The following is a 144,179-nucleotide window of genomic DNA, read 5'->3' on the forward strand; positions in this document are numbered from 1 at the left end:
TTGAAGGTAGCTTTCATCTATCTGGACTTTGGTAAAGCAGTTGATATGATGCCACTTGGAAAATTATTAGCTTAAGTGGAAAAGATGGAGATTAGCACAAGAATTGTAAGGAACTGGATAAAATTTAACACTGTGAGCAGATTAAACAGGTATGACCTGGAGGAAGATTACAGAAGGTATTTCTTTGGATCAGTGTTAGGACCAATTTCATTTAATACTTTCATTAATGAGCTTAGCACAAAAAGCAGTAGTGTGCTAATGAAGTTTAATGGTGACAAAAATTGGGAGTCATCTGTGCAGAGGCGAATCATAACATTATACAAGGGACTGATTCAAGTTAATAGAAATGGGATGGACTTTCATAGTAGAAATTGTAAGGCCATGCAGTAAGGGGCAAATACCAAGAATAACTGCTATAAATTCATAGGCTGTAAATGACAGGAGTAGAAAAATACCTAGGTGTACTTACCTGAACCCAGCATGGGTTTTTTTATGGCAATGCAGTCATGAAAAAAGCAAATAAAATCCTCGGTCATCGTTCCAGTAGAGAAAAGGCAGAATTAGTGCCATTTTTGCAGGCACCAGGGAGACCTCTTCTGGGCTGTTGTACTTAATTCTGTCCAGTCACATACAAGAAAGGGACATTCAAACCACAGCAGGGTAAAAGAAGGACTACAAGGATGGTTAGAGGTGTCTAGGGCTGGAGACTCAGGGCAGAACCCTATTTCACTGCTAAGGCTTGTGTCTTGCACAGTTTTTAGACATCTATATCCTACCCCACTTCACATGGCATCCTGCATAGTGCTTACACACCTAAATACTTCAGGCGGCTACATTTTTGCTATATGCAATCAAGTTTATCTCTACTCTGTGTGTGAAAAAGCAATTCAATACTGCCCTGGAGGCATTTAGCTTTATTGTGATTCAACTTTGTCACGGATGAACAGAAATGCTGCATAAACCCCCAAACTGCAAGACTAATAACCGTGAACTGACAGCACTGTACAGGTGGCTGTCTTTGGGTCTGTGGTCAAGACACTTGCCCAGGAAAAGGTAGACTTGAGAGACCCTGACTTTGAACTTACCTCTCCTGAAGGGATTCAAGCCATGCTCTTCTAAACTTGGAGGTGGGGAGAGGAGACTTTTTGGTAGCTGTGTCACAAGGTAAGCCCTGCCTGCTCCAAATGCCACTCTGATCCCATTTCCCTGACCAATATATTGGTGTGCTTTCTGCTTCCTGCCTGAGCTGCTGCTCTGTTTTCTGCTCCCTGCCCTAATCTGGCACCTATTTCCTGCTCCCTCCATCATCTGCCACATGCCATAGTCAAGGGGTGCCCACCCACACCACTTTCGGCATGAGCCTTAGCATGACCACCTCTGTCCTACATGATAGTATACAAGCTAAACATGAGGTCAGGCAGGACTAACAGCACCTTCCTGTTGAGAGTATGTCGCTGGACAGCCAAGAGGCAAAGCATATTGGAGGCAGAAACAGCAAGAGGGAACCTGACTCTGTGGCTCAGTAAGGAGATCATTTCTTGACGGGGGTAGGGAGCCCTGACTTCCAATGCTTTTTGTGCATTTTGCATTACAGTTTCATTGAGAAAAGTGTATCAACAGCACTAGGGAGAGAGAGAGGAGGTTTGCTTACAGGGTGTTCCCCCTGCCTCCACCTCCTTCTCTGTGGGGCTGGAATATGTGCTCCAAGTGCATGATTTGGAAACTCAGGCAGTGGTCTTCTGCAGTAGCGGCTACTTCATGTACGGAGGGCCTTTCGAAAACTATGACCCAGGGTGCATCTACATGAGATGCTCTACTGCAAAGTAGCATAGTTTACTGTGCAGTAAGCACGTGTCTACATGTGCACATGCTTACTGCAGAGTAAACCTCACTAATCATGAGTAAATTTGCTACCTGCAAATGCAAGTAGCAAACTTACTTGCGATTAGTTACTGTGCAGTAGCACTCATGTAGATGCCTGACTGGGAGCAAATCTGCTCCCCATCAGCTGGCAACTAGGAGGCTGGGAATTGCTCCCTGCCCCTGGGAGCTGCCTGCTGCTAGAACAGGCTTCGCCACTGGAGCCTGGGCAGGGACTATGACTCCCTGATTTGGCAGCAGGGAGCTCCAAGACCCCCGCTTCACCATCACGATTGAGGTGTGGGGGGCCTGGGAGATCTTTATCTTTAAGCACCAGCTCTGTGACAGCAGGGCCATCACTGGGAGATCCTTATCCACTAGATCCATGCAGTGATTCTCAACCATGGTGCTGGTGCACCCTAGGATGCCACCAGATCCTTTGAAGTGTATTTTGAAGTGTGAACAGATAAGCAAGGTGTGAAGAGATAAGCAGATAACCTGAACAGATAAGAGTAGGATGATCCCCTACTCCCTGCCCAGCCCCTCTTCAAGGAAAAGCACTGAAGGAGGTAAGCACTGAAATATATAAAATAGTTTTTGAAATTGGGTGCCACTCAATTCACAAAACTTATGAAGGGCTGCCTCGAGTCCCGTGGGGGGTGCATTGAATCCAAGAAGTTTAAGAACTGTTGGGCTAGTAAGTGCAAGCCTTTCCCCCTCCCCACTTAAAATTAGGTCTAAATTGGAACTTGATCAGTTTATGAAAAGGATTATATGCTGTGTTTGCCCATAACAATAGCAGGGGCCTGGATTCATTGGTCCAGGAGATCCTTTCCAGTCCTAGTTGCCTATGATAGGACATGGAGATGGGCTTCTGCTGCATGAACTACGCATGCCCCTGGAGGGTGGGGGGGTACGGCGACTGCCCGCAGGCAGTGGTGGGAGGGGTGTGGTGGTGATGAGTGGGGAGCTACCGCAGGCAGCCGTGGTGTTGTCAGCGGCAGGGTGGTGGGGGTGACGGGAGCCGACCGGGGGTCAGCAGCCACCCGCAAATGCCACCAGCAGAGTTGGCAGTGGTCAGTGGCGACTGCCCAGTTTCTCTCAGGGGGTGGACCGCCAATCTCAGGGGGTACATGTGCACCCACGTGCACCCCCTACATGTCGCCAATGTTCTGCTGCTTGCTACACATGGGAGCAGCAGCCTAACCAAGAAACCCCCAAACCATCATCCTTCCACAGATGCCCTGCACATTTGTCCTCTAAGATTCCCAACGTGAGCCTATGCCAAGAGACCTAATGTGAATCACTGGATGCATGAATAACGGAATATTGTGTAGGAATAGAGAGGTTATCTTTGCATTTGGCACCAACATACCATAATCAGCTCTTGTGACCATGCTGCAAGAAGATGTTGAAACACTGGAGGAGGTTTTAAACAAAATAGGTTTAACAATACCCGAGGTTTTACAATACCAGAAGGCTGTGACGTGGCTGTAAGGGTGAGAAATGAGGTCTAGGAAGGTCCATCCTATCCCATCTGCCCTTGGGCAGTGTGGTTAAGGTACACCAGCCTCTTTCCCAATATGACGCAAGGGGATGATGTAGCTGACACCGCCTCCAGCCTTTAGTTACCCAGGCTCAGTGACCTAGTACCTATCAACAGGTGGATCAAGGCTTGAACTCATGCCTTCTGAGCTGTAGCTATCCATCTTAATCCCCCTTCAATCATACCCTTTACAAGGTATGGGACTCAGCAGCAAGAAAGGTAAAAGGTGACATGGTTTATAAGTATTTACATGAGAAACAGGAATCAGAACTTGTGGTAGAGGTGATATCTTTTATTAGACCAAATAGATTATGCCAAAAAAAAAAATCTTTAACTACAAGCTTTCAGGCATAAGCACCCTTCTTCAGGCACAGGAGGAAAGATTTATAAGTTTGTGTAGGGAGAAATGAAAGTTCATATTTCATAGGAGAGTTGAAGATGCAGTATCATCTCCTGTTTGGAACAGTTCATTTTATGCAGATTAGGCCCAGAGAAAAGTTGGAAAAATCTAGTTTACCTTGCAGTTGTTTGGTGGCAAGCAGGATGCAGTCATATTTCCTTCTGGTTATGATGTTTTGTATTTCACAGAGGAGCAAAAGGATGTAATGCTCTTCTGGGCAGGAATTTCCTATGTGGTGAGGTATCTCTGGGCATTAGTGAGAATGCAAATTACCTTGAACAAAGGCAAGTGCAGGGTCTCAGGTTTCAGGGGGTAAAGCTTGCTTCCTCCTTGCAAAATTATTAAGATTTCATTTTAAAAAATCTACTAAAATATGATATCTTCCATGTGTCAGGTATCCAGGTTGTAGCCGTATTGGTCTAGCAGCACAAGGCATCAGAGCTCATGGTAGAGGTGACATCTTTGATTAGACCAGCTAGATTTTTGCCAAAAAAATTTGTTAATTGCAAGCTTTTGGGCACGTGAGAAACAGAACGTTTATAGTAGGTAGACTTTTATTCTAGAAGTTTTAAGACAAGGGAAAAAATCAACACACAGCTTTTTCTTTGGGGCAACTGTAACAATCCTCTACCAAATTAGCACACAAAGTCAAGCACAGAACTACTGCTTCCTGGAAAGAAGGGGTGCCATATACCATATTTTCTCGCATAGATAATTTTTTACAAACATGATGGATGGGTGCGGGCTATACAAGGGCGTGGGCTATGCAGAGCCATTTATGCAAAAACAAGTGTAGCAGAAGTTAATAAGTGCATTAATAATTGTTTGAATAGTATTTCCAGGTTATACGACATACTGGATGATGACGATACGAGTGCTATAGCTGGTCCACCCACCTTGCCATGTTCGAAAACAGCGTTCTGTCCATTCTTTCATTATATCCTCATTCATCCACCCTTTCTTATTGCAAATAACTGCAACTCCATTTGGGATCTTTTCTCGGGGCATCGTTACCCGTTTGAAAATAACCATTGGTTTTAACTTTACACCACTCGCGGTGCACGCTAGTGCAATGGTGAAATTTGTTCATTCATGGCAGAGCACCTCTCAGGCTTAATAGGCTTAAAATCGCCCCTGGTATTGACACTATCATGTGCGGGGAATACATGGGCTCAGTCTACACACGGACTACTTTCCGAAAATACAATTTTCCGTGGGTTATAAATTGGTGCGGGTTATATCAGTGTGTGGGCTATATGCGAGAAAATACAGTAATGGATCAGCTGATTAGTTTGCTGTGTTGGTGGGATGGCTTCTGAAATCTAAATATACTTTTCATCTTAATACAGTAGGTGTGATCTTTTAAAGTAGCTGAGACAAGATAAGCTACATCAAATGCTTTAACTGTTGACAAAGTCTAAGGGCCGGGATGAATTATAGGGCTCCGATAGATCAATGCTGATTGGACAAGCTACAGCAAGTAGCTCAGGGAGGTGGGCTCCTTGCTGAAGTCTGCTTATCAGCCTCCTGGCCTTAGTCCCACCCTATCTGTTTTCTCACAGTAGCTCTTGCTGCATTCACCAGTTCATAGAAACACAAGTCCCTTTCATCAAATGCTCCGATGCATCACCTTTGGGTCAGATTTTCACACGCTCAGAACCATTGGAGGTCACATTTTCAAAGGTGCTGAGCTCCCTTGAGGAGACAAAAGGAATTATTTAGCACTTCTCTGTCTTTGATTCAACTTTTCCACAAGGTGGCACTAGGAAACCACTGCTGAGAAGCTCAGGCTGGGAGGGCTCCTGAGCCCTGCCAGATTCCCACTAAGGTGTTCATCCATCTAGCTGTCACTGCCCTATGTGCCTGCACTGCAATGTCCAGTCCAACAGCAGGGAGAAATTAAAAGACTCGAGCCATAACCTCTGCCTTTTGCTTAGTCGTCTTTCTTTGAGAAATTGGACGCAACACACAATCAGAATATCAGGTCCAAGTATCCTGAGAAGACAGTTCAGACTTGACCTCCCTGCAATTCTTATTTCAAGTCAGCACCTAAATCAGAAGGATCCACTTTTTTCCAGTTTATTTAATGTAAAGGCAGCATCTTGTGAACTGTCTGTGCTGTTGAACCTGAACTGCAGCCCTGACTCAGCCTTAGGATCAATCTGACCCTACCCCTAATTCATATCCCAACACTTCTTTTTAGTCCATCTCTAGAGAAAACCTTGCTGAGCAAACTCAATTCTCCATGCTCCCAAACTATCACCAGGCAAAACACATCTCAGACACAGCAATTCGTAAGCTTTAGTGGTGTGCACATCCTCTTGTATATGCAGGCATCAGTCATTAATCATTGATGCTGTAGAAGATCTAACATGGTCCCAATAGCCAAACAACTTCATGAGAGATTACAGGAATTAAATCAGGTCCCTCAGCAAGTAATAACCTCTAGTTTATGCCTGAGGTACAAACCTGCAATTAGTGCTTTCGTGACAGCAGTAATCCTTACATTGAATAAGGACACACACCTAGGCCCTGTGAGCTCTATGCAAGTAGAGTTTATTAGCAAGCAGTGTCATAACATATACATATATATCTACATCTACACAATAAGCAGGTGTTTCTTCTTTCACCTGTACTTTTAAAATGTAAAGTGTATATTAGAGAGAAAAACTTCATAGTACAAAAATAAAGTGCTTTTACCTGTAAAGTCCAGTAGGCATTATCCTACAAAGGGAAGAATAACATTACTTTTACAAAAGAGCATTAGGTCAGGGAATAATCGAGAAAGAAGTTATACAAAGATTAGCTGAGTTAGTCTCAAAGAAAAGAGCTGTTAGGCATTTGGACAGGGAATAGTGGCGAGCTGTTTTCCTAGGCTGCAGCAATCATTTTTAACTTTTGAATCCATCAAGGGGGATAGCAGGATTATCCAAAGAGATGCTGCGTATGTCTACACGTTCATTAATTACAGCACATTAAGTTTAGTACCTGTAATGATGGGTACTAACTTCGTGTGCCATAATCAGCGCTCCTGCACATTAGCACAGATGAATGGGGTTTTTTGTGATGCTACTGCACGTTACACTAAATCTACTGCGCATTAACGCATTAGCACAGGCTCTGCGTGCCATGCTAAAGCACAGTACAATTAGGCTTCTGCACATTAAGTGTTTCATGTAGACGTGCCTGCTGTGCTGTTACTTAAACAGTAAGATTAGTCAACTTAGTTTAAAGATGGTGTGACTTACTGCTTTTTCCATTGATTTTTAAAAAATGCAGCTGCTGTGTGGATGTAACCTTCTTGGGGCAATTATAACAGGGCTACACAGGGTTCATATGCCTGAGACATGAAAGTGTCATGAAGAAATCACAGCACCACGACCTCCTCAGAAATGAGATCTGAATGTTATGGTTGATAAGCCCTAGAACCATTGCGCTATTGCCATTTATTCATGTCAGCTTTCGTACTGTGAACGCTAGAGATCACTGTAACTTAGATAAAAAGGGTTTCTATTACATAGCACCTTTCATTGTGAAGGATCTCAAAGCTGTTTACAGAAAAGGGGCTAAATCTGGCATTTAGGTACTGTATATACTTGAGCTAAAGCCAGCCTATCACAGCCTATAAAATGGAGCACGTGTTTCCAAGACTCTGACCACCTTCTCCTACCTGCTCCAGAGAAGAAGAGGGTTAGAGGACCTTACTTTTTCACATCTAGATCCAAGGGCCAGGTAGGGGCAATGAGAATGCTTATTGCTCCTTTATCCCTTGTGCAGACATGTTGTCCAAGAAAGAAGCAAGCCCTGATTTAGTATTGACCTCTGCTGCTATTTTTCCTATCTGACAATCCTGGACCAGAAATCAGTAAGCAAACTTTTTGTTCATCCTGTGTTCAATTGAGCTCAGCAATAGCACACACTTTTCCATGATATATTTGTCACAGTGTACAATGCAGCACCTTTGATTCAGGCACTGGGTAGAGGGAACAGAGATGCACAATAAATAACAGCTCTAGTTGACTCTCCAATGGACAATACTTTGTGCAGGACATGTTTAACTTAGGTTGATTTTTTGGTCAGGGCACAAGATATTCTTCCATAAAATGCCAGAGGCTTTTTTATGACAATAATCATGAATATTATGAATATCTGTAGAATAGTTTGCATATTATTCCAAAGACATTCCCTCCAACTGCACAGCGCCCCTTTCCATTCAATACTGAGAGCCTCCTACTTAATGTTGTTAGCTGAAACACATTCAGTTTAGCTTTGCAATCCCTCACCCAAGTGTTCATCAGGCCCTAGTTTGCCTAGCTTTTGAGAGATAATGCGGTCTCAGGCTGAAGCAACGTGGTTGAACAATATAAAATATAATGGAACTATACTATGCACAAACATGTTGGTTGGAGAAATGCTAAGGGACATCACCCCAACAGAAACGTATCTTCACTGAGGCATTAGGCAATTAGCAGCGGTCCTTTTTTGTTCTCTGGCAGAAGTTACAAGCATTGAGGCACTGAATGTCTGGGTTTGGTCTGGCTTTTGGGTTACATCTCAATGGTCTAAAGGGGGATGGTAGGACTTGGACAGCCTCTAACTCCTCCATACTCTTCCCTAGGCATAAATGTTGAAGGTCTTGGTGTGATGGTCGCAGGACCCTACCAGGCACCTGACTAGACCTCTTATGTGTACACCATGATCCAGAAAATTGACAGTTGCTGACACTATGCACAGGAACTCACACATTATTGTGCATAAATCGATCTCCTAGCTCACTCCGAGTGAACACCTTCTAGTTGCATGAAACTATAATTGTGCTTCAAGTCAATAGTTCACAGTGGATTTATGGAAGAGATAAGGAGAAATGGATGGCTTAGGGACTATTTCAGGTGGAAGAAGTGGATGGATGTTTTAGAAAGATAGATGCACTGAAAGGCTAGATAGTTATGACAGGCTCTATATCTGAAAGAAAAGGAATCAATTCTTAATCTATAAGCAGTGGACTAGGTCTACATCATAAATGCAAAAAGAAATTGTTGCATGCATGAATAATTCACTTGATGCCCTTTTTTGTTTGTCCTCAATAACGATCATACACACTCTGATAACATAACCTTCTCCATACAGCTTAGGTTTTCTCTTCCGGTTCATCCCACAGCGCAGCACAAGATCAAATTCGCCTTGTATTGACGTGGGCCAAATGGAATTGCCCCAGTTAAGAAGGATGTTGAACTTGACCTCAAATCTAGAACTGGATGAAACTTGTGAACCTCCTTCTGTCAGATGTGAAGTGTTCCTTCTATTGCAAACACTTCAGCTTTTGGCAATGAATATTTTGCAGGCCTGTGCTTAAATCATTAGACTCTTCAGTGGTTGCAAAAAATTAAAACAAAGTGCACTAGTTCAAAATTAAAACCATAATTTCAATAGCATCTTTCATCCTATGAGTGCTCAGTATGTTCTCCTGGTTGAGACTGATTCTGCAAGGCTTCTGACTTTGGGACTGCTCTCCTTGTCAATGGAAGACCCAAGCACAAAGACGTACAGCATGGAACTGTTTACATACACAGTGGGGGGGAATGCAGTTGCCACTGGGGTAGAAGACAGAAGTCAAATGTCTCTTATCATAAGTTGTCGTTTTCTTACTGAAGCACCACAGAAGGTCTCAGGGTTTTCAAAACAATTAAAACCAGATTAGTTTTATTTGGGAGATCTCCATGCAGGAACCATTATAGTACTCAATTGATCCATTAATTGAAGTGAGTAGTGGGGCAAGTCCATTGAGCTGAAATGTTTGTGATTTGAACCAGTGATTCCAAGATGAGCTGAGCTATAAAAGTCATTAGGTCCTTTTACAGGGCAATGAAGCATGTGTGTTTATAGGCATGCATTTGGAGTCATTCAGGCAACTAAGCAAAGAGAAATTATTAAAACCACATGAAGTCTTGTGCACATAGTGTTATGTTGCATGGCTCAATACTGCATAGAGCACCTCCTCATTGACTGTAAGGAAGGCTGAGGGCTCTAAGACACTTACAGGGTTGGACCCTAGTAGAGTTGTAATATTTTTAAATTACTTCTGCCATTGTTGGTCTCCCGAAGAATTCCATGTCTGACATGTTAGACAGAAGGATGCTTCTTAAAGAATGTGCCAAGGAACATGGTCTGTGGGAAACAGTCTGCTTCTCTACGATTCACAGATAGGTTTCATTTTGGTTCACAGCTTGGCCAAGAGGACCCGAATCCCTTTACAGATACTCAGGTTGCCATTTAAAGCATGTCAGTGAAAGAAAGAATTGGTCATGGAAGTGTTTTCAGTCGAAAAGCTCATTGTTTCTGTGGATGAAACGTCATATTTTCCTGGGGGCAAAAAATGCAAAATGAATTGGACATGCAGACAGCAGAGCACTGGACTTGCTAATGTTAGGAGATGGAGACTGTGACACCTGCCCATCTAGCCATCTTGATGACTTGGGAGATCCTCTAACAAGCATCTTGTCTCTGGGCTGTGGCAATACCATAGATCATAACATCACTACGTGGGGAAGTCATACATACATACTGCCAATGAAAGGTTAAACTGGCTAAAGGAAGGTGACGCCCGATTCCTACTCTGAGTTCTGGACATTAACTAAAATTCTGCTCTGCAAACTTAGGCTAAGGCCAAGGCCAAGGCTTGTTATCTGTGCTAGGTAGTACAGCCATTGTCACTTACCTGTTTTGCCACATAAATTGTTTAATGGTTTTGACAAGGGAGACTTCATGGAGAACGCTGGTGCGGAGATTCCCTGGGACGTTGACTGTAAAACGGAAGCCGATTTTAGTTAAAAGCCAGAGACATTTTCTACAACCATACTTTAAAAGAAATTGCTTGAATAAAATGCTGTTCAGTGGTGAATGTGAGAGAGTGATGTGCCTATGAATGGAGGCATGAGGCAAATTAGATAAAGGGAGCTTCATTTTGAACAGACACTACCCCCTCTTTTATTGAAGCATTGGCTAAGCTAAAAAGATGGAGTCATGGACTGAAGCAAGGGAGTGGGCTAATATTATACCTCTGAGCCTCTTGAGCAGATGTTCCAACATCTGGCACATTGCTGAGACAATTCTTTGCAACTTTAAAATCCCCCCTTCTCATACTGACTGAGCAGTATCTATTCACTTGGGCAGTGCCCTAGAAAAACAGGCTTTCAATGGTGGGAGGGGGCAGCATGTGGATGGCTCTAAGGTGGCATCTAGTCCAAGTCAACCTATTGGCATAGGATATGAATTGTTCTTCTCTCTGTGTTTGCAGCTTGCTCTTTTTTTGACTGAATCATGTTTTAGGATTAAACATTCACTAGGGCTGCAACTCTGCCATTTGTCGGGCACCTTCCAAGCCAGCCCCTGGTACATTTATAGTGATGAACACAGTAGATATGAAATGTAGCACACAGATATAACTTCAGATGACTCATACAATATGTAGAGACAAGCAACCTCCCTTTCAATGGTGCATATGAAAAATAGGCTAGACTCCAGGACCTCTCCTGCCAGAGGGAACGGCCTTCTGGTGTCTGAGCTCAGGAGAATTCCCATTAGCATTGCAGTGCAATTCAGATCCTCTTTGGGTCAGAAAGAATTAGAGGCATGCAAGCATGCAGGATTCCCCCCGCCAGAGGCCAGGGGAATGCAACCTACAAAAAAGTTGGTACTTTACAGAGGGGTGGGAGAGAATGATTTCATGCTGTTGTAATAGGGTTGAAGTGTATCTATACTGCTGGAAACAATGGGAATTTCCTTTGTGGAATACTGGAGAAGTCTACAGTGGTGGAAAATAATCAGCTTCTATAGGGATTGTTTAGGTTCATAGAGGTTATTGTAAAACCTTATGAACAGAATGAATTTTCTGCATTGCTTCGAGAAGTCCTCATTCTCTGTTAAATTCTACAGGACTTTCCTTATCTGGATTCCTGAGGCTGTAGCACTGGGAGTTAAATAATGCAATTCACTAGCTTTCAAATGCAGATTCAAAAGGTGATAAAGGAAGAAGCTGAATATAAATTAATCGTTTTTAAGTCAACGGTCAAAGCATGGTCATTCTACTTCTTTTATTCCCTCTTTCTCAGGCAACATTCCCGTTGAAATGGGCTGAGATCTCAAAAGGTGCAGCCGCCAGAAGTCAATGAGTGCTCAATGTTCTCAGGATTTGGGTCAATGGAACTGTACCCAAATTAGATGTGCAGAATCAGGTCCCAAAGCCTAATGATTTTTATCTCTATTTTTAAAGAGAAATGGCTTTTTTTTGATACAGGAGGGTAATCTGACTGAAAAGGCGCTGCCATATCAATAGTGGTGGCTTGTAGAATTGTAGCTAAAGCGAACCATTCTACTCGGACTGACTTGTTAGATTGGCTCCAGATGTAATACTGTTTACCCCCAAACATAACAGCCATACAACCAGCAGCTGCAAGGCATCAGGCAATAGAGGAAGAATGGAATTTAAGCAAATTGTTAGAAAATGCTCCCAGCTCAACAGGAAACCGATAGACCCTCTACAAAACTTCTGGAGTCAGTGGAATGTGCTGAAAGGCGTCAGGTAGTTGATCTAAAGACTGATGTTTTCCATAAACCCATAGCACTGAGTACAGCACTGGTAGGGACAGCACAAATTTCTTCTCGTTGCCCTGACAAATAACTGACCAGTTAGGTGCTATACCTAACTCTTAGGCACCACCTTCCTTGAGTGGAATCTGGGTGAGAGATATGGGTTTAAACATCCTCGTGTTGACCATTGCTATGAATCATCTTTCCTGCCTCCTGAGCAGGTGCTTCATTCTTTAGGAAGTCACCTCCATCTCCTCCATGTTTTTGAAAGCCACTGTAGCTGCATTTTTCCACTGGGGTACATGATAGGCGTGCTCTGAGAACCAGATCAGGTCTGCAGGGGCCATAGCTAAGGGAATGCCTTATTTTTGGATCCCAACTGGGCTTGATGAAGAGCAGGATGCTGAGCTCCTCAGCTGTGCCAAGACTGGGGCAATTCTAGGCCTATACACAGACACAGCTCTACGGTGCCTACTGAAATGTAAAGCATCTCAGTACAGCAATGGTAGAGTTTAGGTGCCTCCATGGCAAGGTATCTGAGCATCACTTTTTGACCTGCAATTGTGGTCACTTGTGCTTAGATAATGTGTCACTTCCACATTAGGTGTCAAAATCCTTTAATGGTCTTAAACCTTGACCTGGATGTCCTAGCTTGTACAGTGAAAGGCTATTTCATCCTTGGCCTCTGATGAGGCTGCTCTCATAGTTGGCAGGTTTTCCCAACTGTAGCTGTTGTCTGTCATGACTCTTGATAGACACAATTCATTTTTGCATGCACAAAATCCATCGTCTCTTATTTGCCTATTTTTCTACGGTTTTAAAACATTTACAAATAGCAGAACCACAACAATTAACATACTACATCAGCCTTAATGGGTCATCATTATCCTTTTTCTGACTGCCAGTACCAGCTAGTTAGAAGAAGGTGTAGAAACCCCTTATGTGATAACCTGCCTGGACGGGAATTCTCCTTCTAAACCCCAGTAGTTACAGGTTGAGCACAAGTTCTGTTGTTTCCTGAGTTGATGAGCATTTACCCAGACTCAGATTCTCCATTTGTTTCTGTGGAAGTCTGTATGTAAAGATGAGACCAGACTGATTTTTCCTTAATTGAAAAAAACCCAACTGAACAAAATTTTAAATTTAAGAATTTTCAACAAGATTTTGAACTCAGTTTTTAAAGGAAAATATTTTTTCCTTAAAATTCTCATCTGCTTTTGAGAAACTATAAGTAAAAATTTAAGAATATTGAAAAATAATTTTCCAGGTCCTAGTAAATAAGATAAAAATTATGTTTCTTTAGAAATGCATGTAGATTAGTGCAGAGTTAAAACAATAACTACAAAATGTATTGTTAAAGAGAAGATTTAACCTTTGTCTGTTGTGAACTCATTTTGGCTGATGAACACTTGTTCAGCAAGGCTTCTCGTACCTGTGTTTAGCAAATAAAGTCAATCAATTACTTTGTGTATTTGGGTAAAATAACAATCATATATTTGTCTTGGGCATAAGGAGTTATTCAAATTCTTACCTTCTTGTCCCAGACAGTTCCAAAGAGCAAAATGAATAAACCCTACGAAACATGAGAATTATATTAAAAGCATGCATGTATCTCCTATTTAACTGTACTACAATATATCCCTCATACACTGTCTATATTGCTTATTTAAATAGCAAATTTTTAAGGCAGAAATAGACTTCCTCATCATATGTGCCTGTACAGTTTCTAAAACAGTGGAGAGTAGCCTTGTCTGAAGTCCCTAGGCATTACTGTAATATAAATAATCATTGTCGCCATCTCACGGATATGACAGAAACCAACAGAGACAAGGAATTTTCCAATTATGGCTGTCACCACATCCTGAAAGAGCCCCATTGTTCCTGGTTATTGCAGTAGAAGATGGCTAGGTCAATTTCCTGTCGTGAATCTTGAACACTTGCTCAATGTTGCTACCAAATTAATTGCCATACTTGCCTAGGGTGTTCATGTAGGGTTAGCCTGGTACAGTCACAATAAGGCAAAACATTTTTGGTCATAGAAAAATAAATGCAATAAAAGTGAAATGAAGAAGAAAAAAAAATCAGCTTCAATACTCACTTGCAAAGCATTCAAAATTGTGAATAGTATGTGGAACACCACTGAGGTGTCTTTAATAACAGTTGCAAATCCAAACCCCCAGGTAAGGCCTAACAGGGGTGTCAGGACACCAATACTTTTCCCAACTTGAATGAAGGAGCTCCTCTCCTGCTGGCTTGGCTTGTCACCAACAGCTGGCCTCAGGATTTTGCCTATGACTACAATGGCAATGATAAAATTCACAGCCACAATGATCAATGCGGGTATGACAAAGGCAAGAAGAGCTTTACTCGTCTCCCAGATGAGCCAACAGGCATCCTTTCTTTTGTAAGCATCATATGGATGTGTGACAGCAATGGTGATGACTGATATGGTGATAGGGCACCCGTAGCCCAATGAGAAAGCTACCGCTTTCTGGGTGGTCTTGCTTGTGTCATGTAAAATGAAGACCAGACGGTAAAAGAGCATGAGGCCCAGAGCAAGCATCCAGAAAAAGACACAGAGGTAGAACAGATGGATGAAAAATGTGACAGCTATGCAGATGTCCTTCGCTGTCTCCTTCATGTCATGGAGGGAGGCTGCAACAATGAACCAGATGTCTGCAATCAAAAGGGAAGTGGCTATGTTTAACATACAGATGTGGCGCATGTAAGATGTTCTGTTTTTTGTCACAGATTTCCATACCAGGAATTCAATTAAAATACAGGCCAACAGGCTCAATATGGAAATGCTCAAACCGATGTAGGTAATATAATCTAATGCATTTCCTCCAATGGACACTGCATGGGGTGACATCAGAATTGAAAATGAGGTCAGGTGATTGCAGATGCATGTGACATCCTGCTCATGGTTCTCAGGCGTACAGCCAGTGTTGTCCCATTGTCCTGATGTAAAGTTCCAAAAGACACACTGGGGATCGATCAGGGAAATATTGCTTTTTCCAAATGTCATAATAATCTTAAGGTACCAGGATATGTTTCCGCTCACTGTTGTTGTCATCACTAGGCCATTCACAGACTCATTGTTCTCATTGCGGTGGGGCAAAATTTGTCCAAGGGTTGAGTAAGCCACACTGATGATAGTTGTATTTGCTTGTAAGTCCTGAACTTGTACTTCATTAATTAGTACATTACCACTGAGGCCTGATGGACCTGGGAACGTGAAGTTCTTTGCATACTGTGACCTGTTGCCTTCAGAGATAACTATGCCTTCTAACTGCAGGTTGGTGTTTCTAATAGAGGGGATGGTATTATTGACTGGTTGGAGGTACTGGGTAAATCTCTCCACTGACTCCAATAACAGAGAACTCTTAGTTGTTTTCTGCTGGTTCAATTCATTCCAGGAATTTATTGTGGTGTTACTGACAATGATGTCTACTACATTTAGGAAGCTCTGTAATAAAGAAAGATAGATGACCTTAGTAAAATCCTACAGGACCTATACAGTCATTGTTATTGACGGTAACAATAATTGGGTACCATTCTCACCTATCTTCTTCTTTTGTCTAGTCCATATTAAACGCCTAGATATTGCTATTTCCTCTCAGTTGTTTCATTTTCAAAGTTGGTGTCAGCCAAACCAGGTCTTCTCCCCTTTTCCTCTGTAATGCTGCTATACTTTTTCCTTTCTCCTAACTATCTTCTTGGCTTTTAGCTCCAGTATCTTTGACCCTGATCTCCCCATCTTGTAACCACCTGACCTACGTAACCAACTAAAACCAGTGAGCCTTTCTTTTCTGCTTAGCTTATTACTAAAAACCAGCACCATCCTTATCTTTGTCCATTTCCTATTACCCTCCTTTTGGTTCCTTCAGTTTCCCCGCAATTTGGGTGCTGACTAATCAAACAACAAAAATTCTACTTTGACCCAGAGGCCAAAGAATCAGCCAACTTCTACAAGATTTAGCTGCAATTTACCTCCACTGTGGGCTGCGCTGCCTCCTCTGGGATGGTTGAAACCAAATCCAGGATGGTGACAACTGCCCCCAGGTCTGGAGGAGACGTATTTATTTTTTGTTCTTCCTTCCTTACAACTTCCACAAGACTCTTCAGATATTCGGGTAGCTTTTCTTTTGGCTGAGGACTAGACAGCAAAGCCTAGAATGGAAGGTAAAGACTCTGTAACGTGTAGGCAGTGTGATAGGGGTGCTCAGCTGAGGTGCACATTAAGGACCTAGTGAAAGACATGGACTTCCCTTAGTCTCAAGGGAAAGAGAACAGGGGAACTGCACTTTGTTTCTAGACAGGAAGGTATGGGATGTGGTAGTAGGACCATTGCTCCTGTACCCAGGGGAATCTGGAGACCCAAAAGGGAAGTTGCATCAAAACTAAAATTAGGGCCAGTTATGTTAGCATCCCATCCAGGAAATAAGTGTGAGGAGTAGATTATACTGTGGGAATTATTCCATGTCAGGGGATAGCCAGCACAGAAGATCTCAAACTCTTTTGGATTGTGTAACCCCATTGAAGTTTCTCAGGGGGCAGATCTGGGAGGAGGGAAGAGCGTAAAGTAGTGCAACTGCTTTGGTACTTGCTCCACTCAAAGTTTAAAACCAACTGCCTAGTAGTTACAGCAGCATTTCTATTCAGGCAGCAGTGATAGAGTCATTTGACTTCATGGCTCATTGTAATCCACCTGATTCCTTCTAAATTCTTCATACCACAGGTGTTAAGGACCCTCTTTCCTTTTTAATGGTTTTGATATTCCACTAATCAAACTATCCTTCCATCTGCAATTTTGCAGTGTGTTAGCTGCTCCCAGTAATGCAACTCCTTTTTCAGTCCTGCAGACTGTTTTTAACTGTAGCTAAACACGTTAACACAGAATGGAAACATTAATTCAGGTGTGGAAATAACTTTCAGTGAACACTGGATGCACAGTCAAGATGCTCAATAAGGCTAGATTTTGTTTCATACATCTGAAAAAGGAGATGTACATTTAATTCTACAAGATTAATGAAATGACATCTTTTGATTCTTTTTTGCTTAGTTTGTTGTGTTTTTTATACATAGTATATAATATAGCAAAGTAATGCACATTCCAATAAAGTTGCATTTGTTTTTGCTTCAATCTTAAACTGAATAACACAGCCCTGGGCCCTTAGCTTATTTGTAACTTCTAGTTTCTTTTTAATTGGAGAAAAATGTGTTGTGTTATATGTGATGAGGCAACACACCATCTACACCCCTTTTCAAAATCCTAGATCTGCCCGTGATGCTGCTTAAAATTCTGTGCACCCTTATCGTACTGTGCTATGGATAATAAAAGAATAGCGCTTTATGTCACTACAGCCACACTAAGTAAGCTCAGGCTGATTTGCTATGGTATCCCAGTGTTTCACCCTTTTCCCAATGGTGACTTCTTCTGTGAAATCAAAAAAGGGTGAGACTCTTACACACACAAGGGTAAATATATACCCACAGTAACAATGATGAGCTTGTATCGTGTGTCTATCAGTGTTTTTTTGAGAGGCTGAGCTGGTGGCTCTTCATGGTACCGTTTCCCCTGCTCTTGTGGCACAATATAGTCTTTTACATGTTTGCAAGGGCTTGAACTCCATGATCTGGGAAGTCCTTTTCACTCTTCAGTCTCTCATACTTGACCTTAAAGCAGTGGTGTGCAATTTCTGGCCTACAGAGCCATGCTATCTGACCTCTGGGGCTCCTCATGGGTCGAGCAATTTGGCAACAGGTGAACAGTTAGCAGTGCTTATTGCTCAGAGCCACAGCAATCAGTGTTGCCACTATCCCACTGCCACCAAGTTTCCAGACCCAGAGGAAGCCCTGCAGTCTGAATGGCATGGCCCCGCACATCAGATCACACTGGCCTATGGTCTTTCCATGTCTGGATCTGGTGTGTAGGGTTGGGTTGGTGTATGGGGTCACATGACATGACACATTGCACCCATGGACCAACCCTACATGCTGACCCTGAACATAGGATCTGGACTTTGCACTGGCTCCACTCCACCCCTCCAGCCTGTGGGGGCAGAGAGGTTGAACATCGCTGCCTTAAAGTGTCAGGGCCAGATCCTATTCCACACATTATATGCCTAAGTGGACCTAGATACTATTCCACGCTGACAAAGATCCTGGGAAACAAACAGTTGGTGCAAAAAGTACATGGGTCCTCCTGCACCTCAGTGCATTTCAGTGATTTAGTCCTGGCTGAAGTGACGGCAAGGTACTTAGACATGCATGCACTTTTGTCAGTGACTTAAGCAGGATGAATTACAATCAGGTTTGAGTGCCTAAAACATGGAATAGAAACTGGCCCTAAGAGTGTGCATGTATGGGGGAGAGAAAGATTTTCCTTTCTTTAGACTGTAATAAATCTTTCAGCGCTCATTCTCTCTGTTGACTTTCATGATCAATGAAAGGTCAAGACCCATGAGCTGAGAAACACTGCATCAAAATATTTTATCTTATTCTATAGCACTTTTAGTTCTAGCCCAGAGGCTAAAAATCATTTTAATTGAACATTTGCATTTTCCTAATATTTTATATATTTTAAATAGTTAAATTGCTTGAACCACAGACCCCCCCCCCCCAAGAAAACATCATTATTAAAACTACTGAGAAAAAGCATTAAGAAAAGATATAAAGCTGGTACCTCAGCAGCAGTAAGCAATGTGTTTATTGGTGCAGATATGCAGTTGTTTCTATCCACAATCCAGACCTTGTCAAGACACATATAAGTTATATTTCCTCTCATGGGATTGTTTAAAACCAGACAAGGTTTTGTTATTCTGTCTCCTCGCTTTCCAATGCCAGTGCTGTCTGAGCAAAGCACGTTAGCTGTGTCTATATTGAGAAAAAGAGAAGAAAGGATGAAAAGAAATGGAATTCACCATCTTACTCATATTTTCCTTATTTGGGATCATTTTCCACAAGGATAGTCTCCAAATATATATATATATATTCCCACAGCCCTAAATGTGAAAGGCTCACAGACATTAACGAATGAAAGTTGGAAACTCTTCTATAGGACAGGAAGGTATTTTTATCTCCAGTATTGTGATGGAAAACTGAGAGACAGAGAACTGAGTTATCTAGCGGTCACAGGAAGTACATGGCATTTCAGAGAAGAAAAACAAGATTTTCAGTATCTTATGGGTATAAACCCCACAAAGTTGAGAACTGTTTGGATCTAGGATTCTTATTTAAGACCATCTTAATCAGAACCCTCTAAAGGATATAAGCTTTGGGAATCTGCTCAAAAGCATCTCAAAATCTGATTGCTGTAGCTCCTAGGAAAAAATCAGAGATGCACGTATCCTTTCAAGCCTTCTGAAGCCCGGAGAGAAGCTCTGCTGTTTCAGCAAGATTGACGTAGAAACTCATACACCTTGTGTTACGTATTTATTGTCATTGAATGCATCTCCACACCTGCACATTTCAGGTGGGCCCCAAAAGATGATAGATGAAATACATGCATTCATTTTATTTATTTATAAAGTGTATTTTACTTATGAATGTCTTTCAGGGTACTTATATCTCAAATGAAACCATTTAGAAACCCTGTGTTAGCGTTCACATTTTTGAGTGGCAAACTGACCCATGCCCATATTTGTAAGGTTTGTCCATTCAACTGTCCCCTGCATTCATTGGGGTGGAGAACATTTCTTATGTGTGGGTGCAGCACCGGAAACAATGGCAGCCTCATGCTGACTGAGGCCTTTCAGTTCTACTGCAACACAAATAGCAAATATAGACTAAGGGTCTGATTGAAAATCCTGGGCTGCCTCCGAAATCTGGTGAACAATGACTCTCGCCACCAGTCTGACAGGACTAGTATAAATGCTATGGATCATTCATGTGAGTAATAACCTTCATGCCCTGGCCACTAAGGTGTTTAAATGAGAGCTGCATGTACAGCAGTTATGTGACCCTGAAATAGTGGTAGGTATTTGCCACCTCCAACTTACTGCTTTTCTAATGTAGGCATTATCCATTAGAGGAGGCTCATTTCTCCTACAATCTGAAACGATCTGAGAACGGGATGTCTCCTTGATTCCTGCAGTAGCTCTGAGCACCAGGGGCGCTTGTACACGTTATGCGTTGCATATACACACATTACGAAAAACTGCCATTTCACTAGGTCAGTTGCGTGAGCAAATATATGTGCACAATTTTTTTTGGTGGTAGATTTTGATTTATCATGGCAAGTTAGACCACCTCTGACATGTTTTAGTTTTATTCCCCCCAATTCAGGGGCTGATCCGCGCGAGTAGAAAGACCATGAGCATTCTAGGAGTTGCAGTAGTTTGTTTGTGCAGTAGTTCCTCCCTCCCATCCCTACCCGATCAGCATGAATACTTTACCGCCGTGCGCTGTCCGAGAGCTTGGCACCATAGTGATGCTGCTGACAAAGCAGAATTTTTGTCCTGGGGGAAGTTCAACACTTTGACATTTTCCCTCTCCCAAATCAGAATGGGAAGTTGAAATAGCAAAACTTTTCATGAAACAAAAACTTCCATAGGAGTTGAAATTCAGTCACATTTGTAAACACGAATTTCCAGCTGACATGTATCTGTGTTCACCTGAGCTGCTTTGGGACCAGTGGGAGCTGTCGCTGGAGTGCACTAAGTCCTTGTTTCTTCCTAGATGCTGAGCAACCTGGTCTGATACTTCTCAGGATGCACCACAACCTCTCCCTAACTCTTGTAGAAGTTGAACTGCTGCAGTGCAATATGGGCATCCTTTGACTGTGCTGCATCCTGAGAGATGTAGTCTTGATGGGGAATCAAGCCCAAAAGGAAGAAGGGTGAGTGAGGCCCCCAAAGTACATCTCCCATAAGACATTGTGGCAGCTCAAGTGGAAACAGAGTTGCATACTGAACTGAGTTAGAAGCAAACCATTTGCTGGGGTCATCTAGACCCAGCACTCTTTCCTGCCTATGCAGGGGGTTGGACTCGATGATCTATTGAGGTCCCTTCCGACCCTAGCATCTATGAATCTATGGATCTATGAATCAAAGCACTTCGCTTTAATTCTGACACTTGCAGCATAATTAGCGTTTTCTTGTGGAATCCACATTGTCCATCAAAAAAAGAAAAAAAAAACCAACCCAAAAAACCTGAGAGAAAATTCCCAGTCAACTATAACTAAAGCCCAAGCTGGTGATTTAGGTAGCCTCAGTGCTGCCTTACAGGGCCTCTGATTTAACAAACGCATGAATATTTTACATTCAAATGCTCCATATCATTGCTAAGATTTCATCTTACCAGGGATAACATGTAGTTTCATTTCAGGACTTCGAATGGTTCCGTGGATGCGGTTTTGAAAGGTGCAATACGCCAAGAGATCTTTCTTGGTGTTGCATGTCTTTTCTATGTAATTATACACGTAGCATATCTGGTTATTTTGTGGCCTTTTCACTGCAAAGAAATATTTTAGGTATGTCAATATTAGATTTTGGTTCCATGGACAAGAAAAAGCAAGAAGTACTTTTAAAACTCTAGTTTCCTAATGCAATGAGATCCTCTAAGGGATAGATTCCTGATTTTCCAGCTAGTGCTCTTCTCTGCTTATGATCCAGCTGTCCTACCCCTTATGCCATGCCTTCTCTCTCCTGATGCATAATGTAGCACCTTTTTGGCTTTGTGGCATAAGTGTACATTTTTCCTAAGTCATTCTTTATTGTACAGAAGTAGCAGGCGCTGGAAATTTTTGGAGGATCCTCTTTTGTTTGTTCCTGTCCCTGCTTCTGCTGCAGACATTCATCTAGGGCTCTTAATCCCAGGTTCTGCACCACCCTCCATTTGTCTCTGTTTGCCTAGGGTCAGCTGAACTGCTGAAGGTGTATGTGTCTTCTGTCTGTTAATACTGACACACGGAAAGATTTTGAAGCTTACCATCAAGGAATCAATCTCTATGCAGTTGGACAATAACAAAGTAACCAGGAACAGACACCATGTCTTTGTAAAAACAAATCATGCTTGACCAATCTGATTTTCCTTATACAACAATGTGACAGGCAGTGGATGTGATATTCCTCAATTTTAGCAAGGTTTCTGATGCTGTCTCCCATGCCATTCTCATGAGTAAGCAAAGTAAATGTAGTCTAAATGAACCAGCTATAAGTGGGGTGCACAACTGGTTGGATCAACATGCTCAAACAGTAGTCATCAATGACTCAATGTCAAAAAGGGAAGACATTTCAAATAGGATTCCCCAGGAATCTCTATCTTGGTAAATGACTTGGAGGATAGGATTGTGTACACACTTAGTACGTTTCTAGATGACACTAGATACTTTGGAAGGTAGGATTAGGATTTAAAATCACTTTGATAATAATAAGGAAAACAGTTTTAATTGGATGACATTCAATTATGGAAGTGCAAAGTAATTCACTTAGGATGGCACAATTTCATGCACAAATACAAGGTGGAGTACGACTGGCTAGGTGGCTAGGCTGCAACACTGAATATAACTGAATATAAGTCACCGGTGTGCTATTGCAAAAAAAAAATAAAAAAAAGGCAATGGCATACTGGACTGTATTAACAGGAATATCATCTGCAAGTCATGGGAAGTGGTTCTTCCACTATTTAGCACTGGTGGTGCCTAAGCTTGAATATTGTATCCAGTTTTGAATGCCACACTTTAAGAAAGACAAAGACGAACTGGAATAAGTGCAGCAGACACTGGCTAAAATGATTAGAGGATTAGGAAACATGAATTGGAAGAAGTGGGAGTACTTAGCTTGAAGAAGAGAAGCCTGAAAGCAGATTTCATTATAGACCTCAAATACCAGAAAGGTGGTTATAAAGAGGGTGGTGATGGGCTATTCTCTGTGGCCAACAGGTCAAAACTTGATAGGAACAAAGGAAATTTAGGCTGGATATTAGGAAGAACTTTCCAACTGTGAAGGTTATGCTTTGAAACAGATTATCTAGAGAAATTGTATAATCTCTAGGGCTGTGCGAGGCTTTGGATCGTGCTTTGGATCCGGGGCCGCTTCAGATGCTTCCACGTCCGAAGCAGCATGCCCGGAGCAAAGCATTGGCTCATTCAACCTGTCCGAAGTGGTTTGGAGCTTCCAAAGTGCTTCAGAAAAGCTTCAGACGCTGAAAGTGAAAGTTAGAAGAGGGATGGGGAGTGGGGGAGGGAGGGAGAGCGGGAGGTGGGAGGAAGACTGACATGTGTAGGTGGCCAGCGAGAAGGATTTCTCTCTGGCTGCCTTTCCAATGACAGTGTCTGGGTGGAGGGACCTAGAAACAGTATAAAAGCCTCTGTCTGGAGGCGTGCTGTGCCTTTTGCAAGCATATTCCCACTGAGGAACTGCATGAGAAAGATACCCTCGGACACAGGCATCTCAGCTTGCTTGCTTTACTCAGTAGTTGAGCTTGCCTGCTCCTTTTTGTTGTTAGAAAGGATTGGGTAGGATTTAGCTGAGCTTAGCATCTCTTAGTACTATTCAATTCCTTTCTTTCAATTTATTTTTGCTCTTTTTTTTGTGTGCAAACTTTGAAAAAAGAAAGCTGTGTTTTCCCTGCCAGCGTGATCCATCACTGTGGAGGGAGGCACACAGATTGCACGCATGCATGCACGCACACACACGCGCACACAATATAAAGAAGAAAAATCAGATATTCATAGGAGAAGAAGACAGTCAGAGAGCACACAATTTTTACATAACTCTTAACACTGAAGCAAACAATCAAAGAAGAGTTCAGTGCATGCATACAACAGAGGGAATAAAACACACACACACAAACACACACACACACAGACAGACCTTTTGCAGCACAGGAAGGATTAACATGAAGCGTGCTGGAGAGGCAGGTGCCAGGGTTTCTGGCAGGGGAGGGAGAGGGGGCAGGGGGAGAGCTAGAGCTGCAAGCCCCCCCACCCCCCCAAACACAGACGCCTTCTCTTCCCAAGCAGCCCTGACATCGGTGCTGCCAGTGGAAGCCAGGAAGAGGGAGCAGTGTCTGCACCCGATGTCCCTGCACCTGCACCACCTCCCCTCAGTCCAGAAGTGGGCACCAGCCGTGAAATCACTGTCTCCTCCACCCCAATGTCATCTCTCAGTGTGAGCCTCCCACTGCCAGAGGAGGAGCTGGAGCTGGAGCTGGAACCAGGGATGCTGAGCACGCTGGCTCAGGCAATTCTGGGGATTGAGGGAGAATCAGTTTGTGCCCCACACCCCTCACGTTTCCCCTAGACCCAGGTCTCCTCTGGAAAGCAGCACCTTGGAGGAGGCTGAGGTTGTGGAGGCAAGTGGCTCAGCTGGGGCAGCTCCTGCTGTTGAACTTCAGCCTGCTGAGGAGTGGGAAAAGGCAGGATCCTCAGCATCAACCCAGAAGCGGGGGAGTAGTGTAGTGTGGGAGCATTTTGAGCTGACAGATGATCCCAGGTTTGCCATCTGCCAGCACTGCTGAAGGCACGAGCCGTGGCAAGGATGTGAGACACTTTTCCACCACAGCGATGCTGCTGCACCTGAGAAGGCGGCACCTCCTCGCCCTTCTTCCTGCTCAACCTGGCACCAGTGCGAGCGTGCTGAAAGGGAAGTCCCCCACTTGCTCCAAAGCCCCCTTTCCCCCAAAGCAGAGACAGGCCACCCTGAACCAGTGGGGGAAAGGTGGCCAGAGAGGGGGGCACATTCCCAATGCGAGCGAGATCACCCAGAGCATTGGGGAGATGCTTGTGCAGTTCATAGGCCCAGCTCTGAAAAGTGCTTTGTATTGTAATTTGTTCCCTCTCAGGATCAGGCCTGAGAGACTGGAGGCAGAGTGTTGTTCTGGTGAGGAACGTGCCCTCACAGGTAGTCGGGTTTTGTTGTCTTCGATAGATTCTGGGGTGCAGTTTGTGGGGGTGCAGGAGATAGTTGGCAGGTTTTGTGTTTTGAGCTGTAGGAAGTTGGCTTCAGTTCTGGTGATGAGGTTAGGTGCTTGTTTGAATGTGCAAACCACTTTTCAGAGCTGGGCCTATGCACTGCACTTCATCAGCCTCCTAGATAGTAGGAACAGAAACTCATGGACTCAATATTCACAGTGCAGTTCTGGGATGCTGCGACCGGCCAGACACCTGACACCCCAGGCACCTCTGCACTTTTACCTGCGCTGCTACATCCCCCTTTCCCCCTACCCCCCACCCCAGCCTGTCCCTCACCCCTGACACCTCCATTTCCATTTTCACTGACTGGCTTTCTTGCCTGCATTGCGGGCCAGGCCAGCCTCTGACTTTACTATTCCTTCCATCCAGGACCACCTGCAGGTACTTCCTCAGCCTGACCAAGTGGTTTTCAACCCTAAAGCTTCCAAAGATACATTTTTAAGTACTTTTTTCCCCCCCATAATACACATATAGACATAAAAACACAAGATAAGCCATCACACACCATGAGTAACATAGGAGGTCTCACTGGGGCATACTGCCGTGTTGTGCAAAGGCCCCAGTGCCAGGAAGGGCACACCTTAACACACACACACAGTGTCACCCACCCATGTCACAAGCTTTGCCTGCTAGTAGCCAGAGGTGCGAGGCCCCAGAAGACAGACTCCCTCAGTGAGACACACACAGCTGGCAGGCTTTGTGGCCTCAGCAGGGGCCACTGCCCCTGCAGTTTTCAGCCCTCTGCACCTTAACACACACAGGGTCATCTATGTCACGAGTTTTGCCTGTCAGCAGGTTGAGGTGCAGTTACCCCCAAGCCCCTGCACCGATCTTCTTGAAACTTGGCAGGCTTCATGTGTGGCAGGCCACCACCCCTGCAGTTTTCACCGCCCCCCTGCATTGTAACACATACATGTGACATGAGTTTTGTTTTCGAGAACTTGGGGTGCAGTTCCTCCCAAACCCCTGCACTGATCTTGTTGAAACTCAGCAGGCTTTGTGGCCTCATCAGGGGCTACTACCCCTGCAGTTTTCACCACCCTGTGGTGTAACACATACATGTGAGATGAGTTTTGCTTTCAATAATTTGGGATAGCGTTTCCCCCAAATCCCTGCACTGATCTTGAAGTTTGGCAGGGTTCATGCTCTCAGCAAAGGCTACCACCCCTGCATGTTTCACCCAAATCAGAGACAAAACAACCAAGTTATAGATATTTCATTGATCCCCCGTTATACCCTATGGCCGGATCGAAGCGGGAAACTGATCTGGAGCTCCAGATCGGATCCCTGGCATCTGAAGCGGCCGGATCTGAAACCGGATCTAATACCTGCCTACTCGCACAGGCCTAATAATCTCCATCCTTGGAAACTTTTGGCAGCTGGATGAGACCATTTAGACAGGGATGATCCTGCCTTGAGAAGGAGATTGTACTAGATGACCTACATGTCCCTTCCAGCCCTAGATTTCTATATTATGATTTTATTATGTTTTTAGTAAAATTAATTATAACTGGACTTTGTTACATTTCTGATCCTCACTTATTTTAGCTATGGGCGTAGAACAAATACATGACATTGAGGGGGTTACTGCAAATGTTTTGTCCTTCTGCATTATAATAGGGGTGCTTACAAACATGGGGAAAAAAACCCCGCAGCTCTTGACTTTCAGCTCAGCGTGCCCCTGCACCAAGCGTAGTGCATGTCTAGAGGAGGAATTGCATCAGTTCGACCTGGCTCATCCAGCGTCTGTACAGGTCATGTGCAGGGCTTTTTGGCTCTTTTATCTAATAGCTGATTGAATCACCAAAAAGCCCCGCTGAAGCACGCAAGCTATACAAATGCTGGGGAGCCGGGTCAAACAGATGTGATTCCTCTTCTGACAAAGCACTGTTTTGCTTTGTTTTCTTCCGTGTCTGTCAGCACCCTAGATGTTCATTGTTTTTTTTTATTCTCAATACCATGATTTAGTTCTTTTTGGAGTGATTTGGGAATATCTAGTATACAAAACACATTGAGCACACTGTACTAAATGCAAAAGCACAGAATCACAGGCCTTCACACTGGAGAAAAAACAGTTGCCTATATCCCTGGGAAATGTAAGATAAATATTTGCATTATATTGTGGATTCCTTGTGGAATAAATTTGACATTGCCCAAGGATTGGAGTTTTCATGGCTGCTTTTGAGAGAGTGCTTCATGGCCTAATAGATCTCCATTTTAAAGAAATGTTTCCTTACAGTGCACCTCAAATATTGTTTAATTGTATGCCTTTGCACCTAAACCTGTGGGCCATCCTGTCTCTTCCCTTTGTCTTTTAATTGTATTTTATATATTTGTAGATGCTTATATTATCAACATGAACACTTGGGTTTAGTTACAGGGACCCAACTGAAAAATCTCGCCCTACGTTTCAAACATATAAAAACAAACGTCTAGGAAATGTTGGCAAACTGTGTAAAACTGATCTGAAAGTCACTGGTGAAGAATAATGGTGAAATCCCAGAAAACACTCTGATGACTAACATTTTGTGTTCATACTACACACATTCAAATAAATAGTAAAATTCCCATTAACTGCCAAAGAGACAGATTCAGACCCTTCCGGATTAACTTATACCTATTAGTATTAAGCTTTTGTCAGGTGCTTCATGAAAACTGAACAACAGATCCCTGCTTACAATCTAAAATGAGATATAATGCAATGATTAAAGGAAACAAAGGACAGTACTCCAGATATGGCTTCACCAGTGTTGAATAGAGAGGAATAATCACTTCCTTTGATCAGCTGGCAACACACCTACCAATGCAGCCCAGGATGCTGTTAACCTTCTTGGCAACAAGGGCACACTGTTGGCTTATATTCAGTTTATTGTCTACTATAGCCCCCGGGTCCCTTTCTGCAGAGCTGCTGCCCAGCCAGTCAGCGCCCAGCCTGTACTGGTGCATGGGATTGCTCCATCCTAAGTGCAGGACTTTGCACTTGTCCTTGTTGAACCTCATGAGATTTCTTTTGTTCCACTCCTCCAATTTGTCTAGGCCACTCTGAATCCTAGCCCTACCCTTTAGCATATCTAGTATTCCCCCAGTGTGGTGTCATCTGCAAACTTGTTGAGGTGGTGGTACTCTATAACATCTTCCAGGTCACTGATGAAGAAATTGAACAAAATGGGCCCCAGGACCAACTCCTGGGGCACTCCACTTGATCCTGGCTGCCACTTAGATATTGAACCATTGATTACTGAGCCCAATGCTTCAGTCAATTATTTATCCATCTTACAATCTATTCATTTTGCCTGTACTTCCTTAGCTTGTCTGTGAGAATGTTGTGGGAGACCATATCAAAAGCCTTGCTAAAATCAAGGTACATCACATCCACTGGTCTCCCCACATCCACAGAGCCAAGTCACCTCATCACAGAGAGCAATCAGATTGGTCAGGCATGACTTGCCCCTGGTGAATCCATACTAACTGTTCCTAATCTCCTTGTTCTTTTCCAAGTGCTTAGAAATGCATTCCTTGAGGATCTGCTCCATGATTTCTCCAGGGCCTGAGGTAAGGCTGATTGGTTTATAGTTCCCTAGATCTTCCTTTTTTCTTTTTCTTAAATATGGGTACTATGTTTGCCCATTTCCAATCATCTGGGACCTCTTCTGATTTCCATGAGTTTTCAAAGATGATGGTCAATGTCGCTGCAATCACATCAGCCAACTCCCTCAGTTGCATCCCATCAGTCCCATGGACTTGTACACGTCCAGCTTTTCTAAGTAGTCCCTAACCTGTTATTTCACCACCGAGGGCTGCTCACCTCCTCCCCAAACTGTGCTGCCCAGTAGGGCTGTGTGAAATGGCGCTGTTCCATTTCGACTTCAGTTTCGAGGTCTGGAGGGAACAGTATTTTGTATCGCATTTCATTTCGAGTTGAAACAGCGAGGCTGTTTTGATGCTGTTTCGATGTTTCGCCTGACCATGGGGCTGGGGACAGGAACTCAGCCCAGCTGGGCTGACTTCCCAACCCCAGCCCCATGATCGGGCTGGGGAAACTCAGCTGGGCTGACTTCCCATCCCCTACTGGATCTTGCACTAGGGATGGGAAGTCAGCCCAGCTGGGCTGACTTCGCACCCCAAGCGCTATGGTCAAAATGTTTTGACTTTCAAAACATTTTGACTATCCTCGTTATGTTTTGAGGCTATTTCAACGCCCTTTGTTCCGCTTTGATTTTGCTGTTTCGACCTTGAAATGAGTCGAAACGGTATTGAAATGAAATGAAATGGCTGGTGAAATTTCGCACAGCCGTACTGCCCAGTGCAGTAGTCTGGGAACTGATTTGCCTGTGAAGTCTGAGGCAAAAAAGGCATTGAGCACTTCAGCCTTTTCTGTATCCTCTCTCACAAGGTTGCCTGCTCCAATCAGTAAGGGACCCACACTTTTCCTGGTCTTCCTCTTGCTACCAACATACTTATAGAAATCCTTCTTGTTACCCTTAACATCACTTGCTGGCTGCAACTGCACTTTGGCCTTCCTGACTTCATCCCTGCATGCCAGAGCAGTACTCTTATACTCTTCCCTAGTTGTCTGTCCAAGTTTCCACTTCTTATAAGCTTCCTTTTTGTGATTTAGTTTACTGAAGAGTTCCCTGCTAAGACAAGCTGGCCTTCTGCCATTCTTGCTAGTCTTTCTGGATGTCAGGAACCCTCAGTCAGGCTTCTTTAAAGCACTGGATCTCAACCTTATTTGTACCAGGCCCCATGTGTAAACATCGAAAGGCAGTCCTGGCCCTTTGCCCCTCACTCTCTATGTGCTGCCCCCTGCCCTCAAGTATGGGGCAGGGTGGGGTGTATAAGGCATGGGGGGGCCCCAAGCAGCCCCTTGTAGGCTGCAACTCTGCCAGCCTGCAATGGAAAATCTACAATTTCCCAAGTTTTCTCCTTTAAAGGAGAATCTATTTTTAAAGTTTGTTTGTGACCTTTTCATACATTCCTGCAACCCAATTTGGATCGCGACCCACAGCTTTAAAGTACAGCCAGCTCTCTTGGACTCCTCTCCCCCTCAGACTGGCTTCCCAGGGGATCCTGCCCATGAGTTCCATAAGCGAGTTGAAGTCTGCTTTTCTGAAGTCCAGGGTCCTTACTCTGCTGCTCTCCATCCTTCCTTTCCTCAGGATCCTGAGCTCAACCATCTTGTGGTTGCTGCTGCCCAAGTTGTCATCTACTACTACATTCCCCACCAATTCATCCCTGTTTGAGAGCAGCAGGTCAAGAAGAACTCATCCCCTAGTTGGCTGCTCCAGCACTTGCACTAGGAAGTTGTCCCCAGTACTCTCCAAAAACTTCCTGGACTGCCTGCGCATTGCTATATTGTCCTCTCAGCAGACGTCAGGGGGATTGAAAGACCCCCATGAGAACCAGGGCTTGTGATTGGGAAACTTATGCTATTTATTTGAAAACAGCCTCATCTAGCACTTCCTCCTGGTCTGGTGGTCTATAGTACACACCCACCACAACATCACGCTTGTTGCTCTCTCCTCTGATCCTAACTCGGAGACTTTCAACAGGCCTGTCTCTAGTTTCATATTGGAGCTCTGAGCAGTCATACGGCTTTTTTATATAAAGCACAACTCCTCCTCCTCCTCCTCTTCTCCCCTGCCTGTCCTTCCCGAACAAGTTGTACCCATCCATGACAGTGCTCCAGTCGTGCTAGCTATCCTACCACGTCTGTTATTCCAATCACATCATGTCATATGCGTTCAGAACAACTGTTTTGCAAGGCCACTGTAAAACATCGTATCTCTTACCAGGAAAAAATGTAGTGCTTTCAACAGTGAAAGTAACGTTGTAGTTTTCCATTTTGTTTGTGCAGCATTTCAGCTCCTGCTGGATTTTACACCTAATAAATGCTTCAATGGGATCCAGGAAAATGTTTTGCTTCAGAGGCAAAGGAACAACTTCAACAGCTGTACGGGCAGAACTTGGCAAGTTTTTTTGGAAGAATGTGCAGGTATAGGTACCTGAGAGTAACAAAACAGAAACACACCTCAGTCTATCGCAGTAGAACGCAGAACGGGACACATGGAAAAATACCTGGATTGTTTTTAATGAATACCTGCACACCTGGACTATTTTTAATGAACAAAAATCCCTGGATTGTATTTAGCTGTAGCTGCAGGCACAGGACACATTTACTGCATAGGAAATTAACTTTACTAGAAGCAAAATGGAACAGCTACATGATGCACAGCCTACTCTGTAGCAAATGACTCTAATCCAAGGTAAAGTTACCTTTTGAAATACATGTAGTAACTATACTAATGTGGAATAGTTACTTTATAGAAGGTGCCAGGTGTCCATTGTGGGGTATCTGGGCTGGGCTGGCCAAGTGTTGCAGCAGCCCCTACCCTGGGCAACTGAGTCTGCTTCTTACACTGGAGTAAAATCCATAGTAAATTATTCTGGAGTAATCATGTTGAATGTGCATGCTCTGCATGGCTGTGTATTATGGGTTATATGCTATGGGGTTAGATTGAGAGAGACTGCTGAAGAAACTAGTTGGGAAAAGTGAACAATGACCCTGAGACAGAGCATCCCTGCAAATACTCAGATCTAGAAGAGAAGGAAAGGGATCAAACTAGGGAAAGACTCTGGATCTAGAAAAGAAAGGGAAGGGGGAAGAGGTTGTTTTGCCATAAAGGTGACACACAGATGTGGGGAGAGGTAGAAACTGCAGGCTGTCTCTAAGTAAGTCCTATGCCTGCAGATCAGGAACAGGTAAAAAGTTAGGTAAGATCCACATGGTTCAGTGTTATCTTTAGCAATGTGCATGACTGCTGCAGCCCTGCTGCCAAAAGAAGCTGTGCAGTTTCTATGTATCACACCATTAATCACAGCTCTTAGAGAGGCACCAACAGTGCAAACCCTACTTAGACCTGTAAGTATCCAGGGCCTATGACCTGGATCTGGGTCTACAGGTTGGCATATTGCAAAACTCCACGTCAAGAGAAGTTGGTTGTGGAAGAACAGCCAGTGCCACCTCAAGAGACGACAGTAACGCTGTGTGGCAGGTAATGGTGACACAGATGTTGTATAAAACTTTTCTAAGCTGCTGTTCAGCAAAACGTTAAAGTGTGGCCCAGTTTTAATCATGCAAGTAGTCCCGGTAAAGGCATTCATCCCACTAGAATCACTTCAGTTCCTCTGAAATCCCACTAAGCACCTATCTCCCTGCTTTGGTGCCTAAATACCTCTGTAAATTTGTCCCTAGGGAGTCAGTCACCTGAAAGTCAAATTGGACTGCTCAGGTCTGGACACTGGAAATATTTAGGTGAGTTAAGTTACTCTTATTTCAGTAGAAGCTAGGTGGTTAAATGTTTGTGGATCGAGGCCTAAGTGACTATGGGCTAAGTTCTAATTGACTTCTAAACCACCGCCAGTTGGGACTCCTAGTTTTCCAGTGGTTTGGTAACACGAGCTGCCCGTGTAAACCAGGATTTGGAGCCTGCACTCACCATTCCAATCCAGCGTGGCAGTCTTTATTGTGAGATTAGACATGGCTTCCTTCTGGTTTGGGTAAGTTTGGATGTACAGGTGGCTTTCTATTGTTGTATTAGTGGTTCCCGTCTGGATTTCCCAGATGACTTTATTGTAATTCATCACGTTACTGATGCATGTTAGTGAAAAACTGTATCCCTCAGAGACATTTGTGGGTGAAGTTATTGTTATATTTGCTAGAAAATTAAGATAAATGACATATTATTAACAACGCCTTGTCATAATTAGCCTTTTGTATGTGGTGCCATATGCAGGCAATACACGACAGGGAGAGGCAGTTCCTGCCCTGTGGTACTCTCAGGAGGATCCTTACCTATTTGTAAATATGTCACTTCGATGACTTTACTTCTGCGGACCCCATTCGGAAAGCTCAGCTCACACTTATACGATGCCACAGCACCTGACTTGCTAGGGGAGCACTGGAAATCGTAAATTTCAAGGAGGTATTCACTACAGTTGCCCTTGATGGATGCAGTCCCTAGGGTGAAATACATAAAGATAAAGTTGTTTCTGAGGTCTCTCACATCCACAAGGACTTGTGCTTCTGTGAAAAAGGCTTAAGTATTGAAACATTTTCTTTGGCAGTTTTTTAGCTGGCACATCCTGAAGTTCACATTCAGCCTTTACTCGGGCAAACTTTGCAGTGGCATAGAGTTCAGAATTGGACCCAAATTGCACAAGCTAGTAGTGACCCTGAAAGATGACCAAGTACCTTAGACCTCTTCACTCCTCAGCTATGCAATCCTTACTCATGATGAGCAGAGCATACTTGGACAGTGGCGGTGTAATAAGGAGGAGGGGCACAGAATAATTGCCAGGCAAAGGGAGGCTTTTTAATTGCTGATGTGCTGCGCAATTGCACAAATAGCGACCATTTTTTTCTGCCCTCTCTTGTCCAAGTTGGCACCCGGGGCAGCTGCCCCATTCACCCTGTCCTAGTTATGCCACCTATTATTTGACTGCAGTCAAAAAATGTCAAATAGTCCATGAAGTCAAGAATGCCAGTGGACAGGCCTACCTTTTTATTGCATCACTGTAAGCAAGGGCAGGTGTAAGGGCTCCTGACTGCTCAGTCCTGCAGGAGTCAGGACACACACACACACACACACACACACTCACTCTCTCTCTCTCCCCATTCATGAGCAGATACCTCCTGCCCTACTCCTCTTACCTGAGCTCTTCTACCCTCCTTCCCCTTCCCCCATTAAGCCAGGTAGGACTGCAGGAGCTACTCTGGGCTGAAGGAATAGCCCAAAACCAGCAGCTTCCCCTCCTGGCCATCTGCTCTGACTGTAAGCATCCTGCAAAGAGGAAGATGCTTGAAGCACTGGCCTGCTACCTACATAGCAGAGCTGCATTATAAACGTGATTTTAAAAGCTGCTATTTGTGTTTTCTCTCAGTTTCATTTCTTTTCAAATATATTTCGTAAGCGTTCAGGCTGACCGTGGGGTTTGGGGATAAAAGCCGAGGAAAAGAAGAATTGTTCAGTCTTGAAGATCATTCCCATTTACACTTATCTAACACTGATTAATTCATCATAATTTATTAGAATTTAATTTCATCGTTTCACGATAGCCATTAACTAACTTTTTTTTGTAGTTAGCTGAAGTATCTATCCTACTGAAGATTAAAGTCTCTCTTGACATTGTTCAAATAAATTCATGCTTAGAATATGTGATCATTATTTAATACTATTTGACTGGTCAGTTGACCAACTATGTTTTGACTGATCAAGGACCCAACCCTGCTTGGATGCATGAGTGGAAGTTAGCAAAGAAGGGTTTCAGATTCAGGCCCAAAATAAGCATTTGCAGTAACACAACCTCAAATATCATCCATTTGAACACTTACCACTTCCAACCCTCTTTGGCAGCTGCAGCTGGCATAATTTAGAGCTGTCCCAATCAGCTCTTGGTGTGATCCCCAAAGCAGGTTTATGTCAAGGATGAGGTAAAAGGGGATGTTTAACCTGGTTTTGTGCAACACTCCTCGACTTATGGTATGCATACAAAACAGCTGCATGTTTTCAGGTGCAAATACAGAGGGGAGGTTTGGTATGGAAAAGAGTATTTTTGTCCTTACCTGAAATACTTATTTGTCCGCTTATAGACCACTTTACATTAGATGGCTGTAAATTTCTGTTAGTGCAGCAGGTGAGCAAGACATCGACCCTCTTGCATATAACATCAATATTATCTGATGATACAATGTTTATTGAAGTAACTGTTAAATTGCGGGTTGCTTTGTACAACACGGAGGGTGCAGCAGGGTCTTTAAACACGCATGTATAGGGACCTGTAAGGACATTTGGTTAGTCAGTTGGAGCATTGTTTTGGGGGGAACAACAATACTGCACGTAGTACTCATGTTTTCCAGACCCATCTCCTCCTGTGGACATCTCGCCTCCTCTTCCCTTCAAGTATACTCATTGCCCTTCTTCCTGCTTTCTCACACCAGACTCCTTTTGGCCTTCCACCCCACCCCAACAGCTGGATTGTTCTCAACTGCTTGTTTAAGCCCCACCTGTTTCCTCCTATCACACTGCCCTGCTCTTTGTCATTTCTTGCTTTGATTACTGGCACCTCATCTGCTCTGCCCTCTTGCATTCTCAGCTCTCTCCTGAATCAGGGCCAAACACCATATTTACCCAGATCCAAGATGAGGTTCTCCCCCCCAACCCTGCCATTCAAAATAGTGTGGGGGGGGGGGAGGAGTACCTTATCTTGGATTTGAGCACAATTTGGGGGTAGGGAAGAGGGCAGGTGGCTGCTGCAACTCCAACTGTAGCCCCAGCCCAGGCTTGGGATTGGCACTGCAGATGCTGCCCTGCTACCTATTCCCCCAGGCTCTGCTCCCTGCCCCCCCGCCACTGCCTTTGTCTCCCCCTTACCGCTTCCCTGCCCTGCTGCTGCTTGACACGCTGCAGCAGATGGGGAGATGAATTTTAGATGACCCTCCAATAATTAGATTCTATACATGGACAATTATAGCACTTTTACACATTTCCCATTATTTTAAATCTAATTATTGGGGGATTACCCTAAATTCAAAGTCATCTTGGATTTGGGTTTATATGATACAAATGCAGAAAACCTTGCCTATTGCTCTGATCATGTTCAGCCCCTCTAATACTTAGCTTTTATGCAGAAATGTTCACCTGCAGATCTTAAAGCAATTTGCAAAGGAGGTATCATCACTCCAGGATTTCACAGGTGAGATGGAGTGCCTTGTCCATCACACAGCAGGTCAGCGTCAAAATCAGGACTGGAACTCAAGAGTCTTAACCCCCAGACTAATGTTCCTCCATGTGCTTTCCCTCCCTAATACTAAACACTTATATATCACCTATTCGTAAAATGTTACAAACATATTAATTTACTACATAACCTTAAGCTACTATCTTCCAAGGTGTTATCTTGGCACTCTGTAGCTGTTTCATTGAAGCAAAGCAGAGATAAGTGCTGGGAGACAGTAGATTTTCCTTCCATTTTTATAAATGAAATCAAAAAATCATAGAGAAGTAAGGGCTGGAAGGGACCTACAGAGATCATCCGGTCGAACATCCTGCCCTGAGGCATCCCTATCCAAAATGCAAAACACCCTTTCCTCCTCCAGATGCTTGCAAATGGCTTTCCTTAGCATATGCTCCAATAATTTCACAGGTACGGAGGTGAGGCTAACTGGTCTGTAGTTCCCGGGGTCCTCCTTTTTGCCTTTTTTAAAGAAGAGCAGTACACAGGCCCTTTTCCAGTCCTCTGGGACCTGGCCTGTTTCCCATGACTTCATGCAGATCATTGTCAAGGGCTTCGAGATCTCCTCTGCCAGTTCCTTCAGGACCCTTAGATGAAGCTCATCTGGCTCTACTGCCCCCCGTTTCTGATACATGTGTCAGGGTGTTTTTAAGCCTCTCCGGAGTCATTAAGTGTTGGCTGCAGCTAAGACTGGGGACTTCAACTGGGGTATGCCAATTCTCTTGCTAGGAGTCAAGCCAGAGGTTCCTGGCTAGAGTTTTTCCCCTACACTCAAGGTCAGACTGATCGTCATATCTGGGGTCAGGAAGGAATTTTACTCCCTGGTCAGATTGGTATAAACTCTGTGGCGGGGGGAGGGCAGATGTGGGCAGCATGGCCCTTTACCCTGGACCTCTTGAGCATATACTGACAACATTGTATAGAAGAAGGACATTGGCTGCTGTGGTTTCCCTGCTTTATCTGTGGCAGGTAAGGATGCTAGGTCTATCTTGTGTCAGGATTGAAAGTAGTCTTGTGTAGAGTTTACAGTTTTATGGGATGGTTTGAATAGAGATGATCCTGTCTCAGGTAGGTGGTTGGACTAGATGACCTCTGGAGGTCCCTTCCAGCCCGACTTCTCTATGATTCTATGATCAAGCAATCAGCAAATCATCACATTCATCTTTGTTTCTCTATAAAATTACTTACAGCCCCATTGCATATATATGATTTAGCAAGAGCCATATAAGCATACCACTATCACTCTGTGCACAGTTGGTAATTTTCAGAGTTGAAATTGACGTTCCTGTTGATTGAATTGAATGTCGGTCGCTTTGTGAAATGACTTGTCCAGAATGATCCCAAGTTACGTTCCAGGAAGTTATGTTTGTCTGGCATGTCATCGTGACTGTATCCCCCTCAAAAATGTCATCAGGAAACACAGTGAAGTTTGTTTGATCTGGTAAGGCAACAAGTCTGTTGTATTGGTATTACTTCAACCAGTGCCGTAGCAACAAAGCATGGCCCTTGGGGCAAAAGCTACAACGGCAGCCCACCCTTGCCCCATGCACAGATTCCCCATGCTTGCCTGGGAGTGCATGCAGAAGTGTGAGCCACTCTTCTCCCATCCCCATGCCTCCCCAAATGAGTCACTTGTGGCTCTGTCCCTTGACCCACCCCAGCTAGGCAGTGCCTGTTGGTGCCCCTTCGCTTCAGTGCCCAGGGCGGTCACCCCACTAGACCCCCTCCTGCTATGGCACTGACTTCAACTCATATTGACTCAGTGCCTCCTGTCTCAAAAGAACCCCAAATGCTTTGCAAACTATATATGGTCAGCATCACCAAATGCGATAGCACTGATATGCATTTACCTCTACAAGGCATCATACAATGTATAATAGCATAATGCCTAGCCATTGAATAAAATAATGCCAGTGAATGTCATCCTGTCCCTGATTGCTAAAATGACTTGCCCACTGTGAGCCACCAGGACAGTGACAGGTCTGTGCAAAGACTCCAAATCTCCTGAGTCACAATCAATTGCTCTACCACACTGCCTCTCATGATAGTGACTGGTTTCCACCAGTGGACTGGCAATGTTGGTTAGAGATAGCACTGCAAATCCCAGCTCTAGTGAAATGTGTTTTGAGAGTCTTACAGATCTGACAAGTGCTGGGGATCTGACCTGTGCTGCCTCGGTTTTCAGCCATTAGCATATGAGGTTCTGTCACGATAACCCTTTACCGTGAACTGCACAATATTCAGTTTATCTCCCATGGAGGGACTGTGCTGGGATTTAGTGATGAATTTACAGGAATGTTGTTGTCCTGGGAGACACTGGGGGTAAATGTTCTTGGCTATCTGAGTCTTTAATTTCATTCCCTTCACAAAAGCTGAGCTCTTTGGAAGATCTGGTGTAATGTATTCAACAGCAAGAGACAGTTGTATATACATTGCTTTTAAACCTGAAAGCAAATTCATAGTACAAGTGCTGCAGCTCAAGTCTTACCAGTTATTACTGCTGAAACAACAAAAGAAGTAATGTTGATCATATATGATGCATTTACTGAGTTCAGTACGTCTCTGTTGGCATTTTCAAGTTGGGCTAATGTTGCTGAAGCTGTTTTTACATCATAGTCCACAGAAACACTTCCAGGCCTAAACAGATACAAACATTTAAAGAGTAGTTATGTTTTAGAAAAGTGCTAATACTTGTCTTTTAGGGAGTGTATAGATGTGCTTTGGGAATTGGGTGGGGAGGGGGAGTGCTTTAATTTAGAGTGGCTCTGAGAGCTGCTCTAATTAAAGTGCCTGGAGCATCATGTGTATCAGTGTCCCCATGCTGAAAAATGCTGTCGGGGACACTTTAACTAAAACTCATCAAACTATCTTTACTTAGAGCACCCCTGCTGCCATTTTTCAGCACAGGGATGCTGATACACATGACGCTAGAGTTTGCTGGAGCGAGGTAATTACCACACTCCAGCAGACTCAATTAATCAAGTCTGCTTTAACTAAAGCTAGTTCAGTTAGCTTTAACTAAAGCTAATTCAAGCTTTAGTTTAACACGTGTCCCTGTACTGAAAAATGGCAGCAGGGGCACTTTAACCAAAGTTTGTTCGACTAAAGCTGTAATTATAGCATGTCAGAGCAGCCTCACTGCATGTGTATAGGCGCTCTTAGTCAATATTTCTTATATTCAAAGCTGGGAGCAAACAAGCTGCCTAGGGAAGCTGGGGAATCTCTTTCATTGGAGGTTTCCAAGGGAAGGATGGACATGCATATGACGAGGATGGTGACAACAGTGACTCTCAGGTCCTGTCTGACCACCTGATTCTGAGATCAACTAATGGGACTGTATGACCCTCTCATGAGCTGGTTTTGAGTTCACATAGAGTCTGGTTCCTGTTGAATGGGATACACTTGTGCTTTAGAGGTAGCAGGAGGCCTAAGAATAGCCTTGGTCCTGTTTGCAGTGTCAAAGCAGTACAGAAGCTAGTGTACAAGCTCCATTTTCACGCTAACTTTGGGGATTCCCATCTGTCTGCATTTCTACTGGGACGTGTCTATGGCATCTTTGCAGAGGTCTCAGGAGCTCTGCTCTCAAGTCCAATGCATCCACCTGCTCCACAGATGCTAAACCCAGAAGAGATGTAGCAAAGCCCCTCTCCAGGCATACTTCCTCCGCTGCTGACATGCTCAAGGTCTCGGTCTCCAGCATGCTTGAGAGCATCAGCAGAACAGCTTCATCTCCTCCTTCCTGGCAGTTGGTGTAGGTACAGTGGGGGTGGAGAGGTGGAGCTTGCCAGAAACCAGAGCTTCAGAGACCTCTGCAGAGACAGCATGGACCTCACCATTGCATTCAGCCCCAGAAACTATCGCCCAGTTCTGGGCAACTCCTGCTTTGGTGTTTCCTCGGAAAAGTACGCAAATAATACACCCAGACAAAGGCAAAGCCGAAACACCTCATCAGACACCAAGGCAGAAGGGCTCTTGTTTGTCTGCAAAAATACCTAGTTTCCTTACCTGAAGCCTGTAACTGTGGCTGATATAAAGCCAGGTAAACGTTGATAGGCATTTGTAAACTAGAAAGAAGAAACACAGTGCGCAGTGTGAATCCTCTGCATGTTTTTACAGAGCTTAACATATTTCATTTCTAATCAGAGCACTCACTTGGTCAAAGAATCAATATTCACTCTGATATAATTTGGTTGGTACCTGTCTCACTTCCTTTGATTTCAACGCAGTTATACCTGATTTAGACTATCTTAATGGAGATTAGAATCAGGGCATATTATTTTGCATTTGAAAGCTTGTCTACCTCTGCCCCAACTAAACAGTTCGTCCAATAAAAGAAATAACCCTCAGGAATAATTTGACATTTTCAGTGTCTTTTATGCTGGAGCATCCTGAATACTTTACTGTGTACCTGCTTCAGGGAAATCAATGGCAATTTGGTAATAGACAATGGGAGTGGGAGATGGTTATCATGGGACTTGCACAGGTCACCGAATTAGTGTCTTTGGTCTTCCAACATCTCTGTGAGACAGAAAACTGCTAACGGGCCTGTTTTATATAGAAAGAACTGAGACAAATATGTCCACATTGAATGTGGAATAGGATTGTTAACTTTGTACAAGTGCCAAAAACAGGAATTATGTAGCAAAGCACTGTTTAGGTATGTTAACTGAAACAGGATTCTGCCTCTGGCCTCTGTTTCCTATTTTGCTATGGGCCTGCTGGGTGACTTTGGCAAAGACACTTCTGCATATGCCTTGGTTTCCTCAGCTGTAAAATGGGGATACTACTTACCTTCTCGGTGAAGTCGTTTAGATCTGCAGATAAAAAGGACTATACAAGACCCAGGTATTTTTAATGTCAACTAAGTTTCCAAAAATAGATATGTTGAGAAATTCTATTACTAGCAGTCAATGCTATAGGTCCTTGCTTGCTTTTTAAATTTAATTTAATTTAATTTAATTTTTACCAATCTTTGCATCTGCCAATCACCAGGGTATATTTTTAATGCTGCCATTACTCATTTAGCAAGAAACCCATTCACTGGACACCAACTGCTGAATGAATAGAATGAAGAGAAGTATGTTTTGCAAATTAAATTGATTGTAAAAGCCAAAGACATACTGCTTTTTCAAAGTCATGTTTGTATTTCATATAGAGATCAGAAGAAGGATTCCTGAGGGCATCTTGAAAATTTATATCGAGTTTGACTGACATTTTTATTGTGATGAACTTGTTCATAGGCGGGGCGTCTGTAGAAAACACAAAAACAAAACAGAAATATTCAAAATAAAATTCTTTCAAGGTCAAGTCATCTCCTAGCTTTGTGTTCAAAATTCATTCACTTTCCATTCATGCCCATATCTCTCAGCTTGCCAAGACTTGGTTGTTTGACAAATAGGGCAAAATGCATAGTTCGTTGGAAATAACGGAAAGACACCCTCTTCCACGCCCATATTGCTGGGCTAAGACCCAAACCAATGGATACAAGAGAATGCAAGATGCTTAACATGCTATGGGATTTTCTGATCATGGGCTGTCTGAGAAAGGAGTGCAATCCTTCAGAAAACAGCACCTCCCTTTGTTTTAAAACTGTGGAGACAGGAAAGGTAACATTATATTTTTGCCTGGTCATCTACATTTCCAAATTTTGTCATCTTCATGGCCAAAATTTGTCATCAAAAGGCCAAAAACGCCAACAAGTCATAGAAGAGTAGAGTTGAAAGGATCTCAGAAGATCAGCTAGTCCAACCCCTTGCTCAAGGCAGGATCGATCATTCCTTTCTAGACCATCATATACAAGTGTCCATCTAGCCTATTCCAAACAACCTTCATGCACAGCTACCAGGCATAATGCCCCCAAACACTGAAAATGTCATGACTTGCTACAGGTAAAGCAAGCGGATGTCCTGCCACTGCAGGTCTGTTAAAATACACTGGAGAGATCCAAGGAAGAGGCTCACACTCCCCGTTATAGAAGATGGCAAAACCCTTCTCAGTCCAAGCTGATCTCACCATGGGGTACAATTCCTTCCTGGCTTCAAATGCGGTGATCAGTCTGACCCTGAGCAGGGGAGCAAGACCTTTTAGTTGGGAAAGGTAGAGCCATGTAGAAGACCTAAGCTGGTGCTTAGATGACTAGGACGGGAACTGAATGTCACCCCAAGCCCTAGAAGGCAAGATTTGATTTGGCAGTTGCAATCCTGAATGTTTCAAAAAATCATGAATCAGGCGTCAAAGTTTCAGTATCATGAGTTTGGCTGACAAGTTATGAATTTTAAAACAATAAAAACAGTGAATTCCTCTTATCTTCTGTTTTTTTAGAGCATTTGGTCACATTTTCAAGTCTTCCTCTGAAGTTCTGATGAGCAGAAACTTACTTTGTATTCATGAAAGCTGTGATACCCATGTAATCCCATGAGTCCAGGAGTGGGGGGCTTCAGAGAGAACACCAAACATCTCAAGACTCATGATTATAATCATGAAAGAGAGCAATACTGGATCATGATCCAGTTGAAGCCACTTGTCTCAGAATGTAGCATTATATACTGGGACGTGTATTCAGCAAGATGGGATTTACAATTGAAAATATGAGTCACAACACATCCTGTAGTGTAGCTCCATGTCTCATGTTTGATCCATGCGCCACATTTTGGTCAGCACTGATATATAGTAACATCCTATCTCTCCCCTAATCAGGTTTCATACTGTTAGATGATCAAGACAACCGTACATCCTTCTTACTTCCAGGCCGTGGCTGACAATAAGGTCCTTGAAAAGGCAATTGTATAATATGGCCACAGGTCTGCTCTGGCGCTAGGGTGGTAGAGGGACAGGTTGCATTGGCACTGTATGCTGCACCTGGCCGTTCATACCCCTCTTCACAAAAACAGCAGGTCATTTTCCCCATGGAAATGCACACTAGTGTCAAACAGAAAACCTATGATAGTGGTGAGTTAGAGGTTAAATTTTGCATGTCACAATTCCCTTAGGGATATTTACCCAGCTAGACTATTTTCAAAATGTTTAAGCAGTGCAGAAGGTATGTGAATGCCTATATGATGGCTTGTATTATTGATTACAAATGGCAAACTAAAAAGGCATGTCACACTTGTTTAAGGATCAGTCTGATTTACTGTATTACATTTATTTAAATATATAGCACAGACTGAAAATTTCACCAGTGCCAACTTCTAGGTCTGTTGTCTTTTATCATAGATCAAATCTCCAGAATAAATTTAAGGTCAGCTATTAACCACTGGATCTAAAAGCTGGTAACACTGGTTTTTTATGACACATAGAGCTGGATCATATTCTATATTTGGTGTCTAATTGTGAGTTCCTGAAAAACAGCTAACCCCAAAGGGAGATGGGTCCTGCTCACTGCTTTTTTATGACTTAGTCTTAAAGCTGAGATGATGTGCTACAAAAGTGGCACTTTTTAGGAACTTGAGGGTAGAATAAGATCACACTTAAGTGCTTAATAGATGGAACAGAATCTGGTCTCTAGGGTTTTTGTCTAGCAATGCTGGTTAATAAGAAACCAACCATTAAAATTATAGCACATCTCTCTCTCTTAAACTTTAAAATGTAACATGATTTCAATAGGCATGAAGTTACGCATCCTTCATACCACTGGCTGCTAATTTGAAGTTAACTCTCAAAGTGACAGTTCTCAAGGGGAAGTGGTCCTTGCCCCTACCTTGGGCAAATTCAAGAGGAGGTTGGATGATCACCTCTCTGGGGTCTTGTGAACCCAGCATTCATTCCTGCCTGTGGCAGGGGTCAGGCTAGATGATCTGTTCAGGTCCCTCCTGACCCTAGCTACTATGAAACTATGCAAGTGACAACAGAGCATACGGCCCAAATGGTTTTAGTAAATTAGATATAGCTCAGAAATACTTTGGAAACCAGCAGACACATTGTGTGCTGGTATTTTGTGCAAGAATGCACTTCCTTCCACTCCTCTTGGACATGAGATAAGAAAGAAGAAAACAAATTCCAGTCCCTGTACTATTATAAATACTTTGCCTGCTTAGATATTATCAAATATTTTAATTATTCAACATATTCTGTGGCTCTAATTTTGCATAACAACAACAGGGAACAAAGCCTTTACAGAGCGTTGTCCTTTAATATTGCCTTAAGGATTTCCATCAGGAAAAAAAATTAGCTTGAAAAATGGTTGTTCTTGCTAAGGTTAAAACAAAGCCTCTTTCAGTGATTTACATTCCAACTGTGAGTTTGTGGGAAGCAAACACTTTGATAATCAGAGCTGCAGCTTCCTGAAATGTTAATCAGACTGTTTGTTCATAAAAACACAAGATGCTTTAGCATGGGGTTTTTCTGATCTGCCCCTTCTGCAGAAACACAGCGCCGTTCAGCACACTGCCAGCGGCAGTGTTTTGTGAAGAGCAGCGATGTGGAAGGCAGAGGACAGAACATGCTGTCATCTGCTCATTTCTCTGAACAGGCAGCTCTGCTCATACCGATGTCTACATGAAAATGCAAAGGCAATCAAATCATGGACAAACCCCTGTAATCCACAAGACATACAGATCTCAAGATACGCACCTGTTGTAACATTGATGTTTGAAATGGTTATCATCGAATCCGAGGTGTTTATTAAGATTGGCAGACTAAGGTTCTTGAAATAATCTTGGCTTGGTACCAGTGGACTTGTAAAACTTAATCCAATATTGACAATGTATGCCGAATGGGAATAGCGAATTGGAAATGCTGGAAAGAAATATGATGAAATTGAAATGCCACGTGTTAAAGTGGATTATAATAACAGACTTGCAGCCTGATTTCTCTATTGTTCATAGCTGTTTAACAGTAATGATAGCTTAATGAAAGGTTTTGCCTGGGCAAATGACTGTCAAGCAAGCCCCTTTTTTCAGCAAATGGTTCATGTATCTGCATGGGAGTGCTCTCTCTGCCTACTCAGCTGACCAAGGGCCTGGTCTGCTCTTTGGACCTCAGGCACAAAGGATGGAAAGCAACAGAAAAATGACTTATATGGCTTGAAATCAGTCAAAGTGAAGGGGGTAGACTGAAAGTCCCCTTTGACACAAAGAAACACATGAGTTGTGTGTCACAAATGATTATCCATAACCCAGAACTGCTAAGGGCTCCCTCCATGCTTGATCACTGCAGTCCACACTATTGAGAAATGAAGCCCTGAGAAAGCTGCTCTTCTGTCACCCACAAGGAGCCACTGGCTCTTCAGGTCAGTGATACACACCCTCCCGCTTCTGCCTCTGCAGCATGGTTTGAAAGTCGTCCTCTTCAATTCCATTTTCGCTGGTCAACTGAAAGAAGAAAAGGGTAGTTAGAGCCATCACCAGTTGTTTCATTGGCATAACACACCCAGTAAAGGAAACAATGGGATAAACACCAGTGGTTGTTCCACTCAGTTATTCCCTTGTATACAGTTCTCTAATATAGAAGGTCATAACCTCATTTTACATAAGCCAGGAAGTCAATGGCACGAAGCCAATTTGAACAGTGAAGAAATTATCTTCTCATCTTTTCACATAGGAACACAGGCAGTGACATAATGCTAAGTAGGGCTGTGCAAGGCTTCCGACTGTGCTTCAGATCTGGAGAAGCTTCAGACACTTCAGTGTCCAAAGCAGCACATCTGGGTTGAAGCGCTGGCTTTGTTAGGCTTTCTGAAGCGGTTCGGAAAAGCTTCGGAGCCGCTTGAGAGATCCGGCCATAGGGTATAACGGGAATCAATGAAATATTTATAACTTTGTTGGTTTTTGTCATCTTTGGATGAGATTTACCAGGGTGGTAGCCTCCACTGAGAGCATAAAGTATGCCAGGTTTAAAGAAGATTGGTGCAGGGGTTCGGGGGAAACTGCACCCCAAATTCTTGAAAGCAAAACTTGTGTCACATCTGTGTTACAACACATGGAGGTAAAAACTGAAGAGATAATGACCCCTGGTGATGACAAAAAGCTTGCCAAGTTTCAAGGTGATAGGTGCAGGGGTTTGGGGGGAACTGCACCCCAAATTCTTGAAAGCAGAACTCATGTCACGTCTATGTGTTACAACACAGGGGGGTCAAAACTGCAGGGGTGGTGGCTCCTGGTGAGGCTACAAAGTCTGCCAAGTTTCAAGAAGATCGGTGCAGGGTTTTGGGGGTAACTGCACCTCAAGCTGCTGACAGGCAAAACTCGTGACATAGATGACCCTGTGTGTGTTAAGGCACAGTGGGCTGAAAACTGCAGGGGTGGTGGCCCCTGCTAAGGCCATGAAGCCTGCCAAGCTTCAAGGAGATAAGTGCAGGGGTTTGGGGGAAACTGCACCCCAAGCTGCAGACAAGCAAAACTCGTGACATGGGTGACACTGTGTGTGTTAAGGCGCAGCAGGGTGAAAGGTTAACCAGGATGCGGATAACCTGGAGAGGGTCCAGAGAAGGGAAACTCGTATGGTCAAGGGCCTGCAGACCAAGCCCTGCGAGGAGAGACTAGAGAAACTGGACCTTTTCAGCCTCCGCAAGAGAAGGTTGAGAGGCGACCTTGTGGCTGCCTATAAGTTCATCACGGGGGCACAGAAGGGAATTGGTGAGGATTTATTCACCAATTTATTCACCAAGGCGCCCCCGGGGGTTTTAAGAAATAATGGCCACAAGCAGATTTAGATTGGACATTAGGAAGAACTTCTTCACAGTTCGAGTGGCCAAGGTCTGGAACAGGCTCCCAAGGGAGATGGTGCTCTCCCCTACCCTGGGGGTCTTCAAGAGGAGGTTGGATTTGCATCTGGCTGGGGTCATCTAGACCCAGCACTCTTTCCTGCTTATGCAGGGGGTCAGACTCGATGATCTATTGAGGTCCCTTCCGACCCTAACATCTATGAATCTATGAATTTTACTGTAATTGATTTTACAAGGTAGGCAGCTTCAGAAGAGATTAAGAGACTCACGCCAGGATTCCCAAGAACCTGTTCATTAGAGCACCTTGCTGCAAGATGCAAGACCTGCCTCCCACTGCTTGCTAAAAATCAGGCAGAACAGAGGTTCAAAGATGGCTCTTCTGCCCCCAGATGAGTGCTTTAGTTGTTAGGCTATTGAGTATGTGAGGAGAGAATGGCTCTTCCTCATATAGGTCCACTGCTAGTTGTCTTGTGTTGGGGGTTAGGTTCAGTGAGAGCTCACCAGGCTGGGGCCCACCACCCAGGTAGGTGGAGGAACCTCTTGGCTGAGATTCCTGCCAGGGCTTGGTCTTTAGGTAGGTCACGCAGCAACTTGGGTGCGTCAAAGCGTAAGTAGCTTGGCATATGCTCACCAGTGGAAACCTGAGCACCAGCTGAATGGGTGTTTTGAGGAGCTCAGTTGTGCCAAACACAAGGTTCACAGGAAGTTTATGGCAGAGCAGAGAGGTGAGCATAAGAATAGGGATCCTGCATCTCCATAGACAATTGGCCTAGACGAGCCTTGAGGTCCCTTTTGACCTTATGAATTTATGGTTGCCCCTAGCTCAGGCACTAACCGCTAGACCAAATTTCCTGCCACTACAACCCCCTTCTGCATCAATGCTGGGGCATGACAGAGTCTTTTCACAGCAGAGAGGGGAAGATGTAGCAGTAGTGGGATGATGCTGCTGGTGAGTGCCCTGCTCCATATGACTCCTGCCAAGGATATGGATGCAGAAAGGGGGAGCTTGGGCTCTTGGAAGCCCCAGACTGAAATAGAGAAGTCAGCCCAGATAGGATGGGATTGGGAAAGAGCACAGGGTTGAGGAGATAAACAGATATTTGGCTTGTTTAAAATCTCAATGTCAGGTCCACCCACTCCTAGAGCCCTACTGCAGGATTTTATCAGGGGTTTTCCCCTCCTGTAAAGGACCACCCCAGTTACTTGCAATCTTTCGCCTTCAGGTCAGGCAGCAGATCAGCCACCTATTTCACCGGCTGTCCTGGCCTGCGTTAACCAGGGCAGCAGTGGCAGAAGAGACAGCACAACCAAGTTCACCCAGAGTGCAGGCCAGCACATGCAAAACGTGTTTTTACACTCTGCCCCAAAATACACTGTCATCATTGTTAGCAAGAAGGGCTAAAAACAAGTAGAGACAGGAAACTCATGGTGCTGCCAGTTTGTTGAAACTAGCTAAGACATTTATTTACAGAGGTGCTGAATAACTTGGCAGCTCTTAAGACACTTCTTTAAATCATGGAACCATCTGAGTGTGATTAGAGCTGGTCCCTGAATATCACAATTCACAAGGGATATTTTTTTCCCTTCAAAAATGATACTTGCCTTTTGTCTGGCTAAATTTATCTACAACGGTTACAAGATACTGACCGACCTAAAACCACTTCCATCCCCCTAGTTTCAGGCAGGTGAAGTAGCCTTCAGTTCCTCTTCTGATCTATTGCATCAATAACTGTCATATTTTACCCTAGGGCTAGGGACAGACATTACACATAAACCAGTTTAAGTGATCAGAAACTGGTTTAGACCTGTAACAAAACAGATGTTCAGTGCACATAAACTGGTTTGAAGATGGCTGAAACTGGTTTGAGATAAACCTGGTTGAATGTAGTATAAGACTTAACTGATTTGGGTCAAACCAGTTTATGCAATGTCTGTCCCAGACCCCTTCCTGGTTTAAACTAAATGCCAGCATCCTGGCATGCTCTCTGGGCTGGGTAGGGCTCTTGCTTCACAGCTGAGCTGGCCTCTCTCCTCTGCTCCCTGGTTGGCGGTCGGCAGAGATTACAGGTAGAAGGTGCATTGAAGGCGCTTTAGTTCGAAAGCGTACCGCTGTCATTTTCTGCATACTGACACACATTTCACCGCTTATACAACTGCATGCGGTGTAGCGTAGTTCGCACCAGCTAGCATGCAGAAGTGACAGATCTCCAGTGCACCGCAGGACAAAAAAGTATGTGCATGGGACTGGGAGTTTTGTATTAATGTTCCCTGGGCACTGCTTCCAAGACACAAGGAGCAGGACAAAGTCTACAAGAGTATCCATATAGCTGCTACCCAGCCTTAGTACATAGAACAAGGAATTAAGCTCAAGTATGTTAAACCTCCTAGAGTCTAACCTGGTGAGAAGCCAGTTAAAACAAAGAATAGCTTCGTTTCCACTGAATGAATTGAATTAGGGCTATATTGCTGACTGCAGTAGGTTATTCCTGCAGCCTCTAAAGTATTTTATTCCTCTGTCTATATCTTAACATTGTAAAGGCCTACTGTGGTGCAACAGTCTCTTAAGTTGTTCCGATTCAGCCCAATGGATATGACGTGGAAGAGAGACTCAAAAGAAAGGCTGCTCTATTCTTAGTTTTCTCACTGGGTACATGCAGATGTTACATTTAGATTGACCTAACTAGGGTTAAGTCAATCTAAATTCCCATCTATACAGACATTTGGGGCATTCAAATTGGGCCAAAAATGGCAGCCCCAATCTAAGTTCACCTGAGTAGGTGAATTAACTTAGATGGGGAACAGTTTAACCACATCCAGTGAACATCTGCTCATCTTTGGAGTGTCGCCCCAGGGTCGGGAAAACCCAACCACTCACCCCAACCCTGGGGTTGTGCTCTTCCTATGCCCCTGACTGGGCTTTTTTAACCACCGGACTCTCCCATCCCCAGACAGACAACCCCTCCCATGGACCCACCAACCCCCCTGAAACCACCATCCCTCCCAATCCTGTCAACCCCCTCCCCCTCAGACCCACCAACCCACCCCCAGACTCTCTAGCCCCTATGATCCTGCCTGCCCCTCCTCACCACCCTGAGTTATTTATACCAGGTTCCTTGGATGGCTCCCAGTACCAGCAAACATTTGTGCATGTCACTCCCAGTCTATGATCATGCAAGTTAAAGTAAACCATATAGTCATAGACTGACGGTGACAGACTTTTGCATACACTTGTTGTTTGGGGAAGACATCAAATACCTCAGTCCAGGGCTTTGCTGTGTAGGTACCATGCCAAAGAGCACCTGGATGATGCATACTGGCCCTGTTCTGCATGCATTCACTCCCACAACAAAAGTAATGTAGCCATCTTAATGTGGTGCTGATACCTGCCAACAAGACCTTCTTAGATGCCTCTTTCTCAAGAGAGTGTATTGGCATATGCCAAGCCCTACACTTTGTAGAGGTGGCAGGCATAAAGCAGCTGCAGCATGGTTCACTCTGGTGGTCCCTGACATGGTATGCAAGTAAAGTAAATGTGTCTTCAGTTTCCCCCTCGCATGAAATGGGAACCAGGAATAAGGGTCTACTTAAATCGTGGAGTAACTGAACAATTTTCACAGCTTGACTGTGGAATAAATAGCAAATTCCACAGATATTTCCTGGGTGTGTTCCAGAAGCTCCGCCCCTCAGTGCTGATTGGTGGAGAGGCCCCACTAGGGAAGGAGGCACGAGGGACTGCCACCATCTTGTCTGTTGCCCTTCCTGCCACCCTGCCAGCTGGCACCTAACTCCCCCCCAGTGGCTGGGCTGCAGCAGCAGTGAGGACTGCTGGGTCCAACTGGGGAGCCAGCATTTTAGTTTCATAGTCAGTAGGGTCAGAAGGGACGTGAGCAGATCATCAAGTCCAACCCCCTGCCATGTCAGGAAAGAGCGCTGGGGTCAAACGACCCTGGCTAGGTGATTAGCAACCTCCTTTTGAAGACCCCCAGGATAGGAGCGAGCATCACTGCCCTTGGAAGTTGCTTTCAGATCCTAGCTGCCCTGACTGTGAAGTAGCTCCTCCTGATGTCTAGCCTGAACCTACTCTCAGACAACGTATGGCCATTATTTCTCATTACTCCCGCTAGTGCCCGGGGGAACAGGGACTGTCCCATTGCCTGCTGGTCTTCCTTGGCCAGTTTGTAGACGGCCACCAGATCCCCTCTCAGCCTTCTCTTGTGGAGGCTGAACAGGTTCAGGTCCCATAGCCTCTCCTCATAGGGCCTGCCCTGCTGCCCCCTGTTCATGTGAGTGGCCCTCCTCTAGACCCTCTCCATGTTGTCCACATCCCTCCTGAAGTGCAGGGCCCAGAACTGGATACAGTACTCCAACTGCAGCCTGACCAGTGTCGCATAGAGGAGGAGGATCACCTCCTTGGACCAGCTTGTGATGCATCGATGGATGCATGACAAGGTGTGGTTAGCCTTCCTGACCACGTCCTCACATTGGTGGCCCATGTTCATCTGGGAATCAATAATGACTCCAAGATCCTTTTCTCCCTCTGCACTGATGAGAAGGGAGTTCCCCAGCCTGTACGTGTGCTGCTGGCTCTTCCTCCCCAGGTACAGCACCTTGCACTTGTCAGTGTTGAAACCCATCCTGTTCTCATCCTCCCACCTCTGTAACCTGTCTAGATGTAGTTGCAGCCTATCCCTCTCCTCCACCATGCCCACTTCTCCCCACATCTTAGCGTCATCTGTGAATTTGAACAAGGTGCTTTTCACTCCCCCGTCCAAGTCGCTGATGAAGATGTTGAACAGTGTGGGGCCGAGGACCAAGCCCTGGGGGACCCCACTGCCCACATCCCTCCAGGTCAAAAATGACCCATCCACCACCACTCTCTGGGTGTGGCCCTCCAGCCAATTTGCAACCCATCTGACTGTGTAGGCATCGATGCCACAGTTGCCTAATTTTTTAATGAGAATGGGGTGAGAGACAGTGTCAAAGGCCTTTATTTTTATTAAATTTTTTTCAAGTTGATTTTGTGGACAATCCTGGATTTCATGGTTTCCGTGGAATCATGAATTGAGTAGACTCTTAATCATGATACTGGTCTCCTCTGAGGTCGGTATACCCACTTGGGAAGTGCTGTGCAGAAGCAAGGTATTACAGCAAACCAAAAACCAACAGATGGGGAAAGGCTACTCACTGAGGCATGGACAGCTGAGTCAAGGATCAGATCAAGTGAAGGTTGGGAAGATGCAGCAACCATTAGAAATTGGAAGCAGAAGGCTAAAGTGCCGAGGGATGGCATCTTGCTTAATGGTTTGTTGAAGGGCCTAGAAGGAAAAGACAGCAACAGGTTAGAACCTTTTCTCTTGATTATATAGGTGAAAAACATCAATGAACTCTACTGAAAAGTAACACTTTGGATTGAACTATGGCCATTCCACTATTTGGTGAAAGACAGACCACAGAGAAAAAATAAGGGGGACTATTTTTTGTTTTCTTCCATGACATGGAATTTGAACACAATGACTGTAAAAGCTTGGACATGAAATACCAGATCAAAATAACAAATGTTTGCCTCTTGTAAAAAAAAATGCAGGACAGTGGCTGGGGCAAGATTGGGTTGTGGTGACAAGTCCGCCACAAAGAAAATCAAACTCCGCTAATGGTTGCAGCCCATTAGGCATAGAGAAAGTGGAGCTTGCAGTACCCAATACCAGACCCATGTGCCACAAGATGATAACAGTCATGATAACAGTCCTCAACCTTCTACCACACCTGAGCCTAAAAAATAAAAGTGATAGTTAAAAGTATTGGCAGATAGCTGACACACTCATTACATGTGTATAACAAGACTCAGAGAGCAAGCTAGAAAACCACATGACCTATAGAGAAAACTACAAATTACATGTACATTTCAATTGAGTTATGTGTCCCTAAAGGAAACAAAAGAACTAAAATATTCACTCCAAAGCAAAGCCTGTAAGAGAGGAGAAGCCAAAGTGCATTGAAAACATGACTGTAAATATATCCGGTTTATGACATTCCTGCTTTGATTAAGGCATACTTCCAAAAGCAAACATCCAATATCTATCTAAAGTTTTACAACTGTTTAAATGCTTATTATGCCAAACCAGTGTACTCTCCTGAAACTCGCACCTGTTGTATCCAATGGCCTCTGATCTCCACTATCTCCATTTCTGGGATTAACTCCCTAAAGGTACCTCATTCAATTAATCCCATTTGATTCCAAACTGATCAAAAACTTGCAAAAGCAAACCAAGCACCCAAACAACAGGACACAATTGTAATATGTTAATTTTGTCCTTGCCTGCTTTGTTTGGACTTTGATTAACAAAACTATCAAGAAGAAATGCTTTGAAGCCATACAATTAAAACAGTATAAAAAGCAAGACAAAACTGCCAGCAAGGTGTGTAGTCCAGGGAAGATCAAGTAGCCATCCTGCACCCAGCTCTGAGTGAACTCCAGTCCTACTACTGGAAATTGGTGGGAGAGGATGGAGAAGATGCAGCCAATTCTACCTGCCAAAGAGACACTTGGCAAAGACTGTTCAAAGGTGCTCTGAGAGGGAGAGTGGCCAGGGATAACGACGACGACAGCGATATAAGCGGACCTCGAGACAGCGATGATGACAGCAGCAGTGTCAGCAGCAGCAGAAGCAACAGTGACAGCAACAAGGACAGTGAATAAGCCGAGAATGTAAACCCCAACATCGGGGTGAGAACTAAGAGACCGTGTTAGAGAAAGGACGGCAGATGGGTGCAACTATTGTAATGGGGGTGCGGACTTTAAATGCATTTTAAGGTGTGAGAAGAAATGCTTATGTGGGACGCTGTATATATATCTATAACTATATATATATATTTATACACACACACACACACACATATATATAACTACAGTAAAAGCTCTGTTAACCAGCATCCACGGGGAATGGGGGGGTGCCAGTTAATCAAATATGCCAGTTGTCCGAGAGGTTTTTTTCAAGAAAGAAACTAAGCCTTCATTTTAACTGTGATATAATAACGTCTAATATAACATTAACTTTTAATATAACATTTTAACTGTGCTCTGACAACTGTTAATATTTTAACTTTAAATATTTAAACTATGCTATAAGGAATAATAAAGTAAATAGTATACTGTCCTATTACTGCCCCTCAGCTGCTTCTGAAGGCACGTTGGGATCAGAGGTAGCCTCAGAACGTGGCTCTGCTTCGGAGCGCAATATTTGATCTTTGACACAAGCTGGAGAAGCTCTTTGAAGCGAGCTGTGGCTGTCTGCCTGCCTGCAAATCAGTTGCCTTTTTTCCAGGAAAATCTTGTGCACAACATGAAGTCGCATCACTTCCTGAGCAGAAGAAAAAGACTGCTGGCTCAGCACATTTCAAGAATGTTTCCAGAGATTGTGCAGCAGTAGCCCAAGCCACTTTAGTTTCTTCACTGCGGTCTTCTTCTTGTGAGTCTTCTTCAGGTGCAGTAGATCTGTCAGGATGTACAACCTTTTCTATAATTTCAGCATCAGTAAAGGTTTGTGCAACATCAAGATCTTGATCATTGTTCACCCACCCTTCAAGTTCAGTATTTTTGAGTTTAGTGAGTGGGTTAGTGGGGTCAGCGTTTTGAAGGACATCAAGAATCTCTTTTAATGATTCTTTTTATGTCTCACATTGAAACCTGCAAATTATTCTTCATCAGAAGATCCCTCTGCAAACCTCACCGCTGTCCAGTTTTCTCCAAGCCTTCCTTAAAATTGTGCTCTTCACAGCACACCAGGCACATGCCACATTGAAAATTGCATCCTTAATGGTAAACTGTGACTGAAATTCTTAGAGACTGCCTTCATAGTTGAGTAGCTTCCTCATAAAATCCCTTCTGTAGATGGATTTCAGGGTTTTGATAATTCCCTGATCCATAGGCTGTATGAGTGAGGTGACATTTGCAGGCAGGAAGATGGTAAAAATATTTCCGGACACTAATTCTGCTTCAGGAGGGTGAGCTCGACAGTTATCTAAAATCAGAATAACTTTTCTGTCTTCTGGCTTTCCAAGTTTCTTCAGATGCTCTTTCACTGCTGGTACAAAGACATGGTGAAACCAGTGAAAAAAAAAATGTCCTTGTTCACCCATGCATTAGGTTGTGCCTTGTACTCAACAGGTGGATGAATGACACCCTTGAATGCTCTTGGTCACCTGAATTTTCCAACCACTAGCGACTTGATTCTGTGTGTGCCCGCTGCATTTGTGCACGTAAGTACAGTCAGGTGGTCCTTGCTTTGCTTAAAACCAGCTGTACCGACCTCACCTGCACCAGGCAGGGTAGAAGTTGTCAAACAACACCAAAAAGGCCAGTTTCATCAGCATTATAGATCTGCTCTGGGTATACCCCATGCTCCACAACCAATTTCTGGAAAAATCCACAATATTTTTCAGCAGCCTCATGATCAGCAGATTTTTTTTCTCCGATCGATCGATCGATCGATCGATCGGATTTCCCCCTGCCCAACCCTCCCCAAAAAGCAGCTCAGAAGTGAAGGACCCATGGTCTGTGAAAGCTGTAAAGACAAGAACCGCTTCCTGCCTGCTTGGGTAAAAATCTCCTGCAGCTAATACGAGGACTATGTGGTAATATAGCTCATTTACTGAATACTAAGAAAGAGTCTTTTTTCTGTCATTTAGTGTTATAGCTTCTTCATAGTTATTAAAGCAAGCCTTTTCTGCTATTAGTCAACCAAGTGTTGTATCAATTCTTAAAGCCCTAGGTTTAAAAATCGGGCTTGTAAGTGCAACAATATACTCCCAGTATACCCTGAGTATGTGCAACCCCCAAATATTTTCATCTGGGATAGTGGGCTGGACTTGCTGATCTTCCAAGGTCCCTTCCAGCCCTAATTACCCTTTTATTGGTCAGCTTCAAGGACTTTGCTTTGACTAAGGGAAAATGGTTCAATTTATCATTATTATTCACACTAGAACTGCATTAACTTCTAAATAAGAATTGCTGCCTCGCTACTAGTCCTGGCATCTAGAAAAACTTTCACAAAGGGAACAAGCATGTGGACACCTGTAAAGCAGCCAACATTGCCTTTACCAGCTGCAGAAAAAGAAACTTGTTCAGTTTAGTCCCTCATCATTATATTTACTCTCCTGCCATGAGCGTTTCTGAAGCTTGAGCATGTTTGAATTTGAGGCACAGCTCAGTGGAGAAGGGGGAGTTTTTATCCACAGGTAAATTGTTACAGCTTAAATATTTTTTGTGTGGAACATTAAATAAACCAATAAATAAATACAACAGAAGAATCCACCCCTCCTGCCCCCTGTCCCTGTAGCCTCTGATTTTCTGCACTCATCTTCTGAGCATATCACAGTCTCCTGTGGTCCTACTATGTCTCTCCTAGCTGCTGCCCCTCCTTGTTTTTCATCTTTCGTTGTTAACAAGACAAAAACTCCATCATTCATATATAGAATAGACACTCCTTTTGAAAACTCACAGGGAACACTGATTCAAAAGAGTTAGAGAGGTAAAGATTTTTTAGATGACACTGAACCATCTGTATAGGTGAGAGACCTTGGGCTAGACCAGTATTTCTCAATCTTTTTGACTCTACGCACCCCTTAGAAAATAAATGAAAGCTAACAGCTGGCATTTTCTAAGTACAGAAAAATGATAGAGTGATTCTGTTACAAAGAGCTGTTGCAAGGAACTGAAAAAGGCATAGGCCAGAAGGTTTTTGGCACTACTGGGTATTTGCACACGTGCTTGTGCCGCAGTGCCAGGAGCTTTTAAAAGCACCTGATGCTGTGGCGCATACATTTGTTTAAACAGCAAAATGTGCATCAGCGCTGAGAAAATGGCAGTGGCGTGCTTTTGAACTAAAACACATAGAAGGTGTCTTAGTTCAAAAGTGCACTGCCATCATGTTCCGCACGCTGATACGCATTTCACCATTTATACAACTGCATGCGATGCAGTGCAGTGCGCATCAACTCGCACATGGGGTAGACTCGATTAACTGGGTCTCCTCCGATGCATCGGATCTCCGGTGTGTTGCAGCATGAAAAGGTATGTGTATAAATGCCCATAGATTCCCATTTGAACTCTCTGGGTTTATCATATGAATCATGTAGATATTTGTAGACCTAAAAGTGCTGATCTTGAGCGGCACCTTAAAAGGATCTCAGAGCACCCCGGTTGAGCATCATTGGACTATACAAATGTGCTACTGTGGCCATCAACAAGAACCACAAGCTCTAAAGGGGGAATTATATGAACTTAGCACCAGAGGAAGTTATCTCTTGAAGATAGCTACAAACACCTTGGCTTTTTGGAACATGACTCCATCAGCACAACTGATGTTAAAAGAGAAACTACACTGGAATACAAGAGACTATTAACTCTGGAAATCTAAGCTTAATAGAAACAGCCCCTATGAAGCAATTCATAACTTTGCCAGTCCAGTTATATCTTACACTACTGTGATAACAGATTGGACAGATTGGACTCTGGAAGAACAGGGGTGAAAATGCAACATGTGCTAGGATGATACCCAATACTGTCAGCAGCTGCTTAACAATGGCAAAAAATGTGTACTAGGAAAGGCACAACCAAGTAGCCAGTGCTCTTCCATCTGCATAGGGGTCAGAAATGGTTGGACCAACAAACCTGATTCAGCAGCACATGATGGAGTGAAGATCCTTTGGGACAGCACTGTGTTTGGCTAGGCCGGGGGAAACCAGAAAACCAGCCATCCTGCTGATTCAGGTTTCAGGATGACACCTACAAAAGTCACTGCTGCTTTAATCCAGAGCAGCAGAAAATTCAGCTGAATTGTTGAAGGGATGAGCCCTAACCATCCATTTCCATGCTATGTACCTCAATCCAGAAATGAAGCAGTGGCAGCCCCAGCAACGCACTCAGCACTTGGGGTTCCAGCATGTTCAATGCTGGTGGCTTGAGATGCCATCAGAGCATCCTCACTGCCTTATTTCCATGGTGGATAGAAGTGCAACAAGAGTGGGTAGATGGGGCTTATTCTGTCAGTGGTGAACTGTCTCTCAGGTCATGATGTAGACATACCTATCTCTGGGATGAACATCTGGTGGTGAAGGAAGAAAAGATCCCTAAAGAGAAATCCCTAAGAACTGCATTTTAATAAGCATGAGGAAGAAAAGTCAAAGAACTATCTTTACAGATTCTCTAGGGATGTTGATTAAAACCCAGAAGGGCCAAATCTCAATGCCTTGGACATTTCCCGCAGTATTTAGAGCCTTCGAAAAGCTGTTTCGTGAACGCATCTTCCATATCATGATGGACCTTTTGAGGAACTGGTTGGCAACAGCTCTAATAAACAACAGGTTGATAGAGAGATGGTGGGAGGAAACAACAGGACAATACTGTTCGGCATGGAAAAGCAAGGTTGATACGAGACTAGACAGAGTTTTGAATAATTTTGCATATCCCATGATTCCAGGCACAAGTTTACGAGGAAATGCAAACAACACAGACCAGATTCTGTTCTCCGAGGGCACATCTACATGAAGCACTTGATGTGCAGCAGCCCAATAACACTGCACAGTAGCATGCTGGGCAAAAACCATGCAAATACACTGCTGCACAGTAGTATTAGGCTACTGTGCAGTAACCATCACTAAAAAATGGTATGCTGGTGCTACTGTGCAGTAACTGCAGTTACTGTGCATTTAGTTAGTACTTCATTAAGCAAGTAGTAAACTAAATGTGTAGTAACTACTGCACACGAAGGAACGTGCAGATGTGCCCAGAGAGAGACCATCTATGCAGTTATGCAAGTCCAACTACCTATTACCATAAGTTTAGTATACACATAGATTGCCGACTCATATTTGTATTTATTTATGAGTCCAGTAAGCTCTAAAACATTCATCTTAGTTATGAAATATTTTAAATATTTTATCAAATATACCTTTTAGTTAAACAAGTACAGAGTCTACATATCATATTTTCTCACAAACTTTTCCCCAAAAGTCAGCCCTCCAAAATTGGGATACACCTCTTAAGCAGGGAAGCTGACTCTTCTGCCTAGAACAGAAGCGCCTGCTTTGATTCCTGCTCCATAATCAACTGTTCAGCAGCAGTGGTGCTACTTTTCAAGCAAGTGGGGGAGTCAGTTGACTTAATTGCTCATTGTTCTTCATTCCACAGGTGTTAACAAATGTCTCTCCTTTGTAATGGCCTTGATGTTTCACTAATTAAATTAACCTTGTTTCTGGTAATGTTGCTGTTCACTAGCTACTCCTGGTCTCTCCTTCCTCCTTTATGCAGCCTTGCAGACTTCTTAGTCCTGTCCCTGCTCTATGCAGGAATAAGCAGGGAAACAAACTTTTCCTCTTCATTCTGCATTTCCTAAAACAAGGTGTGTATCTAATTCTGGGGTGTGTATCTTACTCATATGTGTTGTGTTTACAAAAATATGGTATTAAGAACATTAGTGCTGTACTAGGTCAGACCAGTGGTCCGTCCATCCATCCATTTAGTATCCTGTGTCCGGGGGTGGAAGTAGAAGATGCTTTAGAAGGAGAGCGTATGAACAGGGAATATCTAGAGTGATCTATATCCTTTATTATACTCTCCCTGCCCTTATTATACATCCACCATCATCGGTCCTTCATGACATCCTTGGACTCTTCTGTTTAATAGCTATTAATGGGCCTGTTTGCAACGAATCTGTCTAATTCTTTTTTGCACCCAGTTATAGTATCTTCTTCACAACCTCCTGGGGCAATGAGTTGCACAAGTTAACTATGCATTACACAAAAAGTAGTTTTTTGCATTTTTTGTATTGCTTCAGTACAATGAAATTTAAGATGCTTTCTTCTTTGCATGTGTAACACGTCATAAGAAAGATTATTTGTCTGAGAAATACGTGCATTGTTTTGATATTATCTATTCTAATCTTTCCTTCTAATATATTAGGTACTATGGCATTGCTAAAAAGTGATTTAACTTCCCTGGGTTTTCACCAAATCAGAATTTAAGCAAAGTTGTACTTATACCAAAGCAAACTGATAACAGTATTGGTGATCACAACACAAATGGTCTTTGTTCATGCTTTTGGGCTCAGATAGCATGCCATGAAACTGCACAAAAGCATTATTTCAACAATATGTCAAAATTATCACTAGGGTAATCAGCTGTATGTATGGTAATGAGCCGTTATATTTACTTTGCAAGGTCACTGGGACTGGTCATTTATATGCAAGTGGTTAAAAAAACCCAGAGACTAGAGCTAATAAAACTTTTCAGAGGCATTGTGTCAACATAAGTACAGAAGAGAAGGCAAACACTCTCCACATGTGGAACATTTGATAGCTAAATCTACCTAAGGAGAAGAGAACATAAAAACTTGAGATCATCATGGAAAAGCACAAGGAAATTCAACATTTCCTTCTTTCTTTCCCTCACCTCTGGACATCACAGCCCTTTACACCTAGCACTGCTTAATCTTGCCCCCAAGACAACTCAAAGAGGGACTTAATAGCCGCAACAAAACATTAACCTCACCAGGAAGGACTACAAAACAATATAGTGCAACCTTTAAGGAGTTCATTCTGCTCAGTTCACCAAAGAAAAGGCTGAAAGGTGACTTGATCACTGTGCTTGAAATGATCTGATAGGAGCAGCATTTCAGTCTTGCAAAAAACAAAAAGGCAAAACAAGGCAATACAAGCTTGAAACAGGTTTGGACCTTGTAGACAGATGCACTTCAATAGCATTGCAGGTAATGGAGCAGGAGAGGTGCTGGGTTCACTGTCACTTGGATTCTTGAAGAGAAGTTTAGATATCTTGCCAGAAAAAAATGCTTTCATTCGGGTTTGTGGGGGGGGAATTCAATGATTTATCAAGCTACAGGTCAGATTAGCTGATCCTTGTGGTCCCAACTGACTTTAAAACCAAGGACTTTCTAATTCCTTTAATTTTGTGACCTTCGTTTCTTCCCCCTTACAACCATTCTCTCTCTCTTCATTTGCTCTGGTGTTTTTCCTGTCAGGAAGCCCAGAAAGGGTGCTTCAGAATAGCTTTGTTTTTTTTCTGTTGACATTTTCCACAAAATAAATAAATAAATAAATAAAGTAAGTTTTTTTGGAAGAACATCTCAGATTGCACTGGAAAACCCAGAACTAAAACATTGAATTTAGTTTTCAGAAATCAAAACTGAAAAGTTTAGTAGGAGAAATTATTGATAGATATCAAGTAAAGCATCCAGTTTCTGTGGGAATTTTCATTTGAGCAAACCTCCAATTTTACATTAAACACATTTTTTTTTTAATGGAAGATTTTCAACCAGCTCTAATTTTGGTGTTGGTGCTGATGGATCGGCCAGCAGAAAACAGTGTCTAGACTCCTTAGCATGTTTCATCCTCAGGATAGTTGAGAAACAAGCAAGAAAGACCCAAATTTGCTACCAAATCTCTTCCCTGCACCATAGTATACAGGTTTGCTGTTTAACCCTTACCTGAAAACAAAACATATTACTCAGATTTAGCTTTCAAAATATACAGTACTGGTCCGCACAACCTCAAAGCTCTTTTTCATTCCTGATTTCTATGAGCTTGTCATTAGGTTAGTGGGTCTTAATAGCGCCTCTTACAAATCCAGGTCAGCACTGTTTCTTTTGGATGAAAACCCTGGAGTATTTTACCTGTTTCAGTTTCTGTTCAGGAAAAGTCACCCGGTGGGATCTATGCCACCATCTTACACCAGCACCACTTGCTTCACCGCTGCTGCTTCAAAAGGAGATCATTCACAATGCCACTTGTTGAAGGAGCTGATCGAGCTGTCAAGACAAGAGAACATGTTCCTTCTGTTGCCCCGACTTGGTTTCAAAGTAAAAGGAGAGGCTGAGCTGCGCTGCCATTAGTGAATGCAGGAGCATTTTAAAGGAGCTGTTTCCTGATGGCAGGTAATGAGCATGGGTTTCCGCAACCCCAATCCAAGTCTCTAAGTCCCTTATCTGCAGGTTTGCTCTGTGAAGTGGACTAACTTGTTCTGTTGGCGTCACTCACTCTGCTCGTTTTTTACAAAGTAAAGGGCTCGGGATATGTAACTTAACTGAGTAAAACGAGGCTTTTCCCATTGGTGTTTATGCAGCTGCCGTGGAACAACGTGGTATTTCTGGCTTTGATTTAGAGACGACAAAGGGAAACAATGTTAATGTTATTCTGAATGAGCTGGCACCACACTTGCTTCCATGGATGTATGAATGTATTGATCTTGGCAGTAACTGAAGCTGGTTGGAATGCCCTATTGTAGGTTTAAATATGTTGCTATTATAGTATCACCATGTCGAACTGAGAGTAAGGAGAAGAGCGGAAAACTCCATGAACCCCAATGGGGAGCTAGTATTATTATTCTTTCCTTCTTTATTTATTTCATTATTATTTCTATAATGCCCCAGCTCAGGATCAGGCACCCATCGTGCTTGGTGCTGTACATGCAAGTAACACGTATGTAGATTCTTAAATGACTGCTTTCAGTGTAACACCTGAATACCTTGCAGTCATTAATGGATGCTGTTCTCATGACACATGGTGCTGTGTTAGCCCAGTTTCACAGATAGGGATCTGAAGGTGAAGTTGCACATTACACTAAGTCCATACTAAATGTGTGGAGTGTTAACTGGTGCTAAAGGTAGAACATGTTGTGAGCAGTCACACGTTAATACCTTTTCTTGCCAGCACAGCTCTGACTTGCCCATAGAAGCCTGGCAAGCAGGGGGGGCAGCTAGGAGCCAGGATACCTGAGCTCCATCCGTGCTCTGGGGATGGAGGTGAGGGCTGGAAGCACTGCATCTTGGGATGCTGGAGGACTCCAAATTACTCATTTTACCTCTCTGACTGAATCTGGAATCAAAGTTAGGTCTTTTGAGCCAGAGGCTAGCAACCTAAATGGTAGACCAGTCTTCCCATACCAGAGAGTGCCTGGCACTTGGTGGCAGATGGTGTGCACAAGGTAAAAGAGATGGACAGATGCAATTGCAGTGGAAGCAGCAAGAGCCCTCATGTGACCGAAATTTACCCAAACACCATTATTCTCATCTTACTCCTTCCATGGGTGGTTGCAAAGAAGAGCAACATGTACCCTTCACAGCAGAGCCAAAGCATTGTATGTGCCTCAGACCAAAATTGACAACATAGAAATCTCTCCCTAGCCCTGCTGGCACCTAAACTCCTGGCTCTGGGAGAGCAAGTACATTCTCTCAGGGTTTGGGTGGCACAAGTGAAGCAGCTATGTGAAGCAGAGAGGTTCATAGATGAAGCTTTCAGGGATACTGTAGAGCAGACCCATCTCCACTGTAGCAGCTCCCATGCTGCTGAGCAGGATGAGAGCCTCAGGGATGGAGTGCGTCAAACTGGGAAAGAGAAACTATCCCTTAGATGGTACCCACCTTACAGAAGATGTTACAGCATCTGCGCACCAAAGATACTCTTCCAAGGGAGGGAACCCCACAGCATAGAAGGAGGCAAGTAGTGGTAGTGGGTGATTCGATTATTAGGCACATAGATAGCTGGGTTTGTGATGTCAAAGAGGACCTCATGGTGACTTGCCTGCCGGGTACAAAGGTAATGGACCTCATGAGATGTGTAGACAGGCTGCTAGGAAGAGCTGGAGATGAGCCAGAGGTTGTGGTTCATGTGGGTACCAATGATTTGGGTAAGAGAAGCAGGAAGATCCTGGAAGCTAAGGTTAGGTTGCTAGATAGGAGCTTGAAGTCTAGGACCTCTATAGTAGCATTCTCTGAAATGCTTCCAGTGCCACATGCAGGGTCACATAGGCAGGCAGAGCTCTAGACTGTCAATGCATGGTGTAGGGAGGAAGGGTTTAAGTTTATTAAGGGGACCTTTTGGGACAAGGGGAGTCTGTACACAAGGGATGGTCTCCACCTGAGCCAAAATGGTACCAAACTGCTGGCATGCAACATTAAAAAAGGTGGTAAGGCAGCTTTTAAACTAAAAACAGGGGGGAAGCTGACAGGTGCAGAACAGCACATAGTTCAGATTGACATGCCCTCTGCAGGGGTGAGACCATTAAAAAATGGGGACAAGAAACAGGATGAAAACAAGCACAGGCAAATGCCTTTAATGAATAAAAGGTCACAGAAAATAAACATGACTAAATTTAATGTGCATTAAGCTAATGCGCATTCAGCGATTTTTGGCAGGTGTCTACATGTGTGCAGAGACTTGGAACTAAAGTTAGTCCCAAGTCCCTCCAGTTCTGCCATGTACTCCTGTGGCCACTGGCTACATGGCTGCCAGCACTTGGGACTAACTTTAGTCTCAAATTGAAGGCAGGAGAGGCAGCCAGCTAGAAGCACTGGGGCTGGGCTCAGGCCGGCCCTCTAGTGCCTGGTCAGTTCCAGCACTAAAGTTAGACATGTGTTAATACATATTTGTGGGTATCAAATTTAGGTGCAATTAGCCTGAGTTAATGTGCATTAAGGACATGCTCATGTAGCCAGGTGACAGTAATGCATGTTAATGTAGGCTAATGCTCATTCTGAATGACAGCCAGCATAGCTTTGTTGCAGGTAGGTCTTGTTTTACCAGTCTCATCTCCTTCTATGACCAGGTCTCTCACCACCTGGACATGGGAGACAAGGTAGATGTTATATACTTGGATTTCCAAAAGGCTTTTGATCTAGTATCCCACAATATCCTTGTAGGAAAACTGGTCAACTGTGGGCTCAGCTGCTCAGTGGTTGGGAAAGTGGCTACAAGGTAGGACCCAGAGACTCATGAACAGATCTGTGTCATCCTGGCACGAAGTGGCCAGTAGTGTCCCTCAGGGGTCCATGCTTGGACCAGTGCTTTTCAACATCCTTATCAATGATTTGGATGGGGGAGTGAAAAGCTCGCTGGCCAAGTTCACGGATGACACCAAGTTATGGGGCAGTGTAGACACACCAGAAGACAGGATGCAGATACATGCAAACCTGGACAGGTTCGAGAGTTAAGCAGACTGGAACCAGACGAAGTTTAATGCTTCCAAGTGTAAGGTGCTGCATCTGGGGGCAAATAACCTTCAACATACATACAGGCTCGGAGGTGACAGCCTGACTTGCACCATGGCCAAAAGGGACCTAGGGGTAATGATTGACCATCACATTAACATAAGCCATCAGTGCGATGCAGTGGCCAGCAGGACAAATAACATGTTGGCATTCATCAACTGATGCATCTTGTGTAAAAGTATGAAAGTGATACTCCCGCTGTACTCAGCACTGGTGAGACCGCAGCTGGAGTACTGAGTCCAGTTCTGGGCGCCATACTTCAATAAGAATGTGGAAAAACTTGAGAGGGTTGAGAAAAGAGCCACCCATATGATCAGGGACTTGCAAGACAAGCCATATGAGGAAAGGCTGAGGGACCTGGGCCTCTTTAGCCTAAAGAAGAGAAGGTTGAGAGGAGACTTGATAGCAGCTTACTGCTATATCAGAGGAGTGCATCAGGAGCTCGCTGAACAACTGTTCATTAGGGCACTCCTGGGGAAGACCAGGACCAATGGATATAAACTCCTGGAAGGCCATTTCAGGCTTACTACCAGGAAAAACTCCTTCAGATTCAGGGTGTGCAGATGGTGGAATAAACTCCCTCCAGAAGTGGTGCAGTCACCTACCCTGGAGGTTTTCAAGAGGAGACCGGACAGGCACCTCGCTGGGGTCTCCTAACCCCAGTTATCTTCCTGCCTAGAGCCGGGGGGGGGGGGGGGGTGGAGGCTGGACCCAATGATCTGCGAGGTCCTTTCCAGCCCCTTACAATCTATGAATCTATGAATCATTAATATGTTTTATGTAGACATGCCCACAGAGAAGTAACTAACCAGGAAACAAAGGCATACCAGGTTTTATATTAATGCTAAAGGTCTAACATAAGCGGTGGGGGAATTTGAATGCTTATCAGTTAATAAACCATGATGTCAATATCATATCTCAGCAACATGGTGGAATGAGGAAAATTAATAGGATGCAGTACAGGATACAAATTATACAGAAATGATAGAGTAGATCATATCAGTAGGGCAGTGGCACGCTACATCAAAGAACACCATACTGGAGGCAGAAAGCAAATGCATACTACACATCATAAAGAGGAAAGCAGACTAAATGAAAGACAGCAAGGTTTAATGTCAGTGTTCCAGAGGCAGTAAGTAGAAAAAAGGCTTTTTTCCCAAAAAGTGGAAGTCAAATTCTAATGAGGAAAATAAAAAGGAGCATAAACACTGGCAAAGCAAATGTAAGACTGCAATAAGACAAGCTAAGAGAGAATTTGAGAAGAAACTTGTTAGAGACACAAAAGGTAACAATACAAATTTCCTTCAGTACATTAGAAGCCAAAGATCTACCAGGGAGTCAATTGGACCTTCGATGATCAGGGTGTAAAAGGGGCACAAAAGGACAAGAGGGTCATTGCTGAGAAACGAAATGTGGCGCTGCAAACTGCACATGTGCACTTGTCTGGATGTGCCCCTAGGGTCCTGAAGGAGCTCAGCTTGGAAATGGCTGAACTCCTAACTGTAGTATGCAACCTATCACTAAAAACAGCCTTGGTACCAGAGGACTGGAGAGTTGCCAATGTGACTCCATTTTAAAAAAAGTTTCTAGAGTGGATGCAGGGAACTACAGACCAGTGAGCCTAACTTCTGTTCCTGGAAAACTGGTAAAAATAAAAATGAAAAAAAAGAATTGTTCAGCACATGGATGTACATGACTTGCTCTGGAGGAATCAATATGGCTTTGCCAAGACAAAACGTAAGGTGTTTGTTGTGGGAGACTCCCTCCTGAGGGGGACGGAGGGGCCAATCTGCCACCCCGACCCCTTAGCCCGGCAAGTCTGCTGCGTCCCAGGGGCCCGCATCCGGGACATTGCGGAGAGGATCCCCAAGCTCCTCAAACCCACAGACCACTATCCCATGCTCCTTATTCATGTGGGCACCAATGACACGGCTCGGAGCACTCCCAGCCAGGTCATGAGGCACTACAGGGATTTGGGAGCGGGGCTTAAGGGTCTGGAGGCACAGGTGGTGTTCTCGTCGATCCTCCCAGTCTCAGGCTATGGGCTGAGAAGGGACAGGAGGATCTATGTGGTCAACCAAAGACTGCGGCGCTGGTGTCGTCAGGAAGGCTTTGGCTTTCGTGACCACAGCCCGCTCTTTGGCGAGAGAGGCAGCGAGCTGCTGGGAAGAGATGGTCTCCACCTCTCTCCCCTAGGGAGGAGGCTCTTCTCAGCCAGACTGGCTGACCTGCTCCACCGGGCTTTAAACTAAGCCCGCTGGGGGACGGGGGGACTACCGCCACTGCTGGCCCGCTGAGCAATCCTTGCAAAGCCAGAGGATCACGGCACTCAAGGGAGCCCACCCCAGCCCCAGCCCTGGTAAAATCTGTGGGCAAGGAAGGAGCCCCCCAGGGGGCGCTTGCCTGCCTGTACACTAATGCCAGAAGCTTGGGGAATAAGCAGAAGAAGCTCATCCTCCTGCTCAGTGCAAACAATTATGATGTCATAGGGATCACGGAGACCTGGTGGGACTCCACCCATGACTGGACCACGGGGATAGATGGCTATACCCTGTACAAGAGGGATCGTGTAGAGAAAAGGGGCGGGGGTGTAGCTCTCTATGTTAAGGAAAGCTACGCGTCCCTGCAAGCCGATATTGGCGACCAGGGTGGACGGCTGGAGACCCTCTGGGTTAAAATCCGTGGGGAACACGGCACAGGGGACACAATGGTGGGAGTCTATTACAGACCTCCCACCCAAAGTCCTGAGCTAGACCAGGAGTTTGCCCAGGAACTGGCTGAGGCAGCTTGCTCCAGGACCATGGTTGTCATGGGAGACTTCAATTACCCAGACATCTCGTGGGAGGATCGCTCAGCAAAATCTGAGCGGTCGCAGAGCTTCCTCTCGTGCGTGGATGACCTCTACCTGACTCAAGAAGTCTATGGGCCAACGAGAGGCAAAGCGCTGCTCGACCTGGTACTGGCTACGGGGGATGACCTAGTCGGCGACCTAGTGATCGATGGGAAGCTGGGTGACAGTGACCGCAAGCTGATCACCTTCACCATCTGCCAAAAAGCTGGCAAGTTTGTCAGCAACACACAAGTCCTTGACTTAAGGAAAGCCGACTCTGACAAGCTCAGGAGGCTTGTCAGTGAGGTCCTAAGGGACTGTGACCACAGGGAGAGGGGAGTTCAAGAAGAGTGGTTGCTCCTCAAGGGAGCGATCCTCAATGAACAAACTAAGTCTATTCCATCTCGGAGGAAAGGCAGCAAGAGGGCACAGCAGCTCCCCTGGCTCTCCATGGACCTAGCAGACCTCCTGAGGCTAAAAAGAAAGGCCTACAAAGGATGGAGGATGGGAGTCACCTCCAAGGAGGATTATTCTGCACTGGTCTGGTCCTGTAGGGAGCAGACCAGGAAAGCCAAGGCTGCAACTGAACTCCAACTAGCTTTGAGCATCAAGGACAATAAAAAGTCCTTTTTCAGATATGTGGGGAGCCGGAGGAAAAGCAGGGGCAATGTTGGACCCCTGCTGAACCAGATGGGGCAACTGACAACTGACGCCCAGGAAAAAGCCAACCTATTAAATAGGTACTTTGTGTCGGTCTTTCATCAGCCCCATGGGACGCCCGTGCCCGCTACAGGGCCGGGAAGTCCGGGCGAGGGTGATCCCCTGCCCTCCATTAATGCTGACTTCATGAAGGAACATCTTGAGAAGCTGGATACCTTCAAGTCAGCCGGCCCTGACAATCTTCACCCCAGGGTACTCAAGGAGCTGGCGAGCATCATAGCCCAGCCTCTAGCGCGGATCTTTGAAAACTCTTGGCGCTCTGGTGTAGTGCCTGAAGACTGGAAGAAGGCCAATGTGGTGCCTATCTTCAAGAAAGGGAGGAAAGTGGATCCGGCTAACTATAGGCCCATCAGCCTGACTTCTATCCCGGGGAAGATCTTAGAAAAGTTTATTAAGGAGGCCATCCTTAATGGACTGGCCGACGCCAACATCTTAAGGGATAGCCAGCACGGGTTTGTTGCGGGTAGGTCTTGCTTGACCAATCTCATTTCCTTCTACGACCAGGTGACCTATCACCTGGACAAGGGAGAAGAGATTGATGTCATATATCTTGACTTCAAAAAAGCCTTCGATCTGGTGTCCCATGATCGTCTCTTGGAGAAACTGGCCAATTGTCGCCTTGGGTCCTCCACGATCCACTGGCTGGAAAATTGGCTCCGGGGTCGGACCCAGAGGGTAGTAATTGATGGAAGTCACTCATCGTGGTGTCCTGTGACCAGTGGGGTCCCCCAGGGCTCTGTCCTTGGACCCATACTGTTCAACATCTTCATTAATGATGTGGACACTGGAGTCAGAAGCGGACTGGCCAAGTTCGCCGATGACACCAAACTTTGGGGCAAAGCATGCACACCAGAAGACAGGTGGATGATCCAGGCTGACCTGGACAGGCTCAGCAAGTGGGTGGATGAGAATCTGATGGTGTTCAACGCCGATAAATGCAAGGTTCTCCACCTTGGGGAGAAAAAACCCGCAGCATCCTTATAGGCTCGGCAGTGCTATGTTGGCTAGCACTATGGAAGAAAGAGACTTGGGGGTCATCATTGACCACAAGATGAACATGAGCCTGCAATGCGATGCTGCGGCTAGTAAAGCGACCAAAACGCTGGCTTGCATCCATAGATGCTTCTCAAGCAAATCCCGGGACGTCATTCTCCCCCTGTACTCGGCCTTAGTGAGGCCGCAGCTGGAGTACTGCGTCCAGTTTTGGGCTCCACAATTCAAAAAGGATGTGGAGAAGCTTGAGAGAGTCCAGAGAAGAGCCACGCGCATGATCAGAGTTCAGGGAAGCAGACCCTACGATGACAGGCTGAGAGCCCTGGGGCTCTTTAGCCTGGAAAAGCACAGGCTCAGGGGTGATCTGATGGCCACCTACAAGTTTATCAGGGGTGACCACCAGTATCTGGGGGAACGTTTGTTCACCAGAGCGCCCCAAGGGATGACGAGGACGAATGGTCACAAACTACTACAAGACCGTTTCAGGCTGGACATAAGGAAGAATTTCTTTACTGTCCGAGCCCCCAAGGTCTGGAACAGCCTGCCACCGGAGGTTGTTCAAGCTCCTTCACTGAACACCTTCAAGATGAAACTGGATGCTTATCTTGCTGGGATCCTATGACCCCAGCTAACTTCCTGCACTTTGGGCGGGGGGCTGGACTCGATGATCTTCCGAGGTCCCTTCCAGCCCTAATGTCTATGAAATCTATGAAATCTATGAAAGGGAAATTGTGGTTCATGAAACTACTCCAGTTCTTTGAGGGTGTCAATAAGCAGATGGATTGGGACAATCCAGTTGCCATAGTATATTTGGACTTCCAAAATGCCTTTGACAAGCTGCCTCATCAGAGGCTCTTAAGGAGGCTCAGTAGTCATGGGATTATGAATCAGAAATTGGCTTTAAGATAGAAAGTAAAGAGTGAGTATAAATGGTCAGTTTTCAGGGTGGAAAGAAGTAAGCAGCAGGGGTCCTTGGGAATCTGTTTTGGGACCAGTGCTGTTTAACATCTGGAAAAACAGGTGAGTAGGAAGGTGGCCAAATTTGTGAATGACACAAAATTACTCAAAGTGGTAAAGACCAAGGTGGACTGAGAGGAACTACAGAAGACCCTGGCGCTATTGGATAAGTGGACAACTAATTGGCAGATCAAATTCAATATGGACAAATGTAACATGATGCACCTGGGCAAAAAATATCTCAAACTATTCCTATGCTAGAATGGGCTCTACATTAGCTGTTACCACACACGAAGAAAACCTGAGAGTCATTGTGGACAGTTCACTAAAAACATTGGCTCAGTGCCCAGCAGCTGTCAAAAAGGCAAACAAAATGTTAAGGATTATTAAGCTCTATTAAGAAAAGAATTGTAAACGAAATGGGAAGCATCGTTATGCCCCTTTATAAGTCCATGGTGAGTCCGCACCTTGAACACTGTGCCCATTTCTGGCCCTCACACCTCAAAAAGGGTATAGAGAAGGTCCAGAGAGGAGCAACAAGGATGATTACTGGTATGAAGGGGCTTCCATCTGAGGAGAGACTAAAGAGACTGGGCCTGTTCAGTTTAGAAAAGTGATGCTCAAGGAGGGACATGAAAAGGGTTTACAAAATACTAAATGGTGAAGAGGAAGTCAGTAGGGATTTATTATTTATTCTCACAATATAAGAGCTAGGGATCACAAAATGAAACTAGTAAGTTTAAAACTAATATAAGGAAGTTATTTTTCACGCAACCTGCAATTAAAGTGTGGAACCCATTACCTCCCGGGGTTGAGAGTTTAGACAGATTCAAAAATGGACTGGACACATTTTTGGAGGAAAGGGACATCAGTAGCAACTGAGCAAGTAAGCTGGGGATACAGCCTCTGATTCAGAACGTCCTACATCTTAAATGCTGGAGGCTGCAAGTGAGAGAGGAAGAAGGGATAAAACCCTGGTCAGACCCAGTTCACTCCCCTTGCAGCATCCACTCTTTGCCACTGTGTAACACAGGATCCTGGGCAAGATGGACCTATGGTCCGGCACAGTAAATGGCAATTCTTATGTTCTTATGCTGGAAGAGTAATGGGGAAAGACCAAACAGATGGCACTTCAAAGTGATTAAGACTTTCACTTTAGCACAGGAGTGGGCAGAGTCCGGTCCATGGGCCAGACCCCGCCAGCAGTGGGCTCCATTTCCCAGCAGTCCCTACCTGCATGGCTGGGGCCAGTTTCCATGGAGACCCCAGCAGCAGCTGCACTGTGATAGCCTGGAGCCAGGGTTTCCTGGAGACCGGCCGCAGCAGCACTGGCAGGGCATTTGGCAGGGTGTGAAGCTGCTCTGGGGCCAGGCTGGGATCTTGTGGCAGTGACAGCATGGTCCCGAGCCAGAGCAGAGCCAATATCTGCAGCCTGCATGCTCTGGGCAGGGGTGTGCACAGGCAGCGGATCGTGGCTCTGCCCCGGTGACTGCATGGACTGGAGCCAGGGAAGAGCTGTGATCTGCTGCCTGCACACCCCTGCCCGGAGCATGCAGGCTGCAGATCACGGCCCTGCCCTGGCTCCAGACCATGCTGTCACCACTGCAAGATCCCAGCCCAGCCCCAGAGCAGCTCCCTGCCCTGCTGTGCGCCCTGCCTGGCCTGAGGCTGATCTCCATGGAAACCCTGGCCAAAGCATGGCTGTTGCTGGGATGTCCATGGAAACCAGCCCCAGCCACACAGGCAGGGGCTGCTGAGAAATGGAGTCTGGCTGCTGGCCGGATCCACCATTTTGCCCAGCCCTGCTCTAGCAGCTGGCTACCATATCAGCACTACATTTCATTCTGTTTTTAATGGATTTACTTGGGTAGACAACTCAATTTATTTGAAACATTTTTTTTTACCATAGTAAATTTGGATCAGATATTTCAGAGAGATCACAAAAAACTTAGAAAATGGGTCATCTCAACTATACCCTGCCAAAAGGCAGGATAAACTCTCCCTAAACTATTCTTCTTTGTGCCTGAATGCTATACAGTTGGTCCAATAAAAGTTATACTTTCAAGACCCCTTGCCTTTCACATATTTCCTGGACTGTCATGGATTCAATAACACTCCAGTCCCAGTAAGCCAGGGATGCACAGTCCCTGGCCCATAGACCAGATCTGGCCCATAGAGTTGTGTCAACTGGCCTGCAGCACTCCGTACAAATCTGGAAATTTGATGGCAGAGAAGTGGTAGCACCAGCAATTGCCACTCCCTGCTGCCAAATTTCAGGACCTGTGTGGTTGGACCCAGGTTCTTGGAGTTGGGCTGGTACCCAGCTGGTTTCGGGCAGTGCTTGGTTGGGCCCACAGACCAACTTCACTTGCCAGTCCTGTGGGGGAACTGACTTGCAGACTGACCCTGCACCACTCATCTGACCTATGGAGCCAGACAGTTGGGCACCGTGGTACTAAACAATTCCTTACAGAGGTTTGTCAGCTCTTAAAAACCTCCCAAGGTAATCGATTCCAGGGCTTAACTATCCTTGCAGTTATAAAGATTCCCCTTATACCCAATTTAAATACTTCCTGCACCAACAGGCGGATTGCTTCTTCCTGTCCTGTCCCCCATAGACAGAGACAAAAAGTATAACCATCCTCTTTTCAGAAGTCTTTTTATGTATTGCATGACTGTTAGCCCTCCCCTCAGTCTTTCCTATGCCAGACAAAACAAATCTAATGCTGTCAATACTTATTACTACATTTGTCCAATCCACGCTAGGAGTTCTAGTGCCCTCATATATAACAGCAATACGCAGAGGTGTCTAGTGCACTACATCTTAGTGGCTGATGATTCAGCTTAACACACGATTCTCTAAGCAAAGCCTACTATCTATATCCTTCAGTTTTCACATGTTTGCCATGGTGTTTTGGCATAGGATGACAATGTTCTGCCTCAGACACATATAAAAGGTAGTATTGCAATAGAGCACCATGGTCATTTGGCAGGAGCCTGTCCTTCTTTCGTGTGTCCTTGTCCTTGAAACAAGGTATTTCATAGAATTTGCTGATCTGTTGGAAGCTGACATGGCCGCAGCATGAGTGCTTCTGTTATGGCCTCAGACTTGTGACCTCTGGGCTGCCAACCACACACCTTAGCACCCACACCACCTCAGCCCCCCAGGATCCTGTGAAAAACCATACCGTTAAAGGCACTGTCAAAGGAACAAGAGGTCAGAACTAAAGGAACATTAAGCCTTTTAGTCACTTTGCTAAGTGTTTTTCCTCTTCTTATTTAAAACATACTGTCACATCACTACAGGCCATGCTCTTGCCAGCTTTTATGGTCTCAAATAGATTTGGCATGGTGAATGTTGTGGAGCAAGGACCTCAGGAAGATTTCACTGGCATTAGGAAGTAGTATTAGTGACTCAGTCAGTAGCAACCTCTCTCAGAATCAGCCCTTATGATTGTTAAACCTTTCTATAATGTTAACAGCCCCAGATCTCAATCCAGATTAAGGCCCTATTGCATTGGGTGCTGTACAAACACAGATAACAAAACAGTTCTGCCCAACAGAGCCTCAAATCAACAAGGGACAAAAGCAGACGAAAGGCTGGAGATGGGGATATAGCATACGAATAAAGGAGCTTGGTGCAGACTGGCCCAGCTTCCTTAGTTCAGCGGGAATTAGCAATGAACAAGGTGAGGCATTTTGGAAATCCTGTGCTGATGGCAGGGCTGGCTCCACTCATCTTCAGCTCCTAGGCAGCTGTACTGTCTGAACCAACATCTAGCTGCACTCCCTGATCTGTAAGCCCTATCAGAAGAGTCACAGTGAGCGCATCTACACATTCACATTTACTGTGCAGGAACCAAAAATTATTGCATAGCATGAGCACACATCTACATATGCATGCCTGTACTGTGCAGTAACTGTGGCAACTTACACTGATTTGGGAGTAAATTTGATAGCTGCATCATGCAGGTATCAAATGTATACCCAATTAGTTACTGTGCAGTAATGTATATGTAGATGCCTTATTGCACAGTAACACTATGTGTGTGGACTGACTTGGGACTAACTTTAGTCCCAGGTCAGTCCACACACAGCTTTATTGTGCTTTAACAGCTGTATGTGCAGACACTGGCCTACAAACTGCTTACTGCACAGTAAATGCATGTGTAGACATGCCCAGTCTATACATACAGTAGCTGGGGTCACTGTCACCCATCCCCTGAGCCTTTTATGCTGTCAATAGCCAGGGAAGATGAAGGAGCTAATCCATCCTTACAACATGGTGGCTCCATGATACTTGGAAGAGTTGGGAGTAGCCGTCCTGTGAACCTTTGGGCTCCATCCAGGTCAGAGGCTGCATTGCTGTGTAAGCTGTTATCATAACTCTTGTCTCTAGACATCCAGAATAGATGGCCTTCCATGCTATTTACAAGGAATGGGTTGAAGTTAGAACCAGACTCCTAAAGGAAAAGAGATGATTTTAGGAGAACAGCTATGGGCAGCAGAAGATTAGTCTCTTTTGGAGAAAGGGGCTCCTCCAAAATGTTTTAGCCCGTGAGCAGGAGAGAAAAATGCAATTTGGGGAATGCATTATAGCGTGACATGCAAATGGCAGGGTCCACTGATGCAGAAAGGATCTGGAACTACTGTGCCTCAAGCTATCTTTGACAAACCTTCTATTTGTTATTCTTCCACACTGATGTGTCATGCCTGGGTTTTTCAATGTGACATTTTGTTTTATCAAAGGAAGAAAGGGGAGAGGAGAAAATGCTCTGGTGCTCTCAGACAGGGCCAGATCGAAAGCCAACTGAAGCCAACATACAGACTGGCACCGAGTCCAGTGGACTTTGGAAGAGGTTTGTGATGTATTTGTTTTTGTGCTCTTTAAAATAAGGAAGGGTCAATTCCTTGGTGAGTATAGTCTTTCTGGTGGGACCCCAAGGAATCCTGCTCTAGATTTTTACTGGGTAATGCAATATGCATCCAAGTAAATTAGCCTGAGAGAGCCTTAAACAATCACTTTAAATAGTTGCTTCTTATAGACAAACCTAACTTTTCCCCCCAACAAATAATCCAAATACCAAGAAATACCAATCTCAGAGTGCATTAAGAAAAATACAGTTTTGCTCTGAGAGTTACTTGAAGTATGATATAAGTATAAGAGAGGCACTAAAACAGATAACCAACAAACAGTCTTAAGCATTGAGGAATAATGACAATCCATGGCGTTCCACAGAAGAGCCACCTGACCTCTTACATCAGCCGCTGGAAATATTTATAAGGCTGCACGTGCATTTGATGTTCAGTCTAAGGGTGGCACTTTCATTGTATCTGTGTTTGTTCAATGAACTGCTGATGTGATGCTTGCATGGTTGTTACTGATTTAATACTTGCATAAACATCTGATTGGTGAACAATACTAAAGTGGACTGATTTGAGGAATCTTCTTCTTCATAATAATGTTCTAGCTCAGTGACTGTTAATTAGGTCATTTAATGCCTCACGTGTCCAGATCCAAACTGATTTAGCTCATGCTTTAATTACAGCAATCCTTCTCAGAATATAGTAACTCCACCATGCAGTGAGTTTGTTCTCATTAAGTTTAGTATACCTGGCTTCCTGATTACCGCTGCCAGCAATTACTTCATTCTTTCCTACCTAGATTGACCTGTCTTGGCACCTGTGTGCCACACATGGCTCCTAGTTCAGCCTGACCAAGATGTTACCTCCCATTTTAAATGCCGGTAGGTAACTAGGGTTGCTCCTTCTCAACACCAGGGAGAAGAGTGGTCACATCCCCATTTAGCAGCCAGGTCCCTCTGGTTTTGCCTGGATGCCTGCAGTCTTTGTTCGGGACTTGCCTGCTTTGGGAAGGTGCACAACCCATCTCATCTGGACAGGAATCACCAGACTGCAGATACTACCACACCACCAGAACTTGGGCATTTTGATCTAATGGCAAGAGCTGAGGTTTGGAATCAACCACACCACCAAGGGAGAGGCCAAGATCAGGATCCAAGATTCAGGATCCTGGGCAATCAGGAAGCTGGAAGCTGTATGGCTTGGAGCCAGATAATCAGCACTCTGAACCAAGTCCATTAAATAGCTTACAACCCACTACCCCATCCCCATGAGCTCTCCCCCCAGTCAATTAGGAGGCAGAGGCAGCTTGATGCACGCCAGCTGTCCAATCAGCCTGAGCAAGGCTGACTGTTATGGCTTTTGATAGGCACTGGGCATATCTACATAAGATGTTTACTGCGGAGTTGTCCAATTTGCTCTGTAGTAAGTGTCTCAGCATCTACATGGGCAGTGCTATTAGGATGAAGTAAACTAATTAACTGCATCATAGGATGGTACTTGTAAACACAAGTTCGATCCTGCAGTGGATTTTTGTACTCCACAGAAATGCACATGTTGATGGGGCTGGCTGGAGCATGAGGGTGCTTCACTGCATGGGCTGCCCGTTTACTGGCCCTGCACTGGATCACCCTCGTGCCCCAGCCAGCCCCTCTGCATGACATTGAGCTGGGGGGAGGGGAGCAGCCCTGGTCTGGCAGGCTGATCCCCACCCCCAGTATCCCTGCCAGCTGTGGCTGCTCCAACCTAGCTCAATATGCTATGGTCCCCGGAGCACATATAAACACGGTGCCTGGGAGCAATAAACGCTGGCACAGTATGCGCCAGAGTGTATTGTTGTACATTTATTGCACATTAAGATGCACGCATTGTCAAGTAAATGAAGCTGAGGATGCACCGTGATGGCTGTTTGCAGTTCTGAGTCAAAGTGGTTCAGAGAGAGGCAACTGAAGACAAGGGATCTTTGGTAAAACTCCCCTACTATGAGGAACTGAATGGTGTGGGCCCTGCTAAACCCGCCAGTCAGTGCAAGGATGAAGCCCCTAGATAGCTGTCCACAAAGCTACTGTGGACAACATAGCAAGCACCTGAAAAAAATCATGGATTACTCTCTTGACTGCTGTATGCCATGGGGTCTTGCTGGGAAGAGGCTCATCAGCTGCCAAGATCTATAACACAGCACACAAGAAGCAGTGCTTCACTGAGTACAGCTGCTCCACTTAAGTATCTTATATCTCCTGCTTCTTCTCCATCAGATCTACAGGTGTGCCATTGTCAGCCCCATGAAGAAGCCAAGAATGAACCCACTCGTTAGCATGACTAAATACACAGAATCATAGAAAAAAAATAGGGCTGAAATGGAGATCAATGAGTTCAACCCCCATGAATTACTTTGATGCTGGTCCAGCATCAAAGTAATGCTTGGCTGCGTGGATGCACTTAGGCAGGGAAGTGCTGCAACTAAGTGGTGTGGACACATTTTATACATACTTAAATAGTTGCATTGAGACTGAACAAACCAGGTAACTGGCACATCACCATAGCCTGGAAATACTGTCCAAAGTAGAGATGGGAACAACCTAGAGCTAAAATGGGTGAGGAATTTTCCCCCTAGGTCCACAGGCATGGAGTCTGGGGTTGGGGTGGGGGGAAATGTTGCTTTTGTTTGTTGCATGGCCTGTTCCTTTTCCTGGACCCTTTCTTTGTTGTTAGAGGCAAGGGTATTGTCAGTGCCCTTTTCTCCCCTGCACCTTGTCTTCAGAAGATGTTTTAGGGCTGCAGTGTGTGACATGGGGCTAAAATGGCCAACTTTTAGGATTCTGTGGACAAAAGGTAACCTGCGAATGCAGGGGACAGGATTCTCTGGCCCAGGGGGTCCTTCCAGTCCTGTGTTCAAGAATGGTTTATGCTAATTAAATCCCATCCTCTCATTGTGTCTGTACCATTTCCCCAGCTGGCAAGTTTAATTTGTCAGATTGCAATTTTAAAATCTAGTTAGCACCTTGACAAATTCCAGTAGAACCCGATGAATACTTGTCTTCCGAATACAACCGAAGTCTCCATACTCCAAAGCAGAACATGAGATGTGAGACTATCTTCACACAATCTCTGCCAAAGGGTCATATTTATTATTTTTGAGCTTGATGCTCTGGTGGCCAGGCACTTCAAAGTGACATTGTGTTTTGTTGAAGGATGGAAGGAAAGGTAACCTGAATATGTGTTGCTTTTTCTCAGATCCACACCTACCGAAACCAACAGACAGGCTCATTGACTTTGGATCAGGCCTGCAGAAGCCATAGACTTGTTTCTTCCCCCAGCTTGGTTTACTCTGTGTACTTCGGCATGGGTCAAGGAGAACTGGCCTTGCATTTGATGCTTTTCTTGCTGTGCCTGCTATACAGCTTTCAATCTAGAGGGCAGGAACTGCACAGATTGGAACCAGATCCAAAATTCCCCCGAAGTATTGGGTAAATCTAGTCCAAGATTGAGCCCTTCTCTAGCTCTAAGCAAACTTCTTGTTTCTTTACAACGTCTTGCACAAGGCATCTTTCCCTCTTTCCCCATTTCTTTTTTTTATCTCGGGATGAGGTGATTGAATAGTTACATATTCAGAGAATCTAGCTTGAAGATGGTAACAAAACTGGCCCACAGTTAACTCGAAAACAGGGAAAGGCAAAGAACCATGCAGAGACTAGACTGTATATCCCCGAAGAAATAAAACAACTATCCAAAATGTGAAAATCCAAAGCCATGATCATTCTTGGCAGAAATGAATCAACCAAATAACTGCATAAAATGCTGTCTGTGTAAATAAATCTGACTACCATTTACTTCTAGTTTGAAATGGCAAACCAGGTTGCTCAAATAGCCTGCTAGCAGCATCGTGAAATGTTCAGGAGCATATCCATGTACAATTTCTAAACCCCCTTTCCCCACATCTCCAACCCCTCTTTAGAGATGATAAATCAGCCTTATTGCTAAGAACAGTAAGCAATTTGCTATACCTCCCAAGGTTAGGATGACCAATGAACAAACACTAGTCACGCTAGCTCTCTCTTGGCTGACTATTAACTAAGAGCCAATTGCCCAAGCATTTGGTTTACAAACTGCATATGAACCTAAAAGGCCATTTAGGGGTCTGGAAAACTGCCACTTGGATGTGTCAAGTGAAATAAAATCCTACCCTAGGAATGTAGGGCATTGTGCAGTGCTAAATGTCCACATCTCCCAGTGGGAACTGTAGGCTTTTAGCTGCTTGATGGAGTGGCCATACACAAGCTGTCTCAGCTAACAATATTGAATAGTCTGAGTTTAATAAGGCCATGGGTTTGTCATTTGAGATTTTTATACTACACCCATAGCCGTGGTAGCTTATTTTTGGTGCTAGTTCCCCCAGTGTTTATCCAGCTGTTTTCTTTCAGACATCCACAGTGAGAAGTCTCTGATGCCTGAGGTCTGGAAAGAAATAAAAGCAAGGTTGTAGAAAGAGCTAATGATTAGGATGCACATAATGGGCTGCACTGGTCTATTGGATTAAGTGGATCAAGTTCTCAGCTAGCATGGCTCAAGTGGCATTCAGGGGGGTTGTGCCATCTGAGGGTCTGGACTGAGGTCTTTCCAGTCTACCAACGTCTACAGAACTGTTCTTCTGAGACCAGATTTCTAGAGTGAAAGCAACAATGTAAGTACTAACTTTCTTTTAATTTGTCCATAGTTTGTTTTTCCTCCTTTAGGCAGTATAGGGCAACTTTGCCTCTCTTTTTCATTGCCTAAAACATGACCTTTGAAGGGTGCACGCTATGTCATGGGATCAGGCAATGTTTGTTTCAAGCAAAAAACACACAATGACTTTAAGTAACACACGCCCATGTACAACAATAATTCATGGGAATTTATTATAAGGGGAAGGGGACATGGGGGGAAATCAGACTGCCCTGAGATAACACAGCTTGGTTGGAACAAAAATATGTAAACACAAATTAATCAAAGACTCAAGATGCATTTGCTATAATGATAAGGATTCAAAGAGTAAAAACAAAACAGGCTCTGACATACTTTTGGCTGTAATATTTTGAAAAGAAGAAGAGGGACTTGATTACAGCTATGTTATTCCAATTTTTTATTAAAATATACTGATAAACAAATAGCCAGTTTTTAGTTGGCCAGCTACGTCAATGTGAGTCAAGGATTAAGTTATTTACTTAGGACAAAATTCAGATTGATTCTGGAAACACGTCCAGTTTAGGTATGAAGGTACTTAAAAGGCGCCTAGGGGGAATTCAGACAAACAGGGTTTGGCTGCATAAGGAGTCTTGGCACCTCTCTGGGGATGCGTGCATCTCTGAAGAATGATTCAAATGCCGAGTGGGAAACCTCCTTAAGGTAGCCGACAGGAAGCACTAAGCAGAGGTGTCTTGCCTGAACTCCCACCCCTGTGGAGCTAGGGTACCTGCATGCACTGGAGATCCAGTGCATTGCACCTTCTTCTGAGCGAACACACCTGAGGCTGGGCAGTGTCGCCACCCAACTTTACATAACAGCCTAATGGTTAAAGCATTCAGCCAGGAAGTGTGAGGGGCCTGGATTATAGGTCTTCCTTTATTTAGGGAAATGTGGGTTTGAAACAATCAGGAGAAAGACTAACTTCATAGCCTCAGTTAAGGGCACTTAGTTGGGACGGATGAGTTCTGCTCCACGCTGTGGCATGCATTTTAAATCAGGAAGTTATTGAATAAAAAACCCCAGTAAGATTTCCAACTGCAAGAGCCAGAACCTAGGTCTTCCCTTGGCCTACAGAGTGCCCTGACCAACAGGCTGCAGTCAGCCTCCCCTTTGCTTTCTCTCCTTCTAGCCCAATGACCTGCACCACGGTGCAGCTTCGGTGGGAAGGGTGCCCCTCACCTGCAAGCTCTTCTGTAGCTTCATGATTATAATATTCTTCTGGGCAGCAATAGATGGGGGGCTGTATCCCCTCAGCTTGAAGAGGGTTTAGGCACCAAATCTCCCACTTCCAGGAAGATTGCTTTAACCACTAGGCTAGCAGGTCCGAATCTGTGGTACACAGACAACCTGGCAGTGGTATGCATTAACAGATTTATTAGAATTACATTATAGGACAAGAATTTGCTGATGGTACTTAAGGTTGAACTGAAACATTTGCCGATGGTACTTAGGGTGTATCATTTTAAATTGGTGGTGCGCAATCTGTCAGAGATTGGGAACGCTGCACTAGGCCATTATGTAAAAGGGCATCACCGTGACCCGTGTTTCCAAGTGAAGATGACAATGGTCGCTGCACTCTACCTGGTGCTGTTGGTGTGCAGTAGGTGTGCTCTTAGTGCACATGCTGGACAGGCTCCTTATGTAGGGTGACTATATGTCCTGAACTGGCCCGGACAATCCTGGATTTCAGAGGCCAGTCCCAACCAGCTGGTGAAAATTAAAACAGGCAGGGAGAGGCAGAGCAGCTGGAGCTGTGAAATAGGAAGCTCTATTAACACTAGTTCTAACTTCACAGGTGATTGTTAACATCTGTGAAGTAAAGAACAATGGGTCATTAACTTCCCATTGACTCCCTGGCCCTCTAGACCCAGCCTGGAAGGAGCCCAGAGGTCTGAATCCAGCTCCCAGCCCATTTGACACCTGATTTAGGCAATGGCCAAAAGTCAGCGGAATTAAACTGTTGTGAATTTGGAGTAAGAGAATGATATGTTTGTGCCTTACAAGGTCCTGAGGAGTAACCAAGCTGGCAATGAAACCACACTGTGATGACACTGCATGGTGCTAGTCATACTTTGCTTTCTTTGAGATATGCAGCAGGACAGGAGAACTCATTTTGTCTCATTCTCAACCCAATTGTACAATTTAGATTGGAAAGTCTGTCTTCATTTGAACATAGAGCTGGATAGGAATTGAGCTTTTCAATCGCATGCAAAGTTTGAGATCTCAAAAATGTTTCCTTTTCTAAGTCCAAGCAAGAAGTAGCTGTTCTTTCATGAAGTGACAAAAGAAGACAGAGGGACAGACAGGAAGAGCAAACTAATGAATGAACAACTACATTGAAACACTCTGTTTGGAAAAATATCAAGTTTGAGATGTTGAGGTTAATTTTGTTCACTATACATATTGACTGAATTCTTTTAACAATTCTGACCTAAAAGCAGAGCTTTTCACTTAGAAAATGTCAAAATGGGACGTTTTGATCATTTTAACTTTTTGCAACATTTTTGGAAACTAGAATTTTCTCAAAGCAGTCCTTCCCTTAGTTGCCACTATCTAAGAAAAAGGATTTAAGCAAAAAACTCTTCCACAGGTCTACTCAAACGCTGTTAGGTTAATTTTCCACATGGGATTTCTTTTTCTCTACTTATTCACAAATTGGAGAGAGGAGAGCAGCAGGCGTATTCTAGTCCCTATCATTTCCTATCCCATGCCCCTCCCCACGTGTGTCTGAGCAGAGCACATTTGGAAGGACTGTAGAAAAGGATGAATCACTGCATGACACCCCACCCTGATCCTAGCTCATCTCTGCTGGCTGGGGTGGTAGGAGGGATGTGACCCTGAACTTCCCTTTTCCCTTCTCATTTTTTCTTGTAGTTTCTAGAGATGCTGGTGGGATTGGCCTCTCCCAGGTCTTGTGCTCAGGAAGTGCAACACATCAGACCGTGTTTGTGAGCACACGGAAGGCAGAAAGCCCCTTGAACTCTCCCTTGCTGTTGGCAGACTAAGGAGGCTGGTCTAATAACATCTGCTCACATCCAATTTCCATCAACTTCAGTGTGTGTTGGATCAGATCCATAGATCTGGCCAGCCGTAAGCTCATTCTACACATGTCCTAGAAAGTGCAATGACTGGGTGCTTCTTGCTTTCTGCGCCTCATTAATCTTTCAGTTTTGTTTTGCTATTGCTTCAAGAGCTGCTGAAAAGACATCAGTGCAGCTGGGTCTGGCTAGCTTTGTAGGAAGCTCCTGAGATTATGTCTGTGCAAGTTACTTGCTGCTTGCATAACCCCATTGGGACGGGGGTATCACTTCCTGGAAAAAGAATTAGCCTGTTAGCAGCTAGCAATGAGGACTTAAAAGCACAAAACAGTGTCCAGCATCTGGCACATACTATACAGAGGAACACAGAATTGGAAGGAGCATTCTAGGCACCATGTCCAATCCTCTGCCTTTGCAAGCAATCCCATTATCTAACACCACTCATAAATGGGTCATGCCCTACCTTAAAACTAGTCAGGGGTTTTGCCCCAGCAACTTCTACTGGAAGCATCTCCAGAACTTCACTGCTTGGATGGATAGACACCTTCTATCTTCCAGCCTACACTTATTCATGCAGTTCTGCTCTGGCACCCATGGGTAACTTGGCAAGGCTAAACACTGCCAGGACTGTTGCACTGTCTTGGAGGTTCTTTTCTTTTCTCTGTGTTTGAGGCTAGCAAAGCTACTTGTTCCACTTCAGGCCTAATCTACACCATAAACCTTTTGCCAATAGAAGTCCAGTTATGTATGCCTCTACAGTAGCACCCTCGTTTGTGCCAGCAGTGTCACACTACCTCTGCTAAGCAGAGCCAGGTTACTGTTACTATCTGGTAAAGGTGTGTATAGCCACTGCCATACCTTTTGCCCACTGCTGCAGTCCCTTCAGCAGCAGATGCTGTCTCAGCATGCATTTAATGCTCTGGCAACTGCTGAGTGGAGGTGCATACATGCCCTAATGGCTGGGTAGTGACTGGCCACCAGACCTTCTGGTAGCAGGGTGAAGTGAGTACTGACAAAATGTCAGTCATTGGTTTTTGGTATATAATCCAAGAAATTATCATTGACACAGATGAGCCCAGTTTGTTTCATAGAGATTCAATCTACATGAGACTGAGCCACAGTATGGACCCAATGCACAGCCAAGTCACTCTAATCCTGTATTAGAGTAGGCCCATGGAAAATAAACCCCGGGTTTGGAATTCATTGGCCTCTGGGGCCGCGTCCAGATGAGTGCGCACATGTGCCCTTTGAGATGCTGCAAGAGGCACGTGCAGGAACAAGAAGACGTTCCCCGCACTGCAAATTTGCAGCACGGGGGCAAAATTAGACCCCATACCTAGGGGTAAAAAAAACGTAGAGAAAAAAAGTGAGACAGGGGACAGTCCTGGACCGTGGCCTGAGGCAACCAGAGGCTGGGTCCTCCACAGAGATGCTCTGGTAGAAGCCAGAGCATCTCTACGGCTGTCCCTCACCCTGGTGCTGAAGCATACTGTCTGCCTGTGCGGGACAGGCAGGGTGCCAGCCACAGGGAGCTGGACCTGGGCTCTAGTGCTGGTAAGTGAGGTGGGGGCTGAAGGAGGAGACCATGGCGGGGACCCCTAATGGGTCTGCCTGATCCCCCAGCCCCCCCTAATTGCTGCCTCACCTGCCCCCCCCCTGCACCTCCCCCATGGCTGCCCTGCCCAGTCCCATCCTTCCCCAGGACTCAAGCCCTCCAGTTGCTGCCCCTCCAGGCCCCGGCATCCCAGCAATTAAAAACAAGAAAACCCCTCCCTATATTTACCAGCAGTAGCAGCTGCTGTCAGGGTCAGTGCAGCCCCCTCCCCCGCCCCCCCTGCACAGCGTGGGGCTGGGTGACAGCCGTAGCAGCCCCAGCCTGGGCTCCACCACCCCCCACTGTGTGTGGGGGGGGGTCTGCCAGGAGGCCCCATAGCCCCCACAGCCCTTGCTACTGCTGCTGAGTAGAGGCTTTTTTCTTTTATTCTCTCTTTTTTTAAGTGCCAGAGGCTTGGGGGGGGGGGGGGGTCAGGGGGGCAGCCATTGGTGGAGCTACAGGAGCCGGTGGGGGATGGGGCCAGGTGGGGCAGCAATCCAGGGGGCTGAGGGAGGAAGCAGGGGTGGGGAATGTGGGCCCTGCACTGGGGGGGGGGGGGGGGGGGGGGAGTAGCCCCTGCGGGGGCCATTTAGCTCCTGTTGGGGGAGCTGTAACCCCTGCGGGGGGGCAGCAAAACATATAGATACTTAGAATTGACTTTATTATGATGATACAGACACTGGGAAGTTTCCAAATTGCTTTAATACTGTAGACATATCAATAAAACATTGCCCAACTGATCATTGTCTCTCCGTCTCTCACTCTCTAGTGGTCTTTTGTTTTAATTGTGGAGGAACATGGTTTTCAGGGTATTTTACAGAGTGACTTTGCTTTTTGTTTTTAAATCAGGGATTTTTCAGTTTTCCAATAGGAAACACCAGAATTTGTGTTAGGAAGGCCAGTGGCAGGATCCTGCCTGCTCAGAGCTGGCACCTTGGACCCAGCTGAAGGTGGCTGATGTCCTGGCCAATTGGGGGTAGGCTCTGACAGTTCAAAGCAGGCCACCACACCCGGAACATCTTCCGGGCGATAGCTGCCCAGATGGCCGGGCAGGGGGCACACGTGGCAGTAGTGCTGCACAGAGGCCAACCCTGCAGCTACAGGCCACTGGCAGCTGGCCCAGAGGGGCGTCTGCCTCTACTGGCTGTGCAGTCCCCATCCGGGTCTGGCAGGTGGCAGCAGGTCACAGCCAGGCAGCAGCCCCCACTGCCAGACCCCTGCAGTGGGTAGAGGGTGCAGGGAACTCTCAGGGCTGTGTTGGCAGTCCAGCTGGTACAGCGGGTAGTGTCCCCAGGTACCAATTGCCTGGGCCCCAGAAGCTCCTGAGAGCAAGTAGACTTGAGCTACTTGACAGGGCATCTTTTTGTACTGATGGGGACAGCAGAGGTGCTGGCCCTGGGCTCTAGCTCCCCCCTGGCTGCAGATCCAAGAAGAGCCAAGCAGGGTTATTTTGCCTCAAGTGGCACAATTTACCCCACAAAGCGCATGTCCGGGCATGTGTGCAGAGGCAAAAAGCCCCGGCTCAAATTTGCACTGCTTCTATTTGAGCTGCTGCAAGTGCTTGAACTTGCATGTGTGGACATGCCCTAGGAGGTCTCAGGGGATCTCCCAAATTTCCAACTGGTGCTCTTCATAGCTACACTCCCAGATACCCCTGACAAGTGCTTATCCAACCTCTTCTTGAAAACCTCCAAAGAAGGACATTCCACAACTTCCCCGGCAGTCTTTTCCAATGCCTCTCTGTCGTAACAGCGAAGAAGTTTGTTGCAAGATCCAATCTAAGCAAGCTCTGGTGCAATTCACATTTTTCCCCTGACTGGAGAAGAAACAACTGTTCTGCCTTGTCTTTATGGCAGTCTTTCAGATATTTGAAAACTGCAATCATACTCCCCTTTAATTGCCTTTTCTGCAAGCTAAAACAGACTTATTTCCCTCAACCTCTTGTCATATGGGATTGCCTTCCAAGCCCTTAATCATTTGTATTACCTGTCTTTAGACTCTCTCTAACTTCTCCAAGTCCCTTTTAAAATATGGAGCTGAGAACTGCACACAATACTTTAGATGAGACCTAATGAGCACCACGTAGATGGGTACTACCACCTCTTGTGTCTTACAGCTAATTCTCCATGTTGCTGCAGCCCAAAACAGAATTAGTTTGGGGTTTTTTGCAGCTTTATCACATTGCTGACTTATGTCGAGTCTTTGATCCACCAAGACTCCTATACCTTTTTCCACAAAACAGCCACCCAGCTAGGATCTCCCATCCTGTATCTGTGGTTTTGATTATTTTTGCAAGGTGTACCTCCTTGCATTTGTCTGTGCTGAACTTTGTCCTGGTGTCCCTAGCCCAGCTTTCCAATCTAGCAGGATCTTTCCAAATTCTATTCCCATTGTCCAGTGTGTTTTCAGTCTCCCCAATTCTGTGTTTTCTGCCAGTTTGCTCAGGAAGCTCTCTATTCTGGCATCCAAATCCTGGTTGATCCAATTCAGCCGGACAAGTTCTGAGCAGGGTTAGATAACACGCTGCTTAAAACGGGGCTGGGTGCCGTCAGCCCATCAACACTGGAGCTCCCAGCATTGCTAACTCAAGTGGAACCCAACCATTCACCAGGAGTGGGACGTTTCTGATGCATTTCTAGATTTGCGTCTTTATTCCAGAAGCACCATCGTGACCTCACAGAGGTGGAAGCCCCATTGTGGTAAGCACTGTACAAATACATGGTAAGGAACAGTCTTGTTCCAAAGAACCAAGTCAAGACAATAAGTGGAAGGAGGAAGCATTACAATTACCATTTAAAGATGGAGCATGAAGGCATAGAGACATTCGTAACTTGCCCATAGTGGGAAATCTGTGGTACAGCCAAGAAGAAATCCAGTCTTTATTGCCTGGTCACATGTTGTTAAACAAAAGACAATCCTTTCTCAAGGGAGGAAGGTAAACCAATATCAGGATCAAGGAAATGTTTTGTCACCGGCCTGTAACAGAGCACGTAGTGGCGCTTCGGTATGAAAATTATTTTTACATGCAAAATATTATTTGTTTCATAGGGCCAGTTTATTGCCATACAAATAAGTTAAGGCAGGAACCTTAGTAAAGCTTTTCCTCCTCCTTTTAACAATGGGAGGAAGCTTGGCCTACTTTGAGGCATTTCTGAGGGCAGTAAATTGCATAGTAGAATAACACTCTATTAAATTACTCTGGAAGGACTTTAAAGATAATATTACTTTGTAATAAAACTGAAAAGGGGATCAATGCAGTTCTGATATTTATTGGCTTCATCAAATGCAACATGCCAAGATATTTTCCCTGATCTTGATGCTTGTTATTAAGGCAGGAGTCAGCAACCTCAGGCCGGTGGGACCCTTGCATCCAACCTACAGAGGCAGGAGCCTTCACCTACACTGTGGCCAAGTGGTGGGGAGCTTGGTCTGTGCTGTGGCCAGGCAGCGGGGAGCTTTGTGCATGCAATGATTGGATTGCATGGTGGGGAGAAGCAATATGGCAGCTAGGCCCTAGCGCCAGCCCCCCTTGGACTGGAGCTGGGTCATTCCATCCTGCTGCCTCAAAACCTTGCCGGCTGCTGTATTAGCAGGTGAAAGCGGAAGACCTATCCCCAGAACGGAAGACTTGGAGTATATGGAAGAAGCTGGGAAACAATTTGTGATACCTGCTTTGCACTTTGCTTTCTTGCCCGTTTCCAATTTTGATGCTCTGTTGAGCGGTTAAGCAGCACACGGTAGGATGCTGTTTCACTTTGTGCATCCACGTAGCAGTTTTCTAGCCATGGAACTGCCAGTTTTGGGACCTATGCCGTTTTCAAGCCTACTCCATGTACAGTGTGCACATGCAAACATTCACCTTGCTCCTGCCCAGGCTCAATAGGCTGTGTGCTGCCCAGGCAAGTACTGTACACTGTACATGCACGTGTCAGTGAAAAGCTGGGAAAAGACCTGTAAAAGGCCCAGGCTGTGGTTGGTGATTAGAAAATGTGCCAGGAAGTCAAGGAATTATGGGTTCAAACCCTGTCTGGGTAAGAGGAGGCCTAGAATTTGGGTCTCTCACATCTGGGGTGAGCACACTAGTCGCTCAGCTGTTGGACTAAAACTTGTTTTGGCTCTCCTCCTGGATTCTTGCTGGGCCACAGGTCTGGGACCTATGCTCAGGTACACGTGTACAGAACTACATCCATGGCCAGCCAAAGCACGGTCATGATCAATAGCCACATGGAGGTGGGCAAAGAGTAGTATCAGAAACCATGTGCAAGTGCCAAAAGTGGCAGCTGCACGGCTAGAAAATGGCCATATGTGCACAGACAGTGAACCAGGACTCCAAGCACAAAGAGGGGGCAGCAGCCACGGGCACCTTCAGAGTGGGGCAAAAAATAGCAGCTGCCTGTGCAGCAGCCAGAAGTCACAGCTGCCCTGGGTGCCCAGCTGCCTTGTTACAGAGAATCACAGAGAAGCAGATCGAGAAGGGATCTCCAGGGGTCATCTAGTTTAGTGGTTCTCAACCCTTTTCATACCAGCACTCATTTGCAAAGATCGATGGCTTGTCCTGACCTACACCCCCTGGCCCTGCCAGTGCCCAACCCACGGTGCCCTGTGCCCCCTGTCCTGCTGCAGCCTTGGTGCCTCGCCACCTGGCCACCTTCCTCCAGTGCCGGCAGGCACCTACCTCCCACCCACACACCCATCCCCTCCACACATGCATACACACTCTGTCCTCCAACCCCAACAGTCCCCAAGCCCTGGGTCTTCAACCCCTGCTCCCCATACACTTCCCTTCATCCAGCTGCTGGGGCTGCACCCATGACCTTGCCAGCCTGCAAGGGGAAATCCATACTTTCGCATGTTTTTCTGGCACTTGCTCATGACCCTTTGAAATATTCTTGTGACCCACTTTTGGGTCGCGGCCCACAGGTTGAGAAACACTCATCTAGTCCAACTCTCTGCCTGAGGCAGGATCATCCCTACCCAAACTGTCCTATATAAATGCATTGTCCACCCTAGTCATAAAACTACACAGTCAACCTTGACCGAACCACAAGGCATAGCACCCTAACCTGCCACAGTAAAGCAGGTGGACTATGGCAGCCAATGACCAGCTGCTACAGGGGTGATTAAAACATGCTTGAGAGATCCAAAGGCTGCAGCCATTGCCCCCGCTACAGAGGAAAGCAAAAACCTCTGCAACATGGACCAATCTGGCTATGGGGTAAAATCCCTCTGTAGGAATTATGCCTCTGTAGGACCCTGTCCAGCGTGTTCATTTAGAAACACACTTCTAGGATCCTCTGCTCCAACCCCCTGCAGCAACGCAGGACCTACTGAAACAACGACCTGGTATAAAACCCTGGCTGGCTTGGTAGCATGGTGTAACATACTTAGATAGCCTGTATTTCTGCAACATTTCTTACTTGGTTTTTATAACACCCACCCGGTGAGACAGGAAGGAAATTTGTTCCGTTTTATAAATGAAGCCGAAGCAAAGTGAAATGGCCAAGGGCATACAGAAAAGCTTTAGCAGAGTCAGAACTTGAATCCGGATCTCCCCTGCTACAGGTCAGCATGTTAGGCACAAGGCCATCCAATTGCTGCATCATTGGCCTAGGGGCAGCAAGGAGACACAAGGACTCTAAATGAATTTTCACAGTATACAGCTACTTGGGGTGCTGCACTCCAGGATGAGCATGGGCTTCACGTACCAGCTCAAAGAGGATAGTGTAGATTAGGGACAAGGAAGCAGCCCTTACTGTCTCTGCAGCAGCAAGGAAGCCATGGTGGGGAGCGTAGCATTTTAAAGCATCTCAGTCCAGTTCCTGGGATATAATTTGGTACAAACTGTAAGCAGAGAGCTCAGGCATCCTTCTAAGGGCCTCCTTCAGGCTATTCCCATTACCATCCAGTATGGGGGGAAAAAAAAGCAAGAGGCAAAGCTATTACTTCCTTGGAAATGCTATATCAGACCCCATCATTAGTCACACCTTTGGTGAGCCAGGTTAGCAGAGAGAAAAGAAAATCTTGTGGTTAAGGCACTAGGATAGGACTCCGGATGCCTCTCTCCAGTTCTCAGTAGGGCAGTAGCATTGTTGTGGCCAGGATGGTCCAGGGAACAAGCGAGAAACAAGATTTTTTAGGGGTATTATCTTTTACTGGACCAGCTGTATAGTTGGAAGAGATGTTAGAGAAGGTTTTGGGCACAACGTGCCCTTCCTAACAGAGCTAACAACTTCCCTTTCCTCAGGTCTGGGAGTAGTAGGGAGCATCTGTCTGCCTCGTGAGACAACAGAATTATGCTGAGAGAGACATCATCTTGCTGAACGTAATCCTTCCTTGAAAATAAAGTGAAACCAGAGTGACCTCTCCTTGTCGCGAAAGCCTGAGTAGCGTATATGGAGACACTAAACTGTCCACGCACCAGGGTCCTGCTCTCAGACTTGCTGGTTTAACTCAAAGAAAAGGCGGGTGCCAGTACATTTGGAACCAGCTTGACCGCAGGAGCTGCTGGAGCAAAGGAGATCATTCATTTGTCTGTCGATTGGAGCTCCACTCCTAAACTGGCTGCAAATCAGGGTTAAAGAGATGAGTCTACTGTATCATAGAGTGGACTTCAGTTCAACAACTTCTCGGTGGCATGTCCGCTGCCAGGGGTCAGATTATCTGATTATATCCCCCGTTGAGGTGCTATGGGAAAGAAATAGGCAAAGTAAACTAAATATCAAGCACAACAATGGCTTGTGATTAGCTCCATAGATAACTAAAAGCAGTCACATGCCTGGAATGGAGAGAGGGAGTTATCTGTGCAAGTCTGAAGTCCGGCAGAAGGCAAGGCAGAGCGGGCTGCGGCAAAACTGTAGGACCTTATCACTCCGAGACAAGGTTATTCCATAGGCAACAGCCTACTTTATCAGATGTTAGCACCTCTGAATGAGTTAGTATCCAAGGTGCCACCCTGTGCTGCCTTCTGCCTTAAAGAAATGGGAGAGCTGTATAAACTAGGAGGAAGAGGAGTTATCAGATGTGGCTTCCAAAGAACTGCACTTGAATAGCTCACCTAATTAGGAGATCACAAGGACATGCTGGGGGAGTCCCCGTGCCACCGCTCTTGAGCAGGCTGGAATACAAGGTCTTGAGCGGTGCTCAAGCATAGCATCCTTGCCATCACCTGTCCAACGGAGAGGACAGGACGTGGGCAGAGGCAATGCATGGAGAGGGAGCATGTTGGCAAGGGCTTGTTTTTTCATCAGCATGACAACTTCTCTGTTACAGTAGCATAATAATGGGGGGAGGGAGAGGTGGACAAGCAGGGCACGAGCCTCAGGTGCTTCCTAAGTGGATGCACCAGAATGGAGATAGAGGGGCACTTCACCCTAAAATCCCTCATTCTGTCCCTCTTTGTGTGCTGCATTTGCTCTGCATTGGCTCTGGCTCTGGATATAGCAGTAGCCAGAAGCTGGCTACTGCAAGGGGAGGTGTCACCTTTTTTTGCTGCCCCAAATCAGTGTTTAAATGGCTGCTCAACACAGCAACAGAAAAAATGGTGGCACCATCTCTCCCCACAATAGTGAGCCTCCAGTCGCTGCTCCTGTACCATGCACTGCCGCCGTCTACAGCACAGAACTGGCCAGTCACACCTCTGCTCTGCCAATGCAGTGTAGACCTACCCTTCATCTCACTCTGTGCCTCCATTTCTCATCTGTAAAATGAAGACAGGAATACCTTCCTACTGCAGGGGATTCAAGAAAGGACAAGCATCAACATCCAGATGCTCATTGTGATAAATGAAAGAGCTGCAGTTATTTAGTCTGGAGAAGGGAAGACTGAAGGGGGATTTGACAACTGTCTTCAAATACTTGAAAGGTGATTATAGAGAGGATGGAGATGGGCTTTTCTCCGTGTCTGTAGCGGCCAGGACTAGGAGCAATACCCTCAAACTGTAGTAAGAGAAATTTAGGTTAGAGACAAGGAGGAACTTGGACGATGAGGGTGGTCCAGCATTGGGACAAGCTACTAGAGATGTGGAATCTGCATCCTTGAAAACTTTCAAAAGCAGGTTGGATAGACCCATGGTTAGGATGGTTTATTCAGGGATGATCCTACCTTGAGCAGGGAGCTAGGTCAGCTGATGTTGTGAAGTCCCTCCCAGTCCAGCTTTGTTCACGTGGTCCTATAACACCAGGACCACATAAGGATCTAGACAGATCCGAACTCTGCAAGATACAGCTCTAGTGCCATAGGGTGCATCTACATGAGATGCTTTATTATGAAGTAGCATAGTTTACTGCCCACTAAGCAAGCGTGTCTACATATGCACATGCTTACTGCACAGTAAACCTCACTAATCACAAGGAAATTTGCTACCTGAAAATGTAAGTAGCAAATTTTCTTGCGAGTAGTTACTGTGCAGCAGCACTTGTGTAGACACCTGACTGGGAGCAAATTGACTCCTGGTCAGCTGGCCACCAGGGGGTGGGAGATCGCTCCCTGCCCCCAGGAGCTGTCTGCCACCAGGGTGGGCTCCGCCACCAGATCCTGGGCAGGGACTACGTCCCCGTGCCCCAGCAGCAGGGGGCTCCAAGGCCCCAGCTCTGAGATTGCGATCAGGATGCAGGGGTTGGGAAATCCTCATCTCCCAGCCCCCATCTCGCCATCATGATCAGAATCTCTGCCCAGCCGAGGGCTCGCTGCTGCCTGCCCCACTGGTGGATCGGGGCAGGGGTCTGGGATCTGCCCCACCCCTGCAGCTCTTTCCAAGTTCCCTGCCTGGGAGCATTTACTTGCAAGTAGTTTACTTGCCATTAAACTGCTCCTAGATCTAATAAAGGTACCGACACACCCACACAGTTGTACTAGGCAAACACTGGGAACTAGCAGGTATCAGTGACCTTTGGGTCCCACTTAATAAGCATTAATCAAGCTGCTGTAATGAAATAGGGAAGCAACAAGCTCAGTCTGAGGGGAAGGTATCACTTCTTATTCAACAGTGGCCAATGGGAAAGCTGAAAGGTGTGGCATCTGACCCTCTGTGGTGGGCAAGATGGTGGTTTTAACAAGTTGGGTAAGGCTTCAAAGAGGCATTTGATCCATGCCTCAACAAGCCATTCCTGTTCAAACAGCAGGTACAGGCATGATGCAGAGGGCTCGCTGGGTGAGAATTGATGATGCCCTGTGTTATGCAGCGGATCACAGTAGGTTATTATAATGATCCTTTCCGCCCTTAACACCTTACAGTGCTCAGGCTGTCTGCTTAAGTCAAGACACTGAAGCAGATCATTTTAATTCTTAAAGGCAAAGAGAACTATAGCTCCAGCAGGGAAGAAGCATTTTTGAAACAATTCACATTCAGCTTGGCTTCCTATAATACTGTATTCCTTGCAGCAAACCGGAGACCTCAGCTGCCAGCAGTGAACCCAAGGTCAGCTTTCCTCAATCTCAGCGAATGGGTTAAAGAGCGCAGGAACTCGAGGAAAGCTGCAGCCCATCCCTGTACTGAAACAATCAGCGGAAGCTCTGCCTTGTTTGAGGAATTTCCCATGTCTCTAATTCAGACATTAGAAAATGGCTTTTAAGCCTGCACAAGTGCTTCAAGATAAAAATAAACACAAGCAAGTGGGCAAGGCTAAATGCATTTTTTTAGAGCTTCCTCATTTCAAGGTGTTTTTAAAATCAAATTTAGAGGGATCAAACTGGGGCAAAACCCAGGGAAGTGTGATAACAGCAAGTGCCAAACTCATAACACCAGCTGGGACAAGCCTTCTGCTGAACTGGCTTAGCCCTAAGAACTACAGTAAAATACAGCCACTTGTACCAGCTGGAGACCCTACCTCTAAGTCTCTTTTTCATTGAAAGTGCTGACCCAAGACACTGCCAGACAATTAAACCAACAACAACAACAACCACAACAGAAGAATAAAAATGGTGACAATGGATCTACATAAGTAGAAAAATCTACACATTGAAAAATGCAACTTTTCATTGAAATGGCAACAGGTATTTCAGTGAGGAAAGGTAACCTGAAGGGTTTCTGCCTATTAAGCACCGTCCTCCTTTACATTTCTTCTTCGCTATTCCATAGCTGCAAGCTTGTTCTAACTGTTACAAGTAGGATACAACCAGGATTAACAGTACTTTACCTTTACAAAGCACTTCCCTTCCCCAAACAGAAAAGCGGAAGCTGCAGAAAGGTAGATGAACATATTTATCCCATTGATGGGGAAGGTAAGACACCGAGGGGAATGTGACAGAGCCAAATTTAAAATCCAGGTGTTCCAACTCCCAGTTTGCCGGCCTAATCGCTAGATGATGCTGTGTCACAATTGTAACAAAACTTGGTGGATGTCATCTGGGTTACATCCCTGCTTCAGGTAGCTCCAGCATCGGACGTGGGATCACTGGAAGAAACATCACCCTGAAAGCATCCCTACACTCCCACTGGCTTGCAGCTTGCCTTGATGTCAGTTCAGCACAGATGATACAAATTAACTGATGCACAGTAACTGCAGAAAATCATTAGTAGAGCTCAAAGCAGAGAAAAGGAGAAAGCATCAAAAAGCTTTAAAACTCCAAGGCGAGCCCATGCCAACAACTTACTGGAACGTAGTAACTACGATGTCTCTCTCCTCTCAGTAAGTCTACTTGATCCACTGTCACAAGTCAGTCTGGCAGAGATCACATTTAACATAAGGGACTAATGCCTGATCTTGCACAGCTGACACAATATGCTGTTTTCACTGCATTGCAAACCCCAGCTGCATGATGTGACAACTTGCAGGTTCCCAGCCGGTTGGAACAAGCCCTGTAGGGGGTATGATTTGGAGGGTGACACCAGGAACATTGTTACACAGGAGATCTGAACATGGAGTTTTCTTCACCAGGCTGAATAATCCAGCTGTTTCTGCAGCTCCCGCCGTTTGTCAGAAGTTGATGCTTTGTTGGAGGTGCCATGCCTCTCAGCGTTTTGTGAGATAAAAGCAGGGCATGCTTGGTATGTTGCTTCCCTTCATCCCCCTCCCCAAAGTACTGTTAGCTGTGTTAGTCCTATTATTAATTACAACCCAGTCAAGAGCAGGGCTTTGCCAGAAGCCTGCAGAGTTTACTCCTTACCCCCAGAAGCCAAACACCACTCTCCTGAAACCTGCCATTTCATCAGGGTCAAGCAAACACCCTGGGCCACGTTCTGATTTCAGTTACACCTGCGCGAACCTGCAGCATCCACAACCCAGAGATGGTGACTGAGTTAGTCCATGTCCGCCCTCTGAGACCACAGTCTGGCCCTGAAAACTTTCTGCCGCCAGCTTTGCCTGCTCCAAATAATTCTGCAGCCACGCGAGGAATAACTGTTGTTGCATTAACCTTACCTGGAGGGCATCAAGTGCTGATCTCCGCCGAGTCAACTGCTTTGCATGCTTCCCCTTGGAATGAGAGGGAAGCTTCCTGCTCAGATGTGAGCTTTGCTCTCATTCTCTCTCCTTTGTTTGCCTATAGACTCTGCTATAGCCGGGTGAGATCAACACAGACACACCTGTTTTTGTTTTTTTAAAGCATTGCTGGTGGGGTACAACAGCCTGAGCGCATTCTCTGATAGTGAAAGAAAGCGAATCTTTTGGATTCAAGTGACTAAAGCAAACAAAGACCCCTACTTCCCTTTCCTATGGGTCATGAGAATCTCTTCACAGGCATTTTTGGGTGGGACAGCAGTAAACTGAACACAAGCCACATGGGCAGGGCAGATCTCCTCTATGACATCTTCATTTCCTGCCCCTCCTGGGCCAGGGACAGAAATTACACGTAAGCTGTTAAAAGCTATTGGAAATGGATTTAAAATCTGTAACACAACAGAAGTGCAATGCACATAAACTGCCTTCAAAATGACCAAAATCAGTTTAAGATAAACCTGGATGGATGTAGTATATCAGAATTAACTGATTTAGGTTAAATTAGTTTATTGAACTTCTATCCCAGATCCCCTCCAGATTCAAGTTAATTTACAGTCCCTTGGCCTCCCAGGATGCTTTGCACCTTGCAGGCTGGGTGCGCTAACTTTGGCCCAAGCTGTCTGCTTCAACCAAGAAGGGAGGCATGTTCTAGTGTCCCCGGCTTCTGGCCTGGGCCACTGCATTTCTGGAATCAAAAGTGAATGTCTGTTCACTTGCTTATCGGTTCAATCTATGCTGTTTAGACTAACCTCTGAAGAATAAATCAGATTCAATCAGAATTCAATCAGAATCAATTCAATCTCAGGCTTTTTGATTGTCTGTACTTACCCCTGGAGTCTAGAGAACAGAGGTGGGTTGCTGCATGATATAGCTGGTGGCCTGAAATGTCATATCATCAGCAGAAGGGGAAGTATATGCAAGTTCCTGGTTCAGGGGAAAGTCTTTTGAGACTTTCATAGAAAACAGGAGACTCCCCTCACCCAGGCATTGCATTAACTACTAGGCTTTCAGAGGCAGACTCTCCCACACTTGTTCTTTCTCTGGCCCACGACTCTTGCATTTTTCTTTGGCCAGTGGTTCAGGTTCAGCAAGAGGGGTTGAGAGTGTTTTCACCTGGCCTATTCTACAGCCTGATTGCAATGCCGAGGAGCTACTGCAAACAATACACAATTATTGCCACAAGGAGTTAAAATTATGATACAACTGGCATCTCACATCCCAGTCACCTGGGGCTGTGCCTGTTCGGCAAGCAGAAGCATCCAACGCTGTTTTAGAAGCCAAGTTTCATTGCCACAGTGACATGGGCGGATGGTGAAACTGTAACTGCTCCCTACATACTATCAGGGACAGCAAATGCCAGCTCTCTTTGTTCTAATCCACCAAGAATGAAGAATGTTCTTGCAATGTCTTATCATTCATCTGCCTTGACAAACTACTTTGAACCTGCTTCGAAAGCGCTGTTGGAGTTGTTCATTTCCTGACCTTATCAAGAATGCAGATTTCTGCCAGGGTGGTCATTGATGATAAGAAGCCATGTACTAGGGATGGCTTTGTTTGTTGAATAGTAATTTTTTCTGCCAGGATTTCCTTGAGATGAATTAAGGGGGCTTGGATTACTTAAATGTGGATTTCCAGACTTTCAAGTGTTTCTCTTATGGTTAAATATCCAGGGTTTGTTTGCTCTTTTTAAGGATAATGGCACTGTTATAATCAGCATTGGCAAGATCTATAGAAGAATATTGTATAACAATCTGGGGCCCATATTTTAAAAATATATGTATTGAAAAGATGGAACTAATGTAGAAAGCAGCTCCCAAAATGATCTAAAGGCTGGAGAAAATTCCTGCCAGCAGGGCAGGGCATGTCTACATCATCTCCATGGAGAGGGATGCTCTTGAGCACGCCTCACCCACTGGCTCCTATTTGCACATACTAAACCCAGATTTTGTAGTGAGGGAGAAGCTCTTGGGAGTGCCTTCCACAGGCACTATTGAGACCTCTGTCTCTCGCTAGGTAGTGTGGGAGCCATGTGCTTTGTTGCCACATGTCTGGGTTTGGTGCTGTGATAGGTCATCTCTCCAGCTGGGGTGGGTCAGACCCCATAACACTTGGCCACCACATGTGATGGACTTTGCTCATCTCAAGCTCCAGAAGGTGAGGGCAGCCCTGGCCCCTGTCATACTGAATCTGGCAGGAGGGTGCTCCTGCCCACCTAGCCTTCCAGAGTTCATCATTGGGTCCTTTCTCTAAGCCTCTCTGGCAGCCCCCAGAGTACCAGTTTAGCAAGCCTCTGAGAACCTGTCTCTGAATCAGGTCCTGTCAGCATTTGTACCACCCACTCCCTCACTGTCATGCAGTGGTCCCAATGGTGGAATCTCCTGCCACCCATGGACTGTGAGGAGCCAGGGTGGGGCAGCATTTAATCACAGCTGATCCCTTAGGCCACTGGGGAGAAAGGCTCTTTCATGGGATCATGAACATGGGTGGGATCACAGCAAACATAATGGGCTTCCCCAACACTTGCCCCTTCTGGGGTGAGAGAGAAAGGCTCTGACACATGTCTACAAACAGTGCACTAGGCTGCAGCCCCTCCTTCAGCTCCTTCAGAAACTCTTCCTATGGTCCTGGATGCACTTGTCCCCTTACCTGCTGGTCTGCATACTCTCCATCCATGATCCCGACAAAGTCACAGAACCTCCTCATCAACCTTCTCCTGGTTCTAGCCAGATGGTCTACTTACATTATGAGAAGGAGGCTCGATGGAGGGGAGAGATGAGACTATAGGGCCTACTTCCACTCCTTGGTCACCTCATACATCCAGACAGAGTTTTTCTGGATGACATCCACTGGCTCCCTCAACAGTTTCAGTGAGAGGGAGGTGCTGTTGGAAGGTCTCTGTTTGGTGTCCTCCTCTGGATTCCTTGTTCCTGAACCTATGACCAACACTCCTGCATCCTCTTCCCCTTGCATTATAACCTAGATCTATGGCCCAGCCCTGGTAATGGGGAGAGCCTTTAGCCTCTGATGGACTCAAAAACCAGCCCATCCATCCACCTAAATCTAGATTTACACTGGACCTTCAAATTGAGGGATGAGTCATCCCTTTGGCATTCAAGCATTGGCAGAAAGCTGACTCCACCCAAACCACAGCCTTAAAATTAGTTAACTGCATCAGATTGTTTGTCGTGGACATGATGGAAATATGTGAAAAGCAAGGGTGGGGTTTGGTGGACCAACTGTATACTTGGCAGAGGTGTTAGACAAGCTTTGGCACAAAGCATCCTTCTTCTAGTCTGGGGAAGAAGCAGGTGCAGCCTGTCCTGTGGGTTCAGTTCACTGAGTCAGGAGCCACTTTAACAAAAACATTTCTTTATTCATGCCTGGTATCAGAAGTACAGGGGTATAGGTTATAGCCATGTTGGTCTAAGGACATAGGGAAACAAGGTTCTTTGGGTAAATCTGATATCATTTATTAGATCAGTCAAATAGTTGGAAGCATTGTTCTTTGCAAGCTTTTGGGTATAAATCCCCTTCAGCAAGCTGAGGAAGTATCTGCAGTTGGTGTGTGCTCTTTCTGGATGGAATGAATAGTAAAGAAGCCAGAGGCTGGTGTGCATGCAAGAAAGCCAGTCAGTGAAGATGGAGATTTCATAGACACTAGGGCTGGAAGGGACCTTACAAGATCATCAGGTCCAGCCTCCTGCCCAAAGGGCAGGCATTCAACAAGGGTCAAATGATCCCAGCAAGATAGGTATCCAATTGTTTCTTAAAGGAATCCAGAGTACGTGCTTGTACCACCCGTGGGGGGGAGTCTATTCCAGGCCCTGGGGACTCAGACAGTAAAGAAGTTTTTCCTTATGTTCAGACTAAAACAGCCTTCCAAGAGTTTGTGACCCTTGGACCTAGTCTTCCCATGGGGTGCCCTGGTGAGCAGATGTTCTTCCAGTTCCTGTTGCACACCCCTTATATATTTATAGGCTGCCAGCAAGTCACTTCTGAACCTACGCTTTTCCAGGCTGAAGAGTCCCATGTCTCAGCCTTTCCTCATAAGGCCTGCTCCCTTGTCCTCTAATCGTTCATATGGTTCTCCTCTGGACTTTCTTGAGCTTCTCCACATCCTTTCTGAATTGCCAGGCCCAGAACTGGACACAGTATTCCAGCAGTGGTCTCACCAAGGCTGAGTAGAGTGGGAGAATGGCTTCCCGGGCAGTGTTCCCTCTAAGCTGCGTGGCATGCACGGCCTCACAGGTGCACCTGGCAGTGCAGCATGAGTGAACCTGCATGGCCATGCATGCTGTATAGCTTAGAGGGAATGGTGTTCCCAGGTCTTGTTTGAGATGCAGCGGAAGATGCAGGCCAGAGTTTTGTTTGCTTTGCTGGCTGTGGCATCACATTGGTGGTTCATGTTCATCTTGGGGTCAATCATGACCCTCAAGTTTCTTTCAGATGCGGTACTACCTAGCGCAGCACTGCCCAACTTATAAATGTGATGTGGGTTCTTTCTCCCAAGGTGGAGCACCTTGTATTTCTCAGTATTGAATACCATCAGGTTTTGATCTGCCCACCTTATAAGCCTCTCAAGGTCAGCTTGGATTGCCAGCCTATCCTCTAGGGTGGCTGCACTTCCCCATAGTTTGGTGTTGTCGGCAAACTTAGCCAGTCTGTTTATAACACCCAAGTCCAGATCATTTAGAAACACATTGAAGAGTACAGGTCTGAGAACAGAGCCCTGGGGATGCCACTGGTTACAGTGCACCAAGTTGATTTGGATCCATCAACTATCACTCTCTGGGTCTGTCCACAGAGCCAGTTCTCCAGCCATCAGACTGCAAAATTGTCTAGGCTGCAATTCCCCAATTTTTCCATGAGGACATCATGGGACACCAGGTCAAAGGTTTTCTTGAAGTCCAATATGATATCCACCTCTTCTCCTTTGTTCAGGTCATAGAAGGAAATCACCTGGTCATAGAAGGAAACCAGGTTGGTCAGACAAGATCTACCCACCACAAAGCTGTGTTGGCCATCTCACAGAATATTACTTTCTGTTAGGATGCTGATAATGGTTTCCTTGATGATTTTTTCCAGGATCTTTCCAAAGATTGAAGTCAAGCTAATTGGCCTGTAGTTCCCTGGATCTTCCCTTCTTCCTTTCTTGAAAATAGGCACCACATTGGCCCTCTTCCAATAGTCAGACACCTCGCCTGAGCACCATGACTTCTCGAATATCCTTGCCATAGGCTGTGCTATAATGTCAGTTAGTTCCTTTAGCACTCTTGGGTGCAGTCCATCTGGGCTGGCTGATTTGTGGATGTCCAGCATCTTAAGGTGTTCCCTCATCAGATCAGTGGTAATGATGGGCACAGGTTCACCCTTCCCCTGGTGATCCTGCCTCTTGTTAGGCAGGGTGATCCCACTGGGCTGATGGAAGACCAATGCAAAGTAGTCATTAAGGAGATTGGCTTTTTCCTGAGTGTTGGTTATCAGCTGCCTCACTTGGTTTAGTAAGGGTCAATGTTCTTTTTGTTCTTTTTCCAACTTCCCACATATTCGAAGGACTTTTTGTTGTCCTTAATTTGAGTAGCCTCCTAAGCTTGTGGAAGTCAGCCTTCCTAAAGTCGAGGACTTCTGTATTGCTGACTGACTTGCCAGGTTTGCAATGAATAGAGAAAGTGATCAACTCATGGTCACTGTCTCCCAGCTTCCCTTCAATTCTCAGGTTGCTGACTAGATCATCCCCTTTGGTCGCTACCAGGTCCAGCAGTGCCTTGCCCCTTATCAGTCTGTAGACTTCTTGAGACAAATAAAGCTCATCAATGCTTGCGAGGAAGCATTGCAACCAATCAGATTTGGCTAAGTGCTCTTCCCATGAGATGTCCAGTAGTTAAAGTCACCCATGACAACCATGCACTGAGAGTGTGCAGCCACAGCAAGTTCCCTGGTGAATTCATGGTCTAGTTCTTGTTCTTGCTTAGGAGTTCTGTAGTAGACTCCTACCATTATATCCCATTCACCATGTCCCCCCCCCCACCCTTATTTTTACCCAGAGGGCCTCAAGTTGCCCTCCTTGGTTGCCAATCTCCATTTGTGGAGAAGTGTATTGCTCTTTCACATAGAGAGCTAGACACCTGCCCTTTCTTGTAACACAGTCTCTCCTGTACAAGGTATAGCCATCTATATCTGTAGTCCAGTCATATGTGGAGTCCTGCCAGGTCTTTGTTATTTCTATGAGATAGTAATAATTACTGTTTAGGAGTAGGGCCAGCTTCTCCTATTTGTTGCCCAGGCTCCTAGCATTTGTGTAAAGGCAAGTAAGCTTGCCGTCAGTGGTCCTAGGTTTCCCTGCACTCCTGGAAGAGCTTCATCCCTGGGATGAGGTAGGAGTTTGTTTCCTTGTACAGCCTGACCTAATGGTTTGATGGCTGACGCTTGGTGGCCTTGCACCAGTGGTTATTTGCCCTTCCCCTGGAAAACTTAGTTTGAAGTCCGGTCAAGCAGGTCAGCCATTCTGGCTGAGAAGAGCTTTTCCCCCCATGTGAGTGAAGTGGAGGCCATCCCTTCCCAATAACTCACTCTCTGAAGTGTGGGCCATGGTCGTAGAAGCTGAAGCCTTCATGATGGCACCTCCTTAATGTAAAATAAGGAGTCAGTGGGTGAGGGGTTTGGGTGGAGGGGAGAAGGGGAAAGAATGTAGCTGATAAATAGTGGAGAGGTACCTGGGGTGTTAGGCAGGTTATAATGTGTCATAAATCCAATGTCTATATTTAGTCCATGATTGTTTGTATGCAAGAGATTGATGAAGTGAAGTTCGTAGGCTCATCTATGAAAGATGTTTTGTAAATTCACTTTGAGGGTTAGAACTAAGAGATTGGAGAGAGTGGTTATCTTGTGAGAAATGTGCCCCACACAGGTAATTGGGTATTCTTGTCTTTGATAGATTTCTGGTGTGTGTTAGCTCTGGTATGCAGTTGTCAGAGACAATCCTAGCAGGGTGCGGGGCTCAAGGCAAATCAGTCTGTGCGGGGCCTGGACATGAAGCCGACGATGGTAGCAGCGGTGGAGGCAGTTGTACAGAGTCACCAGCACTAGGCAGGTCCTGCAGGAGGGGCCATGGCCACCCTGCCTGGCTCCACAGGACCCCCAAAGCGTGCGACCTATGTTGGTTGCCCCGATTCGCACCCCCCTAGGGACGGCCCTGGAAGTTGCTGTTTGGTTTTTCCTACGTATTTTCCATCAGGGCATTTGTTGCATTGGAGGAGATATATTACATTTCCAGAGGTGCAGCTGTAAGATCCAGGAATGCCGATGGCTCTGTTGGGGGGTGTAGTGATTGTGAGCGGGGTGGGGGGTGGAAATATGTTGGCAGGTTTTACATTTCTTGTCATGGCATGGTCTGGATCCATTCGGTGTGTTTTGGGCCATAGGAAGTTTGTTTCTAGTGATAAGGTTAGTGAGGTTTGGTGCTTGTTTGAAGGCTAGGATGGGTGGTTCTGGGAAAATCTCTTTAAAAATTGGGTCTTCTTCTAGTATAGGTTGTAATTGTTAGAGGATTTTCCATATAGGTTCCAGGGAAAGATGATATGCCATAACTAATGGTGTGCGATTCATGGGGGTTTTCCTTCTATACTGCAGCAATTCTTCACGTGGTATCCAGGTAGTCCTTTCAAAAGTGTGATCTGTCTCTTCAGAGGAGTGTCCTTGTTTTGAGATTTGTGAGGTGGTATCAGAAGTGGGGTCCAGACAGCTCCATCTCTGTTCAGCTTCCCAAGCCCCTCAAGTACATCCTAAAACTTATCTTCAGTTTTACTGTGCCCCTCTACCGTATATATTCTCTGCAAAAGATCTAGTGCCTGACAGATCTTTAGCCCTAATATAGGTACATGCTTTCCTGGTACAAGCACAAAACTGAATTTTTTCATTTTTACCTTTATCTCCAGCTTATATGTCTCAACAGTAGGAATCAGTTTCCCACCATAAGCTCAGAGCTTTATGTGTTTGCTGTGAGTACTTGCTTTCATTGTCAAGTGCTTTACAATAACGTCTGGTATAACATTGGCTTGTGCAGCAGTGTCCAGTTTAAAAGTCACAGGAGATCCATCTGTTTCCAAAATATTATGTCAGGATATGTCATGTATAGAGAAATACAAAAGAAGGGCTAGAAAAAACTTTGTACTGACCACAAATATATTAAAGCATGTTTAACTTGTCAAAATGCAGAGTGAGTCAAGCAAAATAGCCAGCAGTAATGACCAAGGAAGAATTGGTCCCGAGGTCCAAGGTAGCCATACATTGGTTCACCTATGTTGGAAAAACTATGTATTTGCAACTACTATTCTCACTATCCAGAAATGGCAAGACTTGATAACACTACTGCAAAGCATGTAATAGCATACATATACACTATCTTTGCCAAATAGGGCATGCTAGTTTTGGTCAGGTCTGACAGTGGACCACTATTTGATGGGTATGAGTTCAAGCACTTTGCAAAGGAATGTGAGTTTACACACTTCACTTCCAGCCCAAGATACCCACAGTCTAATGGACTTGTAGAAAATGGTATTACAATATTTAAAAGTCTTCCAAAAGAAGCAGAGGAGTGTCGAGGCTGCCTGGGTGCTGCTGGGATGAATATAGAAATCTCTTTGTTAAAGCAACCCCTCACTCAGTGAACTTAACCCGCAACATGATACAGCCTAAGCTAAATACCAGATAAAACAGTAGCTTGTGCTAAGCTCCCAATGTAAAAGAAGACAGGCAAACAGCAGTGAGCTGTCTAGCTAGCAGATTTCCTGATGGGTTAGAGATAGTCCTGATTTTAGTACCTTGCCTCGACTCTGATCTCAGCTCCTGGCACCTGTGTTTTGTTCCTGACCCGTGGCTTGCTCATAAGTATGATATTGAGCTCCCGACCACTGCGTCATTCCCAGCTGCGGCCTGTCTCTTAGCTCCTGACCTTGGCTTGCTCTGTGGTTTCCTGACCTTGGTCTCTTCTTTACTGTGACTTTGGCATCCGGGCTGTGCCCTGACTCCTGGCTCTGGAATCCAGTTGCCGTTCTGGAAGATGCACTTCGGCCAATTAAAAGTCATAAGGGCCTAGCGCAGGGGTGACTGGGAAATTTTAGGGCCTATGTTGCACAGGAAAAGAAGAAGCGCCAATGCTTCCTTTTGGCCTTAAGATCTATAAATCGTTGAAGGTCTCTTGCTCTTAAATTACTGTGCTCACCCTGAGCGCCATTTTAACAAAGCATTTGACCTGGGATTAGATAAGGCTTTGTCTGATAAAAAGGCAGCCAAGGATTTTCCTAGCTGGTGGGAACTTCCAGCTCAAAGAAACAAACAGACCTGCTCTCTGTCCTGTTATGAGGGTCACAAAGACTTTGCGAGAGGAGCAGAAGGGGAACTGGGGAGACTTTTGTGTTTTGTATTATTTAGAGCTGCATGGCTGGATAGGAAAGGTCATGTGGGAACTGGTGAGAGTTAGATGTAAACTGTCCGGGAAACCCCAGCAAATCAAAACACTGATGAGGCAGACCCTCACTTGCAAGAAACTTTGCACTGATGAGCATTGAATTCAGCGACACCGCTCGCAGGAATGAAATTATTCACACGTGGAAGTGTTTTCAGAATCAGTGCCTACTTTTAACATGCTTAACATCCACATGCATTGGCTTACTAATAGTGATTTAATAATTAATGTATTTAATCTAAAAAAATGGCAGGCTCTTCAGTGACTGGGACACTAACCCAGGGATTAGATGTGGATTTAAGTCTGTGCTCTGCCACGCACTCCTTACATGACCTTGGTCAATTTACTTAAGCCCTGAGCCTCATTAGCATTAGCTACCTAACTGCCAGGTAGGGGAAGGATCAAGCCTTGGCATCTGTGCCTTAGTTTTCCATAGGTAAAATGCTGCCTGATGACCTCCGTACCATACAGGAATGTTGTGAGGATAAATATATTAGACACAGTGAGCTGCACAAATACTATTATGCTGAAAGAACAGGTTAGGCACTACTTAGACAAGCTGGACATGGACAAGTCCATAGGGCTGGATGGGATGCACCCGAGGGTGCTGAGGGAGTGCCTGATGTGATTGCAGAGCCTACGGCCATAATCTTTGACAACTCATGGTGATTAAGAGAGGTCCTGGATGATTGGAAAAGGGCAAACATAGTGCCCATATTTAAGAAAGGGAAGAAGGAGGATTTGGGGAACTACAGACCAGTCAGCCTCACCTTAGTCCCTGGAAAAATCATGGAGAAGATCCTCAAGGAATCCATTTCTAAGCACTTGGAGAAGAAGAAGGTGATTAGGAGCAGTCAGCATGGATTCACCAGGGGCAAGTCATGCCTGACCAACCTGATTGCCTTCTATGATGAGATGACTGGCTCTGTGGATGCGGGAAGACTGGTGGACACACTATACCTTAATTTTAGCAAGACTTTTGGTACGATCTCCCACAGCATTCTCGCAGAGAAGCTAAGGAAGTATGGGCTGAATGAAAGGACTGTAAGGTGGATAGAAAACTGGCTGGAGCATTGGACTCAGGGAGTAGAAATCAATGGCTTGATGTCCAGCCAGTGTCAAATGGAGTGCCCTAGGGGTCAGTCCTGGGGCTGGTTTTGTTCAATATCTTCATCTACGACCTGGAAGATGGCATCCTCAGCAAGTGTGCAGATGACACCAAGTTGTGCAGTGTAATAGATATGCTGGAGGGTAGGGCTGGGATTCAGAGAGACGTAGACAAATTAGAGGATTGGACCAAAAGGAATCTCATGAGGTTCAAGAAGGACAAGTGCAAAGTCCTGCACTTAGGACAGATCAATCCCATGCACCGGGACAGGCTGGGGATGACCGGCTGGGCAGCAGCTCTGCAGAAAAGGACCTGGGGGTTACTGTGGAAAATAAGCTGAATATGAGCCAGCAGTGTGCTCTTGTTGCCGAGACGGCTAATGGCATATTGGGCATTGGCAGGTGTGTTGCCATGAGGTCCAGCGAAGTGATTCTTCCCCTCTATTCAGCACTGCTGAGGCCACATCTGGAGTACTGTGTTCAATTTTGAGCCACCCACTACAGAAAGGATGTGGACAAATTGGAGAGGGTTCAGCAGAGGCAAACAAAAATGGTTCAGGGGCTGGGGGACATGACTTATCAGGAAAGACAGAGGGAACTGGGTTTATTTAGTCTAAAGAAGAGAGGACTGAGGGAGGTTTTAATAGCAGCCTTCACCCACCTGAAAGGGGGTTTGAAAGAGTATGGAGCTGAACTGTTCTCAGTGGTGACAGATGACAGAGCAAGGAGCAATGATCTCAAGTTGCCACAAGGGAAGTTTAGGTTAGATATTAGGAGGAATTTTCTCACCAGGAGGGTAGTAAAGCATTGGAAGAGGTTACCCAGAGAGGTGGTAGAAGCTCCATCCTTAGAGTTTTTCAAAACCCGGCTAGACAAAGCTTTGGCTGGGATGATCTAGTTGGGGCTGGTCCTGCTTTGAGCAGGGGTTGGACTAGATGTGACCACCTAAGGGCCCCTCCAACCCTCATTTCTATTGTTCTATCAGAATGAGGATAATCTATGCACCTCTGATTGGCATTTAGCATTTGCTTGTATGTACATGGTTGAATGGGTTATGTATAGACTTAGATTGTGAGTTTGCATTTGTTGTATGGGAGAGAAGAATATATTTTTCTTAAGGAGCTTCTGGTTTGGACTTGTAAAGAGTTGGGAAAAACAAGCAAACTGCCAATCTCATAACTCTTTGCTATTCATGCTTTTCCTCCAAACATTAATCAACCTACTATAATAAGAATTAATAAAAACAGAGGCCATATCTGAGGCAAGAGCATGGATGCATCTAAACAATTACTACAATTACCCACCCCAGGAGAAAGGAAGTGAGAATGAGAGTTTTATGTATTCTGGCCAGCAGAGAGAGTGAGAACTGGCTCATTCACACAACTACTCACTTCCTCATTCACACCAACGAAGAAAGAAAAATAATCTCTTCTGGAGAAAAAGGGACCTTTGTCTTAAGTACCATGTTCCTGGAAAGGTGCTTTTTCTATGTGGTTCACAGCTGGTCTTTACAAATGGGTATGAGTTCTCAGAAACAAAAGCCTTACTCTTTTGGCTTCATTGTATTCCCTTTGGTAGCCTGTTTCACATCCTAGAGATGTTTTGAGCAAACCAACCTTAAATAGCTGGAAACTCCAGAAAAGGGAGAAATCACCACTCTGCTATTGATGAAAAGGGGGAAGTATTACCATTGCATAGACTGCTTACCACAATCCTCTTAGTCACACTTGGGAAGTCAGTATAACTTGGGATCATCCTGGATATTGTTGGGATGTGGCAGAGCTACCCTTTTTCCTTTTTCATTTCTTTTCTTTTTGCAGCAGCAGCAACCAGAAGGCTTCTTAGGTTCTTTGGTTAAGATCAAGCGCGGTGGGGGGTTGGATGTGAATTCCCAGATGTGTGCGCCTGAGACTTGCGTGTAGCATTATGGTCCGGTAGAAAGTATTGGTTATTGATTGGATATTGATAGACATTGATACTGAGCTTAGGCATTTTGGCTTTGGAATTTAATGGGCTGTAGCATATTTGGGATTTGGAATTTAATTGGTTTTGGATTGAAATAATATTCATGGTCTAGCTAATATTAAATGCCGGGGGGCGGGAGGGATCTGAATTTTGAGGCCTGTAGGACTGAGGCTTCCATGTAGGTTGCCAACCCAGTAGAAAATATGAGATGTGGATGCTGATAAATGTGGATATTAAGCGTAGGTATTTTGGATTTGGAATTTAATTGGTTATTGGATTTGGGATGACATGTTAAAAGAAAATCTCAACCTTTTAGATTTCCGGCACCCCTCCTGAGACTCAAGGCACTCATCAGAAAATGCCAGCTCTTAGCTTTCACTTGCTTTTCTGGCTGCAGAAAAATAATAGAGTAATGTGTTTATTGCAAAAAAAACCCCTCAAAAAAAACACACCAGGTCAAAATGTTTTTGACACTATGGATATCTATTTGAAATCCTTGGGTTTCTCTTACAAATTGCGTGTAGTGTTTGCAAAATAAACAGTGTTAGTATTGTCATGGCACTCTGGTTAAGAATTGCTGTTCTAAGGGAATCCTAAGTGCTTCTTTCCTAGGAGGGTGTTATGGTGAGTGATTTGTGGTCAGAAACTATGCAGAGAACAGCAGCAAAGCTTTGGTGGGCCACTCCCCTATGATTAATTGCCGTGGCTCTGAGAGCTGTGGAAATTAATGCTGGCCCCTGTTATCCCAGCACCAAATTTGTGGGCCAGTGGGGAGTCCCACAGGCTGGTTGCGGAGCATGGAGCTGCATCATCTGGCCTGTGGGGCTGGAGACTGGGCCATGGGAGGAGAGGTTTCCAGAGCCACAGCAATGAATGCTACTGCTGCCCAATTCCAGTCCTGTGGGACAAATGATGTGGACCCACGCTCCTGATCTGGCCCATGGACTAGTCCCAGGCTGCTCATCTGGCTCCACGGGTGTAGACCACTTGGCAGAAATGACAGGACCCTGGTTCAATGGTGTGGTGATTAAGGCACTCCGCTGGAAATAGGAGAGGAAATAGGTTTGGGTCCTAGCTCCAGATAAAGCAGAGAAGGGATCTGCACCTGGGTATCCTACATCAACGATTTCTGTGCTAACAAGTGATATTGGCTACTTGGTTGGTAGAGAGAGGTACCGTCTCTTTGGGCTTGGGGTTACAGGGAGGGTGTTGCAGCTAAAAAGACTGGGCATGGTTTGCCTAAGCATCTGACTTGCCTTGGGTCCCTCAGTGAGAAATATGTCCATCACTCAAGACTCTGGGTGGGATGCAGCACTGTCTGTGGCTGGAATGGAAAAGTTGGCACCTAAGCCTGGCCCTTTTCCATCTGATTTGCATCTTGGCCTCCCTGCTTAGCTGGTTTTGGTGGATCCGTGCCTTCAGCACCCAGCATGGCAGCACATTTTATGGGGAGCCTGAGAACCAGCGCACAGCTGGATTCACTAAGCTGCAGGGCAGCACCTTTTAAGACATTGCTTTACACCAGTGATTTTCAACCAGGGTGCCACAGCACCCTTAGGTGCCTTGAAACCCTTTCAAGGGTGCCATGCAGTGTTAACACTGTGAGGTCTGCAGACATGATTCAGAAAAGAAACCTTAGATTTCATGTATGACTCCATAGGGTTGGTTATAAACACTGTAACCTGCTGTGCTCTTTCTGAGCTCTTTGCAGCAAAGGAATCACTCTGCTATTTTAGTGTAGCAAAAGAAAAAGTGAAAACTAAAAGCTGGCAGTGTCTGAGGGGTGCCCAGCATCTATCCAGGGGTGCCTCAAGTCTAAGAAGGCTGAGAACCTGTTCTCTAGGCCATTTTGTGTGTCCCTATAGGCATCTTTATGCACGTTTAGGCACCTAAGGAGAGTACAACCCTGACAGGACAGGGAGCAAAGTCCACTAACAGAGGTTCTTGCTATACCAGGGTTAGGCAATTTTCTTAATAATAATAATAATAATAATAATAAATAGGTTCCAGCTGTCAGGATTGTTTAAATATAGGGTTTGCTATAGACAAGGCTCATTATAATGAAGTTGTTGTGTAGCTTTAAAAATATGGCCTTTAGGCACACTTGAAAACTTTACCTGTAATAATATTTCCCCGCCAAGAGGATTGGAGCAAAATCTTAGCACAATGTTTTGAAACTGAATCCTGCTTTCTCCTGCCCCTGGGTTAACCTTTTGACAGAGTCATTGCGGATTTACACTGTGCACAGAGGAGATTGCAGCCTGGCTCTGTGGTTTTGGAACAGCTTTGACTAAGCACATCCTTTGCAAAGCAATTTAACCAGAAGTGACACTTGTGGGTGGGTGTTTATTAAAGTTGCGTACAGCTCTGTTTGCAGCTCTTGGCTGCGTCCCCATGAGCAGGAGCATGTGTTTTCCCTGGGGACAAACAGCAGTGGCCCAATGTAGACCGTTGCTGCTTGTCCTTGGGGAACACCTGTGCCACACATACCCTGGTACACGGCACGTTGCCGCAGGCAGAGTAGGGGAGGCTGGAACCAGCATCTGTGCTGGCCCCAGCAGTCTTACCTGGGGTCCTGAGCGCCTCCAGCAGCTGCAGCCGTGGAAATTCTGCAGCGGGGACCCTGGCCAGCGGCTGGAGTATGGCTCTGACTGGCCAGGCTCCAGTTTTGGTCGGCGCATGCTGCTGCCATGTACACCACCCCACTTTTTTAGGTGCAGGTTTTTTGACCCCAGGATCTTCCAGGGTCAACCCCCACCCGTGCGCTGCTAATTTGCAGTGCAGGCAATGCCTGCATGGGCAACATGTGTGGTATGCGGCACCACATACCACATGTCTGCACTTGTCTGGATGTGTCTGGCCAACTTCCATCCTTGGTTACACTGGAGCAATCATACTGAGAGGTGTCACTGGAGGATACATTGTCCCTTAATGTTGTTCAGTCATTGTCCCATTGGTTTGTTCCTGATTGGTGCCAGGTGCCTGCTACTTGCATCCAAGTCACAGGGAGTTGCAGTAGCTCAACAAGTTTCAGGGTCAGCCCCTATAAGCACTGTGTAGTGCAGTACTTCTCAGCCAGAATCCCTTGAGAGCCTTTCAAGGGTGGTTCACACCATTAGCACTGCTAGGTGTGTAACAACGATTTGCAAGATAGACCCAGAGATTTCAAATAGGAATGCAGGGTGTTAAAAGCATGCAAACCTGCTGTGGGCTTTCTGAGCTCTTTGCAACAGAAGGATTGCTCTATTTTTTCTGTAGTCCAAAAATGAGTGGCAACGAAGAGCTGGTATTTTCCAAGGGGTGCCTCAAGTCTAACAAGAGGTGCCTTGAATCTAAGGAGGGGTGCCTTGAGACTAAAAAGGTTGAGAACCACTGGTGTAGTATAAGCCAGCAGCACTACAGAAGGGTGCTAGCAAGTAGCTTTGGAGATGCATTTCCATCCCAAAGAGCAGAAGTGCTCCTACATGTATTAAAATCAAATATTTTCCTGTGAGCAAAACTGAACCCAGTCAAGGCAGCCGTGAAAAGGATGAAATAAGAGTGAACATAAAAGTTGTAATGACTGGCTTGGAGACCTCAGTAACAATAAGATGCAAGCTTTCTTTGTCAATGCTATCTTCTCTCAAGACAAAATCAACACAGTGGCATATGCAGCAAAACCACTGATTTCAACCCCTCTGGTATGAGCAACAGGTTCATCATTCAGGCAAGTTTGATGAGGTTGTACTTCTTATCTTGGGAGCAGCTGAGTGGCAATAAATGCAACCATAATCGAAGGAAGTATCTCTGAATAGCTTTCTGATTGCTTTGAGCAGGTATCTCCTACTCGCATCCTTGTGGGGTGTTTTTTTTTCAAGTGGATGCATTAGACTCTAGTTCTCAGGATCCTTCCCATCAGAGAGTCTCAAGTGCTTGTCAGAGGCAACTGAATACCATGACCTTGGTTTTGCAGGTGGACTGATTGCAGTAGTGAGAGACATGATTCACTCACTGCTGTGCAGCAAGCCATTTCCAGGCCCAGGAGTAGAATCCATGGGCTAAAGCCACAAAGGGACTTAGGTGCCTAAATGCCACTGTATGTACCTGAAGGCCAATGTTTAGATCCTCAAAACCCCTGTTTAGGTGCTGCCTAACCTTTTAGGCATCTTAACATCTAGGCCCCAAAGGGTACATCTGCATCATGACTTCATCTTGCTCTGGGTAAAGGGGAGGGGTATCTCAGAACATGGATCACCTACCCACCTCTGCTTGCAGATGCCAAACTGGGAAGTGCAGTGGTGAAGGCACTACAGGAATCACTGCTCTCGAGATCTAGGTCTCTGATGTGTTTGAGACTGGGTGCTGGGGATGTCCCTAGAGCAGCTTCACTGTCCATTTCTGGGTTAGCAGGTGGGTGAGGGATGCTTGGCAGTGTCCCTCCCAGGGGATGCCAGAGACGCAGAGCAGACAAGCTCTAAGGTTCTGCTTCTGGGCATGTGTGCAACCGTGCAAGTCCTGGAAGCACAGAGCCACTTGGACTCCTGGTTCACAGCTAGCAGGATGGGGAGACAGGTATGCCTCTGCCTATGCCTTATGGACTGAGCTTTGCACAAAGAATAGCCAGGGAAAAGTGTTCTCAGGCTGGTCTGGGATGTCTCTCCACAGCCTGGTGCTTAGGGTATTCTCTCTGCCTCATTTAGATCAAGATCTTAAACTCTGGTCTACCCCATAGCACCATCAATTCCCTACTGTTAGGCACTTCGAGAAGTTTCTTACAATTTCTCTTCATGAGGTGGTTCCATTAGGTGTTAAATATTTATGGAATAAGGATTTAAACATGATTCCTGAAAGCCCGGCACAGTGCTCTAACCACCAGGCCACAGTCTCCTGTCTTGCCCAGTAAATACTTAACCAGTCCCAAGGTGCCATTTAGTCCTGCCTTCGCCTGAAATCAGACTAACATGGCTAACTATCTCTTTCTATTGCTATAAAATAGTAAGAGCCCTCTTCCAGGGTGTTGGAGACCTGAGTTCAAATCCCTTCTTCAACTCTGGCAGACTGGGAATTTGGAAACTGGTCTCCCTCCTCCCAGGTGAAGGCTATAAACATGGAGCTATTGGATGTCATATGTGGAGGAGTTGGTCTCTCCTTATGAGAAAGGTCTAAGCTGGCTTAGGTGCCTGATGCCAAAAAAGAATTCACTGCAGCACTAGAATTGGGCACATAATACAATTAAGTGGGGCTTAACCCTCCTTGGCGTTTCTGCTGGCTAGCTTGGATGGCTCTCTCCTTAGTGAGTCCGGTCTTAGGCATGTAATTTTTCCTGGGCACTTCCACATATGCGCTTTAATGCACAATAGCCTATTTTACTGTGCATTAGAGCATCACAGCAAAAACTGTGCTAACACACTAATGCACAGTAAAATTAAGCTACTGTGCATCAAGTGTCACTAAAAAAAGTGTGTGCTTTCGCAACTGTGCATTAGGGAAGCCTAATGAGCATTTAGTTAGTACCTCACATTAGAAGTACTAAATTTAATGCTCAGTAGCAAAAGCACATTAATGAACGTGTAGACGCACCTGTTCTGTTCTAACGTGGGATCTTAATTTAGGGCTGTGAATTCTACTGGGCAGTTGGGTGCCTGAAATGGAGGTGTTGTGAGTCCAAGTTCCTTTTGGATTTAGCGCCCTGCCTGTTGAGCACAGATCAATGGTGCACTGATTTGATAACAGGTCTATTTGGCTCTGAGAAGAGAGTCAACAGAAGGGAGGGAGGATGCTTGGGAGCTGGTCATGGACAGGGCACTGGAGTTTTGGCTCCTGCATGAGAATTGTGGTATGCTCCCTATCTGGTTGGGCAGGAAACTGCACAAAAACAGCTGCTCGCATGTTTTGAAATCTCTGGTCTTGTTCACAACCAGGAAGTGCATAGGGAGGAGTTAGAATAGGGCCAGAGGACAAAAGAGTTATTTAAGCGTTTCAAAGCTACAGAGATTGGCAAGAGTAAATCGCGTTAGGGCTCAGGGGTGAGAGGCAAGCACCAGAGGAAAAAACATATTGGCCTTCTCTTCTTTTCTCCTTTACTTATGCTGTGTGTGAGTGTGTGTGTGTGTGTGTATGGACCTACCTACACATATAAGATAAAGCTGGAAACGTAGAGGTTTGGGCTTCGAACTATTCTATTGCTAGCTGCATACAGAAGTGTTTACAGACTTCTGCCCATGGGCACTGAAGTTAACGGACCAATCCCCAGCTGGCATAGGCTGTCGTAACTCCACATATTCTACAGCAGCAGTGGATCTATTCCAGTGGGTCACTAGGGATGCAGCTGTCCTAGTACATGCTACAAAGTAAGTCCCTGATTCTGCAAGGTGTATGATATTTTGCATCCTCTTTCTTGCTAGTTTTCTTATTACAGGCATTAAGATCTTGCATCTATAACTGACTGGAAACCTGGTAGGGTTTTCATCGAATGATAGAAAGGAAAGGAAAGGTCCTCAAAGATCTTCTGGTCCAACCCTCCATTATAGAAAACCCAATCATAGAAACCACAGAAATGAAAATCTCCTATTTCTCATCCCCAAAGCCATCCAAAGAAAACACAAGCCTTCATAACTCTACTATCATATCAAATTAATGTATCCTGAAAATATCATTTATAGCCTGTGACCTTGATGTAGTTGGGCATTTATTAAACAGAGCACCTGGCCATTTTATTAGTGTAACACAGAATTTTCTGCTTTGGAAATGAGCACAAAAAATGAAAGTAAAATATCAACAATGTACTGTGTACATGCAAATAAAAACCTGATCCCCAATTAGGGCGTAGGCTCAACAGGATCTGCTGAAAAATTGCTGGCTGTAGTCTATGAGAGAGGTCTCTGCAGTATCCAAACATTAGGGCCAATTCTTTTCCTACTCATACCAGTTTTGTGCCAGTGTAATTCCATTGGCACCAGTGGGGCAAATAAGAGCAGAATCATGCCCATGGACTACTTGATGGAGCCTGATACTCAAAGCCACCACTCATGCTTGGAATGAGAGTTGATAGTGAATAAAACTGCCCTTGTCTTTGGGCTCCTCTTCTTTGAGACCATAGATCTATGAGTAACACAATTTCCTATGGAGGAATTTACCCAGGATGTGACTCTGGAGTAACTTTTCTCCATAGTAAAGAGTGGACATGCAAGCAGCTTTTTCAGGCTGGCTGCCTACAGTGGGTGCTGTTAGACTACCTGGATTAAAGGTGGAAGAGCTGGTTTGCACTGAGCAAATGGCTATTCCAAGATGAAATCAAGGTAAGTGGTACATGACACCTTCATGCAGTAGCTTTCCCAGACAGTGACCGGAATTGATCTGAATGACTTACTACTTGCAGTAGGGTGGTGCGAAATTTCTCCAGCAGTTTTGTTTCACTGCTGTTTTGACTCATTTTGAGCTTGAAACAGCAAAATCGAAATGAAACAGAGAGCTTCAAAACAGCCTTGAAATTAAACGAGGAAAGTTGAAACGTTTTGAAATTTTCGAAACGTTTCGAGTTTCAAAGCTCAAGCTGGGCTTGCCTGCAGGGAAACAGAAACTAAAGTAAGGATAGGGAGGGGGAAGGGGGTGGGGGGAAGGAGAGCTCTCGTTACTGACTGTGTAGCTGGCCAGTGACTGTCACCCTTCCCTGAGGTCCCTTTGAATCCCAGTGCTCTGGGGGAGGGATGAAAAACCTGCAAAGGCGGCAGCATTGTTTGAACTGCCCTGCTTTGTGCCTTGGTGTGAGTAGAGTGAGGGTGCACCTTAACACACACACCGTGTCACCCACCCATGTCACGAGTTTTGCCTGTCAGCAGCTAGAGATGCAGGGCCCCAGAACCCAGACTCCCCCTGCACCGATCTCCTTGACATCTGGCAGGCTTCATGGCCACAGCAGGGCCTAGCAGGCCTGCAGTTTTCACCCCTCTGTGCCCCAAGACAGACACGGTCCCACAAGCACTCATGTCACGAGTTTTGCCTGTCAGCAGCCAGAGGTGCAGGGCCCCAGAACCCCCCTGCACCTATCTCCTCAACAGCTGGCAGGCTTTGTGGCCTCAGCAGGGGCTACCATCCCTGCAGCTTTTACCTTGCTACACCTTAACACACACACTGTCACTCATGTCACGAGTTTTGCTTGTCCACAGCTTGGGGTGCAGTTTCCCTGAAACTCCTGCACTGATCTCCTTGAAACTTGGCAGGCTTCATGCCCTCAGAATGAGCTACCATTCCTGCTGGTTTCATCTAAATCAGGCCAGAACTGACAAAGTTATAGGCTGTTTTGAGCTTCCCCATTATAGCCTATGGGCGAAATGTCGAAATAGCGTTGAAACAGCAAAACTGTTTCAATGAAACGAAACGGAACAGCAGTTTTGAATGGAAACAAAGTTCAAAACAAAATGCCGTTCCATCAAAACGCAAGTCGAAACAGAACGGTGCCGTTTCACACAGCCCTGCTGTGCAGCAGAGCTGGGCACCATGTGTCGACATGACTTTTGCCATATAGCCGATGTATCCTGTATCACAGCCTATGAGGCGGTACCTGGTGAGGCGATAGTTAGTTACATATTTTGAAATGCTCTATTTCAAAATTAGAATTTTTGAAAGTTCTTATGAAGGGGAAATAGCTCCCCCTCCTACACCTCCCCCCACCCTTTATTCCCCCCCAAAAAGGCTTGACAATAATTTGAACATTTACTCCCCAAATCCACCTCCCCTTTAGACATCTAGAGATATCCAAAGGTAAAATTTAAAGGTAGCTGCATCTAAATATGTAAAGGTAGCTGCATCTAAGTGGCATTTAGAGCCCCTTACACATTTTACATTCTGTTCCCCATAGTTCTCCTTGCTTTGCCTTTTGAAAGGCAAATTGCTCCAGTGGTTTGTGCTCTGTTATGATCCTACTTTTCCAGGAAGGCTTGTAAGCTCCATGTAAGTTCCTGAAAAGTTATCTGAATAGAAACCATGACTAATGGTGTCTATTCAATTGTCAACTGTTTTGCTGGGATCCTTTGACCCTAGCTGACTTCCTGCCCCTGAGGCAGGGGACTGGACTCGATGATCTTCCAAGATCCCTTCCAGCCCCAATGCCTATGAACTCTATGAAACACTGACTATTTGATGTCAGGGGAGGGGGAAGAACCAAAGAAGGTCCCTCCCACCTTTTGTCCCAGTAGCCTAAAAGTTACAGCACTGACCCGTAGTGTATCAGACCAAGAGTTGGGAAGGTGCTCCTTCATTTATTGAGACTTACACAGAGTTATGCACCTTCTGAAGGGAGTGGGATTTAAAAGCCACATAAAAGACCCAAAATGTTACTTATCAGCTAACATTCATGCATAAATGCTGCTTTCTTGTTTAGAAGAGGAGTTGGAGATGGGCCTTGGTTTTGAAAAGTTTGAAATGGAATGAACCTTGTGACGCCAGCTCTGAAGCACCCAGCTCACCGTGGCTCCCACCGTGCTATCAGCTGGAGTGATGGGGAGCTGAAAGCCTGCCATCCTAAGAGCCAGGAGCTTCTCAGTGGAGCCAGGAGCATCCGAGCTTAGAAACCAATGCACAGCATAGTCCCTGGAAACCTTGAGACCCTCCCATGAGTTTGACTTCTCAGGGTTTCCCAGTGCACCTGCTGGAGATCCAGGACCCTGTCCAGGGCCACATATCTAGAAAGCCCCAGGAGTCCACCTCCCTGGAACCGCAGAAAGCAAATGGACAGATTTCTAGCAGAGCCTGTCTGTGGCTGTCAAGTTTGGGGGAGCCAGCACATTTCCACAAAACATTTGATATTTGACGAATTGATACTTTCTACTAAAAACCCCACCGAAAACTCTCAGCAGAGACAAATGCTCAGTAAAAAAAACAACACTTCTCAGCATAAAAAACTCATCAGAAAACATGTACCCAGTTCTAGCACAGATGCCTTGTGCTCTTCCCAAATTCCCAGACACAGGCAGAGGTCAGTCTGAGCAAACAGTGATTACTATTTGCTACTGCTGCCTTTGTACTTTCTCTCTTTCCTGTACTGGTTGTTTACCAGTTAACGTTCCTGCTGCAAGCATGTAGCTGCCAAGTAGACCTGTGCGAGTAGGCAGCTATTCAATCCAGCTTTGGATTTGGCCACTTCAGATGCCAGGGATCCTATCTGGAGCTCTGGACCAGGTTCCCACTTTGATCCGACCAAAGTGGCTCTGAAGCTTCAGAGCCGCCTCAGATATCCGGCCATAGGGTATAACGGAGAATCAATGGACTATCTATAACTTTGTTGTTTTTGTCTTATTTCGATTAAACTTGCAGAGGTGGTAGCCACTTCTGAGAGAATGAAATATTCCAAGTTTCAAGAAGATCGGTGCAGGGGCTTGGGGGAAACTGCACCCCAAATTCTTGAAAGCAAAACTCGTGTCATGTGTCTATGTTACATCACAAGGGGGTGAAAAGTGCAGAGATGGTGGCCCCTGCAGAGGCCACTAAGCTTCCCATGTTTCAAAGAGATAGGAGCAGGGTTTTGGGGGGAACTCCACCCCAAATTCTTGAAAGCAAAACTCATGTCATGTGTATGCGTTACACCACAGTGGGGTGAAAACTGCATGGGTGGTGGCTCCTGGTGAGGAAACAAATCCTGCCAAGTTTCAAGAAGATCAGTGCAGGGGGTTGGGGGGGAACTGCACCTCAAGCTGCTGACAGGCAAAACTTGGGACATAGATAACCCTGTGTGTGTTAAAGCGCAGCAGGGTGAAAACTGCAGGGGTCATGGCCTTTGCTAAGGCCATGAAGCCTGCCAAGTTTCAAGGAGATAAGTGCAGGGGTTTGGGGGAAACTGCACCTCAAGCTGTGGACAAGCAAAACTTGTGACATGGGTGACACTGTGTGTGTTAAGGCGCAGCAGGGTGAAAGGTGCAGGTTTGGTGGCCCCTGCTGCGGCCATGAAGCTGCCAGCTGTCAAGGGGTAGGTGCAGGGGAGTTCTGGGGCCCTGCACCCCTAGCTGCTGACGGACAAAACTCATGACACGGGTGCTTGTTCAACTGACTGTCTCTGTCTTGAGGCAGTTGATTGTCTGTATTGATTCTTTCCTTTCCTTAGTCTCTGGTTTTGCAGGTGTTAATTGTTGCTAATTAACTGGCTACATTAGCTAGGTACTGTGTATTGAGCTGGTCCCTGAGTGAATTATGATTGATTGATAACTGGTAACACTGTAGTTTAGCAGCCAGGCCTGCAGCACCCGTGTCACGAGTTTTGCTTGTCAGCAGCCAGAGGTGCAGGGCTCCAGAGCCCCCTTGCACTGATCTCCTCAACAGCTGGCAGGCTTCATGGCTGCAGCAGGGGCTACCATCCCTGCAGCTTTGACCCTGCTGCGCCTTAACACACACAGGGTCACCCATGTCACGAGTTTTGTCTGTCAGCACCTAGAGGTGCAGGGCCCCAGAACCCAGAAGCCCTGCACCCATCTCCTCAACAGCTGGCATGCTTTGTGGCCTCAGCAGGGGCCACCACCTCTGCAGTTTTCAACCCACTGCATCTTAACACACACAGGGTCATCAGTGTCACCAGTTTTGCCTGTCAGCAGCTTGAGGTGGTTGCCCCCGAGCCCCTGGACCCATCTTCCTGAAACTTGGCAGGCTTTATGCTCTCAGGAGACGCTATCATCCCTGAAAATTGCATCCAAATCAGAGAAAAAACAACAAAGCTATAGATATTTCATTGATTCCCCATTATAACCTATGGCCAGATCTCCGAGGCGGCTCCGAAGCTTTTCCAAAGCACTTCAAAAGCTCCAAACCTCTTTTTGGAAAGCCTAAAGAAGTCAGTGCTTTGATCTGGACATGCTGCTTCAGACGCTGAAGCTTATGAAGCTTCTCCGGATCCGAAGCACGGTCTGGAGACTTGCACAGCCCTACTGCCAAGATGTATTTCCTAGGCCTGCTCTACTCTTCTAGGTTTAAATACCATGTTTGGGAATGCGAAAAGAAGAAACTGCCATAGCTGTGCTAGCAAAAACCTCAGTGTAGTCATAGCTATTCACACAAAAAAGGCCTTTAGCTGATATAGGTTATTATATTTAGAAACCGATATACGTTATCCTGGCAAAACAACTTTTTCTTGGTATAAGCTGCATCTTCCTGAGGGGTAGATTTCTATTTCAGCAGTGGATGACCAAAGTGCAGCTCACAACCAGCTCTGGGTTACCCAACTGAAGTGCAGGGGTGATTTACTCCCTCAGGGGATAAAAAGGATATTTTGTAGGAACGGGGAGATGTCTGCTCATCTCCAGGGGGCAAGCCCATTGATATCTGTCCTGAGACGGTAACAGGATCGCTCCTGCACTTTACTCAGGCAACTCAGAGTTGGTTGTAAGCTGCACTTTGGTTGTCCACTACGTGAAATGGAGTCCTGCCCTAAGAGGCTGGCGAGTCCTCACTAACATAGATAATTCCTAGGGTGAAACAATTACTTCTCCTTGTCCAATGAAAAGGGTTTTTTCCATAAATTCCCCCCATCCCCACTCACCCAGGTCCTGCTCCAGTGAGGTGCTGAGCTCTTCCCTCTTCCACTACTGCTCATCACGAGGGCCTGAGGCTTTCTTTTTTTTTCAGGACAGTTTTTGTCCTGGAAATCAAGAGTAGAGGCAGAGCCACAGAGAGGAGGGATTAACACTGCAGTACTGAGCAGTCTTAGCCCACTTGGCACAGCTTCCCACATTTCCCGCTCTGTTGATAGAAATACCGGATCACTAACTGCTTTACAAACCACTGTATTACCCACAGGGCTTAGAGGAAGGAATTTCTCTCTTTCATCTCTGAATAAGTAGAACCATTTGCTTCAGACACTTCCGGCTCTCCCTATGGCCCCGATACGCTGCAGATTGCTTGAACTGTGCCTGGGACTTGGTTCCCAGGGTTCCTGGTTCCCACTGATTTAACTAGACAGCAAGGCCCACTGATTTAACTAGACAGCAAGGAAGCTCAGCACCAGGCAGGAGGGTATCCATTGAAGTACTGCTGCCATTGATTATATAAAAACCTTTAGTGAAGCCCTCTTCTCTCCCCCACCAAAAGCTTAGCGGGACCCCAAATCAATGAAATATTAAGGGAAAAGCAATACCTTGGTAATACCTTGTATTCTGGTTTCTGAGCCTTTGGGCTGCGCTCTGGTCATAGAATCATAGAAAATTAGGGTTGGCAGAGACCTCAGGAGTAGGACTGTCCCCAGCTAGATTATTCCAGCCAGGGCTTTGTCTTGCCAGGCCTTAAAAACCTCCAAGGATGGGGCTTCCATCACATCTCTGTGTTACCCATTCTAGTGCTTCACCACCCTCCTGGTGAGAAAGTTTTTACTAATATCCAAACTAAACCTCCCTTGCTGCAACTTGAGACCATTGCTCCTTTTTCTGTCATCTGTCAACATGGAGAACAATCTAGCTTAGAGGCAGGCAATTGTCTGGGCCCACGGGCCATATAGGCAGTTCTGGGGAGCAGCTGTGGGCCGGTCAGCACCCTCCCCCCCCCCGTAACAGCCCAGAGCTCATGCACCCTGTGGCTCGTCCCCACCAGCCCCAACCACGGCCCATGCCATGCCTGCTCTGGACTTGCCCTGGCTGGAGCAGACCAGCTGGGACCTGTTCGCACAGCCCCAGCCCTGGCCTGCCACACACCTGCTCTGGACCACACACCCATGCTAAGTAATGGCAGCAGAGGCAGTGGCTGAGAAGAAGCTGCTGCTTGGTGTGGGGGAAAAATGGCCCCCTCACTGCTGCCAGGCCCTTCTTGCTGCAGCCACCCAGATCCTGCACCTGGGCTGCCCTGTGGCTCCTCTCCACTGCCATCATCACTGACTCTGGGCCACCCACTGGGACAGCAATGGCAGCACAGAGAAGCCACAAGGAAACCCAGTCTTGGACACTGGGCAGCTGCACAAGAGGGGCCTAGCAGCGGTGAAGGGAGGGGCTGCTATTGCCCCGCACCAAGCAGCAGCTTCTGCTGCTCAGTGTGGATGGGCAAATCTGGAGTGGGCACAGGGTAGGTTGAGGTTGGGACTGTGTGGGCAGGTCCCTGCCAGTACAACGGGGCTGGGGCTGTTAGAAAGGCAGTCCAGCTGTGGAGCTGCCCCAGCTCCACTGCATACCCAGGGGGTGGTGGGATGTACCATGGGTCAGACAGCGCCTAGACCAGGCAGGACCAAGGGACTCACCACGGGTGAGACAAAGTCCCTCCATGGGCCGGATCAGACCATATTTTGCTCACCCCTGGTCTAGCTCCATCCTCTTTTGAACCCTGCTTCAGGTAGTTGAAGGCTGCTACTAAATCCCCTCTCAGTCTGCTCTTCTCTAGACTAAATAAGCCCACTTCTCTCAGCTTCTCCTTGTAAGTCATATTCCTCAACCCTCTAATCATTTTCACTGTCTTCTTCTGGAGTCTCCCAACTTATCCACATCCTTTCTGTAGTGGAGGGGCCAAAACTGGACACTGTACTCCAGATGTAGCCTGTACTCACCAATGCAGAATAGATGGGAATAATTACTTATCTCAATCTGCTGGCAATGCTCCTACTAATGCAGCCCATTATGCTGTTAGCCTCCTTGGCACTCTAGCTGATACTGGCTGCCAGCTAGACCTCAAGCCATTGATTACTACCCATTGAGCCTGATGATCCAGCCAGCTTTCTATCTAACTCACAGTCCATTCATCCAACCCATAGTTCCGCAGCTTGCTTGCAAGACTGCTGAGGGAGACCATATCGAAAGCCTTACTCAAGTCAAGGTATATCACATCCACTGCTTTCCACATATCCACAGAGCCAGTCATCTCATCATATAAGACAATTAAGTTAGTCAGGCATGACTTGCCCTTGGTGAATCCATGCTGACTGTTCTGGATCACTTTCTTCTCCTCCAAGTGCTTCAAAATGGATTCCTTGAGGACCTGCTCCATGATTTTTCCAAGGACTGAGGTGAGGCTGATTGGTCTGTAGGTCCTTGGATCCTCCTTTTTCCTTTTCTTAAAAATGGGCACTATGTTTGCCCTTTTCCATTTGTCTGGGACCTCCCCTGATCACCCTGAGTTTTCAAAGATAATGGCCAGTGACTCTGCAGTCACATCAGCCAACTCCCTCAGCACCCTTGGATGCATTGCATCCAGCCCTGTGAACTTGTACACATCCACCTTTTCTAAAGACTGCCTAACCTGCTGTTTCACCGCTGAAGGCAGCTCACCTCCTCCCCAAACTGTGCTGCCCGGTGCAGTAGTCTGGGAGCTGGCATTGCCTGTGAAGAACTAGGTAAAAAAAGGCATTGAGCACTTCAGCCTTTTCCTCATCATCTGTCACTAGAGTCAGTAAGGGACTCACACTTTTTCTGACCTTCCTCTTGTTGCTAACACACTTGGAGAAGCCCTTCTTGTTACCCTTCACACCCCTTCCAATATTCTTATACTCCTCCCTAGTCATCTGTCCAAGCTTCCACTTTTTGTAAGCTTCCTTTTTGTGTTCTTCTGCAAATTGGGATGGGTTGTTCCTGTGCCCTCAGTAAGATTTCTTTAAAGTACAACCAGTTCTCTTGGACTCCTTTCCCCCTCAGACTGGCCTCCCAGGGGACCCTGCTGATCATGTTTTGAAGTTTTTCCCTGAAGTCATAGGGCCAGAGACATTATTTTTATATGAGAAATGAGATTTTATATGAGAAATGAGATTCTCCTTACATCACGGGACTCCAGTAGCTGGCATCCTATATTGCAGAGGTGGCCAACTTGTGGGACAGGTGTCACAAGTGGCATGGGCAGTTTCTATGTGTGGCATGTGATGGACCAGAGAGGGGACAAGCAACACAAAGGCAGATATGGCAGGAAGCAGAGCAGCACATCGGGCGGGGGAAGGGGATTGGAGTGGCATTTGAGGAGGGTGCAGAGATAATTTGTGACATGACTGCCAAAAAGATTGACCCTCCACTGCTTCATGGGCTGATTCATGAGTTAGCAATGCTGCCTGTTAAAGAAAATAATTTTCCTGGAGGACTTTATGACAAACACAGTATGATCAAGAGCACATTTGTAAATCAGTCACTTTCTTATACCCTTCTGACCTCAACTATTTCCAGTATCAGCACAGGCAAAAATCTACCCTTGACCCTGACCATTGCAAAGCTTTCTCTGCGTATACATTAATCGATTGGTCCCTATCAGTAAAGTCATGTTGGACTTTACAACGAGGACTAACACCTTGATTATTTAAAGTTCAGGGGAGTCCTACCACCAATGGGAGATAGGAAGTGGGATAGGTAGAAGAGTAAGAAAATGTGGAAAGAAAACCATGAGGGAATAGGGAGGACTGCGGAGGAAAGGACGGCGGGATGTTGTAGGGAGCACAGCGGTTGCTCAAATTGACAGGAATTTTCTTCCTGTGGAAAATGTCATGGGAAACATTCCCTGTTTGAAAACTTACGAAATCCAAGCTGTTCACATGAATTCACTCTTGGGTGAAAGAAAAATACTCATTGTTTCGAGGAAAGAATGCGGTTTAGAATAAAATGGAAAAAAATCACTTTGCTTTGACCTTAAAGAAAGTTTGGGGTTTTAGAAACTGAAAATAGTCAGTTTTTTCATCTCCATTTTTACGGTTGGAAGTCCTCATTCCTTACCCCTTCTTTTAATTTGGTTTCATTCTTTGATGCTGGAATAAGAGGACAAATTAGTCAATGTGTCCGAATCCTCCCCTACCCCCCTTTTCACACATTTTAAATGTTTTTCAACAGAAGCAGGTGTTGTCCCTCCCGTTTTTCACTTCCTTGTTCCATTTTGCCTGGTTATAAATTGAAGAGGGGAGAATCAAAAAGAGTCAAGAGGAGGGTGGGGAAGTACAGTCTGAAAAAGAAACAAGAAGTTCTTTAAAATCTATCATGGTTCTAAATTTGGAAGACAGATACGAAAGGAGGGGGCAAGGCAGCTTGGAAACAACCCAGCCAGGGCTCAGAGATGCTACTGTGAAGACATGCCCATCAAAAACTGATTGTTGGAGAAGGGGCGACTCCAAGGGGGCTGCTGACTTTGGGAGAAGAGCTTTCCTTTAACTAGAAACCCTGATGACATACTTGACATACTTTTCAGTGTGAAGTCACACTGGCTCCTGATAGATTCCTGGGTGAAATTCAAGGCGCCGGTCTTGATCTACAGACCTCTAAATGGCTTGGGCCCTACATAGTCAAAGTCCCTAATGGACCACTTTTGTGCTTATGCTCTGCTGCTATCCCTAAGGTCAGCCAAAAACAACCTCCTAAGTACCATCGATGCCAAGTCTGCTTGACCAAAATGCATGCAAAGTTGTTCTTAGTGGTGACCCCTCAGCTCTGGGACTGCTTCCCTTTTGGATGCCCACCAGAGCCCAAGCCTGGACATCTTTCAGGAATGCTGTAAGTGTGGGGAAGCATTTAGTAAAGCTATTCTGGGATATTGTTTAGGAGGGGATTTTGTTTTATGTTCAGGAAAGTTGCCTTTTAGGCTGTTTTGTTCTCTTGTTGCTTCTCCTGTTTTGTAAGTTAATGTATTATGTCCTCCTATTGTAAGCTGCCCTAGGCCCATCTCAGGAAGGGTGGCATATAAATCAAATTTAAAAAATAACTAAATGAATGTCTTAATAAATACATGTCTTGCATTGTGTCAGGATAGCAGTTTTACTAAGAAGTTAGACTGTGGATTTGTATAGGATAGTTTGGATAGGGTTGATCCTGCCTCAGAAAGGAGCGGTTGGACTAGATGACCTAGGGAGCCCTTCACGATGTATTTCTCTATGCTTTCTATAAAATAAATAAAGTTGGGCTAAAACATCAAAATATAGAATATTTTTTGCAAAAGAAAAGAATTTCAAATACGTTTTGAATTTGAAATCTCAAAAGAAGAAAGCATTGACCATCTAAGCCAGCAATTCTCAACTACGAGGGCACAGGTCCTGCTGCATAAGGGATTGAATTTTCTCCCCTTTGGCTAGGTCTGTTGGTACTCTACTAATAATCCTGTTGAGCTCATGTTGCTGCTGGTGAAAACCAGCCAACACAACCACTCTGTAAGTGCCCAGCACTGCAAGTCCATACAGTGCCATTTGCTTGGACGCAGCAGAGTCTGAATTTTCTTGCGCTGTGAAATTTGGTGAACGCAATGGGACATTCTCGAGTCTCAGGTGACAGCCATCATCCTCCTTGTTTAATCAGGATGCTGCTCAGAAAATGGGAGTTTTCCAGTAAAGCATCAGTGAAAACAAAAAAATATTTCAAAGGAAACTTTCCACTTTTTGTCCAAAAGCAGAAGACACTGGGACTAAAAACGAATGGCTGGACCTAAAGAATGGCAGAATTTTTTTTTTCCAATGCAGAATTAAAAAAAAAAATCACTGAAGAAAGCAGACAGGTGCTGCTGCTAAAAAAGCTCCCTTGGGAGAAAAAAACAATTTTCCCTCAAAAAAATATTAACGGAAAATGTTTGTCTTGTTTTACTAAATATTTTGCAAAGGGAAAATTTGCTGTAGTTCACAAGTGCAGCTAGTGCATTGAAAACACAACCAGGAAGCTTGCTCCATCGCTCTTTCATTTGGTCTTGTACACAACAGATAATCTACTAGTTAAGAAATAAAAGGTAAATAATCCTATTAAGCCCTTTCATTAGCCATATTCCAGGTTCAATATTTCTTTGCCTTTTTTTCCCTTTCCTCCTGCATTGAGAAAATGCTGGCATTGTTTTGCAACCCTGCTGGTTTCCTTGTACTGGAAAAAACCAATCATCGTGGAGGTCTGGGCACAGTAATGTACAGATTTAACCACAGAAGTTGTAATGCTCATTTGAGCACAGCAAAGAGTTTTTGTATTATGAGGATACATATTTTTATGAGTATTTCAGTTGCCCTGTCCTGTGGAGCAAAGTTCAGTCTTTGGCTGCCTAGAGCCAAGAGAGGTAATTTGCTATGTTAGTCAGAAGTCAGATAAATATTCACCCTATAGACAATTAAATAAGATAGCCTATATCTTGGTCTATAGGGTGCATATCTACCCTGTCTTCTGCCTGGAGCTACACCAGGCCCCCCATGCTGTGCCATCTAAAACCATGCCAAATTTTCATAGTCATTCCCTAATCCAACCTTACACATTTATCAACCTGAACTATGGACCCAGCTCTACATACCACATAGGGTGGTATTCATATGAGCAGTCCCACTAAAATTATAAGGGTATCTGAGGTGAGCAAGGGGACATAATCCATCCGGACTGTAGGTATTCAGCAGCACTGATAGCCTCAAGAGCATAGGGCTCTGTGAATGAAGAGGATTACTGGATTGGGGATAAACTGCACGGCAAGGACTCCCAGCTGTAAGCTCTTGTTCAAGTGTGTGCCCTGAAGGGGACTGTGGAGCTTGCCAAGTGTGATGAGAACAATCTTGGTTTATACGACACCACAGCTATGCCTGGGGCTTTACAGATAAATGCATCAGATGGGTCACGTCACAGCTGAGAAAGTTTTGAGTGTATATAAGAGGATGGAGATGGGGGCAGGTTCCAAAGTCAGGTAGGTCTTTAAAGAAAACCCAGATATGGTAGGTCACTATGGCGCTCTTGAGTTGGGCTTCTCTACACCTAAGCTGGGGAATGAGAAGTCCAACCTTACTGTTAGTTGCATTATAAGTGTAAGCCAAGGGTGCTCACCCCATGGGCCGGATCCAGCCTGCGGAGCCATGTCACCTGGCCTGTGGGACTCCCCATGGGTCTGGAAATTTGTACTGAAGTGTAATGCTGCCACTGCTCCCTGCCACCAAGTTTCCAAGACCCATCCATCTGGATTGGGTCCTGGCCATGTGGCTAGATCAGGCCCTGGCTAGGCCAGGACTGCACTCAGGATTGGCCCCAAGGACTGGATCCAGCCTGTAGAACAACTTGGCACCACTCACCCAGGCTGTGGGCAGAAAAGGTTGGATACCACTAGTGTAGGATAATGCCACTGAGATGGATTTACACAGGTGTAAAGGAGGAACAAATCTAGACTGTACCTGTGCAAAGGTCCCTCAGTTAGCAAAGGCAGCTGTGGAAGTGCAGTGGTCTGAGAAGGCCGCAAAGTGTGAGGAAGAAGGCACGTCCCTGGGCTGGTGCAGGACTAAGCACCCAGGGTGGCAGTGTGCTAGGGCAGGGTGAATGTAATGAGCTGTGGGAAGGCCTAGGGCAAGGGTCTTTGGTTGTGGCTGTGTTGGTGTAAGGACACAGGCAGGCACGGTTCTTTGAGTAGATGTGATATCTTTTATTAGACCAACTGAGTTCACCTGTGTCCACACTGTGGCTGGAGGGCAAGGAGCTGCATGGAGCCAGGTAGCTGAGAGCCATGCCTGTGCAACAGCATGGGGAGAGGAAGAAGCAGTGGCAGGGGAAGTGGTGCTGGGACTGGCCAGGTCCTGAGCTGAGTTGTTCTGGCCCACAGCTCTGAAAAGTTGCCGACTGCTGTTTCAACATATTGAAGAATGCCATGGTATTGATTTATGATTTGGAGTAAAAACAATGCCCAGTGGATAGCAGTCAGACCTTCCCCTGAGCTAAGCAAACAAGACCAACCCCTAATTGGAAATTCCGTCCTGGAGAGCAGAATTGCAGCCACCGCACTGGGACTTTCTTTCATTGTCCTTATTCATGAACTTTTATGCAGTTTATCATCAAAAGTTAATGTTCCTGAACATTTGTGTGTGTGTAAATCAGCTTAACAAGCTTCACAGGTTCTCAGCTGGACTGCTGTGGTACAAAACACTGAATAATGAATGCACGGTCATCCATATATGCAGGCTACAATCCCAATATCAAATGTGATGTGCTAAGTACTTGCTAATTTAGTATTGGCAGCTCCTGCATAACTGAGTGTGGCTGAGTTAGCCACTGCCCTGCCCAGAGTAGGAGTTTAATTATGCTCTCTTTGCAATATAATACTAAATATCTATTACATCCAGGAGAGGTGGGAGCCCCTGAGTCTTGGGGAACACAGGCTGTCTAGAAGGGGGGGTTCTGAATTCCAGCCATGGGTGCACACCCGCTAAGGCAGATCTTCACCTGAGAAATGACAGCTGGACTCCAAGAGCCAGATCCTATTCCACTTCTTAGGTGTCTCAATGCAATCCTATTCTACTCTGCTGTGGAAGACGGTTATAATGCAACGTGTGCATCTATCCTCCCCTTGCTTGTTATCTGATGGCTTAGTTTTAAGACTAAGATGAGCAGAGTGGAATAAGATTATACTTAGGCACCTAAGTCCACTTAGCTGCCTAATAGGTGGAACAGGATCTGGCCCCACACAAATTAAGTTGGCTAAGCATTTATTCTCCATCCGCAAAAAGAACATACGGACCAGGAAAACTGGTTGCATCTGACTGATGCAAAAATGAGCTTTTGTTGTATAAATCACTTTGATGTGTAGCGCTCCAGATAGACTGGGGATAGAAGGATACTTTCTATGGTAGGTAACATGATAATTTGGAATGAGGTTGATCGTATAAAAGAGCATGGGGTTCTACTGCTAATTAAGAAGCAGATCAGTCCCTTTATGCAGGACTGAAAACCAGTCAGCTGCAGGCCTGTGACCCTCAAATTGGTAGCCTGGCCTGGTAACATGACTATTTTTAAGTGATACACTCCAGTTAAGGACTATGAGGTAAGACAGGCTGAGACATTCCAGCACATCATCAAGGAGATAGATAACAACCTTTCCTTACAGAGCCATTTTAAATGTACAAAAGGATTTAAACCCGTGTTGGTCCTCGGTGTTTAGGATGCGTTCAGAAGTTTAGGTATAGCAAGATCAAGGGCAGGGCTTGCAACTCAGGCGATTTGTGACTCAAAATAGCAGGTATTTTATTCAAGCCTATACTGCCAAGGCAGTGGACTTGTATATTGCCAGCTCTGCAGATTTCCAACCCTATCAATTTCAACATGATTTTAAAGAGGGATGTACCAATGTGTTGGTGAGTTTAACAAAGCTGACTTTGGATTTATGCATAACTTACTTACAACTAATGTAAATATTACACCGAGAAGCAAGAAATAGGCAGGGCATAATCTTCAGAATTCTTTGCATAATTATGATGTTGATAACCTGAAAGTCAAGATACAGAACAGGAATTCAAGATGATGACTGAAGCTGATGAGGAAGTATATGGATAGAGAAAGCCAGCTGTGTTACAGAGACAATGAATATATTTCTGGGGAAACATCAGAAGGAAGAAATCTTGCATCACAAAGAACATTATCCAGTTGCCTGATCAAAAGAGGAAGCTAAGAGCTGACAAGAAAACAGATTAAACTGTAAGAAAGAAATACTCCTGGACGACATAAGAAATAGGATAGTTATACTCAAGACAGAAATGAATGATCTGAGTTTAGACTCCAAAAGAGGAGCAGTTTGTATCCTGTGTGAGAAGGTGGTACAGACTGATAGGAAACTGGTCCTTGTCTCTGGAATTTGTTTGTTTAATAGTGTATGGCGTTATAGCTGGGTTTGTGTTTCAGGGATGGGCATAATGCCCCCGGTGACTATGCAACCCTTGCCCTGCTTGAGCTCTAGGATACCCTCCCCTTCTCACTCACCTGCCATGCCTTGCTGTATTTATTTGATTGAAAGGGGGGATGCCTAACAGTCCTAAAGTGAGCACCAGTTCTAACCGCCAACAGGCCTCTCTTGGACCCCAGTGGTCCCAATTCTGCTCCTCTCAGGCTAAGTGGATCCTCCTGACACACCCGTACACCCAGGGACACCTGTAGCCCTAAAGGCTTGTATGTGGCTCAATCCACCCCTTAACACCATACCCATGCCTTGTGGAATTACTGTCTGATCACTTACTCATTGGGGCCTTGGCCTTAGCCTCTGCCCTTTTCCTCTGGCTGCAAGCCTCCAGCTCTGGCCCATGGATTTGTGTCTGGCTATCTCAACTTCAGCCCTGTCAGTTGTTAGTATCTCTGGGCCTCTGGGCCCTGTGTCCTTTGTGCTGAGGCCCTGGCCCCAATTTCACCTTCTTTGGGCACTGAGCCCCTGGCCCAATCCTTCTCTGGCTTGTTCCATCCTTCTCAAGCTGGGTCCCCTGGCCCAATCTCTGCCCTTCCTGGGCTTCAGCCACTGCCTCCAGGCTTCAACCTTCCAGCTAAGCCTGCTTTGTGGCCTGAGTCCCTAGGCTGTGGCAGGGCTCAAGACACTCCTGTGCCCTCGGGCACTATTGGGACCTCTGCCAACCCCTGATAATTCAAAACCCAAACCACCAGTTGTAAACTGTAGTCAAATATGTAAGCACTCTGTCTATACTAAGCATCTAACTTCCTGGATATACACCAAAACTCCTACCCAGCCATGGGCCTTGGTCCACTGCTAACCTTCAGCCCTTCACTTGCTGTCTCCAGGCATAGCATGCCCACACTCTGCCTCTCAGCAACAGGCATCTCGTTGCAGAGCTCTTCCCTTTCAGCAGCCAGGGTCAGACTGACTGCCCTGGCTTTGTTCCTGGCTTATATCTATCCCAGGCCCTGCCCCTTTCCAGTCAGGTGACTCCACAGGGGTGGCCACAGATGCCCCTAATTAGGCTCATTAACAGGTCTCCTTTGTAGCCCACCTGTAGGAGTACCTTCTCTCCCTTGCAGGATTCCAGCCTACAGTCCTGTTGTTCTGTAGTACCAGCTCTGCAGTAAGCACTCATAGTCTCTACTTCCCTGGACCAGTTCTCTTGCAGCTTCTCCCTTACCGTCTTCCCCCACCTGGGGCTTTCCCTGGGCTCCTTCTCCCTTAAAGTATCAGAGAGCCTCTATTATAGGAATACACCTTTGTGAGTAGTTCCAGTTGGTGAAAATGTTCTTGGACTGATGCAAAATCTCTGCACAAGTTTGATGGTATCCATGATTACAGGTCATGAACAGGGTAACATTTGACTTGACAATAGGTGTTAGAGGATCAGATGTTACTGACCTTCTCCAACTCTTTTCAGGAAGAAATCTCAATAAGATGTCTGCCCAAATAGGAAGGTCTTTCAGCACTTCCAAAAAATGCCCAGACTTCCACTCTGGTGGGCCTCAAGATGGAGGGAGTGCTAGAGCTGGGGAGCATTGCCAAGAACCATTTCCCATGCTAAACTAAAACCATTAGCTACAAGACAGATCCTATTGCACCCATTAGGTGGTGAGTGACCTTGGGCACCAGCATGTGATCCTACTCCACCCTGCTCATGTCCCTGAGGAGCTGTTAATTTGTAACACTTCCTCAGCTCAGCTTTAAGGGTAAATCATAAAAATGTACCAAGGAGGAGAAAGATCTATTCACCTTTTGCATTAACTTCTGCTAAGGTCTTAAGCATGATAGAGTAGGATCTTACTTATGCACCAATGTCATTTAGGTGCCAAATAGGTGCAATGAGATGTAGGCCTCAGTTTTTATAGAACATGATGTGAAGGGAGAAGCATGGGGCAAGGAGGAAGTCCCGGGGATCACAATCATACTTTTATTAGACCCATACTTACCACAGGTGACAGAAGAAGTCATTTTTGCAGTGAGTGCTCCTTCTGGATTGGCAGTGAGGGAACCTGAAAAAGTACTTCCAGTCCTGGAGAGGGGCAGCCAAGGAGAGGCAGTAGTGTCCAAGGAGAGAGGACGTTGGAGGACTCTCCAGTTTGCGCTGGTCTGTGGCAATCTGCAGAAGGGCACAAGACAGCAGGCACGAGCGGTCAGAGGACCACCAATGAACATCAGGACCCTCAGAGACAGAATGACAGCTTGGCCCACTGGGGCGAGGACTGGACCTCAGGCCAAAACAGGTACCAAATGAGATGGTTTTAACTGAGGTAGTGAAGCCTGAGCCAATAGCAAGCTGGAACAGTGGAGCCAGCCAGGCATGGATTGAGATTTTAAGTTGATTTACTTCTGAGTCTGTTAATGAATTGATGAAAGGGTATGGATTCTGAATGAACAAAGTGATTTAAGTCCCCTAATGAATTAATGGAAGGGGATGAACCCTGAATGAAGGAATTGATTTAAGTTGTTTGGCCTCTGACACCATTATTGAGTTGATGAAGGGGGATGAACCCAGAACTAATGAATTGACTTAAGAATATGGACTCATGAACTCCACTGAATTAACTGAAGTGCAGCTTTAATTAATTGATTTCAACTTGAGCCAACATGGCAACCTTCAACCAAGGGATTTGAGTGAATTAGTCCAGGGGATCTCAAAAGATGGACTTGAGAGACCCTCTAGGGATTTGAGTTAAGTTGAGCCATTGTCAGTCTCCTAATCAATTAGTTAGAAAGGCCTGACTGAGATCACAGTGCTTTATGAAGGATTGCTCTAATCATTATAAAGCAGGCTATGGATTAGCTGTGAGCTGTTGTTGAGAGTCCTTATGACATCTATGGACCATACCATAACAACTATCTGGATAGGTAGGAAAAAAAATCCAATGTGAGAAAAAAAGGGGATTTTAGTTCAGATCTCATCCCAGTGACTAACAAGATGGGTAACACCCAGGATGTGGTACAGGTGGGATGTAAGGGGAGGCGGAGCCCCATGAAGAAACCCGCTGAGGGACGGGCTCAGACCTTTCAGCTGGTGGAACCAGCTTCCAAGTTTAAAGGAAGATCAAAGATGTGGCAGGTTAGAGAGATAACACTGGAGAGCAGCTGAGGTAGCACTGATCTTCACCCTGATAATGCAATCCAGTAAAACATTGGACAGGAGAGGGCCAAGGCCATATAGCACTTACCACCAACACATGGAGATACCACCAGCTGGCAATGTCTTCCATTGAGTATGGTGCCTGGAGCCAGATACTTACCACCAACTTGGGGCTGGACTCTTCTCACAATTATGCCTGCTTACACCAGAGCTTAATTTTGACCCTAGTGATGAAAGATTTCAGGAGCCAGTTCTAATAGCTCTAGTGATCCACCTCCTTAGAAACTGTAGATTGACTTTTTTCCTTATCCACACATTTCTGCTTCTTGAGGTGGGTGGTTTTAAACAAAAAAACTAACACATTTTAATTTGCTGATGTAATGACCACCACCTTGGCCAGTGCTCAGGAGAGAGAACTGAGGACCTCCAGAACCAAAAGCTTGATCTGCTGTCACTTGAGTACAAGGGGTACGGCTCATTAGGTAGGATTGGGACAAACCGATACCAGCGGTAGTTAGGTGGAGACTGGAACCTATAACACACACTCACCTCACTGGCGAGTTACACTGACAGGAGAAAGAAGGAAGAAAAATGAGGAGTGAATCTTTAAATGTTATGAACCCACATTCATCTGGGGTAAGCAATCAAGGATTCAGACACAATACCCATATCCAACCATCTGATCCAGCTTCAGCATGAAGAACTGATGTAGATGCATCGTTGTCACTGCTGGTCTCAGCCAAAAACTGGAAATGCAGACAGAGATGTAAATGGGGGAAGAGACTGAACACAATCTTAAGAGTGTATTTCAAATTTGGTTCTACAAAGTACTGAAGATTCATGGATTCATTAGCAATGGGTCCTGTCTCGGCCTGTCTGTCCAGGCCCAGGGTGAAAAAAAGGAAGCTAGAGGATCAATCCTGAGATCCAAATACACAGACCCTAGGTATTCAGAATTGAAGCCAGGTCAGACTTGTATGCTTCAGATCCATCTTCATAAAAAGGTTCGGCTCTTCTTAGAGTGATACATTGACTTCAAGTTATCACATTGCTTTGGACCACATTACTGTGTTTAATTTAAAGTCTGAACACAAGGCTATTGAAGTTGATGAAAAACCTCCTATTGACTTCAGTGGGATTTCAATCAGGATATTAGATTGTAAACAGGAACCATTTCTTCTTTGAGGTTTCTAAAATCATAGAATCATATGGAGTTTCTAGTGCTCATAGAGCATTTTCCATGCATCACTTTCAAAAGGCTGAACCATTATCTCTATTTTCTCAATGGAAAGCATTGGTGGCCTGATCTTCAGAGGAGCTCTTGAGGATGTACAGTGCCAGGTCTGAATGTTAGTTTAAAAGCGCCTCTCCCAGTATAATGCAGCAAGTCAGCAGCAAAGCTGGGGACAGAATCCAGGTGTCCCGACTCCCAGTTCTGTTTCTGAGCCTGTGGATCATTTTGGCATCTGCACTGACATCATAAAATTAAATATTAAATGTCAAATATTAATTAAAAATGAAGCATGTAATTTCCTTGTTCTTTATTTACTGACCATTATTTTCCTTGAATGACTTCTTGCTCTTATTTAGTGGAGCAGTATGAAATGGAAAACATGATTACGTGTTTGCTGTTACAATCACAGACCAAGTCTCCCTTGGCTCCTCTTTAAAGATAAATAGCACCAACTTTCACAGCCACAACAGATTCAAGGCTAAAGTGAAAAAAACAAATGTTTTTTTAAATAAACACATAAATTATTTTTGGATACAGGGTTGGAAAAGGAAGGAGACCATTGCACCCAATAGCCCTAGCTCAACTGCTCTTTGATAATCCAGTTTTACAGATGTCCCCAAAATTACCACGTGCTAAAAGTGCTCGATGGTCTGCCACAGTCATTCTACTGGGGCAACAGCAAATGAGTCACCAGACTTTTATTTTATCAGTGAGATCAATGGTTGCTTCTAACTTTGGGAATTTTGAAGCTCTGTCACGTCCTGTAATAGCTACTTACCTGTTTGATAGCAGTCTGCCCCCTTGTGTCAGAGAGGAAATATTACTAGATGGTTCTTGGCAACCTCCTGGTGTCTTGACTGACACCGTCACTTCTCAAAGAAAAGAAACACAAAACTCCATGTCTCTCTATGCTTTGTGCTGGGAAAAAACCTAAGACAGAGAGATCACTGTATTCTCGTACAGAGGAGGAAGTTCATGACTATGTAAAATACCTAAAGTTTTATTGACTTAGGTGTATTTCAGTGGTATTTCACTGGCATTTGTATGATGATCCTCCCACTTTATGCCAAGAATCTGCTGAAGGCAGTGTTGGTGATGGCGTTCTAGGCTTTTCATGTGGGCCCTGTAGGTCACCCATATTTCACAGCTGTAGAGAAGAGTTGGGATTACCAGAGCCTTGTATAGTAGGAGTCGGTTTGAGTCCAGATGTCACGATCATTGAGCACTTGATGATTCAGTCTTTCAAAGGCAGAGCTGGCACTTAAGATCCTGCATTGGATCTCCTTGTCAATGCTGGCCTTTGAGAGATGGCTACCAAGGTATGCAAAGTGTTCACCATTCCCCAGCTCCTGTCCATCAATTAGGATCTTCGCCAGAGGAGGTGGTTGGTCCGAAGCAGGCTGGTAAAGCAACTTTGTTTTTCCAACGTTAAGGGTCAGTTGCAGGCACTGGTATGCTTGAGAGAAGCAGTTATGGGCTGTTTATAGGCCCTCTTCTGTATGTGCAATGACAGCGCAATCATCAGCATACTAAAGTTCCACAATTGAGGCCGAAGTAACTTTGGTTTTGGGACAGAGGCAGGAGAGATTGAAAAGGTTCCCATCCATCCTGTAGTCAGTGTCAATGCCACGTGGTAAATGGTCATGGATGAGCATCTTGATGACTGCAAGAAAGACAGAAAACAGAATTGTTGTGATCACGCAGTCCTGACTGACTTCAGTTCAAATAGTAAAGAACCACTGTATAGGATAGAGGCAGTCTTCTGGTCATGAAGGAGTCTTAGGATGGTGATAAATGTCCCTGGACAGCCAAACTTTGAGAAGATCTTCCATAGAGCCTTACGATTGAGAGTGTCATAGGCTTTGGTCAAATTGATAAAGGCCATATACAGTTCCCAGTGTTGTTCTCAGCATTTTTCCTTGATCTGTCAGGCCACAAAAATCATGTCTATAGTGCCTCTCAATGGCCTGTACCTTCACTGAGACTTGGGAAGGATTTCCTTGGCAAGAGGGAGCAGCTGGTTCAGCAGAATTGATCAAGGATCTTCCCAGCGATGGAGAGGAGGGCAATACTTTGATCGTTTTCACAGTTAGACTTATCTCCTTTTTAAAAATGGTGACAATATTGGTATTCCTTAGGTCAGCAGGAATTTCCTCAGTGCTCCAGATTTTGCAAAAAAGTCTATGGAGCTTGTTGGTCATAGTGTCCCCAGACCTCAGCTGCTATGCCATCAGATCCAGATGCTTTGTTGTTCTTCATTTGTCTTACCACCTGGTGGACTTCTTCAGAGGCTGGTGGACTGGCAAGTGCTTCCCTTACTAGATGCCATGGGATGTATTTGATAGTTTCATCAGTCACCATCGATTCTTAGTTCAGGAGCTTGATGGACTCATCTTTGAGGAGTGTACTGCCATCTTCAAATCTAAGTGGGGTGAGTCCACAAGAGCTTGATCCATACACAGCCTTGACTGCGCTGAAGAAGTTCTGCATTTCACGATTGTCAATAAATTGTTGGATTTCTTTTGCCTTCTCTTCCCACCATTTGTTTTTGATTGCTCAAATCTTCCACTGGGCTTCAGCTTTAAATCATCAAAAATTTCCCAGCTTTTGACTGGATGTAAGTTGGTTTTGCCAATCACAGAAATCTTTGCTTGTCCGATCGAGAAGGGCTTTGATCTCAGCATTGTTTTGGTCAAGTTGGTCCTTATAGCATCGGATGATAACACCAATTGATTTGGTTCAAGCCTCATGGAGTGGCTAAAGCATCTTCCTATGGCTTCCATGACACATGTTCAAGCCTTGCTCTGAACTCATGTCCAAGAGTGCTGCTGATGGACCCAGCTGTATATGGGCACTGGTTATTTGGAGTTAATGGCAGCTGGATGTGACTGTAGCCACATCACTCCCTTGTGCACCTTAACCACGCTAGCCCAATGAGCTGTTATTCTTGGATGAACCCTTGACTTCTGAGTTATACCCAAAGAGAGGGGAAATAAAATATCTGCACACTCAGCGAAGAGTGCTAGTGCTGGAAAAGATAATGGATAACAAACATGTTTTGCTGCTAGGATCCTGGCTAGTAGCTGCCTGGTATTTGCTGTCAGAGTTTTAGGGCCATAGAGACTATGGGCTTGATTCACTCCTTCAGTTACACTCTGGTAAAAGTAGAGTTAGCAGCGGACCAAGCTCATGGAGTAATTAATGCTCCCAGCACTCTTATGAGGTAGCAAATTGCAATTCCATTTTACAGACTGAAAAATGAGATAAGGAGATTAAGGCACTTGCCCAGTTTCCCAAAAGGAATCCCTATGCAGGGCAGGATCACAGCCTAGGGCTTTCTTGTTATATGTTCAGATGATTAAACTCTCTCTCTAAATCTACTTCTGCCCTCCTTTCTTAGTACATGAATGAATCAGACCTGCATGGTAGTCAGAATACAATGTTAAGAAGACTTCCTTTGTTTTCTAACCTGCCTCTTAAACACCCCCATTCTTCAACCTACTCCCTCCCCAAAAACGGAGGGTTTTCATAGAATCATAGAAAATGAGGGTTGGGAGAGACCTCAGGTGGTCGTCTAGTCCAACCCCCTGCTCCAAGCAGGACTATCCTTATTCTTGTTCAAATCTTCTGAAAGGACAAGAACATTTAGTGAGTTAATGAGCCGGAAAGCTGACCTAGACATGGTTTGGTTTATTTCAGAAGAGTAAAATTGTATGAAGGGAATTCTGCCCCGCTTGTTAGCAGTGGGAGCTTTGCTACTGATTTAAATGGGACCAGGATGTCAACTCTAGCATCAGATAGATGTCATTTTCTGCTTTTGCATCAGCATGTTTGTATCTTAAGAGGTTCAGGTTTTACAGAAGAACCGATCTTTGCACAACTAGAGCTGTGATGATTATAATCTTGCAGATTAAAGGCTTTGGGGTGATGAAACAAGTTGTCCTTCCCCTTATACATGTAAGTTAGTACCATATTCTTGGAGTAGAACCCCATGGAAATCCATTAATTCAAGTACTAGTAGGGCAGTACGCGGGAATCAGGATGGTACACTGACCCATACATGTCCAAAGAGACTAGTTGAGAGAGAACGAATGTGCCATTCAGTGGGTATGGCTACACATACAATTCATGTGCACAAATAAACTCCAGAGTATTGCTCTGGAGTGTATTTGTGCGCAGCACATAGAGCCCAGTCAGAGCAGCCAGCCCAGGGTTGCTCCAGCTAGGCTCCACATCCTGTGGAGCAGCTGGTGGGGACATGAGGGTGCTTCAGCACCGGGGCTGCCTACCAGCTACCCCCACACTGAGCCCCAGGTCCCCTGCCAGCCCGGGTTGCTCTGCTCAGGCTCCACGTGCTGTGGAGCAGCTGGCTGAGGCATAAGGGAGCTTCAGCGCTGGGGGCTGCCTACCAGCTAGCCCCACACTGAAGCACCCTGTGCTCCAGCAAGCCAGAGCAGCATCTACATGTGCTGTGCATGAAAAAACTGCATCAGGGTATTTACAAATCCTACCCTGCTGCGGGGTTTATTAGTTTCACGAGCCTTAAAAGGGGTGCACGTGTAGATGCTGAGACTTTTACTGCACAGTTAGTTAGTCAACTGTGCAGTAAATGTCTCATGTAGATGTGCCCAGTATGAATAATTTTGGTAGAATGGAGCCCTCTCTGTGTATTTATTCCATATCAAATGGCAGCACATTCACCAGACTTAGAGCAAATAATAGCTCTTTCACTGCCAGTGGTCAAAAGGCAAAACCAGTTCAGCCCACAGATTCACAATAAACAGGGGATTTACTGGCAGGAGGTAAGAAGTAATAGCTACTTCCTCAAATGCCTGGTTTTCTAATGCAGTTTTTGCTACACGGGATTAAAGGCTTCAGTTTACTCTGGTGAGTCAGATTCCAGCCTGCTATATACCTGGTTTACGGGACAAATAAGGCACAACTCTAAACAAGGACTATTACAGAAGGCATCTTGTAAAGGGAATCCAAATGAACTGATTCTGTTCTCTCCTCCTGGCTCCAGTGAACAAGGTGATGGATACAGACATCACCAGCACCTCTGCCCTACCAGCAAGAGTGGTTCAAAAGAGTTGATTTAAAAATTCTGATTTTTTTTAATGGTTCTAACAATTGTGTGTTCTTTTTTCCTCCCTATTTTGCAGCCAAAAAGAAACGAAGGAGGACACTTTCTAGTACTCCCCCACAACTCTTTGCAGGGCAGATGGCTTTACTCAACTCATTTCTTTGCTTGAAAAGCTTTATGCTTGCATCTGACAACAAACAGTCAGCCCTGCATCTGGCACATCAGATAAGAGCAGAATTTGCTCAGTTGCAAAACACATTGCAGGTCCTAATTTTTTGCCTGGTACTTACATTATAACAAATAATGGTTATGTGCAGAACATCTTTTGACCCCACTGTCTGCTGTGTACTGCAATGTGCTCTATCTAATGGCATGATAATTAGCACCAGAAAGGGTGGAGGGGTACCTGTTGCCACAGGCTGCTGTTGGAAGCACTGAAATTGCTGGGAGCCAGTTTTGTGGCTGCTGCTACCACAGTGCTGGTAGCAGTTGAGATAGGTTAAGCTGCATGAAATAGAAGCATTTCCTAAGTGATGTTACTAAACCATGCTGCTAACCAAGAAGCAAATTAGTAAAATACAGTAGAAAAGAGCTACCTCTATCAAATCAGTTGCAACAAATAACTCTGGAAATTGTAAAGCCAGCAAGTAGCTTTTTGATCTGGACTTCTGTCCGATACAGGCAACCAGTTTTCACCCAGTGATTCCTTCACTATGACCAACAAGCTGGGGTGGTACAAGACAATTTCTGATAGTAAGACATTCAGTCTGAATACGAGATTCCTCAGCTAATTCTTTCCTTAGTTAGCAGTAAAAATCTTTTACCAAGACGCCAGTGAAATTGTCACAAGTGGGCATCTATGAGTTAACCAAGGTGAAAGGAGGAAGGACTCACTTCTCTCTGTTTTCTTTTGTCAGTGGCATTGGTTGCGTTCAGTCCATGTTTTGAAGGGTTTTTTGCCCTCAGACCTAGAGATGTATTTGTAGAGTTTGAATTCCGAAACAGAAGAAAGCCTCCCGGGGTATATGAAACCACAGTGTCAATTCAGGCTTTGTTCACAGTCCAATTAATTTAGATGTAAAATGACGCATTGCAAATTTAAACAAGTGCATAAACAATACCTAAAAGCCTCTCTCTGCCAGTAAACCAGTAAGTAAATCTATTGACTGGCAGGCTATGAAATATAGCCAGGAAATTGGGGAGCGAGGGAACAGTGCTGAGAAATGAATCAGTGTGCTCTTATGAGGACGGCCTCTTTTAATAAGAATGGGAAGCGGTCAGGTGGACCCTTTCCAATTACTTTACCACATATAAAAAGTCCAGTTTGGCTCAGGAACAGGCTTTAGGTCTTTCCTTTGGAGTTGCTCATCTGTTTTCTTTTGCCCTCGTCTGTTGTTTATGTAAAGAGGATCTCTGCTCTGAATGTAACCTTGTAATGCTGGCACTGTATTTATTGCCTCTTAAGAGCTTCAGAATCAAATCTGCTCCGATTACAAGTTCCAATAATTCGGTATCTAATTTCCAGTCCTGCAAATTCACCTTGGCATTCTGAAATCGCCCTTTGGGACTCTCAATAAAAGATCAGCTTTATCTGCATGTCTGCATATTATATGAATAGTAATAAACGTTGGCCCAAATCCAACTCCGCCCTTTGCTACCTACACGGTAATCTGGGCCACTTAAAGGAGTTCAGATCCCACTCCCACGTGAAGGTAGGTAAGTCACAGAACAAAGGAGCCCCCCCCCCCACATCTAGCCCAATAGCCTAGGTTGCACACAAGTGTTCACTGCACCCAGTCTAGGATCATGCAGCTTGCTTTAAGCCATGTGGTTATAGACTGGAAGCAGTGTGTACGCTACAGTCATTTGCTGGTGGCAGGAGCCATGCAGGGAACCTGGTGTAAGCCACTGAGGTGGGGAGAGGAGATGGGTGGGCAGGATCAGGGGGACTGGTGGGTCCGTGGGGGAATTGGCAGGCCTAGGGGGGATTGACAGGATCAGGTGGACTGCCAGGTCTGCAGGGTGGGTTGGTGGGTCCACAGGGGTGGGGGAGTCAGGGGGCTAAAAATAGTTTAGGCATGGGCAGGGGGATTGGAAGAGTCCATCTGGGGCTGGGATGAGCAGCTGGGCTTTCCCAGCCCTGGGGCTGCACTCCAAGGCATGTAGGCATTCAATAGATCAGGTTAACCTGCTCCTGATCTAAGGTAGTCCACCAATTCAGATTGAACCTGCCATTTTTGGCCCAGTTTTTAGCCCCCCAAATGTCTACACAGATGGGCATTTAAATTGACCTAACCCCAGTTAAGGTACCCCTAGTGGTTAAGATACTTGCCCAGCGAGTGGATCTCCAGGAAGACGCTTATGCATTGATCCTACACTTCCCACTTCCCAGCAAAGTATCCAAGCCACCAAGCTCTGGGCTGAACATCATCAAGAGCATCTTCTACCTCTCTTGCTCGACCCAGGCCACTGGGCAGACAAAAAGGGAAACTATTTGGGCCCAGCAGGATTGTGACTGAGAGGTAGCATGGCTCAATAAGATGAGCACTACCCCAGAAGAGAGGGAGCTCTCAGTTCTGGCCAAGGGGACACAGCTATATCACTGCTGTCGAACTATTTTAAAATACCACTGGGGGCAGGAGCAGTGCACAGAGCCAAGGGCTCCTTCCCTTCATAAGCAGTGCCTATCTGATTGAGTCACATACTTTTTTATTATAATGGTCAAGTGACTAGAGCCCTCACCTAGCAAATGGGATTATAAACCATCCTCAGCCTGAGAGGATTCACATTCCCATCTCCCAGTAGAGTGATCAAATCAGACTAGAAAATAATTGGGAGTTAGGTAGTCAGGTACCTTCTGGTCCTTCTTTTGAAGCCGGCTCACCATGCAGCATGACCCTGTAGACCAGAGGTTGGGGCACTTAGCTAAGACAGGGCACTTTGGGATTCTGCTCTTTGGATTGCTTATACATTTTACATGAGACCATCACTGGATGAAACAAAGAAATAATCCTAAGAGCAGTCTTGCAGAAGTAGAAGGTAAGTCCCATGATCTCCCCATCAATTACAGGATCATGGGAAAGTAGGGCTGGAAGGGACCTCGCTAGGTTATCTAGTCCAGCCCCTGCTCAAGACAGGATCATCCACAACTAAACCATTCCAGGCAAGCATCTGTCCAACTTTCTCCTGAAAACATCCAAGGAATCCAGACTTCCAGGATCATTTGAGTCTGTGATATTTCAGTGCATTCAGACTCTGGCAAAAAGGTGGCATCCATTCATCCTGATACTTGTTTTAACCACGTGGAGGCTTATGCGGAGCCAGTTTTATGAATATTGTATAGACAGAGGAGGCCCTCTAGTGGTGCAAAGGGTCTACGGTAGAAAAAACGACAAGTAGATCAACATTTGTAGGTCTCTGCTGCTAGCAAGATTGTACTAAACTCTGGCTACTTTCTTGCCTGGTCATACTGGTGACGGACACATCACATTTACCAAGAAGTGTGTTACATGCCTCATCCTTGCATCCTATAACTCAAGAGTGGGTGTCTCTTGCTAAAAAAGCTCAAGCAGATATTAGACTTGGTGAAAGAATCAGTAAGTGAAATCCTCTAGCCCTATCTTACCAGGGAGTAAGATGGACCTTCATGGTTATCCATTCTGGCCTTGGAAATGTATCATTTAAATCTGGTTCTGGAGCACATTCAGCTAGCACA

General features: G+C 45.3%; 1 protein-coding gene across 5 annotated transcripts; it reads right to left on the minus strand.

Moving 5' to 3' along the window:
- Positions 1–6,341: 6,341 nt before the first annotated feature.
- Positions 6,342–121,088, minus strand: ADGRF5 (adhesion G protein-coupled receptor F5). 5 transcript variants are annotated; one of them, XM_014601631.3, is made up of 21 exons: positions 95,899–96,210; positions 61,453–61,587; positions 51,954–52,083; positions 45,350–45,416; positions 44,677–44,841; positions 41,227–41,354; positions 40,111–40,169; positions 38,594–38,742; positions 37,340–37,543; positions 34,937–35,149; positions 33,167–33,331; positions 32,811–33,029; positions 31,104–31,316; positions 21,696–21,848; positions 19,081–19,271; positions 16,386–16,565; positions 14,491–15,861; positions 13,924–13,965; positions 13,765–13,824; positions 10,522–10,606; positions 6,342–10,166 (listed from the first exon to the last, which is right to left on the minus strand). In XM_014601631.3, exons 3-21 carry the CDS (start codon positions 52,056–52,058, stop codon positions 10,087–10,089), a joined length of 3,849 nt encoding a protein of 1,282 aa, XP_014457117.1. In that variant the 5' UTR covers positions 52,059–52,083; positions 61,453–61,587; positions 95,899–96,210; the 3' UTR covers positions 6,342–10,086. The 5 variants fall into 5 exon arrangements, with proteins under 5 accessions (XP_014457117.1, XP_019335680.1, XP_014457116.1 ...); XM_019480135.2 differs by lacking the exons at positions 61,453–61,587; positions 95,899–96,210 and adding an exon at positions 121,011–121,088; XM_014601630.3 differs by lacking the exon at positions 61,453–61,587.
- Between the last annotated feature and the right edge of the window lie 23,091 nt (positions 121,089–144,179).

This window comes from Alligator mississippiensis, chromosome 1 (assembly GCF_030867095.1).
Source record: "Alligator mississippiensis isolate rAllMis1 chromosome 1, rAllMis1, whole genome shotgun sequence".
Classification (NCBI taxonomy): Eukaryota; Metazoa; Chordata; order Crocodylia; family Alligatoridae; genus Alligator; species Alligator mississippiensis.

Coding starts and splice junctions, on each gene's coding strand:
- ADGRF5 (XM_014601630.3), bottom strand. Junction 21,849..31,103: donor AAGCACTACATTTTTTCCTG/GTAAGAGATACG, acceptor ATTTCTTTGCAG/TGAAAAGGCCACAAAATAAC. Junction 10,167..10,521: donor CAATTTATGTGGCAAAACAG/GTAAGTGACAAT, acceptor TTTTGCCCCCAG/GAAAATATGACGTTTCATCC.